The sequence below is a fragment of the Microcaecilia unicolor genome, chromosome 3 (genome assembly GCF_901765095.1).
Source record: "Microcaecilia unicolor chromosome 3, aMicUni1.1, whole genome shotgun sequence".
Taxonomy (NCBI): domain Eukaryota; kingdom Metazoa; phylum Chordata; class Amphibia; order Gymnophiona; family Siphonopidae; genus Microcaecilia; species Microcaecilia unicolor.
Window position 1 is genome coordinate 202,094,221 of NC_044033.1, and position 133,681 is coordinate 202,227,901.

The 133,681-nt window shown below is 46.2% G+C and overlaps 1 protein-coding gene across 1 annotated transcript; it reads right to left on the reverse strand.

The window, feature by feature from the left end:
• Positions 1–2,186: 2,186 nt before the first annotated feature.
• Positions 2,187–116,943, reverse strand: EVI5L (ecotropic viral integration site 5 like). The gene is given in 21 exon segments (XM_030197155.1): positions 2,187–4,127; positions 4,130–4,400; positions 10,901–10,996; positions 11,430–11,525; positions 12,049–12,195; positions 13,015–13,176; positions 14,606–14,746; positions 30,071–30,199; positions 54,688–54,828; positions 56,646–56,678; positions 57,456–57,509; positions 57,989–58,049; positions 60,769–60,866; positions 61,545–61,634; positions 63,504–63,647; positions 69,118–69,243; positions 81,425–81,499; positions 82,605–82,829; positions 82,983–83,172; positions 83,898–84,128; positions 116,908–116,943. Coding segments are annotated over 20 exon segments (2,583 nt in total). The 5' UTR covers positions 84,077–84,128; positions 116,908–116,943; the 3' UTR covers positions 2,187–4,002.
• Positions 116,944–133,681: the final 16,738 nt, after the last annotated feature.

The following is a 133,681-nucleotide window of genomic DNA, read 5'->3' on the forward strand; positions in this document are numbered from 1 at the left end:
GTAACTATATTAAAGGAAATAACTGGAAAGGGTTATTCACTAGGATAAGCTTGGGAAGAAAGTGAACAATATAACAAGAAGAGGGTGTCACATAAGAATTTAGGTTACTTAAGCATCATCTGTATCTTGAGTTAAGAGAGATTCCATATCTCTCTCTACAACTTTAAGTTATGAAATGATTTCAGGTCATGAGGGTCAGCCCGAGCAGCTCCTGTCCCACTTCTCTTAAATTATTTAGAAATCCAGGGCAATATATAAACTGATGTAGCCCATCCCTGAATGACCTGCAGCCCTCCCATATGGACCCTCTGCCAAAGTAGGTTGGCTCAATTGTAAAAGCAGGGTTACAAGACTTTAGAATGCTTTCAATGCTTTAAGCAGAAGCAACATGATCATTGCACGGAGAACGCATGGGGTGTGATGGTTTATCAACGAGTGGGCCCTGTAAGCTCATGGCACCTTGTTCCTGCTTACTTCACTCACTTACAGGCCTTCCCCTCCGTGTGGGAGCCTACAATGTTTAATAGAGGATTTTCACCAGTATTTGAGGGTGTAGCATTCAAAAGACGGGCAGACAGCAAGGTCGCTGTAGGGTTGGACAATTTGTAAAAAAAAAAAAAAAAATACTATTTGGGGGGGTGGGGGGGTCAGTTCAAGCTGAAAACAGAAATTTGAACCCTAAAATTTGGATTTTCTGTACTCTGAGGAGTTTTGTGGTCTGGAATAAAATACCTCAACTGCACGATTTGAAGACCTGCTTAGTAAAGGGCTTAGTCTAAAAGATATATGCACTGCTATCAGCTGTGGATCCTACCTCCACTCGTATGGCAGCCTGGGAACAGGATTTAAACTCTAATGGAAAACAGGGGAACGGGCTTGAAATATTTCAAGTTATGGCTTGGCCAATCTGTTAGAAAATGGCTACAAAGCACTTTAAAGGGCCTTCTCACCTCGGGTAAACTACGGACAAGATATAATACTGGGAAGGTGAGAAGTGGGTTATAAATGTAATACATTAAAATAACAGAAGATAAACACTGTAGACTCAGGGAGAATTTTTTACCACATGTGGTGTGGATCTATGAATATGGAAAAGGTACTGGTAGGAAGAAAAGATCTGGTAGAGGTCAACTTTGATTCCACCAGCTGACTTTTAAACTCACCAATGGAAGGCGTAAACTCAAGAGATGGGGAGGTTCATTATATTCTGCAACTTAGTGGCAAGACATACAATTGCAAGTTATTAGAAACATACTGTATGGCGGCAAATAGCACTGCTACTGGGCTAACCTTACTGTAACAGCTTATTCAAACTAGTAACTCAAGAAATGGACAGAAAAGGTTGTTCTGGCACCACCCCTACAATATTCACCCCGGATGGTTCCAGTGTATCACCACAAGTACAAGACCTAGTTCCACAATAACTATGACGTTTCCTCCCATCTGAGAAAAACAAATTGTCGAAATAGAAAACTCCGAAGCATAAATACAATAGCTGGTTGAGAAACTTGTTAAAGGGAAGGAGAGAAATGGATCCGGTAGGGGCTCTGCCCAGCTGGCCGGTGTCATTAAGGAAACCAAAGCAGCCAGTGAAACATTACAAAAACTTCCAGAGGTGACTCGGCAGTGGTGTCGTTAATCATCGGGAACTGGCGGCTGCTATTGGCTTTTGCTGAATATTGCACTTCTCATATCGCTCATCTAACTGGCTGCAGACACTATCGGATGGAGTGCTTTTCCTCGAAAGCCCAGTAAGTCACCTGTCGCTTGGACATCAGTAGAACATTTCATCCTCTTGCTAATTTTCTGAAAGGGCTGCGATCAGCCTTCCTACCTCTATTCCCTGCTTATTATTCTACTCTGTAACAGGTTATCCAAGGGGTTCACCCATGCCAGTCTCCATGTTAAAGTGGGAATTTCAAGGGTTCGCTGCAAGGCTTGCTTTAAGTAAACCGAAGCTGGTAACCCAGAGGCCCTGGGCAAGTCAATGTACAAGTCTTGGATTTGCAAGGACACTTTATGTATAGCAAGAAATCAATGTAGCCTACATTTAGATGTAGGGCAGCTGAGCTGATCACTTTCACAGGGCTACTGCTCCCCGGGGGAGGAGCCGGGCTGCCTCCAGCAACCAGGTTCAGAAGGCGAACTCCAATTTATTATTTTTCACCTTTTTTTTTTTTTTTGACAAAAATGAACATACTTTCAGGAAAGTGCAGTTTAAAACCTAGCCTCTAATACCCCAGGGGAGGGGGGAACTCCAGACCCCTTTGCCTCCTCCTTTCTGGCTCCTGCTAGTTGGACTGAGATTCTGCAGACCCAAAGCTTTTGATGCGGTACTGTGCACTGCAAATCGTCATGCAAGGTTTGACAGCACCTCTCATCAGTTTGTTGAACACAAAATTTGGCAGGAAATGTGTATGACTCAGAGATTGCACATTGAGGGGATCATATTGCCTAGTCTTTGGTCAATAAATAGGATCTCTTAAAAGGACTCTCCCCCCCCCCCCCACACACACTTTTTTGTAAATTATTGGCACTTAAAAAGGAGTTATAGGAAGATGTTAAAAGCACCCCTGGCGTCACTTCAATCCAAGCAGTATTACAAAGTCTATATCTCCCGTTAACAAGTTACTGGACAAATCTTCATTTAGGTGCAATCTGTCAACATTAAAAACAAAACAAAACTGTGAGCCTTTAAAGAGGGAACCGGAGAGAAAACTTGATTTTTAAAAAGTGAAATAAAAAACAAAACATAATAATCCAAAATTAATGTTCCAAAAGGAACTCATTAAAAAGGCCATTCCACTGAGCAGGAACTCGAAATTATGAATGGAGTGAGCCGCAGCTACCAGGCTTTGGCCTGGATGTTCTTACGTGGACAGACACACATTTTTCTTCTCACAATACACAGAACTCGGGTGTACCGTTACTCAGCCCTGCTGATCTCCAGAAAGAATCCACTCCCTGTTAGCCTTCCATGCCAAGTTTCCTGACCATAAGTCAGTCGACTTTCTGCCTGCAGAGCTCCGAACATCCCACACTGGGAGGAGTCTTTTTCCTCGCACATAAAAGAGAACACAGCTCAGGCTTCCTTAGCTCGGTCGACCCTGCAATATCTGGAAATATGACCTGTGCAAATTTGGACGTAACAGCAGGGATGGGACTGAGAAAAGTGCTCACTTTATCAGTAATATGTAGTTGAAGATGGGAAAGTCTTGGTAGGGTGGATTTATAATGGGGAACGAGGGAAATAGGAGCCTGGCCGGGAATGCACAGTAGAACCTATTTCTCTCGGCCCATTTTGGATTCATCGGGTCTACTTCAAAGCTTACAACGGGCACTGCGTGCCAAAATCAAAAACAGTAGTGAAAAAATGTTTGAACTAAAACACAAAAACAAGAGAAAAAAATCATTTCCATGTTCTCAGTTTCCGTTTTGATTACTAATGACGGCATAGGATGGGGGTCTGGGGTAGCAAGGGCAGTGAGAAACTGACAGACATTAAGAGATGTTACCATCTTGGTTAGTGTACAAGGCTTGGGCACATCCTTGTCTTACTGAGCAGGCTCAAGCTGGTCCCAGTGGGGGGTTTTTGCTGACAAACTTAAAACTGCCAACTTTTCCTCCCCACCCTTCCAGTCACACGCTTCACTTCCAGGTAAAAACAAAAATAAACAAGACAGCCATTCTTGTAACAGAGAGACTGCTTCATGATCCTGCGTGTCTCAAAGTTTGAAGTGCAAAATGTCCTACAAGAGAACCCTCCACAAAGTCTACGTTTTAATACTGGAGATACTGTGGTTTGAAAGGTTAAAAAAATGGAAAAAATAATCCAGCAGTGCAAAAAAATCCAAACTAAAACTATATCTTTTGCTTGTAAAGTCAGAAGGTCCCGTGAGATGGAAGTTCAAATCCTCAAAAGTTGCCTTTAGGATAGAGGTTTCCAGTCAACAGAAACTCACTGGGTGTCACCCTCGTTAAACAGTAGGAACAGAGCACTGATCATCTCACATGTAAGCATGTTTCTCGGAGTGTTGCAAACCTCCCGACGCTTGCGTTGATAGCTGGAGAGGGAACAGGCTCTTGTGCGTGCCAGTTGCTCACTCTCTGGAGACATCCAGGCTCTTGACGGGGAGAGGATCCTCTGGCTCGTCGCTCTCGCTGCTGCCCTCGCTGTCTTTAGCGGGATGCTCCATGGGGCGCAGGAAGCTGGAGTTGCGGGGCGAAAGGGGATAGAGTACGTCCTGCAAGGTCCCTACCACCATGGGGCAGGAGAGCAACTCGTCGTCCGAAGAATGAAGGGAGTCCTCGTCGTCCTCCCCTGTCATGTGGTTCACGATGTGAATGTTGTCAAATGCCCTTTGACCTTCGTATGGATTCTGCCCTTTCAGGAGTCTGATCTGAGGGAAGAGAAGACAGGGAGACACCATGAGTTAAAGTGAAGCTGGGCATAATGGAAACTTGGAATCAAAACAAATGTTATGGACAAAGTCAGTCTTTAGGCCCCCTCCCCCCCTGCTTTGGTTATTTCTCTGTTGGCAAAATCCTATTTTGATTCATTAAGTCTCATAAACTCGGGCACGCTTCCATGAGGCCATGTTAAGAACATAAGAATAGACATGTTGGGTCAGACCAATGGTCCATCTAGCCCAGTATCCTGTTTCCAATGGTGGCCAATCCAGGTCTCAAGTACCTGGCAGAAACCCAAAGAGTACCAACATTCCGGAATCCCTAAGAATAGTATCAAGATTCCATGCTACCAATCCCAGGGCAATCAGCAGCTTCCCCCATGTCTATCTCATGGACATTTCCTCCAGGAACTTGTCAAAACCTTTTTTTAAACCCAGATACATTAACCATTGTTACCACATCCTCCGGCAACGAGTTCCAGCTCTTCGTTGAGTGAAAAAAAATATTTCCTCCTATTTATTTAAAAAGTATATCCGTGTAATATAATGGAGTGTCCCCTAGGCTCTGTTTTTAATGATGATCAACATACTGAAATGATCATCACCAAAAAACATGGCTTCATGGAAGCATGACAGTTCACAAGACTTAATGAATCAAAAGAGGGTTTTGCCAGAGAGAAATACCCCGGGGGGTGGGGGGTCAATGAGCAATAGTAACCTAGCGAAATACTTCCTCCTGGAAAGGGCAGGGGGTGCACGAAGCAACTGCCACAGGGAAATCATTTACAGACTTCAAGAAAGCCTGGGGATTAGTTCTGAAGAAATGAAGAGAAAAGTCAGAGGGTGCTGGATGTGTGGAATAAAGGAGAGGGTGAATTTAACTGATTAACAGGAAGAAACGACCTCGGAAGTCGCTTCTATAGCCACTTAACAGTATGCTGGCTCAATATAAATGCCGTCCCGTTTGAGTCCAATTTCATTCCCAGGTTTAACTACATTTTTAAGCTTTGGGGATTTTTTTTCTTTCATTTTTTGGTGCATATTCCAACTCTCTTGCACTTAAATAAGGATCCTATGATGTGAACACTAAGAGGCTCATTTTCAAAGCATGAAGACATGACGTTACACAGGTTACTATGAGGCCTATTTTCAAAGCATATAGGTTACTATGAGGGGCATAATTGAACGAACACGCCTATCTCCATGGGCGTTTATCTCCAAGAACGGGTCTGTGAAGGGGCGGACCGAACCGTATTTTGGGAAAAAATAGACGCCCATGTTTTATTCAACAATGTGTGAGTTGGGCATTTTTGTTTTTCAGCGATAATGGAAAATGAAAGCGCCCAGCTCAAAAACGAATAAATCCAAGGCATTTGTTCGTGGGAGGGGCCAGGATTCGTAGTGCACTGGTCCCCCTCACATGCCAGGACACCAACCGGGCACCCTAGGGGGCACTTTTACAAAAACAAAAAAAAAAGGTAAAAGAGCTCCCAGGTGCATAGCACCCTTCCCTTGTGTGTTGAGCCCCCCAAATCCCCCTCAAAACCCACTGCCCACAAGTCTACACCATTACTATAGCCCTAAGAGGTGAAGGGGGGCACCTACATGTGGGTACAGTGGGTTTGGGGGGGGGGTTGGACGACTAATAAGCATTAAGCAGCACAATTGTAACAGGTAGGGGGGATGGGCCTGGGTCCACCTGCCTGAAGTCCACTGCACCCCCTAACAACTCCTCCAGTGACCTGCATACTGCTGTCAGGGAGCTGGGTATGACATTTGAGGGTGAAAATAAAAAGTTGAGAAACTTCATTTTTTGTGGTGGGAGGGGGTTAGTGACCACTGGGGGAGTCAGGGGAGGTCATCCCCGATTCCCTCCAGTGGTCATCTGGTCATTTAGGGCACTTTTTGGGGCCTTATTCGTGAAAAAACAGGGTCCAGGAAAAGTGTCCTAAATTCTAGCTAAAAACGCATACTTTTTTCCCATTATCGGTGAAATGCGCCCATCTCTGTTCGGCAGATAACCACGCCCCAGTTCCGCCTTCGCCACACCTCTGACACGCCCCCATCAACTTTGTCCGCATCCGCGACGGATTGCAGTTGAAAACGTCCAAAAATCGGCTTTCGATTATACCGCTTTATTCGTTTTTGTGAGATAAACGTCCATCTCCCGATTTAGGTCGGAACTTGGGCGTTTTTCTCATTCGATTATAAGCAGGTATGTAACTTTGAAAATAAGCTTCTAAGTCTCATATATACAAATCTTAGTAAGGATCCAGCAAAATGAGCACTTATCTCACAAAAGACCCAAAAGTGTGTGTGTGTGGGGGGGGGGGGGGGGGGGCTCCATTTCACCCATCAGGCTTCATCAGGGGATTTCCTTGTGTGCTCAAAATGGCACCTCCCTGTTAAGTACAGCCGTCTTTTTTTCTATTGCTGGTGGTTGACTTTTTCTGTTTGTTTGTTTGTTTGTTTGAAAGCGGCCATTTATTCTCTCTCTTCTCCTGGGTATTGAATGCATAGAACAGCCCCCTAGCCATGGTGGGAGAGACGAGGCAAGCACAGAATAGCTCCAAGGGTGGAGAAGGTTGGGGGTGCAGTTCTTTAACTGGGTGTCTCCATGTAGGCACCCTGAGACATTATCATCTGGGTGCCCTGATTCCATTACAGAAAACTAGAATACCTCAGTGTAACCACAGCTGTATAAACGCGGCAGGGATGTGTATTTACTGCATTCTGTAAGTTGCATGTGTAAGCGGAAGGCCCCCCCTGGAATTTACATGCTAGCCCACTTACTCATGCAGCTGGAGAGTACTGTTTAGTCACCCTGCTGTCACTTTCACTTTCACTGAGAGGGTGGTGGATATGTGGAATGCCCTCCCGCGGGAGGTAGTGGAGATGAAAACGGTAATGGAATTCAAACATGTGTGGGATAAACACAATGGAATCCTGTTTAGAAGGAATGGATCTATGGCATCTTAGCGGAGATTGGGTGGCGACACCAGTAATTGGGAAGCAAAACCAGTGCTGGGAAGACTTTTATGGTCTATACCCTGATCGTGACTGAATAGATATGGATGGGCTGGAGGGTAAATTTTAAGGGGCGTCGACGTTAGCTTCAGAACTTTTAGTACAAGAACAGTGCTGGGCAGACTTCTACGAGAATGGCAAAGACAAATCAAACTTGGGTATAAAGTATCACATACCATGTGAAATGAGTTTATCTTGTTGGGCAGACTGGCTGGACCGTACAGGTCTTTATCTGCCGTCACTTACTATGTTACCACCAGTACCATCCCCAAACGCACTGGTGTCTTTTTTGGAAGGGGGGCAGGGCCAAATCTGACAATGTTCAAAAAAGCCACAGGCGCTGGCTGCTGCTGGCTGCAGGTAGCCCTCTCATCTAGCACACCAGTGTCAAACTTGCACGCATGTTTCGCCACTGAAACTCTTATTTGAGTAGTGTGAAGAGCAGATTTCTTGCCACCTGAGCCAAGAAACCACAATGACCACAATGGCATGCTAAACAAGGGGGGAGATGAAATACCGCTGGCTGAGTTCTGTCAACACTCATCTGACTATGGGGAAAAAAACAAAAACAACAATTTTTTTTTCCTAGGGTGGTTGCAAGCTGCCCACACACCCCGAGAAATCTTTCCCGTCTCTGTCTCCAGTCAAGATGAAAACCTGACAGCGGCAATCTCGGTATGACTGGCCGATTTCACCGTCTCTCTCTGCCTTTACCTCTTTCGCTTTCTGACCATCTTCTAGTGACAGGAATCATTAAGCTGACAGCACCAGTCTCCACCCCAATCTCTCTTCTCCTTCGTCTACTCCCCTCTCCCACTACAGGGCTGATGTATCGTTTATTTGTTTACTATACCGTCACTTATTGCTTTGCAAATCAGAACGGTTTACACAACTAAAAAAAATACAATAACAAAGTATATAATTTAAACTAGGAAATCCATTTTCTGATAGGATAGCATAAACGAAGCATCCATCCATACAAGAGATAATAACGATGACAGCCATTTTCATCAGCCATACATAATTATCTAAATTATAGCCCTCCTTATTGCGTAAAGCAATTTATGTCATACCTGTGTGGTTTTCTTTATCAACAGAAGATATCATATTTCAAAAGCAGTTAAAAATAAATACGTTTTTAGAGATAGACGGAAATGAGTGTAAGATTCTTCTTCCCTGATTGATTTTGGAAGGGAGTTCCACAGTGCTGGGGACAAAAAGAAAAAGGCTGAAGCACAGGTGGATTCCCATCTAGCCCTTGAGGGTGGAGGAATCGCTAGTCTATTGTCATTGAGTGAACGGAGCGTTCGTGTCAGTGTGTATGGAATAGAAAGATTGGCAAGGTAAGATGGAGTCGTTAAATGAAGCGCTTTATATGTCAAAATGAGAACCTTGAATTTTACTCTATAAACTATCGGAAGCCAATGAAGGCGATATAGAAGTGGTGTAGCCCTGTCATATCTTGAGGCTCGACAGATGATTCGAGCAGCCGTATTCTGAATTGTTTGTAACCTTTTTAAGTTGGTTTTGGGAATGCCTGCATAAATAATGTTACAGTAATCAAAACGCGTTGTAATATAGGGGTAAGCTAGGTGAACCTCAGTCTTACGCTCCCCCCCCCTCCCAATTAACTTTCAATCCTGTAAAAAGCTGCCCCCTACCGCTCACCCTTCCTGCAGGAAAGAATACACATTGATGGCTCTCTTAGTTAATGTGACTGCAGCTACTCAGGCAACCGCCTAGCCTTGCCTAATGGTTGGCCAGCCCTTTCTGAGCGTACGTATTTGCAGATTACACATGGAACAAAAGTTTTATGGACCAACTAATCCCTTGGGATTAGGTACATTTATGAAGACCGAGCCAAGCATGAACAGAGTTCGTATTTAGGTAAAATAGTTCAGTCAGTGGGTCTGTTGTCTATTTGATTACTGTACTAGGTTATTAATAGGTGCTATAGGAAGTTAAGATCTTTACAAATTGCTCAAAATTCAATAGAACGAGTGATTAGTGAAGGATCACATGACTCCCACCTTATAGTCCCCTTCATTGGCTTCCTGTGAAATTTCAAAATCAGTTCAAAATGTTGCTGTTAGTTTTTAAAATCATGAACAGTTGTATTTCCTCGACACTTAGGGAAAGAGCAGCTCAGTAGTTTTTTTAAGAGTGGCCCTGAGATCTTCTCAGAAACTGTTACTTGGAGTATTGGCGTTCAAGCAGATGCATTTAGAAAAATACAGATCTTCTGCATTTTATGTGGTTGGCCCTAAATTATAGAATGCGCTACCTTCTGGAGCTTCATTTAATCCATGACATTGCCCTATTTAAGAGAGATTTAAAGACCTGTTTGTTTACTCGGACAGATTATTATAGGAAGGATGATGCTCTGTTTTATAGTTTGGATGTTTATATTCATCGGTAATCAAGTATGATTTTGCTTTGTTATTATTTATTTTTGATTTAGATTTTATTATGTATGTTTTTTGTTCCCTGCTCAAATTGTATTAGATACAGTGGGTTAAAATTAAAGTTTTATTATTATTATTATTGAGAGAGAAAAAAGCAGTCCAATGCTTTAATGGCTCAGCCACACATGCTGCAGTTATGTCTTCTACATTGTTTATAGATCAACATAAGTACTGCCACACTGGGACAGACCAAAGGTCCATCAAGCCCAGTATCCTGCTTCCAACAGTGGCCAATCCAGGTCACAAATACCTGGCAAGGTCCCAAAAATGTACAAAACATTTTATGCTGCTTATCCTAGAAATAAGCAGTGGATTTTCCCCACGTCCATTTTAATAATGGCTTATGGACTTTTCTCTTAGGAAGTTAGCCAAACCTTTTTAAAACCCCGCTAAGCTAACCGCCTTTACCATATTCTCTGGCAATGAATTCCAGAGTTTAATTACACGATGAGTGAAGAAAACTTTTCTCCGATTCGTTTTAAATTTACTACTTTGTAGCTTCATCGCATGCCCCTTAGTCCTAGTATTTTTGGAAAGAGTAAACAGACGCTTCACATCTACCCATTCCACTCCACTCATTATTTTCTAGACCTCTATCATATCTCCCCTCAGCTGTCTTTTCTCCAAGCTGAAGAGCCCTAGCCCCTTTAGCCTTTCCTCATAGGGATGTGATCCACTACATTTGAATAAATAACCCATAGAAAGAAGCCATTTCCCTTAGTGCATTCACCCACCCGCTAAACCATGGTGCTACGGACAAAGGATCCCATGCCACCAATGTCCATTTGTGCCAGGGGGCTGCGATGCCAACTTGGTATCAGATTCCTGAACTCAAGAGTCATAGCACAGAGAGCTTCACAGGGAACAAAAGGTGCACCCGTAGGATACCCTGTATCGAACTGACCCCTGCGAAGGTAACAAGAAAGTGAGCAAAATATGAAGGGAGAGAAGAGATATGCTTTTTTTATTTTCTTCTTCTTCTAGTCTCTCTGCACTTGCCTCTGCCTTCAGCTCTTCAATCTGATCCTTCAGCTCTCGGATGTACTGGGAAGAGTCGGAACTGTTCAGCTCCCCCTGGATCATGCCTTCTTCTTTCTGTACAGTGACATACAACTGTTAAGTGCCCAGAAACCAAAGCAGCAAATGCATGAACAGGATGGTAAAAGGGTACACAGCCCTCTCTGAAGAAATGGTCATTTTTAATTTTGTCCTTTAGCGTCTCAGACTGGTGCCAGAGGCCTTCGTTCGCAGCTACCCTGGGGATTTTCCCTCTATTCTCATTATCAATCCAGTTTAGAAGCTAAAATCCCACTTCTTTCCAGAAGCCACAGCCCTCCCAACTGGAAAGGAGGCAGCAGTGTGTGTGATCCCTGCCCTTGTATCGCCAACCGGTCAGAGATCCAAAACTGGGCCAACTGCACGAGATGCCACCGCTGGACCACTGACCCAGGGCCCGGCCACTTATCTTTATACAGAGAAAACTTTTGATCGTTTCCCTCTGATGCTGCATCGACCCTTCTCCCCTCACCTGAATCTCCAACTCTGCTATCCGCTGCCGCATTTCTGCAACAGCGGCCATGCTGTCCGCTTCCCGCAGCCGCACCGCCATCACTTCCTCCTTGCTCTGACATCGAAAGATAAGACAGGAAGAGTTAGAAGGGTGAAATCAGAGGTCCTGGGATGCAGGTGGTTCATTATTAGCAATATTATCATGTACATTTTCGCAGTATAACAGTACCAAATAGACATAAAGATGCGAGTTTCAAAGTTGTTTAGTGGATAAAAAGGCTGGTCTGCAAACTGTTTTCCTTTACCCTTTTAACTGTGATAGAGGCATTCCTGTGAGCATGTTTAGTTGGGAGGAGGAAACAGCTCATTTGCCACCATCTCCCCACCCAAATAGCTGCCTATGTAAATAGATGGTTCAAAGAACCCAGATGCATTTACCTTGTGGCTGCTAAAACAATAGACCTGATTTCCTTTTGAAAATCAGCTACAGTCTGTACAGGATGAAAGTGTCCTCTCACCCGAACATTGAACAGTCTGTCCCCTCCTCAGACCTCCTGCATCCTTGGCATTTTGTCCTTGTCCTCCCTCCCACACACCTGCCACTCCACCCCCCCCCCCCCCCACGTTCCTGCACGCACCTTGCACTCTGACACTGCATGCTTGCGCTTGGTCTCACTGAGCTGCGTCTGGAGCCCCTTATTCTGGGCCGTGATGCTCTGTAGCTTCTCTTGTAGTCCTACGCACTCTTGCTCCCTCCGATTCAAGAGGTTACTGTTTATTTGGTTCTGTTTGGGGGGGGGGGGGGGAGAAAAAATTATCAGGTCATGAACTTCCAACAGCCTTTTCTGCTTCATCCTACCTCAAATCCCTATTTCTGCAAACCCAATTCCTGCAGGGAAGAAGTGGAATTCAAAGCACAGAATGTGTTCTTTCTGCAACACATGAGAGGATAGCAATTCTCCAGAAATATGTAAGGAGTGGCTATTTTTCTTCCATCACAGGGGCACTGGAAAATGGCATAAGCAGGCTTCTAGTATGGCTAGCTACTGGATGCAATTTAGTTTCAGGCTGCTGTCCTGCAGCCTAGCATTAATACCTGTCGTCTTTCACAACTGCAAAATGAGAGTTATATGATACTGAATCTCATCACAAGCAGAAACACAGCTCCTATTAACTGTTTGCTCTGACTTCAGGTAACCTGATCCTGGGGACATGTTTATTCTAAATCCAATCTTTACAAGCAAAAGACAATGGGGGGGGGGGGGGGGGGGGAACGGGGATCCAAACTCATGTCTCGCTTCTGCAGCTGTTGCGTCACTTCTAATAAAATGAGTATTGAAAGGATCCCAAGCCATCTTTAAGGTTCCTGGGGGGGGGGGGGGGGGGGCTGTTCATCCTTCTACCCTCACAGGCAGATCTCCTATACTAGTGAGAAAGTCCAGTCCTGTATTACCCCTTTGCCAGTCAGGTTTTCAGGACATCCACAATGACATCCACATCCACGGCATGAAAGCAATGACGTGTGTGGAGAAGGGAAATATGTTCTCGTGCTTAGCCATCTATGGCTAGGTGAGACAGCTCTGGCGCTTCCTGCAGCTTCTCACCTGGCTCTCCAGCTCCACAGTTCGCTGCCGTAGCTCTCTGAGCTCCGCCTGGCCCTGGGCCTCTCGCAGGCGCACCGTCATCAGTTCGTCCTGCAGCTCATTCAGTGCATTCTTCCGAGGGGAGTCCTTCCAGCGGCCTCCGCCGCCTCGAGACGTGTGAGCCTGTAGGGGACCAGATGCACATTTTACATACATAAGTATTGCCATACTGGGACAGACCAAAGGTCCATCAAGCCCAGCATTCTGTTTCCAACAGTTGCCACTCTAGGTCACAAATAACTGGCAAGAGCCCAAAAAAGTACAAAACATTTTATACTGCTTATCCCAGAAACAGTGGATTTTCCCCAATTCCATTTAATAATGGTCTATGGACTTTATCTTTAGGAAGCTGTCCAAACCTTTTTAAACACCGCTAAGCTAACCGCCTTTACCACATTCTCTGGCAACGAATTCCAGAGTTTAATTACACGTTGAGTAATTTTCTCTGAAAATGAGGACTCAATGCTGCAGGCAAACACCAAAGGTGTGACACTGTTAAATGCAAATAACCTTGGATAGTGCTGGGGAAACAGTGGTGGAAGAGGGTTGTTTGGGCATGGTATGAGAAGGAGCGATGTGCTAGTGGTGGTGGATAGGGTTTGTGCGTACGGAATGGGATAAAGTTGCATGTCATATGCGAGGGGAAGGATAGAGAAGTATCTGTGCCTTAAAGAGAGGGGATTTATGTATGTGGTGTAGGAGACAGAAGGAGCTGGGGGGAGCCTGAGAGCTGTGTATGGTGTGAAACGGAGTTGCACGGGTTATTATGTAGGCAGAAGAGAAAAGGAAATGAGCAGTGTATGTGTGTATGCATGGTGCACTGGAGGACAGATCTGGGGGAGGGGGTGGGATTGGGTGTGATGCAGAGTGGTGGTACTGATGAGTTTTGAAGACCCAACACGACTCGTGTTTCGGCCTAGACATCCTGCATCAGGGGTCTAGGAAATTATCCTGCAATTCGTGTTCCTAGATTGGTGGTGAAACGGCAAAAATCTCCGAACGGTGGTTTCTCAGAAAGTACGTGCGGAGATCTTGCCATTTGACGACCAATCTAGGAATACGTATTGAAGATAATTTCCTAGACCCCTGATGCAGGCCGTTTAGGCCGAAACATGAATTGTGTCGGGTCTCGCTCACTGTTTTAGAAGAACTTTTTAATAAAGACATTTTTGGACACCGTCTGCGAGAGGTTCTTTTCCTTTGCTCTCAATTTGCCTTCTGTTTGGCACTGCACTAATGAGTTTTGTCAGATGGTCAACCTGGAATCTTTCTGAACTTTGCTTCCTTTTCCCAGCTGCAACTGGCCTGGAAAGTAGAGGCTGTGGCTGGTGCAAATTTGTACTTTTTTTTTTTTTTTTTTAAATACCACTGGGGAGAGAGTTGTGCATATATGAGGGAGGGGAGGTAAAACGTACGCTCACGCGCATATCTATGTATCTCGCCTGCCTGCGCTCGTTGAGTCGAGGCTGTGTAAGAGAAGGGTGAGTGTAAGAGTAGGAGAGACTTCATATGGGAGAGAGGAGCAAGGCGCATGGTTGTCTCCATATCTTACCTGCCAGCACTCGTTCAGTTCCTTCACCTGCTGCTGCTGTTCCTTCATGGCTTTCACCGCCTCGGCTTCTCGCACGATCAGGGCCTTCAGCTCCTCTTGCAGCCGCATCACATTGTTCTCGTCGGGCAGTGAGCTGTTTCTCTGTGCCGGGAGACATAATGCAGCGATGGTGAGAGCTACCAGTTATAAGGAAAGCCCTGTGCATCAAAATCTCTACCCTGCTGTACATATAAGTACATAAGTGTTGCCACACTGGGACAGACCAAAGGTCCATCAAGCCCAGCATCCTGTTTCCAACAGTGGCCAATCCAGGTCACAAATACCTGGCAAGATCCCGAAAAAGTTCAATACATTTTATGCAGCTTATCCCAGAAATTAGCAGTGGATTTTCCCCAAGTCAATTTAATAATGGTCTATGGACTTTTCCTTTAGGAAGCCATCCAGACCCTCTTTAAACCCCGCTAAGCTAACTTCCTTTACCACATTCTATGGCAATGAATTCCAGAGTTTAATTACACGTTGAGTGAAGAAATATTTTCTCCAATTCGTATTAAATTTACTACTTTGTAGCTTCATCACATGCCCCCTAGTCCTAGTAAATTTGGAAAGAGTAAAATGATTCACATCTACCTGTTCTACTCCACTCATTATTTTATAGACCTCTATCATATCTCCCCTCAGTCGTCTTTTCTCCAAGCTAAAGAGCCCAAGACGCTTCAGCCTTTCCTCATAGGGAAGTCGTCCCATCCCCTTTTATCATTTTTGTCGTCCTTCTCTGTACCTTTTCTGGCCACGGTGTACCCAGGGCAAACTTCCAAGACGCCAAAGAAGCACAGGAATAGGATCCAATGCCATGGACTTTCATTCACATTTTTTTTGTCTTATTTTTTAGGCTTGGCCTAACTCACCCAGTGCAGTCACTGCAGTGACAGTCCTGAGCTGGGCGAGGGGTACCACACACACCAAAAGCTCTTTCCTAAATCCTGCAGTCAAGAGCCCTGTATCCATTCACTAGGTACCATCGCTGCTTGAGAGCTGAAACTCCCTCCCAGTGGGGCTTCTGCAGTGATTCCAGCCCTGTAAGTACTTACCCCTAAAATTTTAAAAATGCCATCTGTGTGTTTTTCCAGCAAAAACCTACTTCCAAGTGACTTACATGTAAATTTGCCATAGGTAACAGTGATACAAAGTATGCGCTGGCAGTTTGAAAAATGTACCCCCTAAAAAAAAAAACGCAGACCAAAGAGTAGGGTGGGTAGGTTCTTCCCAAATTCAGAAGGGAGATGCAATGGTTCTTGTACTTGATATTTTATTGAAAATGTGTCAAAAGACTCAACATGAGAACCATTACATCTCCCTTGTGTATTTGGGAAGAACCTACCCACCCTATTCTTTGGTCTGCATGTATAGAGCGTTCCTTCATATTTTGTGGTCAATCTCCCCTAAAAAAAAAACAAGGCCCACAGTGTATGTCCTTCCGCAAAATGCTGAAGACATCCTCGATGACTACTGCTTTTAATAACGACAAAATATGATTCACCCGTTAACGATATCATTTGTCTTCTATGCTTCTCTGATAGTAATAATCTATGCTTACTTTTAATTTAACCTTTTATTGTTAGTCAATGCTTGTAAGCCACATTGAACCCGAGCCAGTTTGGGATCATATGGACTATAAATATCATTAATAAATAAATATAGTATACGAGCAACAGACTCCTTCAGAGAAAACATTCTCACTGAGATAAGAACGGCTGGGAAATAACATGTTGTAAATACTAATGTACAGACTGAGTTTGGGGGTCTGTCTCTGGAAACGGAACGGACACCATCCAACATTCATGATACATAGAAACAAAGAAAATGACGGCAGATAAAGGCCATGTGACCTATCCATTTCATCCGCTGAAAATGGTCTCCGCAGTGCATTAATGACTTTGTGAGGAATCTACTTGCATTAGGAGTAAGGGGGACTGTGAGGCCGAGACCCTATTCTCTTCCACATCTGCAGAGGAGTTGAGGGCGTGATAAAGCCTGTCAGATCGAACAGCATGCGGCAGGAGACAACTCATTTTTCATCCTCCCCTGGGCAATGGTAACCCCTGGATCTGTTTCTCACTTTTACACCCCAGCTCTGGGTTTTTCAAGCCACAGGGTGGAAGGATCAGTCAGAAAGAGCAAAGACAGCTGTAAGATGGTAGAGTGATAAAGCTAGAGGGTATTTCATGTGGCAGTCAAATGGTTGGGTGGTGTTCATTTGTTTGTTTTAAATAAATCCTGACTGCCTGGCAGGAGGAAACATTGAGCTGCCTTACCCTTCAGGGCAGCAGGAATTGCCACATATCAACAAGTGTATTTTTAGTAATTTAATTTAAAATGCATGAATTGCCTTTTCAGCTAATAATGCAGTACAAGAAACAAATGAAAACATTTTTTAAAATTAAATGCAGAAATGAAAAATCATTTAAAAGTCAAGTGCATAATTTATAAGGGAAGGAATTTTGGATTTAGCTTAAGGTATGCTATATAGTAGATATATCCCTGTCCCAGTTGCTTACAATCTGAGTGCTTACCAGTGGCAATGGAACCTTAAGTAACTTGCCCAGTCATCAGGAGGAGCCATGGTGGGATTTGAACCTGGCTTCCCTGGTTCTCAACTACAACCTTCAGGATCAGTATACCATCATTTGAGTAGAACCTATCTAAATATATTTTTCTTGCACAATTGCAGGAACAGAGTCTGATTTCAAAGGAACTATTTCTCAAAAATATGATTCATAAAAAAAATAGGGAGAAAAAGACCTCATAACGACCTAAACCCACACACCCTGCTGATTCAAATTCCAGCACTCAATAAATGTGGTTGGTCCATCTGTAATCATGGGTCAAAAACCTCCCTCAGAAAATAAACGTCTAGCGGATCTAAAACAATTTTCAATTTTATTCTAAAGTAGAGGAGTGTGGTAGCCGTGTTAGTCCACTCTTAAGGTTATCAATAGACGAAGAAGGGCAACCTTCGAAAGCTAATCAAGAAATGTATTAAGTTATGTCCAATAAAAAAGGTATCATCTTATTTTCTTTTCCATGTTTTATTTTGTTTGATTTCTATTGATAACAATTTTATTCTACTATTCACATCCACTAAATCAGCAAAAAATGTTCCCTGGTCCTCAGCCTGTTGCTCTTACCATTAGAAGACTATTATTCATCCAGCATGCACAGTATAACCTGATGTTCAAGTCCACAGTGATCATATAAAGTAGGTTTGAATACTGGTGTGCTATGTGTCTCTTGTACAACATGGCCTACTTTGGCCATTGTCAGGTTATACTAGTTCTGTACAAATCCTTTCTTTGGTAATCAATGCATTCCTACCGTCTAGCTAGCTAATGGTCACCCTTCTGCAAAACATTTTTCCAGTGAACCAAATATTGTTCAGTATTCTGTTTCTATCTGTTGGTCAACAGGCACAACCCACAGGTTCTGGACTGGTCTGGTGAGGATGCTAAGGGAGATTAAATGCATTATAAGATAGTGACAATCTGCATTTGTCTGAAAGGGGGACTATGGTCTTTGGTGAATACACGAGATCACAAATGGACAAGAGTTGAACCAGATGATAGGGGTGATGGATGAAAGCTTTCAGAATAAAACCAACTCCTCTGCATAACATGTGGAGCAGGTGAAGAAGCATGGAAAAGATAGGAAACCCATAAGGTCACTTACAAAGCATGATTACACAAGAGGAGAAATGAGCAACAGAAGAATCTGGGAGATGAACTGAGACCACAAATATTTCTCAGATCTATTGCTTTCCTAGTTAGTCTATATCTATTTCTGTATTTCTTCTTCTGTTTGATTTCATGTATCCTGTACTACTCTTTTGAGATTTCCTACTATTTAAATATATCTCTGTGAGATATAAGTGAGGCATGGCACAGTATCTGAACACAGGACAGTGTTTGGCTTTTCTGGCAGTGTGAGGGATGCAACACCGAACTTCTTAGGCTTTCTCCCTGCATGGATGACACTGTAGCATAAGCATACACACTGGTATTCTCCTAGGCTTCCATGGCTGGCGTCGTAACTGTTGCAGTTGACTGGATTTAGTTGTGTCTAAGTAAGTGGAAATGATGTTTCAGCCATTGTGCTGGGGATTTCTTCAGGGTATCCTGTGAAGTCTGCAGTTTGTCTTTATATAGTAGGTTCTCAAACTTGATTAGTTGGGGTTTAAGGTGGGTAGTTTCTTCAGGTAGGTGGGAGATTTCAGAAGGACACTAAGGCAACAGTCCGCTGGTCATATATTTGAATTCTGGCAGGAACGTTTGTTGGTCACATTTTTCCGTTGCCCCATTTTCCCGCCAAAATTCAAATTTGTGACTTCAGCGGAAAATTGAGGAAGAAAAATCCGTTAATCTCCCACCTTCCTGAGGAAATCACCCGCCTCCAAACCCCAATCAATCAGGTTTAAGAACCCACTATATAAAGACAAACTGCAGACCTCATAGCACGACAGCTGGAAATGTCGATTCCAAAACCCGGACAACTGCAACAATCATGTACTGGCACCGATTGTGCTCTGCTCCACCCATCTCCACCCTGGGAACAGCAGTGTGTATATAACAGAAAAGAAGGCATTATAGTTTGAGAGTGCCTGTTTTTATGTGTGAATTAGGCAGTGTGTTTTTTCTAGCTAAAAAGGTGCCGGTACTCAAATGCCAGGCCACCCTTCGGGGATGGAGTGATCACTGAGGGACCCACCTCACAATAGCCAGGCCCCCTGCAACCAGTCACAGAATCTATGACAAGGCAGAATTGGTGTGTAGAGCCTGAGATCTTTCATTAAAACTTAGGGTCCATGGGTCAATTTTAGCAGACAATGGAAAAGCTGCCGGTACGCAGTACCCCCAAGTACCCCCTCAAAAAAAAGCCCTGGAGATAGGAGTGACTTTGAGGAAAAGACACGGAGCACCGTGAGACCTCTGAAGTAGAAATACAGAATGAGCAGCAGCTGAAGAGACCTCGGGAGAGGAGGCCTGGGAGTTCCCTCAAGACACTCGCGCTATAAAGGCAGCACAGAAAGATGAAGAGAAACCTTGGATGACATGAGCGATATAAATGTAAGATGTTAAGAAGCAACAGTTCTATCAAAACAAGGCATAAGAATCGCTGAGCCACGAATCAGGAAACTGACAGAGCGACAAGAATACTGAAGCCCTCGCCCTTGCTTGGCTTAGCTCCATGTCATCAAATTACAACTCCGCTCCATTTTGGCATGGCCATTCCAGTGCATTGTGGTTCATATTCTGCTGTTACTACACAATTGGTGTTTATGCCCTCTCCCTGTGATGCATTTTTGGCCATGAAGGGAAATACAGCAGGCCTAGACAGGGTAACAGGTAGCAGCATGAAATTCGCAGGCACTCGCGTCTTCCGAAAAAAGGCGAGAGGCTACACTGGCGGTGAAAGCACAGCCTGGACCCCGCCCCCCCCCCCCAATCCCAGAGCTAGTGAACACCACTTTTCTGGTGGGGGGCTGTGAAAGCAGTGTGGCGAGATTTTGTGACAAACACACTCGAAGCAACAAACTGTGCTTTCAGAAAACCCTACAGGAAGGATATGGTTAAGCTGGGCGTCAATCATCTAGCCTTAGCTGCAGCTAAGGAACTCAGACCGAGATAAGCATCTTCAGAGGTTTTTACAAATCTAATCCTGGCTCAGACCACATTAAACAAAATCAGAAAATGTCTTTTTTTCTGGTCCAGATAACTGAAGAAATGAGCGCAGAAACGACCCCCAAATCATGCAATAAGTAAGACCGCATGGGACACGGCTGAGTTACTGCACAGTCCGCGGGGGGCACTTTTACCTGAGATTCTCACACCAGGGTTTTGTAGTGAAAGTATTGTGTGCACAGTCACTTTGAAAAACGGCAGAAAAATACAGATATCTGTACTTATTCTTCTGCCGTTACCTTTTGCATGGAAAAGGCAATCTATCCTTGCTATTTCCATGCCTCAACTGCCCTCCTCCCTCAGGGAACACCTCCTAATGCAGGTTGGGGAAGCCAGGTTAATACTGACCCTTTTTCAGGCAACCATTTACTGGGTAAACGGATTTGAATATCGCCCTGGGTACGATGAAGGAATGGATGCCGCTCTGTACACTTTAAATGTTTTTGGTCTCATGCATTAATCCAATGGTCTCTTAATTGTTCTCATACCTCACACTAACATTATCTGCTTTTGTCTCACCTAGAATGTAAACCACACTGAACCCTGGAAAGGGGATATGGGAAAATTAGGTTCTTACCTTGGTAATTTTCTTTCCTTTAGTCATAGCAGATGAAGCCATTACGTATGGGTTGTGTCCATCAACCTGCAGGGGGAGATAGAGAGCACTCAACTTTTCACAGTGCCTCATGGCCAGCTAGCTCCACTGCCTCTTCAGTATTTGAAACTTCCAAAGCAGTATGGCAAACCGCAATGGGAATAACATGAACTTTCCTCACAGCGAACGATGGCCCCTTAACAAGGGCATGAAGTCAAAAGGAGGGAATGAACACATCCTCCTGGAGGGAATAAACTCATCCTCCAAAACATAAACTGGAGGGAATGGACTCATCCTCCTATAAGTGAACATGAATCCTGAAGACTGTTTTCCAACTTTCTCCCAAGGAAGGAACTTCAGGAAACAAGAACAGAACCTGAAACAGATTCACAGCATACAGACAATCATACAGGGAGGGCTCATGGCTTCATCTGCTATGACTAAAGGAAAGAAAATTACCAAGGTAAGAACCTAATTTTCCCTTCCTTGTCATCAAGCAGATGAAGCCATTACGTATGGGATGTAACAAAGCAATCCCTATATAGGGTGGGAACAGGTCACACCACGCGCTAGCACTTGTGCTCCAAAACGCGCATCCCTCCTAGCAGCCACATCCAGCCTGTAATGTCGGGCAAAAGAGAGCTTAGAAGCCTATGTTGCTGCACTGCATATCTCTTGACGAGAGAGTGCTCCAGTTTCAGCCCAAGAGGAAGAAATCGCTCTGGTAGAATGCGCCTTAAAGGCTACAGGCAGAGACCGGCCGGCAAGCAGATAAGCTGAAAAGATAGTTTCTTTGAGCCAGCGGGCAATAGTGGCTTTAGACGCTGGAGTCCCTCTGCGAGGACCTGATAGCAAAACAAACAGACGATCATAGATCCTGAAAGAGATAGTAACTCGCAGATACTGCAGCAGAGTCCTGCGCACATCCAACAGGTGCAACTGCCCAAAAGATTCTGGAAACTCCTCCTTATCAAAGGAGGGCAAGAAAATAGGCTGCTTTAGGTGAACCGGTGAAACCACCTTAGGCATGAAGGAAGGCACGGTCCGAACCGTGACCCCGGACTCGCAGAAATGGGTCTCTACAGGAAAGCCCTGGAGCTCTGACACCCATCTCGCCGAAATAATGGCCACAAGAAAAACGGCCTTTAGTGTCAAATCTTTCTCCGATGCTCGCCGAAGCGGCTCAAAAGGAGAAGCCTGCAGGGCCTTCAAAACTAGCCCCAGGTTCCAAGCTGGACAGGGTGCTCGCACGGAAGGCCGGAGCCGAAGCACCCCACTAAGAAACCGTGCCACATCTGGATGAGCAGCTAAAGACACGCCTTCAACCTTACCACGAAGGGAGGCCAACGCTGCCACTTGCACCCGCAGGGAATTATAGGCCAAGCCTATTTGTACACCATCCTGCAAAAAGTCCAGAATCGGCGAGACAGGAGCCAGCATGGGTGTGATCGCTTTTGAAGCACATCAAGACTCAAACTGGCGCCAAATCCTGGCATAAGCCACGGAAGTGGAACGCTTGCGGGCCTGCAGGAGAGTGGAAATGACTGTGTTTGAATAGCCTTTGTCCCTCAATTGCGCCCTCTCAATCGCCATGCCATAAGACCAAAGCGGCAGGCGGCCTCCATGGCTACTGGGCCCTGTGACAACAGGTTCAGTACCAGAGGTAAAGGAAGGGGAGCCTCCACTAGCATCTGTCGGAGGTCCGCATACCAAGGCCTCCTGGGCCAATCCGGGGCGATGAGGACCACTTCTCCTGGGTGCAGCCGAATCCGCAGGAGCACGCACCCTATCAAGGGCCACGGAGGGAACACATATAGTAGGCCCGGAGGCCAGGGCTGAGTCAAGGCATCCAACCCTGCCGAGCGAGGATCTCTCCGTCTGCTGAAGAAGCACGTGACTTTGGCATTTGAACTTGTCGCCATAAGATCCATCACGGGCTTGCCCCATTTGGCACATATCTGCAGGAATACTTCGTCTGCTAGTTCCCATTCTGCTGGATCGATCTGATGCCTGCTTAGATAATCGGCTTGCACGTTGCTCTGACCTGCAATGTGAGCTGCCGACAGAAACTGAAGATGCAGCTCGGCCCAGTGGCAAATCTGTTTGGCCTGCGCGGCCAGTGCTCTGCACTGAGTGCCGCCTTGTCGATTTACGTAGGCCACTGCTGTCGTGTTGTCCGACATCACTCTGACAGCCAATCCTTCCAGGGTCACTTGAAAGGCCAGAAGCGCCTGAAACACCGCTTTCAACTCCAGGCGGTTGATGGACCACTCCGACTCCTCGGGTGTCCATAGACCCTGGGCATGCTTCCCCTTGCAATGTGTGCCCCAGCCCTTCAGGCTGGCATCTGTCACTACTAGACACCAATCGAGGAGCGCCAGCAGCATTCCTCGCCGCAGCATGCTGTCTGAGAGCCACCACTCCATGCTGAGTCGGGCCGCAGGGAGCCAAGGAAGTCTGCATTGATAATCCTGAGAAACTGGAGACCATCTTTGAAGTAGGGAATATTGTAGAGGTCTCAGGTGCGCTCTCGCCCAGGGCACCACTTCCAATGTGGCTGTCATCGATCCCAGCAGCTGGACAATGTCCCAAGCTCGCGGGCGGGGCATCCTCAGGAGCAGACGGACCCGATTCTGAAGCTTGCACCGCCTTAGCTCGGGTAGGTATACATAGCCCGAGTCTGTGTCGAACCTGGCCTCCAAATATTCTAGAGACTGCGAGGGGGTCAGGTGACTTTTGGCCATATTGACGACCCAGCCTAGAGATTGAATTACTGAGACCACTCTGGCTGTAGCTTGATAGCTCTCTGTTACAGAGTCTGCTCTGATGAGCCAGTCGTCAAGGTACGGGTGAACCCTGATACCTTCTCGCCTGAGCAAAGCAGCTACTACCACCATTACCTTCAAAAAGGTTCAGGGAGCTGTGGCGAGGCCAAAAGGCAAGGCCCAGAACTGGAAATGTTTTCCCAACACCGCAAACCTCAGAAACTTATGGTGCGGGGGCCAAATTGGTATGTGCAAGTAAGCTTCTTTCAGGTCTAGAGATGTGAGAAACTCTCCTGGCTGTACCGCAGCAATGACGGAGCGCAGGGTTTCCATGTGGAAATGCCGCACTCTCAGGGACCTGTTTAATTCTTTTAAGTCCAGAATAGGGCGAAAAGACCCACCTTTTCGCGGCACCTCAAAGTAGATGGAGTATCGGTCGTAGCCGTGTTTGGCGGGAGGTACCAGGGACACGGCCCCTAACTGAATCAGACCTTGCGAAGTCTCCTCTACTGCCACCCGTTTGGCGGCAGAACCGCATCGGGACTCCACAAACACGTCTCTTACTGGGGCGTTGAATTCTATTCTGTAGCCGATCAGGTCCAGAACCCACTGATCTGAGGAAATATTGGCACACTCCTCGGCAAAGAGGGAAAGACGTCCTCCAATGACAGGAAGCGAGGAGGGGGCCGGCGCACCATCATTAAGAGGGTCGCCCCTGAACTCCAGGCCTAGAGCCGGTGGCTGCAGAACGCTTGTCCGAGTGAAAGGAGTTCCTCTGCTGAAAAATGGGCACGAGAAGTGAACCCAGCAGAACGCCCCGGGCGGTACCTTCTAGCTTCACGGAAGCGAGGTCTATAAGAGGAGTGGACCGCCTGGCCCTTGGAGGAAGGCCTCGGCCTATCTTCGGGCAAGCGTTGGGGTTTAGGATCTCCCAGGCCTTTAACAATTTTTTTTTCCAACTCCTCACCAAATAGGAGAAGGCCTTGAAAGGGCAACTTCACCAACCTTTGCTTAGAGGCCATGTCCGCTGCCCAATGTCGTAGCCAAATAAGACGGCGAGCCGTCACTGCTACTGCCATTTGTTTAGCCGAAGCTCTGACAATATCATAAAGGGCATCAGCCAAAAAGGACAAGGCCGACTCCAGCCACGGAGCCACATCCGAGAAGGGCTCCGCTCCATCTCCGGGCTGTTCCACTGCCTGTTGCAACCACGCCAGGCAGGCTCTAGCAGCATAACAACTGCATGCAGACGCCTGAACAGTAAGACCTGCAATTTCAAAGGACCGTTTAAGTGCTGCTTCCAGCCTACAGTCTTGTATATCCTTCAGGGCAACTCCTCCTCCCACAGGGAGGGTAGTTCTCTTTGTCACCGCAGTGACTAGGGCATCTACTTTAGGCATTGCAAAGCGAGCCAAATGCTCCTCACGCAGAGGGTATAATTGCCCCATAGCCCTGGAAACTTTCAAAGGTCCCTTGGGGTCAGCCCACTGAGCGGAAATAAGTTCTTGGATGGAGTCATGCAAAGGAAAGGCTCGAGCAGGCTTTTTGGTACTAGCCATCCTAGGATTCACAGAGGAGGCCGTGCCACTGTCAGGCTCTTCAATAGAAAGGACCTGTAGGGCATCTGAAATAAGCGCTGGCAGCACATCACGGTGGAAAATCCTCACCGCGGAGGGATCATCCAGATCCTGTGGTAATTCTGCACCTGACTCTGGCTCCTCAGACCACGAAGGCCTGCCAGAACTCTCCAAATTCTCACAGCCTGACCACGGGGGGGGGGGGGGGGGGGGGGGGGGGGGGAGGAGGTGCACCACAATCTGAAGGGGAATTAGCCCTTCTACGCTTTTCTTTATGCCAATTATCAGGGAAAATAGCCTCAGCGGGCAGTCTCAGGCCAGAATCCACCAGGGGGGACAATAGAAGGAGCCTCAGACGACCCTTGAGGGAGAACTCTTTTCAGCCTGTATGGTTTATGCAATAATAACACAAAATCAGGGGAGAAAAACTCGCCCTGGGCACCCAGATCTCGTCCGGGGCTAGCCGCTCCCTGAATAGCTTCAATTCGAGGTTCCCCCCCCCCCCCCCCCCCGGCTCAGGGCTCTCTGTCTCTATGGAGGCCGCGCCATGCGGAGAATTCAAAATGGCGTCCACTGCCAGCTCTGAGCGGGAAGAATCATCGCTCGCCATGCTCGGGCCGGCTCTTACACCTGTACAGCACGATTTACAGAGCGCTTTACATTCTCTGCAGCCATCGCCGAAAACGGCGGGAAGATTAAAAAATGGCAGTTTCGCGCCAAACACGCCCTGATCGCGGGCCCACCCCGGAGGAGTTAGAAAACACTCTTACCTCACCGGACCGAGTATCACAGCTCCGGTCCCATAGAAGAATCAAAGGAAAACCTCTGTTCCTTTTTTTTTTTTTTTTAACGCTGTGAGGAAAGCAGAGGTAATAAGAACTCCGGAGGCTCAGATGAGTGGGAAAGGCAGGGAAAGGCGAACCAATATGCCTGCATCCACTGAGTGGGAAAGGACAGGGAAAAGCAAGCTAATATGTCCACATCCACGGGAGCATGGGTAAGGCAGGGAAAGGGCTAACCTACGTGCCTTCAAAGTGAAGCTGCTATAGCCTCTAACACCTCAGCTAACAACTGGCAAGCCAGGAGCCACCCCCAGGCAGATTTTTGATGGAGCTCGAAGAAGCTGCAGCCACCCTGCTTGGGGAGATAGAGAATATTGAAGAGGCAGTGGAGCTAGCTGGCCATGAGGCACTGTGAAAAGTTGAGTGCTCTCTATCTCCCCCTGCTGGTTGATGGACACAACCCATACGTAATGGCTTCATCTGCTTGATGACAAGGAATAGTGGTATAAAAGAATTTAATTGAATTTCTTTCCTTCTGCCTTTTCACATTACCTTTTTTTTTCCTTTTCTTCCTGCGCTCAGTATTTTTCCTCTTTGACCTTTTCACGAGTATTATTTTTTAAATTAACCTTTTTTTTTTATACTACGCATCTTCCCCTACCTGTAAATTGAATTAAATGTTACTAGGTTTATTACATTACTTAGGTTTTTACATTACTGCTATAAGGTATCCTGTCCTAATGCAGAAACCCCCAAAGAAAATGATCAAAACACCATATATCAAAATGCACAAAATACTTGTAAATACCTATTATGGTGAGTTATAGAAACTACAGGTGTCTAATTTTTTTTGATTGTCTAAAAACAAGGAGGAAAATACCTCATCAAGACCTTATCAACAATATCAGGGCTCAAAGCCACATATCACCTTCAACCGTTTATTGAATGTATTTAAGATAATGTAATGACTGCATCATAACAACACTCTGTAAGCCACATTGAGCCTGCAAAAAGGTGGGATAATGTGGGGTACAAATGCAATAATAATAATAATAATATCAATGTGATCGGTCAAAAAAGTCATCATAGGTCTAAAAAAAAAACCTCCTGACAATTGTTGTATGGTAGGAAAATATGTCTTTAACTTTTTAATTCAAATCAAAAACTTCTACCAACAACCAAATAAAGACCAATCAAGTTAATACTTAGCTTTTGAGCTGTACATAAGTATTGCCATACTGGGACAGACCAAAGGTCCATCAAGCCCAGCATCCTGTTTCCAACAGTGGCCAATCCAGGTCACAAATACCTGGCAAGATCCCAAAAAAGTATTAAACAATTTATACTGCTTATCCCGAAGTCCAATTTAATAATGGTCTATGGACTTTTCCTTTAGGAAGCCGTCCAAACCTTTTAAAAACTCTGCTAAGCTAACCGCCTTAACCACATTTTCTGGCAACAAATTCCAGAGTTGAATTACACGTTGAGTGAAGAAAAATTTTCTCCGATTCATTTTAAACTTACTACTTTGGAGTGGAAGAGGTAGACGTGAAGCGTCTGTTTACACTTTCCAAAAATACTAGGACTAGGGGGCATGCGATGAAGTTACACTCATTATTTTATAGACCTCTATCATATCTCCCCCCTCAGCCGCCTTTTCTCCAAGCTGAAGAGCCCTAGCCGCTTTAACCTTTCCTCATAGGGAAGTCGTCCCACCCCCTTTATCATTTTCGTTGCCCTTCTCTGCACCTTTTCTAATTCCACTATATCTTTTTTGATATATATTTATCACTGTTGATAAATATATATCTTCTCATCAGTTACACTGGTGCCAACTTAACCTCTTCTCATAAGATTATTGAAAATCCAATTGTTTCCATATGCATCATCAATGCAACGTCTAGGCAATCAATTTCTACAGGCAAAGGTTCCAACGGGGACCTGTTTCGCAAAGGCTTCTTCCGGAGGCCTTGCCAATCCTATGGACAACTGCTGCTGTGCTCATAGCCTAATCAAACAGCAGAAACCCTACATCTCTTCCTCACGCTACTTCCCCAGAAAACCTTTCACCGTCCGACACAAACATCTTATACTATGCTTCTGCCTCCAAATCAGATGCCACCATCCCTTTGTGAATTTCCAACCAAGATATGTGGAGGAGCATAATCAAACAGGGACAACCATTTCTAAAGGCGGCACCGCGAAGGGGCGGGGAAACCCATATTATCGAAACGAGATGGGCATCCATCTTTCGTTTCGATAATACGGTCGGGGATGCCCAAATCTCAACATTTAGGTCGACCTTAGAGATGGGCGACCTCGGTTTTCGCTGATAATGGAAACCGAGGACGCCCATCTCAAAAACGACCAAATTTGGTTGTGGGAGGAGCCTGCATTCGTACTGCAGTGGTGCCCCTGACATGCCAGGACACCAACCAGGCACCCTAGGGGGCACTGCAGTGGACTTCCTAAATTGTTCCCGTCCATAGCTCCCTTTCCTTGTGTGCTGAGCCCCCCCCCCCAAAACAAAAACCCCAAAACCCACTCCTCACAACTGTACAACACTACCATAGCCCTTATGGGTGAAGGGGGGGGCACCTACATGTGGGTACAGTGGGTTTCGGGTGGGTTTTGGAGGGCTCACATTTATCACCACAAGTGTAACAGGTAGGGGGGGGATGGGCCTGGGTCCATCTGCCTGAAGTGCACTGCACCCACTAAAAACTGCTCCAGGGACCTGCGTACTGCTGTCAGGGAGCTGGATATGACATTTGAGGCTGCCATAGAGGCTGGCAAAAAATGTTTAAAAAATTTTTTTTTGGGTGGGAGGGGGTTGGTGACCACTGGGGGAGTAAGGGGAGGTCATCCCCGATTCCCTCCGGTGGTCATCTGGTCAGTTCGGGCACTTTTTCAAGGCTTGGTCATGAAAAAAAAAGGGACCAAGTAAAGTCAGGGACGCCCTTCTTTTTTCCATTATCGGCCGAGGACACCCATCTCTTAAGCACGCTCCCGTCCCGCCTTTGGTACACTGCCGACATGCCCCCGTGACGGAAAGCAGTTGAGGACGCCCAAAATCGGCTTTCAATTATGCCGATTTGGGCGACCCTGAGAGAAGGAAGCCCATCTCCCGATTTGCGAAAATGCCCCTGTAAGTCTCCACTTCTAATCTAATCTGCAGTTTATATACCGTACAAATCCCAGTTACAGGTTTGAGGCGGTTTACAAGATGATAAGCTGTATAGTGGCAGGAAGAACAAATACAGTAGAAATAAGTTTACAGTGAGTCAAGTAATAAAGATTTCAGGTTTGATTTTTTTTTTTGCATGGCCTCATGTAGTTAATACAGACTACAAAAAGCAGACTGATACAAATATAAAATATATAAAAATACTTTATTGAAACAAAACCCAGAGGTGAACGTAAAAACAATACCCGACGTGGCCACGTTTCGCCTTCAGGCTGCATCAGGGGTAAAACTAAAAAAAGGGTTGTGGGAACACATAATAATAAATTGGAACATCTGCGCTTCTCATTACTTATTGTAGTCTGTATCTACTTTAGCAAGTAGACTGTTGCCTTTTTGTTTTTTTTCACTCATGTAGTTAAATACTAGTGATGTGAAGTAGAAGCAGTTAAGAATTTATCAAAAAGCTGAGTTTTCAGTTTCTTTCGCAACCTCATATAATTTGATTCTGTTTGAACTAGGGAATTCCATTCAGTAATGGTGCGGAGGGAGAGCAGAAAATTGATCTGACGTTTGAATCTTAGGTTGAACACCCAATCCCCCTATACACACACCCCATCCCGGATCTTCTTTCCAACCTATATCTAAGCACCCATTCCCAACTGCCACCCCGCACACACCCAGGGACACCCTTTTTTGAGTTATTAAGACATATCCACATTTGAAAAACAGCTTTTGCTAGTCCCCTGTCCCGAAAGCAGCCCTCTTGGGCAGCCCTTCTCTGCAAAGCAGTTTCTCTGGGCCGCTCTGGCTCTATCAACACTGACCTTTTCCATTTCCAGAACCTTGTCTTGCATCTCCTTCAGCGCTGCCAGCGTCTCGGCCTCCTGCAGCCGCGACTGCTCCAATTGCATCTCCAGGTGCGAGACAAACTCTTCTGTGAAGCGGGGACTGCTCTGCAAGGCAGAGAAAAACGCAGGTTGGCATTACATGGGAAGTGTTGGTGGTGGGAGTGGGGGGGAGAGGGAGAAGAAAAACACAGTACAAGAGGCCTGCAAATTGGTCATTCTGAAGCAGAAGCATCTTTTTTATGGGCAAGAGCTGTTGCAACATGTTTTTGTGGGTATTTCTGCTGCACAAATTCTTCCTCTGGAATTGCTTTCTTTACAAGAACTGAAATCTTGGACAAAAGATTAAACAGTTCAAAAAGCAAACTGGGTCACCAGCTTCTGTAGGGCCAATACTGAAAGAGAGATAACCAGGGAGAAGAAAATCCTACTTGGTTATCTCACACTGACTGGACCGTAGTCAGATAATCAGCAGCACTTATCCGGATAAATTCTGGGTAGACTATAGAGTTAATGCCGAGGTGGTCCAGGGGCACAGCCGGGAGCTACCCAGTCAGTGGTGATTTTCAGCCTGCAAACTGGGTAGGTGGCCTGATACAGTTAGGACAGCAAAAAGGCTGGGTACCTGGAGGTGATGACCTGGTCACTCAATGCAAGTGGCCGGTTCATGGTACAACAATTCAGATCCAGGAATGCAGCCAGGACATTCAGGGTTGGGAGTGGAGGGAGGAAAATATAGCTGGGTCTTTTTACAAGCTTTAATTCTTATTGAAAACATATCCTGCTAGACCAGCCAGTTTCAAAATATTCACAATGAGTACCTACGAGAGGGATTTGCATGCTCTGCCTCCTTGGTATGCAAATCTCTCTCCGGCATATTCATCGTGGATATCCTGAAAACCTGACTAGCCACTATACAAGGGCACACACACTTTTAATCTGGTTCTCCTTCTCCTCAATTCCTTACACACCTCCATGTTCTCTCCCTTTGAAACAGGAACAGTATTTGACTGTCCATCTTGTTTCTTGCTCACAGTCTGAACCGAGGCGGTCAGCTTTCTTTTTTTCTCACCCCACTTGAGGAACTTCCTACCGCTTTCCATTCACGCGCAAACATCGCACAGGAATTTCAAAACTGGTCTTTAAACATTTTTCTTTGAACAGGCTTTCAGCTGATTGTTGGGAGTGGAGGGCAGTTCATAGGAGAGCTTGAAGGGTTGGAAGCTGCTCTGTTTTTCTATCGACTCTGTTAAGATTTCTTGTTTCTGGTTCTTTTTTTGTTGTTGTTCTTTAAACTTTGCTTTTTATTGGAAGCTGCTTTGCTGAAGGCAGTTTAGAAAGTGCCACAATAAACTAGGACCCCCGCACAGTGCTCCCGAACACATTATTCGTATTCGTCCCAAACAGTGATTTAATTTCAAATACGAATAATCTGGGGCTCTACTGAAATAAACACTTGGAGGCAGATGCAGCAACCAAACGTAAAAAAATCTAAATCGTTAAAGTCCCCAACGATTTTAAAATAACGTAGGTTACTGACGTCAGACAGGGGCGGGCCCAGCAGGAGAAAGCAGGAGAAAGACGCGCCATCGAAGCTGGGCGAAGGCAGGCATCAGCTGTCTTCTTGCCCGTGCAGCGCCTTCGGACAGAGGAGAGAGGCGCTGCACGGGCCCGGTAAGAGGGAGGGGGGCCCGATGGAGGAGGAGAATGGCGGCGACGACCCCAAAAGGGGGCGGGGCACAGGACGGAGGATGTCGGGAGGCGGAACTGAGGTGAGAGAGTAGTGAGGAAGGGAGGGGGGCAGGGGCTGCTCGAATTTTGCTTTTTCGGGGTGGGGGGAGCGGCGGAAAGTGGGGAGCAGGGCTGCTTGAATTTTGCTTTTTCGGGGTGGGGGCAGCGGCGGAAAGTGGGGAGCAGCGGGGGGGGGGGGGCAAGGCCGTCCATACAGGACGCCTCGGACGAGCGCCCTTGCCCCCTCCCGACCCTTTTTTTATTTTTTTATTTGATGAGTTTTCTGAGGTCCTTTGGACCAATCACAGCGCTTTTAGCTCTGCTAATGCGCTGGGATTGGCTCAAAGTTTGTTTGTTTTTTAACTTTACACTTTTTCCTGGCACAGAGCTGTCCTAACGAGAGGTCCAGACCTCTCGTTAGATTTCCTGCCTTTTTCCTGCGTAAAGGCAATCGGAAAAGGTTAGTGCATGTCGTTTCAATGGGGTTTTCACACTAATTGCTCATCTCCATTCCGTTTTCGTTAGCTGCTGGCTTCCTCGGTAAAAGCCCTTTGATGCATGCAACGGATCAAATTTTCCTCGTTGGAGAGTCATTAAAGGCTCATTTAGCTTTAGTGCATCTGCCTCTTGATCTCCAATTTCACGTTGCTTTTTTTTTTTTTTTTTTTACTATTTGCTAAACTAAAGCTCAATGCCCGTGATTTGAATTTGGCCGAATAGTAAAGCATGCCATTCCCTTCAGCTCTACAATAAACTGAACTCAATTAAAAGGGAGTCTCCTTCGTTACTAAATGGTGACGCCTACTGACCAGAACTAGGGTGTGCAGGTGTCTGAGGGAATTGGTGGTCAATGGCTTCTGGCCAAGGGCCATCACTGCAGGGGCTAAGGAAAGTTATAAGAATAGGGGAAATAATCCAGGTAGCTGTAAACAAAAGCACATGGTACTATTACCTCTAAATGCTGGTTCAGACTGAGCAGGCTACCCAAAAAGGGTATCCGTTTCCGCATACAGTTCAAACTCCTCTTATTGACCTATAAGTGCATTCACTCTGCAGCTCCTCAGTACCTCTCCACTCTCATCTCTCCCTACATTCCTCCCCGGGAACTCCGTTCACTGGGTAAATCTCTCTTATCTGCACCCTTCTCCTCCACCGCTAACTCCAGACTCCATTCCTTTTATCTTGCTGCACCATATGCCTGGAATAGACTTCCTGAGCCGGTACGTCAAGCTCCATCTCTGGCCATCTTCAAATCTAAGCTAAAAGCCCACCTTTTTGATGCTGCTTTTAACTCCTAACCCTTATTTTATCATCCTCACTTTAATATTCCCTTATTTATTTATTTATTTATTTATTTATTGTATTTGTACCCCACATTATCCCACCTTTTTGCAGGCTCAATGTGGCTTACAGAGTATGGAAATGAGAACGTCATTACATGATATGAGAAAACAGTATCTCTTGTTTGTCTGTCCTAATTAGATTGTAAACTCTGTCGAGCAGGGATTGACTCTTCATGTTCAAGTGTACAGTGCTGCGTACGTCTAGTAGAGCTATAGAAATGATAAGTAGTAGTACCGCCAAAACTACAAGGCCCAGTATTGAGATGGCATGTTCACCATTTTAAAGGTACAAATTTTTTGTTTTTTTAATTTTTAGAAGTCTTTATTGAATATTTGTTTATTTATTTGTTGCATTTGTATCCCACATTTTCCCACATATTTGTAAGCTCAATGTGGTTACATAGTACCGGAAGGCGTTTGCCGGCTCCAGTGAGAACAGATACAAAGTGATATAGTGGCAAGATAAAGTTCATGTGGCAAAGTCACATTTAGGGAAACATGCAGCGGAGGAATTGAGTTATGTCCATTACGTACTTTAATTTTGTTGTGTCGCAGAGATCAGGCATTTAGGTTGGATCAGCAGGATATGCCTTTTTGAATAGGTTAGTTTTTAGTGATTTCTGGAAGTTTAGGTGGTCGTGCGTTGTTTTCAAAGCTTTTGGTAATGTGTTCCAGAGTTGTGTGCTTATGTAGGAAAAGCTGGATGCGTAAGTTGATTTGTATTTGAGGCCTTTGCAGCTTGGGTATTGCAGATTTAGATACGTTCGTGTTCATTTTGATGTGTTTCTAGTTGAGAAACATAACATAATAAAAGCGTACATTTAGAAGATGGCATGGCCAATTACAGATAACTGATTGAGAACCCCCCCAAACATAATAATCTTCTCAGTAATAGTTACACACAATCAAACATACACTTCCAACATTTTTAGAGGATTTATGATTATAAACCCCTCCCCTAAATCTCCACGCTCCCGCCCAAACCCCACATCTCAACCCACTAACCAAGTCAAGCCACCTAAAAAAGACCCCAAAAGCAAAACCGAGAAAAAAAATATACTCCCCCCCACCCCCTGAAGAAGAACAATGTCTTAAGAAAAGTTCCCAAATAGCTTCCCACTTAGCCAGAGTACGGCAATGTGTGGCCCAAAGTTTTTTCCATTTTGCAAATGTACCAAAGTTTATTCAACCATTTAACCGAAGAAGGAACAGCCAGAGACTTCCATTGGGTGGCCAAAGTCACTCTGGCAGCTGGCATAGCATGTCTAGCCAATAAGGCCTGTGATTACCTTAAAGCTTTCAAACAGGTAGAAAAAGCGACGGCCAAAGCCAGAAGGATGCTTGGGTGCATAAAGAGAGGCATGACCAGCAGGAAAAAGGAGGTGATAATGCCGTTGTATAAGTCTCTGGTGAGGCCCCATTTGGAGTAGTGCGTGCAGTTCTGGAGACCGCACCTACAGAAAGATATAAACAGGATGGAGTCGGTCCAGAGGGTGGCTACAAAATTAGTAGGCGGTCTTGAATGCAAAAATTATAGGGACAGGCTTATGAACCTCAACATGTATACGCTGGAAGAGAGGAGGGAGAGAGGAGACATGATAGAGACGTTTAAATATCTCAAGGGCATTTATATACAGGAAGAGTCTTTTTCAAATGAAGGAGAGCTCTGGAATGAGGGGGCATACGACAAAGTTAAGAGGGAATAGGCTTAGGAGTAACCTAAGGAAGTAGTATTTCACAGAAAGGGTGGTGGAGGCGTGGAATGGCCTCCCGGTGGAGGTGGTGGAGTCAAGGACTGTTCCAGAATTTAAAAAGACATGGGATAAGCATGTGGGATCGCTTAGGAACAGGAAGAATTAGGGGTTACAGAGGATGGGCAGACTGGATGGGTCATATGGCCTTTTTCTGCCGTCATGTTTCTATGTTATTTAGTGAGACCTGGAGGTTTCTTAGGAAATATCAAGTCTTCAAGAGACCACTTAATAGGCTTCACCAGCCATCGCTGGAGCCTGTACTGAATAGCCTTCCAATACGCCCAAATCTTAATAGAAGGCTACCAAATGTGAGCCATGGTGTCCCTCTGTCCACAGCCCCGCCAGCACAAAGGAGAAACAGTTGGAAACATGTGATAGAGACGTACAGGAGTGAGATACCATTTGCAATGGAAGATTTTAAAGATTGTTTTTTCAACTCTGCCTTGACCGACAGTGCACTCTCTCATTAAAGTGATAAGTCTGTTTGTGTAAAAATGATTTGGAATGTGGAAGAAGATAAGACGTGGCTCTAATTAATTTGGTATGTAGAGGGAGAGGTGGAGCCTGTTTCGAGTTCAGACTGGCCACCTGGTCTAAGAAACATGTGACCACATTCCCACAGTATGGCTTGTTTACCAAAACAGAGAAATTCTCAAGCATTCTGTAATTTTCCTTAGATCTGAACATGAGTTCTAAGCCTAATAAAAAGGGGAATGTCTGACAGTGAAATTGGGAGCTCGTCTGTGAGTAAAGTACGTACTGCGCAGAGAACTATATTTCCTGGTCAAAGAAACTCCTGACTTTCGCTGTGAACAGGCCCCCCCAGCTGATGATAAGAGCCTGGGTGTAGAGATTAAGGACCAGTGATGTATGTATAGTGTATTATTGCTTCTTTTCCTGGTCTAGAAACTCCTAGCGTTGCTTGAATGTAGTGACCAGTGATGTAATGATTGTTTCTTTTTAACCATAGATAGGTATTGTTTCTTTTCAGTTATCTTAGACAATAATGAATCTCTAATAAAAGTCTCATTTACCTAAGTAATTATTGAGTAGTCTGCGTCAGTGAGGCAGGCTGTAAAACCATCTGAGTGGAGGAGTAGCCTAGTGGTTAGTGCAGCGGACTTTGATCCTGGGGAACTGGGTTTGATTCCCACTGCAGCTCCTTGTGACTGTGGGCAAGTCACTTAACCCTCCATTGCCCCAGGTACAAAATAAGTACCTGTATATATGTAAACCGCTTTGAATGTAGATGCAAAATACCACAGAAAGGCGGTATATCAAGTCCCATTTCCCTTTCCCTTCCCATCTATATAATACATTAACAGCATTCTCTTTGAAGGGAATGGAGATCAAGACCTTCATTAAGGCATTCTCTAGGAGGTTCCAATTGTCGTCCCCCAGTGTGACACCCAATTCTCAATGCCAACGCAGGTGATGCACCAAGTGGGGATGTATATTTCTCATATACCATGTGCAAACCTGAAAGCTATCACAGCAGTGTACATTAAATAGGCAGGTTTTTTGTTCCTGTGTTGGATCTTCACTTGGTATATAGATTTGGCACCTCTTTCCATAAAGGCAGTGGTTCTTATATACAGAGGGTTCGATCACCAGGCCAGAGCTATCCATTTAGTTTAGGCCTGCCAGATCGTGGTTGAAAATTGCTGCAGTCCAGATCCTTTTTCAGCCCCCCCCCCCCCCCAGCACCCTAAGCTTGGACCCTTCTTCTATGGACAGTATCAAACTGTTCGGGTTGGACATTTGACTAGGTATTCTTAAGAACTGAAGAACAAACAAACGTTCCCTTTTGCGTTGCGTCCACATGGCCTTTTGTGCAAGCTACCCTGTATCTGTGTGTTTCTTTTTTGTCTTTGGTCTTCCTTTCCTGATGTAAATGGCATTCCTTTCATTTTCAGATTATTATTGTTCAAATAAATAAATAAGCGTTGCCATACTGAGACAGACAATGTCCATCAAGCCCAGTATCCTGTTTTCAACAGTGCCCAATCCAGGTCACAAGTACCTGGCAAGATCACAAAACAGTAAAACAGATTTTATGCTGCTTATCCTAGAATATGCAGTAGATTTTCCCAAATCCATCTTAATAATGGCTTATGAACTTTTCTTTTTGGAAATTATGCAAGCCTTTTTTAAACTCTGATAAATTAACTGCTTTTACCACAATCTCTGGCAACGAATTCCAGAGTTTACTCGTTGAGTGAAGAAATATTTTCTACGATTCGTTTTAAATTTACTACTTAGTCATTTCTTTGCGTGCCCCATAGGCCTAGTATTTTTGGAAAGTGTAAACAATTGTTAGCTACCTAGATTGATTTATGAGCAGTATATCAAATTTTAATAAACCTGGATGTGCTATGCTGGATTAGATCCATCAAGCCCAGTTTCAAAAATCTACACATATGGGGCAATTGTATTTATTATGCCATATCATGAAAATGGCAGGTAAAAATAGTTAAACATAAAAACATGACTGCAGATGACCCATCCTCAGTAACCCCCAACTCCTCCTTTTCCTAAGGGATCCCACATGCCTGTCCCACACTTTCTTAAATTCTGACACAGTCCTCGTCTCCACAACCTCCACTGGGAGGCCACTCCACGCATCCACCACCCTTTCCGTGAAAGAGTATTTTCTTAGATTCCTCCTAAGCCTATTTCCTCTTAACGCCATCCTATGTCCCCTCATTCCAGAGTTTTCCATCATTTGAAAAAGGCTCATCTTCTGTACATTAACACCACTGACGTATTTAAACGTCTCTATCATATCCTCTCTCTCCCGCCTCTCTTCCAGCATATACATGTTGAGGTTCCTAAGCCTGTCCCTATATGTTTTATGACCGAGGTTAAGACAAAACAGTGGGTTTTAAACCTGTAAACTGTATTATTTCTTGACGTGTATTTCTCTAGTTTGCCCAGCAGGTGGTGCATGTTTATGTTTAAAGCTGTTACAGAGAAATTACTGTTCTTTCTTTAGTTAGCACACAGAGAAGAAGTTAACCTGCAGTGATGTGGCCAGCTACTTTTAAAATGTGTTGTTCGGGCTCTGATTGGCTCAGGAGCTCAATTTCAGCCAGGATGGACTATTTTTTTCTCATCTTAGCCAGGTAGAAGAGAGAAAAATCTCTTTGCTGAGGCCATGTGAACAGTTATATTTGATAACCTGTGAACAGCTCTATGTCCTGAACTCCCCATTTACAATTTTGATAGTTTTATAATTGATCTATATTCATTTACTTGTTACTGTTTGCTGATTACACCTTTTCATTCTGTTCATTGTTCTAATTTTTCATGACAATAAATATTTTTAGTTTATTGCCTATGATTGTCTGGACTAAGAATCCTGGTGGTTTGTGTGTTGGGTCTATGAGTGCTTTCAAGGAACTGTGGGACCACTGAGAGTGTGGCCCCAGTAACCTAGAAATCACTGGAGATAATCTGAGAGTGGGAGACTCGCCCAGAGGCAATTGGGACCTGGGCAGTGGGAGGAGGGTCTATCCCCAGCACAGCTCAGGTCCATCTGCACAAGCGGCAGGTGCAGGTGGACCTGAGCTGTGCTAGGGATAGACCCTCTAAGTGGCTGAGGGGTAGCCCCAGGCATGTGGCTAGGCGTTCCGTGACAGAGACCACTTGCCAATTTAGTAGCCGCTCTGTGGACTGACTCCATCTTGTTCTGTAAGTGCGGTCTCCAGAACTGTACTCCAAGCGGGGCCTCACCAGAGACTTATACAAGAGCACCATCACCTCTTTTTTCCTGCTAGTCATCCCTCTCCTTATGTACTCGAGCATTCTTCTGGCTTTGACTGTTGCCTATTCTACCTGTTTGGCCACCTTTAAGATCATCAGACACAATCACCCCAAGTCCCTCTCTTCTTTCGTATACAGAAGAGCCAAAACAGGAGCGAAACGGCAGCTAAGACACAAAAGTACACTTAGGCACTATCTTATAATTGTAAATGCAATGGTGGTGTTCACCTGGAAGGGGCATCGGAAGGGGGGGTGTCATGCACATTCTGATGATCCGATGCATGCAACTGTGACATCGCAGCCAGTATGGACCAATCGGACCTGCACACTCTGGTAATCCGATGCATGCAACTGTGACATCTCAGCCAGTACGGACCAATTAGAGCCGCATGCTCTGGTAATCCGATGCACGCAACTGTGACATCATAGCCAGTATGGACTAATCAGATGTGCCCTGTCTGGACAGTCTGATAAGCATGGGTTATGCCCAGGTGTCCAGAGGAGTCGATCTGTCAGTGTGAAGAATAGCAGCTGCAGTGTGATTTCACACACTAGGACTTGTGATTTGTCACAGGGAAGCTCTGATCTGTCAGTGTGAAGAATAGCAGCTGCAGTGTGATTTCTCACACTAGGACTTGTGATTTGTCACAGGGAAGCTCTTTTTTGAATACTTCACATGTCGCTCATTCTCCCTTCCACCCCCTAAAAACACAAAGTGAGTGAAGTGGCACTTCTTTTAGAACAAATCAACCAGTTGCTTCCACCAAAAAAACAAACAAACCGTTGCTCCTTCTCAACACCCCCACCTCCAACCTGCCACAGCTGCTGGCAGTTCATCAGATAAAAATACTCCTGTGTTTTCTGGGGCGGCAAAGAATACACATTTGGCTGTGAAACCCCCAAGAATCTCTTCTACACTTTTGGTTCTGGTAGAAGAGAGAGGGGTTTTCCTGTTCTACGTCACACATTTAACCCCTGGTCACGGTCATTTGCTGCAAGTATGAATGCCACTGGAAACACTACCAGACATGTATTTTCATATGGCCAACATTATGTGGTATGCTTAGAGCAAAATATTTAGTGTAATATAGCAACAAATCATAAATATACAAGTACAGTGCAATCCGTTAAGTGCAAGGGGTCTGGGACCAAAGAAATATATGCAGTTAACCGGAGCGTGCACTTAACCATTGTGACCCAAAGAAGCTTGACATCTGGTAAACATATGTACAGTACTGTTTATTATACATACAGTATACAGTCTCCGTTAACTGACGATAGGCTTAGTTGAAGTAATCAGTCATAGTCCTCTCTACACTCTTGTGTCTGTGAGTTCCATAGACTACGTCTGCCAGACGATAAAAACTGTCATAGCACTGACTTCCAGTGGCCTCCAGATAGGCCCGCATGGTGTTGAGACTCTCCAGCGCTCTTGCAAAAGTGACAGGAGATTGTTGAATTTCGTCAGCATGTGCCTCGCTGCTCATTTCATCATCTGTTTCATTATCAGCCGTTGCCTGCATGTAGGCGCATATCTGGACATCAGTGATGTCGTCAGCTGTTTGTAGATCGTAATCAACAGCTGCGTAGTGATGAAACGCCTCTTCAGTAACACCGGCTGGGATGTCAATAGCCTGTTCATCTGACGCATTTTGCAACAGCTGCATCTGTTTCGGCCCTCTCCACATCCTTAACAAAGCTTGCCCGCTGTAGCAGTTCACAATGGCTGCCTGTGTAACATGATTCCAGACTTCTTTCTGCATATGTAGGGAATCCAACAGTGATAGATTATGAGCCAGGTCAACAACACGTTTATCCTTGCCAGTCTGGTCATCCATAATGCTCATCAGACGACGTAGCACAAGAGCCCGATAATGTTGTTTGAAATTGGCTATTATGCCCTGATCCATAGGTTGGATCAGAGAGGTAGTGTTTGGTGGCAGGAAGACCACCTTGACGTTAGACAGGCTGACATCATCACTGTGTGCAGCACAATTATCACAAAGCAACAAAATCTGACGCTTTTGTGCCTGCATTCTAGTGTCTAACTTCTTTAGCCACTGCTTCCAAATTTCCCCAGTCATCCATGAATTTGCATTAGCCTCGTATAACACAGGAAGTCGCTTAACATTCTTGAAGCAATGGGGCTGCTTGCTCTTTCCAATGAGGAGTGGTTCCAACTTCTCACTCCCATCCATATTACAGCAAAGGAGGATCGTCAGTCGGTCCTTCAATTTACTTCCTGTAGTTTCGGCTTGTTTGAATGCAAGTGTTCCATCAGAAATCGCTCGCCAGTAGAGACCATTTTCGTCAGCATTGAAAATGTCACAAGGTGCAAACTTGTTCAAGATGGTAGGAAGAACTGAAACAACCCAATTTTCAGCACCAAAGTCATCAGCGTCTTGTTTTTCACCATGCTGTTTCTTGAATTTTATGTTGTTCCTCTCCTTCCATCTTTCCAACCATCCAACAGTGGATTTTGAATTCAGTTAGTCCAAGACTTTCAGCTAGCTGATTAGCTATCTCCATAAGCAGTAGACCACTGACAGGAAACTGTCTGCTCCTGACTTGAGAAAACCACCGAAGAAGAGCATCTTCTACATCCTCAGCTTTTCCCGCCCGTTTTCGTTTCCTGTGTGGATTTGTATTGTTTTGCCAGTCTTCCAGAAGCTGATCTTTCTGCTTCAAGATACGTGAAATTTGATTGGGATTGACACCATATTCTTTAGCAATAGATGCTTGACTTTGTTTGTTTTCTAATTTTTTAAGAACTTCTATTCATTCAGCCAGTGTTAAAGTCTTACAGTTGCGCGATGACGACGACGACTCCAGTGTACACTCTAACAACATTCTTTTGCTTATTCTGCCTGTGGCAGTTAACCAACAAGATTTCAAATTTACCGCCACCTTGTCACGTGCCAATTGGCTTCCATATTCCGTGCGTGCGCTTATGTGGAGTCTTTCCTGCAGCGGAGTGGTCTTAAGTGCAAGATTCGCTTATCTGCATGGTTTTATCAGTGGTGCGCTAAAGCGGTTTGTCCCCATAGAAATTGATGGCGCCAAAAACGGGACCGAAGTATAGCATGCAGTTTAACAGAGCATGCGCTTGTCTGACGTGCACTTAAATGAAGTGCACTGTATTTCTATACTGAGAAGGCACAGATTAGTTCCCAAACAGCAGCCAGCCTGCCCCTCACATTAATAACACACTGGGTAGTAGCAGAGGTTACTGCAACAGAAATATAACCTTTTCCTCCCTCTGTTTAGTCTTAGGAAGTTGCAAAGCCTTTAATAAGACTAATCCAATGACACGGGAATGACAGCTACATTATCCAAGCCAGTGCTTTTCATTTCCTCTTTGATTAACAACCTTTGCTGGAGATTTCGGTTTTGCTTTAAAAACTATAGGTTCTTTTGCTTTAATGGTAACCAGACCATGCTGAGAAGTACAATCTGAAGCCTCCTCCAGATGCCCAGATCAGAGCGATAGATCACTTGGCATGCATGGAAGGGGAAGACAGGCTTGCTGCAGCCTATTTCCCCTGGTGTAACTTGCACCAAGTGTGTAACAAAGAGAGGGAACCAAGTACAAAAAGACTGACGCTGTTGTTGTGTGAGTTTCGCCAATTTATTCGGAGGAGGAATAGATTATACAAAATTTCGGAAAGAATTTGTCTATTGAAGCCTCCTTTGTCATTGGTGTGACCCCTGACGCAGGTGCGGCAGCACCGAAACACGGCCCGTGTCGGGTCTCTCTTCAATCAAAGTTCACCATTAAAGGATTATTTTAATGAAAAATCTGTGTTCCTTCCCGTTTTTAAAGGCCCTTTGTAACTTGCACCAAGCCATCGTGAGCTTTGGGAGATAATTTGCTGGTACCCGAGTCATCATCCGTCTCTTTTCCAAGCTGAAGTGCCCTAAACTCTTTAGCCTTTCATCATACGAGAGGAGTTCCATCCCCTTTATCATTTTGGTCGCTCTTCTTTGACCCTTTTCTAATTCTGCTTTATGTTATTTTGAGATACAGCGACCGGAACTGAATGCAATACTCAAGGTGTGGACGTACCATAGAGCAATACAAAGGCATTATAGTATTTTTGGTCTTATTCACCATCCCTTTCCTAATAATTCCTAGCATTCTGTTTGATTTCTTGGCTGTCACAGCACACTGAGCAGAAGATTTCAGTGTATTATCTACAACACCCAGATCTTTTTTCTTGAGCGCTGACCCACAAGGTGGACCCTAGCATCAGGTAACTATGATTCAGATTATTCTTTCCAATGTGCATCACCTTGCATTTGTCCACATTAAATTTCATCTGCCATTTGGATGCCCCCAGTCTTCCAATTTCCTAAGGTCTTCTTGCAATATTTCACAGTCCGCACGTGTTTTAACAACCTTGAATAGTTTTGTATCATCTGCAAATTTGATCGCCTCACTCGTCGTTTTGATTTCCATATGATTTATAAATATGTTAAATAGTACCGGTCCCAGTACAGATCCCTGTGGCATTCCACTGTTCACCCTCTTCCATTGAGAGAAATGACCATTTAACCCTACATTTGTTTTCTGTCCAATAACCAATTCCTAATCCACACCAGAACCTTGTCTCCTATCCCATGACTCTTTAATTTTCTCAGGAGTCACCAAGTTGCCCTTGTGAGACGATTGGCAGTTTAACAAGCCATCTGGAAATAAATAAATATATTGCAATGATACTAATCTGTTTTGTTGACCAAGAAACAATGTCTTGATAGCTTGTGATGGAACCATAGATGCTCAAATACATAACTCTGGAGAACCAGTCTTTTTTTTTTCACAACAAATATTACTAGACCCAAAACAATTCAAATACTGTCTGGGTCTTGGGCATTTTCATGCTTCAAAAGCATGCAATTAGCACCTGGTTCTCACAGTATCAAAATGACTTTTTACAAAAGTGAACACGTTCAATCTGAGTATTTATTTTAGAGTGTTTGTTTATGCGTTTGGACAATGTTTGAGCAAATTAAACCGAATTTAGCAGAGGATACCTTTTCATCCAGAGAAAAATCATGGGCTACTTTTTGACCCAGAACATCCAGTCTTCTCCAAGCTACAGACATCAGACTCTCTTTTCTTGTGTGCAAAAGTGGTCAAACTGTATATTCAATGAATACCTAATAAATTACTATTTGCAGATTTTAACATATTCAAAGAAAACTGTTATTCCATTGAAGAAGGTATCCACTATTTCCAAATGTTTCCTATAGCCAACTAAGAGTGTATTTCTTACTTTTCAAGTTTTTACATATTCTTTCTTCCAGAACTCTTCTAGCTCAGAAATGTGAAATGGCCTTCAAACTGCAGTGCGTAACTTTCATCTCTCTTGCCTTTAAGCACTTCATGGCTTCATCTTTCTTGCCTTTAAGCACTTCATGGTTACTTTGAGGCATGGTTTGGATCAGTGTCTTGCTGAAATATTCAACATCTTTTCAACTTTAATTTCTTCACGGACTGTGAGACATTCCTATTTAAGTTAATTCTTCCTTCCATGTGCACAATACATCTTGTGCTACTGGCTGCCACACAACCCCAAAGCAAAAGAGATTCACCCTTTGTGCCTAACAGTTAGGAAGATATAGGGTATGATACATACCTGTAGCAGTTGTTCTCCGAGGACAGCAGGCTGATTGTTCTCACGACTGGGTGACGTCCGCGGCAGCCCCCACCAACCGGAAAGAAGCTTCGCGGGACGGTCGGCACGCAGGGCACGCCCACCGCGCATGCGCGGCCGTCTTCCCGCCCGTGCGCGACCGCTCCCGCCAGTTGAATGACTAGCAAAAGATGAAACACACAACTCCAAGGGGAGGAGGGAGGGTAGGTGAGAACAATCAGCCTGCTGTCCTCGGAGAACAACTGCTACAGGTATGTATCATACCCTTTCTCCGAGGACAAGCAGGCTGCTTGTTCTCACGACTGGGGTATCCCTAGCTCTCAGGCTCACTCAAAACAAGAACCCAGGTCAATGGAACCTCGCAACGGCGAGGAAACAACAGAAATTGACCTACGAAGAACAACTAACTGAGAGTGCAGCCTGACCAGAATAAATTCGGGTCCTGGAGGGTGGAGTTGGATTTACACCCCAAACAGATTCTGCAGCACCGACTGCCCGAACCGACTGTCGCGTCGGGTATCCTGCTGGAGGCAGTAATGTGATGTGAATGTGTGGACAGATGACCACGTCGCAGCCTTGCAAATCTCTTCAATAGTGGCTGACTTCAAGTGGGCCACTGACGCTGCCATGGCTCTAACACTATGAGCCGTGACATGACCCTCAAGAGTCAGCCCAGCCTGGGCGTAAGTGAAGGAAATGCAATCTGCTAGCCAATTAGAAATGGTGCGTTTCCCGACAGCGACCCCTAGCCTGTTAGGGTCGAAAGAAATAAACAATTGGGCGGACTGTCTGGTGGGCTGTGTCCGCTCCAAGTAGAAGGCCAATGCTCTCTTGCAGTCCAATGTGTGCAACTGACGTTCAGCAGGGCGGGTATGCGGCCTGGGGAAGAATGTTGGCAAGACAATTGACTGGTTAAGATGGAACTCCGACACCACCTTCGGCAGGAACTTTGGGTGGGTGCGGAGCACTACTCTGTTGTGATGAAATTTGGTATATGGAGCATGAGCTACTAGGGCTTGAAGCTCACTGACCCTACGAGCTGAAGTAACTGCCACCAAGAAAATGACCTTCCAGGTCAAGTACTTCAGATGGCAGGTATTCAGTGGCTCAAAAGGAGGTTTCATCAGCTGGGTGAGGACGACGTTGAGATCCCATGACACAGTAGGAGGCTTGGTAGGGGGCTTTGACAAAAGCAAGCCTCTCATGAATCGAACGACTAAAGGCTCTCCAGAGATGGCTTTACCTTCCACACGATAATGGTAAGCACTAATCGCACTAAGGTGATTCCTTACTGAGTTGGTCTTGAGGCCAGACTCTGATAAGTGCAGAAGGTATTCAAGCAGGTTCTGTGCAGGGCAAGAACGAGGTTCTAGGGCTTTGCTCTCACACCACACGACAAACCTCCTCCACTTGAAAAAGTAACTCTTTTTAGTGGAATCCTTCCTAGAGGAAAGTAAGACCCGGGAGACACCCTCAGACAGACCCAACGCAGTGAAGTCTACGCCCTCAACATCCAGGCCGTGAGAGCCAGAGACTGAAGGTTGGGGTGCAGTAACGCTCCGTCGTTCTGCGAAATGAGAGTCGGAAAACACTCCAATCTCCACGGTTCTTCTGAGGACAACTCCAGAAGAAGAGGGAACCAGATCTGACGGGGCCAAAAGGGCGCTATCAGAATCATGGTGCCGCGGTCTTGCTTGAGCTTCAGTAAGGTCTTCCCCACCAAAGGTATGGGAGGATAAGCATACAGGAGGTCGGTCCCCCAATGGAGGAGAAAGGCATCCGACGCTAGCCTGCCGTGTGCCTGAAGTCTGGAACAGAACAGAGGCAGCTTGTGGTTGGTCTGAGAGGCGAAAAGGTCCACCGAGGGGGTGCCCCACGCTCGGAAGATCTTGCGTACCACTCTGGCATGGAGCGACCACTCGTGCGGTTGCATGACTCTGCTCAGCCTGTCGGCCAGACTGTTGTTTACGCCTGCCAGGTACGTGGCTTGGAGGAGCATGCCGAACCGACACGCCCAACGCCACATCCCGACGGCCTCCTGGCACAGGGGGCGAGATCCGGTGCCCCCCTGCTTGTTGACGTAATACATTGCAACCTGATTGTCTGTCCGAATTTGGATAATTTGGTAGGACAGCCGATCTCTGAAAGCCTTCAGTGCGTTCCAGATCGCTCGGAGCTCCAGGAGGTTGATCTGTAGATCCTTTTCCTGGAGGGACCACAGACCCTGGGTGTGAAGCCCATCGACATGAGCTCCCCACCCCAGGCGAGATGCATCCGTCGTCAGCACTTTCCCGGGCTGCGGAATTTGGAATGGACGTCCCAGGGTCAAATTGGTCCGGATGGTCCACCAGAGCAGTGAAGTGCGGCAACTGGTGGAGAGGCGGATGACATCTTCTAGATTCCCGGTGGCTTGGAACCACTGGGAAGCTAGGGTCCATTGAGCAGATCTCATGTGAAGACGAGCCATGGGAGTCACATGAACTGTGGAGGCCATATGACCCAGAAGTCTCAACATCTGCCGAGCTGTGATCTGCTGGGACGCTCTGGTCTGCGAAGCCAGGGCCAAGAGGTTGGTGGCCCTCGCTTCGGGAAGGTAGGCCTGAGCCGTCTGGGAATTCAGCAGCGCTCCTATGAATTCCAGAGACTGAGTTGGCTGGAGATGGGACTTTGGGTAATTTATCACAAACCCCAGCAGCTCCAGAAGTTGAATAGTGCACTGCATGGACCGGAGGGCTCCTGCCTCCGAAGTGTTCTTGACCAGCCAATCGTCGAGATATGGGAACACGTGCACTCCCAGCTTGCGTAGGTAGGCCGCTACCACCACGAGGCACTTGGTAAACACTCGTGGGGCAGAGGCTAGCCCAAAGGGCAGCACACAATACTGAAAGTGCCGTGCGCCCAGGCGGAATCTGAGATACTGTCTGTGAGCTGGCAGTATCGGTATGTGAGTATATGCGTCCTTTAAATCCAGGGAACATAGCCAGTCGTTTTTCTGAATCATTGGCAGAAGGGTGCCCAAGGAAAGCATCCTGAACTTTTCTTTGACCAGGAATTTGTTCAGGCCTCTCAGGTCTAGGATGGGACGCATCCCCCCTGTTTTCTTTTCCACAAGGAAGTACCTGGAATAGAATCCCTGCCCTTCCTGCCCGGGTGGTACGGGCTCGACCGCATTGGCGCTGAGAAGGGCGGAGAGTTCCTCTGCAAGTACTTGCTTGTGATGGGAGCTGAAAGACTGAGCTCCCGGAGGACAATTTGGAGGCAGGGAGGCCAAATTCAGGGCGTATCCGCACCGCACTATTTGGAGAACCCACCAGTCGGAGGTTATGAGAGGCCACCTTTGGTGAAAAAATTTTAACCTCCCTCCGACCGGCAGATCGTCCGGTACGGACACTTGTAGGGCGGCTATGTTCCCGTGGATCCAGTCAAAAGCCCGTCCCCGGCTTTTGCTGTGGAGGCGCAGGGGGCTGCTTAGGCGCACGCTGTTGACGAGAACGAGCGCGCTGGGGCTGTCCCTGTGCCTGACGAGGCCTTCGGGCCGGCTGGTTGTACCTACGCTTCGCAAAAGAATAGGGTGCAGCCTGCCGGGCCCGGGAAAAAACGTCCACCTGTAGAGGTGGATGCTGAAGGCGCCCGGTGGGAGAGCTTGTCGAGAGCGGTTTCCCGCTGATGCAGTTGGTCCACCATCTGCTCGACCTTCTCACCAAAATGTTATCCCCCCGGCAAGGGACGTCAGCCAGTCTCTGCTGGGTGCGGTTGTCCAGGTCAGAGGCACGCAGCCATGAGAGCCTGCGCATCACTATACCTTGGGCCGCAGCACGAGATGCCACGTCACAGGTGTCAAAAATACCCCTGGACAGGAACTTTCTGCACGCCTTCAGCTGCCTGACCACCTCCTGATAAGGCCTGGACTGCTCCGGCGGGAGCTTCTCGACCAGGTCCGCCAGCTGTTGCACATAGGTCCGCATGTGGATGCTCATATAGAGCAGGTATGACTGGATGCGGGTCACGAGCATGGAGGATTGGTAGGCCTTCCTCCCAAACGAGTCCAGAGTGCGAGACTCCCGCCCCGGGGGCGCCGAGGCGGTATCCCTCGAACTCCGTGCCCTCTTGAGAGCAGAATCCACGACCGCCGAGTCATGGGGCAATTGGGGCCGCATTAACTCTGGGTCAGAGTGGATCCTGTACTGGGACTCTGCTTTTGTGGGAATGGTGGGGTTAGTTAATGGTCGCACCCAGTTCCGAAGCAGTGTCTCCTTGAGGACATTGTGCAGCGGTACCGTGGAGGACTCTCTAGGTGGTGATGGATAGTCGAGGACCTCGAGCATCTCGCCCTCGGCTCTTCCACAGAGACCACGGGGAAGGGAATGCTGATAGACATATCCCGCACAAAGGAGGCAAAGGAGAGACTCTCAGGTGGTGAGAGCTTCCTCTCCGGTGAAGGCGTGGGGTCCGAGGGAAGGCCCTTAGACTCCTCTGAGGAGAAATATCTAGGGTCCTCCTCTTCCCCCCCACGAGTCCTCATCCTCGGTATCGGACATTAGCTCATGTAGCTGAGTCCTGTACCGGGCCCGGCTCGACGTCGAGGCACCGAGATCTCGGTGGCGTCGAGCGGTGGACTCCCGCGCCGGCGGGGACGGAGCTCCCTCCATCGACGTCGACGGGGACTCCACCTGCGTGGCGGTCGAGACCGGCACCGCAAGCGGCGGCGGTGTCAACAGCCCCGGCGCCGGGCTAGAGCTCGCCGGCGCCACAGTCATCGGCGCCGAGGGCGCAAGCACCCCCGGCGCCGGCACAGCCTGGCGCATCAGCCCTTCCAGGATCCCCGGAAGGATGGCTCTGAGGCACTCGTCCAGGCCCGCTGCCGGGAAAGGCGGTGGGGCCGGTAAGGGTGTCGGTGCCGGAAGCTGCTGGGGGCCAGGAGACGGCACCGAGGTGCCGGAACCCCGACGCGTCGGTACCTCCACAACCGACGGGGACCTCTCCTCACGACGATGACGCTTCGGCGTCGTCTCCTCTCCGACATCGGGATGCACCGAAGGCGACCGGTGACGACGCTTCTTGTCTTTCTTCCGATGCACGTCACCGGCGCCGGAGGGCATGGAGGAGGAGGAGGTCGATCCCCCTCGGTCTCGAGGCACCGGGTCAGACAGGGTTCGGTCCCGTGGGCCATGGGCTGAGGGAGTGACCGGGGCCGACTGCCCACGCGGCCTCTCACCTCTACCCTCACCGGAGGACCGGCGGGCCGACGGGACCTGTTCTCCTGGGGTCGCTGCCATCGGTGCCGAAGTCTCGGGCATCGATACCGGTACCGAAGGGCCGGGCGTCGATACCGATGCCTTCGAGGTCGACGTCGAGGGGCCGGCGCAAGTTCCAAAAAGACGGTCCCGCAGAACTTGCCTCGCAACCTGAGTCCGTTTCCGGAGACCGAGACACAAAGAACACGACTTGAGATTGTGCTCCGGCCCGAGGCACTGGAGGCACCAAGCGTGGGTGTCGGTCTGCGAGATCGGCCGGCCGCAGCGACCACACTTTTTAATCCACTCGGGACCTTCGAGGACATCGACGGAAAAATCGCGTCGGCGAAGTCAAAGTCGTCAATGGTGGCTAAAAACACACCACGAAAACAAACGACCGAGCGGCCACTAGGCCGCAATGTGACGTCCCCGCTGGAAGCGAGGGAAAAAAGGGAGCGCGTGTCCCACACGCGCAGGGTTTCTTTTTTTTTTTTTTTTTTTTTTAAAGGAAACCGGGCGGTAACTAAAACCGAAAAACAAATAGAAAAAGCACGATCAGCGTAAACGCGATCGAACGATCCGGCGGCTGAACAGAGAGAGCGCAAAACACGACTCTCTCCAGGCGCGGAAAAAAAGGAACTGGCGGGAGCGGTCGCGCACGGGCGCGAAGACGGCCGCGCATGCGCGGTGGGCGTGCCCTGCGTGCCGACCGTCCCGCGAAGCTTCTTTCCGGTTGGTGGGGGCTGCCGCGGACGTCACCCAGTCGTGAGAACAAGCAGCCTGCTTGTCCTCGGAGAATCTTTTCTTCAAATGTTTCACCTTTTTTTCTCTGAATGTATCGTGTGTGGCTGTGTCCGAACAGGTCGATTTTTATTTCAACAGTCCAAAGCAGCTTGTTTCAGACTTTAGGCAAAAACGTTTGGGACGAGGTCATACAAAAGGTTCCTTTTGATGAGTCCTACATGGATCACTGATGTGTAAGCAATGCTACACTGTGGACAATACTCCAGTGTCATTTAAACTTCTCTGCAGCAAAACTTGGGTTTCTGAAAGTTCTATGAGAACTTTTTCTTAGTTTCTCAGATCTTGCCTTGCACTCAACAGTTCCATGTAGTTTTCATTTTTTAGCAATGTTTCGGACAATTGAAAATACATCTGAATGTACACCACTTCAATAACCTTCAGTCTAACTCAGGTTTTTAGTTTTAATTGTGAGCCTTCCAGAAACAGAAAAATACCTACCGTACCTAAATACATAAAACATCTGCAAAAGTGGGATTTGAACCAGGGTCCCCTGGCTTAAAGTCCGCTGCACTAACCCTTAGACTTCTTGCTTCCTGTTTTGGTCAGAATGCCTGTAATACCCGAGGCTGTCACAGAGCCCAGGTTTCACTTTCAGGGGAGAGGGAGGGGGCAGTAACCACTGAAGAATTACAGGTGTTATGCCTTAATCCCTGCAGTGGTCAGCTGCTCAATCGGAGCACTTGTTTTAACCCTGGACACAGGGGCAGACTGAGAGTGATCTGCCCCCCCACACACACCACAGTCCCCCGAGCCTCAATGGGCCCTTCCCGCTCCTACCTTGAAGGGCTTTGGTGGTCTAGTGGCCTCTTCGGGGGCAGGAAAGAACAATGCTCTTTCCTGCCCGCTGTGTTTTCAAAATGGCAGCCGAGACTTCCCACGGTAGTCTCGCAAGACCCCCAGTGCCCTTCAAGGTTGGACCAGGGGCGCTTGTAGTGTGTGGCGGTGGCGGCGGACAACCGGGTAGAGCCTCTGGGCCCTCGGGCACTGCCCAGTTGCCCGAATGGTCGGTCCGCCGCTGCCTCGGTGTGATTGAAACAGGTCTAACTTAGTACATCCTAAACCTACGACTTGGACATTTCTTCCTGTTCGATTTTTGCTGTTGGACATCCTGTTTTTGGGTCCTCCCTAGTGTCACCCAAAAAAACCTCCAACCCACCCCAACATGCCCCCAACTGTAGTGTTGGACCATTTTTCCAGCTTTCCAAAACTGCTATTCGGACATTTTTGACAGAGTTCATTCATTTTGAGATGTTTATGTGCTTTGAAAATGAGCACCATTGTGTCAAATTGTCTTCCCCTAGGGATCCACTGATATACACAATTTGACCAAGGGTGCCTAAACTTTAGCAATACAATTCTATAGTTTCTCTCTCAGAGAGACCCCCCCCCCCACACACACACACATGCTCTCTCCTTCAATTAATAAAGCTCAAGGAGACTCAGCCTTTTCATATAAGGAACATAGCGTGTCTAGGAGCTGGACCTGCAAAAACATGAATGCATTTACCCTAACGCTAAACAAAAAAAAAACGGGACATCCCAGTGCTTTGCAACTAAATCCGATATATCTTTTACACTGTTTATTTCATTTTGTTTGATCATTTTCTAATAATATGATAATGGACCAAAAGAGCAATGCTGAGTAGCTCAGCTTATTAAGAATAAAGAAGGCATCATTACATAAGCAATTAACTTTACATTAATTCCTACTAACTGCCATGGGGATCTTGAAGCCGACAAGGAAACTGGAAGTAAAACTTCTTTGTGCTTTTTTAAATTCATCACTCTTCGCCTGTGGGATCTTGCCGGGTATTTGTGACCTGGATTGGCCACTGTTGGAAACAGGATGCAGGGCTCGACGGTCCTTTGGTCTTTCCCAGTATGGCAATACTTATGGTGGAAGTGATTTGCCAAGTGGGTCATATGAATGACAGTGATGCCCTGATAGGGATCTGCTATGAATGAGATGTGTGTGTGGATTTGTTAAGCCAAAGGCAGGAGAAATCTAATTGTGTACAAGCAACACCCTAGTGTCAGTGTTTGCTTATACACTGATGCTAGAGTGTAGAAGTGTTTACCCACCCTGGTCAGTTTCAGTATTACCATAATGAATAAGCAAGAAAATTTGATGTACTGGAGTCTCTCTGTATGCAAATCTCTCTTGTACATATTAAGTACATAAGTATTGCCACACTGGGACAGACCAAAGGTCCTTTGAGCCCAGCATCCTCTTTCCAACAGTGGCCCATTGGGTGGCATAGCTGGTGGTGGGAGGCAGGGATAGTGCTGGGCAGACTTATACGGTCTGTGCCAGAGTCGATGGTGGGAAGTGGGGCTGGTGGTTGGGAGGCAGGGATAGTGCTGGGCAGACTTATACGGTCTGTGCCCTGAAAATGACAGATACAAATCAAGGTAAGCTATACACAAAAAGTAGCACATATGAGTTTATCTTGTTGGGCAGACTGGATGGACCATGCAGGTCTTTTTCTGCCATCATCTACTATGTTACAAATACCTGGCAAGATCCCGAAAAAGTTCAATACATTTTATGCTGCTTATCCCAGAAATAAGCAGTGGATTTTCCCCAAGTCAATTTAATAATGGTCTATGGACTTTTCCTTTAGGAAGCCGTCCAGACCTTTTTAAAACCCTGCTAAGCTAACCACCTTTACTATCCATTGTGACTGGTTAGCTATGCCTCCAGGAGATGGTTCAGGTCTGAAAAGAGACATAAAAGATGATCCATACAGGTCAGCATCGGCTTGACATGCCTGCCGTCACACATTCTGTGCCATGATTATTATACTATGTACAAATGAATGTTCACTGGACGAATAAAATCCCTTCCCTGCCCCTAATGTGCGATCAGAGGATGTCCCTGAATCAAAATGTCATTTTCCTTCCCTTGTACCCTCCACCAGGCTGCTGAGTCCCATATAACTGATGTGCCACACCTGGCTGGAAAGAACGATCACCAGTCAAATCATGCAACAGGCAATCTTTGCTAGTGCTGAAACCAAGATCTGCAGATAAAGGAATCTCACCCCCAATCCTCCCGCAAGTATGCAGACACCTGCAGATTTCAGGGGGCTGGGGATGCCTTCCTCCCCCCAAGGAGCGGCTACATCACAAAGAGAGCAGGTGGGAGTCGAGGCAGTCAAGCTTCCTTTTGCCTAACGTACTCTTATGCTGATGTATGTTACACGGGCCGTCACCTGCTCAGATTTTCTTTGGAGGTTACCCAAGCTAACCCGTCATCTCTGCTGATCCAAATGCCAGAGGCTGCAGCTGCAAGAATCTGACCCATAAAATACCAGTTTATTTCCCCCCACCTCCCCTTTCTCTGGCTTTGCTACAGTACTGTCTCTCCTCAAGTGTTTTTAGGTGTGACACTGCCATTCCTGAGGGTAAATCCTCAAAGGAGCCCCAGCCACTTCAGACCTTACTGCCAGTCTGACTAGCAATGTATCTGTTTCAAAAACCAAATATTCAAACTTTGCCATGGACATTATTGTGAGATAACTGTCTATAGTGTCACTTTGATGTGCTTCAGCCAACTGACATTCCCTATGGCTTCCTCTTTGGGCTAGAAGCAACCCTCCCCCTTCTTCTCAAGGCCTCTATCCTAGGTTGGCAGTTGCCTTTATCCTAGCCTCCCATTTCAAAGGCTGGCATCTGTTCTCTTTGCCGGCCCCCCACACACACACACTATTCTCTCCCAGTTCCTCCTTCCCAGGCTGGCTGCCACCTCTCTCCTTCCCAGGGGCGTAGCCAGACCTCATGGTGGGAGAGGGCCAGAGCCCGAGGATGGGGGCACATTTTGAGTGCCGCCCCGCAACCCCCCCCCCCCCCCCCACTGCTGCCACGCCTTGCCTCCTTGCTCCCCCCACAAAAACAAATACCTTTGCTGGCGGGGGTCCCCAACCCCCGCCAGCTGAAGCCTTCTTCAGCGCCGGTCTCTGGCGCAGCCGCGTTCGCTGTCCTGCTCTTCTTTCTTCTTGCTCTTCCTGTGCACGCTGACGCTCCTTTATGAGAAACTGAGACAGAGCGTCAGTGTGCACAGGAGGAGCAAGAAGAAAGAAGAGAAGGCAGTGAACGTGGCTGCACCGGAGACCAGGGGCCCGGATGAAATTTGCAGGGGCCCAGGCCCCCATGGCCCCCCATAGCTATGCCCCTGCTCCCTCCTACCTGATTTAGAGGCCAGCCCTGACCTCCCTTCTTCCCTGTTCCTGTCTGAGACCGGCTGCAGGCTTCTCCCGTTTCACATCCTGGCTGACACGCTCTTAGCAACTATGCTTCATCCTTTACCTTCTGCTCCTGCAGCTGGCGAATGGTGCTCTGGGCTTTCTGCAGGTTCTCGGTGGCGGAATTGTGCTGCTGCCTCACCACAGCCAGCTCTCGCTTGATCACGTAATTCTCCTCAGCCTCCTGGGCTCGAGTAACCTGGCCCTGCAGGGGAGCAGCGGCAGGGAGAAAACAGCCATGTCATACTCTGAGACACACATTACTTTTAAAAGATGAAAATAATACTGAGCTAATTAAAAGAAAATCCATTTCTATTGCTAAACATGTTCCTGGAAGGCAGAGTTTAAATCGATACAAAAAGCTCAGCTGGACATGGAGTAATTTTGATGATTAAAATAAATACATCCTCCAGACTCTCTCTCTTTGGTCAAGGGACACTGTAAGAATAAAGAGAATTTCCTGCACAGGGCTGGGCATGTGGATGATATTAAAAATCACAGATGCCATGTCCCTTTACTTGGGTACATAGGAAAGTTTTTGGGATAAGCTAAAACCCTGTAAACAGGGGTAAGTCCCACGACACCTCTCAATATTATTTCCTCTGACAAACAACAAGTATGAAAATAAAGCAAACACCAGGGGCCTTATCTTCAAAAGTGCCTTTTCGTCTTTTGAAAATACGGCCCAGCAGTTTGACGAGTGGTCTGAAGTCCCAGGCTTATGGTTTCATGTCAGATTTGTGATGTTCTTTGAGGGGCTGTGGAAACGGTGTTGAGAAATGATATGGTGCTTGGTAAGAGGGTGGGGAAGGCACACACATCAGGGCTGTATATCTGTTGCATTGCTGAAACAGTACTTTAAATTGGAGTTTTCCATTTACAATGCAGACAAAAAAAAAACCATGAAGTATGGCGAAAGGGCAGTGACTAAAAACTGGGCAGCTCTAGTCCCCAGGGAGAAAGATGGGGCAAGGAAAAGGGCTGAAAGGGAAGGTGATAAGTGGCAGTTCAGAAAAGCCCCCATCTTATCCTCATTTCTTCTGCTCATGAAGTGCAACAAAATATTTAGCCAGGAGCAGGGTTCCCAGCCAATCAGTCAGGTTTTCAAAGTGTCCCCAATGAACATGCATAATTGAAATTTGCATGCACTGCCTTCATTATTGCCTTCATTATATAAAAATCTCATGCATATGCACTGTGGATGTACTGACAACCTGCCTGGCTGTCTCATGAGACCTAGGTTGGGAACCACTGGTTTAGCTCTGCTGAGCACTGCAGCCAAGCTGTTTCCACACTCACTACCCCTTGCATTTACACTAGGAAGAAACTAGTAAGCACAGGCTGGACTAGCAAACACACCCTAGGTAGGGCTGTCGCTGCCCCCTCCCTCACCTTCCTGTGTTGGCTCCTCCCTCAGTCTGTCTCTCTCCTGCTCCTGTGTGTCAGGACTGAGTTATCCCGTTTAATCACCACACAGGAACAGGAGAGAGACGGACCCCAGTGCTAGAGGCCCCCCTTGGAGGCTGAGCCAAGGGAATCTCCCCCCCACCCCCCCTGGCCCTGACCCTGGTGGAGGTTTCATTCCTGAATCGCTTTTTCCAGGAATAACTATCTAACTCCAGACTACATGCATGTGAATGCTATTCTGAAGTCCACTCCAGCATGTGTGAACTTCAGAGGAATTTGAGCCACACCTAATCCTGAAGCAGTTCCCCAATATGAATACAGAAGGGAGTGAGACCAGATTAACTACTTCAGAATGGAAAGATGGAGCAAGTGATGCAGCATTACAGGGAATAATGGATTTCCCCCAACTGAGTCAATATTATATTAGTGGCAAGTTCAGAAAGACAAGGGATTAGTCATATAAAAGCAGTCAGAAGGGTGACTTTTCACATGGTCACCTGATCCAGCCCACGAAGGCTTCACTGTAGTCCTCAATCTGCTTTGCCTAATGGACTTTAGACCACTCGTTCACAGAATGAATCAAAGGATGGAAAGATGAAAACGTTGCTACAGTACCTGGATTAATCTATCTGCCAAAGCAGCGCTCTCCTAGGGGAGACAGGAGGGAGGATCCAGAGAGAAAGACAGAAAGAGAGAGAGGACAAGAACAAGGTAATCACCACAGCACAACTACTGCTAGAAGCACAGAGACAGGGCCGAGGATGGCTCAAGGAGTCGGAAGGCCAAAGCAACCCAAAATAACCCAAACACTGAAAGGCATAGGGCAGGAGGTGAAGGCACAAAGTTATGCTTTTGGAATTATGACCTTCATCCAACAGGGATACCCGTGTATTACCACTATTTCATCTGCTTTGCAATTTTAATTCCTTTGATATCTAAAGGGCTTGCACAGTTTAAGAGAGAATGCGGCCACTATTACTCAAAACTGGTCTACCAGGGCCGAAGGACATAAAGTGCTTTTGCCCACCGTCACGGGCAGAGTCGGTGGAACTAAGGATCTGAACTGACACAACAGCTGGCTCTCTTTTTATGCCACCGTATCTCCCCATGCCTAAACCCTTAACTTTCACTGTGTCACCTTGCACGTTTTCCTCCTGGGTTTTGGTTCTAATCTCTTATTCTGTTTGTGCTTTATCTTCCCGAGTTCCACTCTGGCATGAGCCTTGCATGTCTCACTTCTAATCCTAGCTCTTGTCAAGGATGTAAAGGGAAGGGGCGCTATTCAAAACAAATCCTAACCTCCTAATTATTTCCTGGAAAAACACAATGATTGGGAAAGTGTCACTCAGGAGAACTGAGCACACCAGCTCCACCCATCCCAAAGTATTCTAAGGGCGGTAGAGAAAATAGCCCAGGGCATCTCACCTTTTCCAGGGTCTCAATGCGCTGTTTCAGCAAGCGGTTCTCAGTGCGAAGTCTCTGTGGGTACGAGGAGAGGTGGGTGAGCACAGCAATGTGAAAAGAGAGCCAAGTCTGCCCCCTAGTGGAAGTCAAATGCCCAACTACAGCAAGCAATGTACTGATTTCTATTACATGGACTATCACTCTCATATACTTTCAGTGCAGCCACCACACACAGAGATGGTCAGGGATGCAAGGTATGTACCGGTATGCATCTGAACTGGAAATGGATTTTAGACAGATGTGTGGTATGGGTACCTTTTCTGTCCTGCCGCAGTTTGTGAAGTAGGCAGTGTGAATCACAGTAGGGAGGTTTGCGGTACACAGATTGGTAACAAGCATAGCAGACTTTGAAGGATTGAGTACAGGGGGTGCAAAAGGCAGTGGGATGATCGAGCCTTTGCATATGAAGGGCGTTGTTGCAATGTACACAGTATTGTATTAAAATAAGTACATAAGTATTGCCACACGTTGAGTGAAGAACAGCCCTTTAATACCTTGATCTCAATCTGCTCCTCCATTTCTTTGCTCTTCAGAGTGGCATACTCTTTCTCCAGCCTTCAAATATAAAAAAGAAACAAGTCTGGAAAGTGACTAAAACCTCTTAGTGCAGAGGTTTTCAACCCAGTCCTCGGGGCACACCCAGCCAGTCGGGGTTTTCAGGTTATCCGAGGACTGGGTTGAAAACCTCTGGCGTAGTGCAATCACATAAAATGCTCTCTTCGATATCCCTCCTTCTGACGTTACCCCAAACGAATCAAGACTGGTGTTCAGAGGTTCCTCTGGGCTTTGATCAATCAAGATAGTAAAAGGGGTTCTCATGTTTTAACTGTAGGGTTCCAGGAGCCGTCCTAGTCCTGGAGGGACCTGGAATCTTAGTAGGCTGTGACCATTTTTGTTGTGCTAACTTAAATCTTTTATTTTGCAAATTATGATTTATTCACGTTTTCCAAGCACAGATACCAATAATGTGTCTACTTGAGCTTTCAAAACCACATAGGTCCTCTTTTTCAGATGTGACTTGGCTGAAGGAAGTATTCATATCTCGAGAATGCAGGGAGGTGATGAGTGGAGACTAGGTTAACAACCATTAGATTTAAGCCACTGGAGGTGTTACAGCTATTAAAAACAGAACGTTAAGTTAGAACTTCACCTCCGCCTACTTTGCCTTGCTAAAGACTTCCATGTTGCTTTGGAAACTGCCTAGAATCATGAGATAGAGCGGGTTAGAAATTTTTAACGTAAATAAATAAATACATGATTCGGTGTTACACTTGTTGAATCAAATCAACAAATACTTTTTCGTTTCCGTGCCCTCTTTTCCTGTGATGTTTTGACGATTTATCTTTGATTTGTGTTTTAGTCCTCAAGGACAAGAGTGTCTTGGTTGGGAGAAATCTGCCCAAGGGTGGGCTGGTGTTTGTGATCTATTCAGAATGGCTCAGCCTGTTTGTATTATGGTGGCGATATGCAGGAGTGACAGAGGTTCCTTAGCTGAAAAGAAGTAAGGAGAAAGCCAGAATCAAATGGCCTCTAGTAGACCCCAATGGTGCCTTGTGATCTTCATCTGCCGTTAAATTCTGTTTCCAAGAAGAGTCCGATGTGGTCTCAAAGGCTCAAGGATGCCATCTTTTGACTGGTTCAAGAGCAGTTTTTCCAACCTACTAAGATTCCACATTGTTCTCTAGATATAAAGCTTTGATGTTTTAATCCCACTTCAACATACACTGCAAAACTCATACTTAAAGAACATAAGAGTTGGCCTACTGAGTCAAACCAAGGGTCCATCTAGCTCAGTATCCTGTTTCCAACAGTGGCCAATCCGGGTTACAAATACTTAGCAGATTTCCAAAGAGTGGAAAGATTCCATGCTACTTAATTCCCAGGTCTACCCTTAACAATGGTTTATGGACTTTTCCTCCAGGAATCTGTCCAAACCTTTTTGAAATCCAGCTAAATTAACTGCTTTTACTACTTGCTCCGGGATGAGATCCAGAGCTTAACTATACATTGAGAGAAAAAAACATGTCTTCCTATTTGTTTTAAATGTGCCACTAAGTAACTTTATGGAGGGTACCATAGGCTTTGTACTTTTTGATAAACAATCGATTTGCACTTACTGGTTCCAATCTACCCACCTTTTTATAGACCTCTCAACCATCTCTTCTCCAAACTGGACAGCCCTAACCTCTTTAGCCTTTCCTCATATGAGAGTCTAAAGAGGTTACGGGTCTTCAGCTAGGAGAAGAGACAGCTGAGGGAAGATTCAGAAGATTATAAGAAAACTCTTTCTTCTTCTATGCTAGTATCCAAACCTGGGACATGCCAGTAACCACATGGTTTGTTTAGATGTATGCAGAAGACCTATGGTTTCAGTGATAGTTTTGTCTAGTAGGAAAGTCATTTCTTAAACAGTTATGCAGTAGTCTGTATGTGCAGTTTTAGTAACTGCAACAATTTTGACCATGATCTACACAACTCAGCTAGGCAACATGACAGAGAGAGATCCATAGTCTTCTCCTAAACCACTCCATAGTGGCAACTACTTCCAGAATCTTGATACAGAAAGTGATGTCACTGTACTAACTTCCTGTTCACTCCTGAGAGTTCTGCGTATTGTGCGATATTACCCATGGCATGTTGTGACATTTAGAGTATTTTCAAAGCACTTAGACTTACAAAGTTCCATAGGTTACCATGGATCTTTGTAAGTCCAAGTGCTTTGAAAATGAGCCCCTCCCCCCCTTCTGCATTAAGCAGATGTTTCTGTTAAAACATTGAATGACAGAAAAAGAGTCAAGCCTCCTCCAATAAATTTCAATGGTCCGTACTGGTTATATCACATATATCTGCCTCCACAGACATTCAGTGAAATTTTATAGGAAAAGTTTTAAAACTTTACAGTATTAGTTCTATATATAGAGTGTTGTTATACTCATTATTTCTGTAGCGCTATTACAGTTATGCAGGCTGAAAAATTCTGAGCTGGCAAATAATCACCCATTGCACTCTGTGCATTTGACATTTTGTTTATATATAAAGAGATTACAGTATTCTCCGATATGAGTAAGACCCAGCTAAACCCGATTTCAAAATTCATCCCACTGATTCCCCCCCCCCCCCCCCCCCCCCCCCCCCCGGAAAAGGAAACCCTAAATTCCAGGGCGTCAATGCACAAAATGACAACTGGTCCAGCCTGGAGCCATAAAGGGACTCGGTACTCCCCTCCCCCCAGGTCAACCTTTAAGTTCCAGAGACCCAAAGCCAGGCCACTTACCGCTTCATCTTCTTGGGGTTGTATTTGACCTGATATGCCTTCAGGATGAGTTTGTCGGGACAGCTGTCGAACTGATTGGGAATCACCTTCTGAAAGTACTGTTGGGGGGTGGGGAAGAAGAAGGAGGAGATATCAGAGAACCCACTGACCATGTGCAAACCATCTTAACCCTAATTATACCATTGGGGGCACAGCAGCGACAAATCTACATGATGGGAATGGGGGGAGGTAAGAAAATAGTAGTTTCTCCTACTGCAGGCTAAGACCCAAATTTGCCAGTGAGGAGAAACGTCTCTCTAAATGACTTAAAGGAAATCACAGTCTTTAAGATAAGAACAGCTGATGTTTGCTTACAGGAGTGGTGAGGCAGCAATGATATGCAAATCAAAGCAATAGGACTGGACAATTCTGGATGGACCATGCAGTCACTCTACTGTTATACTGGCTGCTTCTATAACTTTCTGAGAGAAACACATGCCAAAAACCGATGGTCCGGCTAGGATATTGCTCACCATGAGGGAGAATCTTCAGCTAAGTCCCGATGGTGGAGCTGAGTGAATATTGTTCTACACTGCCTCACCTCGATAGTGAGGAGAGAGGGGATAGAGTACCAGGCAGCCCTAAATGACGGACCAGGATACATCTGCTCGTCCATCAGCTGAAACAGCTGTGAAGGGGGGGACACACATGCATCACACACGACATGTAAAGTGCTGTTGGACTTAAAATGAGAAACAAACATAGCCGGGACCAGAGATAGGAATACTGGCTCCAACCTGGGACATGCCCTCCATGTCTAGCTGAATCAGCTCCATCTGATTGAACTGTAGAAGTGCCATCCCCACTCGGAAAATGATCTCTAGTCCCTGGAAAGGAGGGAAAAAAAACACCAGGTTCCTCAGGCTACACTTTTCCAATGGATTACACTTCTGTCTGGGGCAGGTGATTCTCTTAATTGGTGGTTAAAAGGCAGGAGGGAGACAGTTAATGGTCTCTGGTGGGGAGATGTCGGGCAGGGCCTTTGGTCACTCAACCTTGAACATCCAAGCTGGGTGTTTGCTGCCCTCCTCTTTTGTTCTCTACCCTCCCGACCAGTTGAACACATGGCTCCCATGTGTAAAATTCAACACCCAACCACATAATCTAACCAGCTATAAAACTAGCAAGGCCATTGTCCGGCCTTAGATCCCATGGACAGCAACGGCCACAACCAACTGGTCCCGGGGATCTGTACCCAGTTGGTCCCAAACCAATTACTCTGTGGCCTTTGTTTTGTCCTTCTCACCTCTCCCTTTGACTCTACTCTCCAGAGACTAGATGGCAAGTTGATTGCACTACTCCATCCCCATCTTCTGAAGCTGGCAGGTTACTCCAGGCGTCCAGCACCCTTTCAGTAATTTATTTATTTGTAACGCTTATACCCCGTGTTTTCCCACTTATTAGCAGGTTCAATGCGGCTTACATAGTATATCAGGTTTACAAAGTGACATAGAATGGATATAGCTGCAATATAGTAAATAAAGAGGTGATCGTTTAGATGAGGATAGGTAAGATAGGCAAGGGAGGAGGATGGAAGAGGAAGGGAAGTGGGAGGAGGGTGTGTATTGGCATTCAATTCAAGCTTCTCCTTCTTACCTACAAATGCACTCAGTCTGCTGCCCCTCACTATCTTTCTACCCTCATCTCCCCTTACGTTCCTGCCCGTAACCTCCGTTCACAGGATAAATCCCTCCTCTCAGTACCCTTCTCCACCACCGCCAACTCCAGGCTCCGCTCATTCTGCCTCGCCTCACCCTATGCTTGGAACAACCTTCCTGAGCCCTTACGCCAAGCCCCCTCCCTGCCCGTCTTCTGGTCTTTGCTTAAAGCACACCTCTTCAATGCTGCGTTCGGCACCTAACCCTTACCGTTCAGTGAATCCAGACTGCCCCAATTTGACTGCCCCTATCGGACCGACCGTTCACTTGTCTATTAGATTGTAAGCTCTTTGAGCAGGGACTGTCTCTCTTTGTTAAATTGTACAGCGCTGCGTAACCCTAGTAGCGCTCTAGAAATGTTGTGGTAGTAGTAGTAGTAGTAGTTTACTATGGGAGAATATATGGGGGGGGGGGTAGGAAGAGGGATGTACTTAGGATTAAATAGGGGAGCATATTCCAGGTTCCGTCTTCATAGTCTGATCTGGGTAGTGCAGACGGACTCATAGTTAAGTCATAGTAATGAGGTATTTCCTCAAGTTTTCTCTGGACCTCCCCCCCCCACCCCACCCCCCGTCAAATTAGTTTAATTCTATGCCTCTTTATCCTGAAACTCATTTTCTATGAAAAATGTCCCCTTCCTGTTACTAACTGAAGCCTGTCACACATTTTCACGTTTCCATTACCACCCCCACATTCTGAGTATCCTGTGCCGCAGTCCTGGTATGATTTTGGGAGACCCTTCTCTAGGCCACACTCCCTTCTGGAGGCTGAGCTTTCATAAGAAGACAGAAAAGGGCGAAGAGGACACTCAAGGTAACGGTCTCATTGGTGATTGATACAAGAGTAATGTCACCAACTTTATTTTTTTTTCTGTCATCTGAGAGATTAATAGTGAAATAGTGAAAGAGGTTCTGTCCCCCTCCCCGATTTTTTTCAGACACTGTATACTCAGTTTGCTATATGAGGTGCAGTTATTTCTCTGCCCCACCCTCTCACTCCCTTTTCTTCCCGCTCTGCGGCTGGCGGTGATCCTTTTACCTCATAGATGAAGATGTCAAAGACTCTGGTGGCCACGGGCAGAGGGAAAGTGGTGAGGAAAAGCGTGAGGAACCAGGATGACGCATACATGGACGTGTGAAAACTCTGAGACCGGAAGTGGATGTTCAGCTCTGGTAACTGATCCTGGAAGAGAGGAAAAAGGAGAAAAGTATGTGTTTCAGAATACCGTACTAAGACATTCTAATTTATCTGAAGCATCTTCATCCTTGAAGTACTGTTAGGCTATAGACAACGCATTAATAACGGTTTCTGTTTCCTGGAATGAGCAAATGATTTTATGTCTGTATGACTTATAGTTTGTACATTTTGTTTTTAATGGCTGTTGTTTTTAGAATATAATTGAATCACATGTAATCTATATATACAATTTTATATATTATAAATATAATCACTAAGGACTGTACCCTAAACTCTTAGATTGTCTGACCCTCACTATATGTTGGAATTTTCTTTTGTAAATGATTTGGGGAAGGAATTGAAGGAATAGACAGAGAAGATAATTTGTTATTCGAACAGCTCATTCATGTTTGACACAGGGTTAATTTGTTAGTTGAACTATATTACCGTTGTTTTCCAAGAACTATGAGTAATATTTTTGGATTAGAAAAGGGTTTGGGATGGGGGAGAAGGGAAAACCGCTAAAAATTGATGACAGACTTTATCTTTTTGACTTTCTTGTATCAGATCTGTTATTTGACTTCTGTAATGCCCAGATTTTTGTCTGCATTTTTTTGTAAGGTCATCAATAAAAAAATGCTGAAACATAAAAAAATATATACACATAATCACTAAGAAAGAAAAGGAGACTCCCACGGAACTTTCAAAAACACTGAAATGAATGAAATGAAAACGGTAACGGAATTCAAACATGCGTGGGATAAGCATAAAGGAATCCTGTGCCAAAGGAATGGATCCTCAGGAGCTTAGTCAAGATCGGGAGGCGGGGCTGGTGGTTGGGAGGCGGGGATAGGGCTGGGCAGACTTATACGGTCTGTGCGGTCTGTGCCAGAGCCGGTGGTGGGAAGCGGGACTGGTGGTTGGGAGGCGGGGATAGTGCTGGACAGACTTGTACGGTCTGTGCCAGAGCCGGGGTTGGGAGGCAGGGCTGGGGAGGTGAGGATAGTGCTGGGCAGACTTATACGGTCTGTGCCTGTGCCAGAGCCGGTGGTTGGGAGGTGGGGCTGGTGGTTGGGAGGCGGGGATAGTGCGGGGCAGACTTATACGGTCTGTGCCCTGAAGAGCATAGGTACAAATCAAAGTAGGGTATACACAAAAAGCAGCAAATATGAGTTATCTTGTTGGGCAGACTGGATGGACCGTGCAGGTCTTTTTCTGCCGTCATCTACTATGTTACTATATGTTACTATGAATTGTGGAAGGACCTGTTCAGGAAGCAGAGATGACCCTATGGTGATAGTTAGCTGACAGTATGGAAGGGCTATTATTAATGCTGTTAAGTCAATACTACTACTCCTGAACTGTAAACAGGCCCCCTAAAAGCAGCAAGAGGAGAACTTAAACATCATTTGGAAAAACTTCAAAAGATGTTCAATAACAGTGTCTCAGTCAGGAAGACTCCTTTCTTTTCTTTTTTTTTTTATTTGTACCCCACGCTTCTCCCACTCATGGCAGGCTCAATGCTGCTTAGGAACTTATTTGTACCTGGGGCAATGGAAGGTTAAGTGACTTGCCCAGAGTCACAAGGAGCTGCCTGTGCCTGCAGTGGGAATTGAACCCAGTTCCCCAGGACCAAAGTCCACTACTCTAACCACTAGGCCACTCCTCCACTCTCATTAAACAGCCCACCACCTCCCCTCGTCCCAATACCACCAAAAAGTTCACAGGCTTCCGATTCTGCTTTTAGCTCACGCCTTTTTCAGTAATAGCTCAAGGCGCAGGTATTTTCCTGTCCCCGCAGGGCTTAAGAGTTACGTGACGTCCAAGATCAAAAAGAGCTATGGTGGGATTTGAACCGACTTCCCTAGTTCTCGGCCCTGCTGCTTTAACTGTTAAGGCTACCCAGTTGCATCAGAAACAGGGTTCACAGGAGGTCGCTACAGCATAGAAAATGCTGGAGATGACGAAGGACGAACACCTGAGGAACAACAGATAGGAAAAGAGGGGACACAAAGGACTGCAGAAAGAGGAAGTGCCGTGTGCACTGGCTCCTCATCAAGAGCAAGAAGGGAAGCTGTGAGTGATGTCTCTCCCTGATGAAAGCCAGAGAGAAGGCACTGCATGACAACTTTCTGATGAGAGCTGATAGTGGAGGATTAAGGAGTGTGATGTACTGCAAGCTGAGGCCCAAATGATCAAAAGCAAATGTGGGTGATTGATCCTGGGACGCAAGCAAATGCGGTGCCTCTGAGCCGGCCAGCACATGTAACAACGCGCTCGCCGGCTCTGAACGCTAACAGCATGCAGGACAGTAGTATTCCCCCCCAATGCTTAGCGGACAGCACGCCAAACTAACACGCTGCTACCACTGTAAATCCTACACCAGCTCAGAGCTGGTGTTGGGGTTTACAGAGCATTGGGGAGCCCTGTCCAGCAAGCATCTGTATGTTAGCAGACCCCCCCCCCATTCCCCCTGATCTCTGACCCTCCCAACCCCCTCCCCCCCTTCACAACACAAGGCATGCTGTCTGGGTGAGGGCTCTTGGGGGTACTGCCCAGACCTGTCGTTTGACAGGGGGATTCAGGCACAATCCTCTCACGCTTTTCCCCTATGATCAGAGCTAATAGCGTGCCTAAATTTGCATGCTATTAGCTCTGATCGTGGGGGCAATATTGCCCCGCGCTGTTCCGGAGCAGTGCAGGGCTTCTGATCATCAGGGCCTGAGCGTCCAAAGGCCAACTGGACTATTATTTGCTGATACTAATATATGATGACAGATACACAGAGGCTTATTTTCGAAAGAGAAAAACGCCCAAATTCCGACCTAAATCGGGAGATGGACGTCTTTCTCTTGTGGGTGCCCAAATCAGTATAATCGAAAGCCGATTTTGGGCGTTTCCAACTGCACTCCGTCGCGGGAACGCATAAAGTTGACGGGGGCGTGTCGGAGGCGTGGTGAAGGCGGGACTGAGGCGTGGTTATCGGCTGAGCAGAGATGTGCGTGCTCGGCCGATAATGGAAAAAAGAAAGGCGTTTTCAGAGAGAATTTAGGTCACTTTTGTTGGACCCGTTTTTTTCACGAACAGGTCCCAAAAAAGTGCCCTAAATGACCAGATGACCACCGGAGGGAACCGGGGATGACCTCCCCTGACTCCCCCAGTGGTCACTAACCCCCTCCCACCAAAAAAAAAAACGAATGTTAAATACTTTTTTTCCAACTTGTAAGCCAGCCTCAAATGTCATCCCCAGCTCCATGACAGCAGTATGCAGGTCCCCGAAGTAATTTTAGTTTAGTTAGTGCTGTGCGGGACCCATGCAGAGAGGAAAAATCGGAAGAAAAAAAAAAAAAACAAGCAAGTGCAGTCAGGGACGTCTTAATTACCAGGATAGTAAAAGGGGGTATCAAACCAGCAACCTTCTGATTACAAGCTCAGTGCTCTTGCCAGTGAGCCACATTATTTAGGTGCTTAGATGTCCTTCCCTTTCCATTAAGTCCCTCCAAGTTTCTGTCAGCCAATCACTGCTGTTTAGCTGACACAGATGTCAGCTAAATGAGCTGTGATTGGCTGACAGAAACTTGGAGAGACTTAATGGAAAGGGAAGGATGTCTAATCAGTGGTGCACTGGCTAGAGCACTCAGCTTGTAATCAAAAGGTTGCTGGTTCAATTCCCCCTTTTACTATCTTTTAATTTGGACGTCCCTGACTGCACTTTCTTGCTTGTTTTTTTCTTCTTCCGATTTTTCCTCTCTGCATGGGTCCCGCGCAGCACCAACTAAAGTAAAATTGCTCTGGGGACCTGCATACTACTGTCATGGAGCTAGGTATGATATTTGAGGCTGGCATAGAGGCATCTCAGGGGGACCAGTGCACTACGAATGCTGGCCCCTCCCACGACCAAATGCCTTGGATTTGGTCGTTTTTGAGCTGGGACGCTTCGGCTTCGATTATCGCTAAAAAACAAAAACGCCCAGCTCAAAAAACGCCCTAATCCAATGTATTTTCGAAAAAATAGATGGACGTCCATTTTTTTCGAAAATACAGTTCGGCCCGCCCCTTCACGGACCCGTTCTCGGAGATGGACGTTTTTACAAATGGGCGTTCGCGTTCGATTATGCCCCTCACAGTAACATAGTAAATGACGGCAGATAAAGACCTGTACGGTCCATCCAGTCTGCCCAACAAGATAAACTCATTTTACATGGTATGTGATACTTCATACCTGAGTTAGATTTGTCCTTGCTATTCTCAGGGCACAGACCGTAGAAGTCTACCCAGCACTGTTCTTGTACTAAGTTCTGAAGCTAACATCGAAGCCCCTTAAAATTTACACTCCAATTGGAAGTGCTTGTGGGAGGGGGGAGTGTAGGGAGGGAGTATATAACTACAACAAAATATAAATTGTAAAAATTTGAGGTTCAATGGGTAATTATTGCAGCATTGATCACTCTTTAGGCGGATGTTCTTGTTTATCATGCTTTATGTTCCTGGTTAGAAATATTATGTATTATGTTCTGAATTATCTATGCAGGCTTATTGACTGCTGTCTTCTTTTGTCAATGCTAAATAAAGACCTTTATAAATTAAAAAATAAATTTACACTCCAGCCCATCCCTATCTATTCAATCACGATCAGGGCGTAGACCGTAGAAGTCTGTCCAGCTTCCGTTTTGTTTCCAATTACCGGCGTTGCCACCCAATCTCCGCTAAGATTCCACGATTCCACGAAACCATTCCTTCTAAACAGGATTCCTTTATGTTTGTCCCACGCATGTTTGAATTCCATTACTGTTTTCATCTCCACCACCTCCTGCAGGAGGGCATTCCACATATCCACCACCCTCTCCGTGAAAAAATACTTCCTGACATTAGTCTGGAGTCTGCCCCCCTTCAACCTCAATTCATGTCCTCTAGTTCTACTGCCTTCACGTCTCCGGAAAAGGTTCATTTGTGGATTAATTACATAATCTCCAAAATCCATACAGATTATGAAGAGAAACCACAGGGGATAGTGAATGCACCTCACCCTCCCACGTGCTTTAACCATAAATCAGTAGAGAGAGTACGTAGCTCAGAAAATCTAACTCCTGCACAATACAGACAAAAGCAGTTTACCAAAATCAGACTCCACAAACCCCCACGTATCCTAAAATCACCCCCATTCTCCAACACCTGTGACACTGAGGTGCAACTAGTATCATGCAGCTAACCCTGGGGTAGTTCTTGCCATTAAGAAGCAATGAATGAAAGGAAAACAAGGCAACCTGACGGAACTATGCTTGCATTTGTCAGGAAGTTAAGAACAGGAGGTGAGGTGTGTGCGAAAATATAATCAAGTCAGAATGCCAGGGCGAGTATTTTAAGAGACAGACACACACAGAAACATAATCCCATAGGCTAGCAAGGATGTCATTACAACACCACACAGAGTTTGAACGCTGGTGTGCACATTCCGAAATCCTAACCCAAACCTTACCTGCAGCAGGTACTCAAATTGGTAGATGCAGAGACCCAGCTCTGCCATGCTTGGTTTGAAGAGTTCCCGCAGGCGGTACTCCTGCATGAGGCGTACAAACACGCAAAAGGCCTCCTCCTCGGGCATCTGGAGAGGGGTTGGAAACAGAAACGGTCACTTGGTTTAACCCGGCTGGAAGAGAGGCCGAGCTGAAGCCTCACATCACACTTAATACAGGACTGGGGGGGGGGGGGGGGGCATCTAGCAGTTTTACACAACCTAAATATTTATTTCTTCAGGCTTTTGGTTCCTCTGATGTATAAATTATTTTAATACCATATAAATTTTAATCTGCTGTATGTTTGAATTGTAGAGATTTTTGCATAGTTTGTCATGTAAAGAAATAATTTTTGTTTTGCTTTTCTAATATTTTGTATGTGATTTGTTCCCTGCTTAGACTTTTAAAGATATAGCAGGTTATAAATAAAGTTTTATTATTATCATGAAGGAGAGAGGAATAGAAGTAAGTAACAGTAACAACTGCCAGTCCTTGCTATGTCTCCGAGTCATCTGTGACATGTCACGGCTAAGCCTGGCTTCGCCTCTCACTCTGCATGCCACAATTTTAGAAATTCAGCAAACTCTTCTCTCCTAGCTAAATTAATTTGCATCCTCTTTCTTAAACTTCTAATTGATCTTTGGGGTGAAGCGTGCTGCTCAATAAAAACTGCCACAATATTACTTCCTGTTCCCTGTCGGATTGGCTTCTCCCCAGACGTTTACCTAGCTGACTTAATCAAGTGCTGGGCCTCAATGAAATGTTTCTCTCCAGAGAAACTCCAAGAGAGAAACTAGGTACCAATATTCTCTCTCTTTTAATAGTGATGAAGCAGAATTTCTCAGATCGTTAAATGCTATGGGAACAGTATTTCACAGACAAGTAAGCAGAGGCCAGATATCAAAATGTTATTTAATTCTATTACGTGCAGGCAGCGAAAGAAAAGCATCTGTATCGGCACAAATTGGAATCTGAGCTGCAGATCTCTCTCCTCTCTTTAAGACACAATGGATCACAGCACGGACAAGAGCAGATAACATTTCTATACTTAATACAATACCCTGCATCAATCTTATCTCAGCCCAGCTACATTAAACAAAATTTGGCCAAATACACCTGGCACATGCTAGGGGGGTCACTTAAAAGCATCTGGTTAGGAGTGTGTTGAGATTTGGGAGTTACTGGAAACCAACAGTAATTCAAATTCAAAAAACTACAGCAGACACTCTCAGGCGATTATCTGGGTTTTGTATTTAATATTTTTATTAATTTTGACATTCACATTTGCATATAGATGTCTAAGAAATATCCTTAATATTTAACATGGAAATATACATTCTTAAGACCTTTTCTTTTAAATTTTGTCCACAATCCTATTTGATCCAAGTACAAGGTAATATAATTTTAACAACAAAGAAAAAAAATATCTTTAAAGCAAGAAAGGAGCTGAGAAAAACTCACAATCGACCTATAGCGTTAACTTGTGGGAGAATACAAAGATTTTCTAACACTTTCTTTAGAAATTATGAATCGCAACATTTTGGGGGGATCAAAACAAAGATAATCATGATTTTCCAGGGACACAAAACATCTACAAGGAAATTTTAATTTAAACATAGCTCCCACGTTGAGAACTCTTGGTTTAAGAGTCAAAAATGCTCTTCTTTGTTTTTGTGTGTCTCTGGCCAAGTCTGGAAAAACTTGAATTTTACTTCCCCCAAAAAGTGCATTAATATGACGAAAATATACTCTGAAAATATTATTCCTGTCCGATTCTAGGTCAAAAGACACTAGAAGTGTGGTTCTTTCCGTCACTACCTCCAATGAGCTTTGCAAAAATTCTGTCAAATTTAGTTCAGGAACAAGTTGTAGTTCCTCATTGGGAGATCTTGAAGAGCCTGTTATGTATTGAGCTCTAAGTATAGGTGGAAAACCTTCAATAGGTATACCTAATATTTCTCCAAAATATTTTTTTTAACATATCCAAGGCAGTGGCATAGCCAAGGGTGGGCTCGGGCTCATCCACTTTGGGCTCAGGCCCACCCAGTAGCAGCACACCTATGATGTGGCTGGCATGGATCCCCAAGTCCCACCAGCCGAAAACTCTCAACAACTGTCCCTCCTTGCATACCTTTTAAATAGCAGATCTTTGCCTGCAGTGAGCAGCGGCTGATACATACTGCTTGCACTAGCCCCATAACCTTCCCTCTGATGTATTCCCGCCTATGCGGAAACAGGAAGTTACAGCAGAGGGAAGGCTGTGGGGCCAACATGAGCAGTGTGTATTAGTTGCTGCTCGCTGCCGGTGAAAAGCTGCTATTTAAAAGGTATGCAGGGGAGGGGGGATGTTTGAGAGACCACATGGCATGCAGGTGAGAGAGGATTGAGAGGGAGAGACCAAATCACTTGTGGGACAAGGCGGAGTTCTTCTGCCCACCCATCATGGGCCCAGGCCCATCCAAAATTGGGTGTCTGGCTACGCCCCTGATCAAAGGCAGTTATTAATGGAGATTTCGGAAAATTTATAAATCTGAGATTATTTCTACGGCCTTGATTTTCCAGGAATTCAAGTTTACGAACTTGAATATCCTCTTCTTTTATAAGCATTGTTGCTACATTTTGGAGTTTAGCTACTTCTTCCTTCAATACTGTTATTTGGCTTGCTTGCTCTTGAGTATTTTCGGACAGATTTTGAATAATCTGTTTAATTCCCTTTACTTCTCCTGTAAAGGAGTTTGAAATAGTAATGAAAGTGGAATTCAAACCTTGTATGGCATCCCACAATCAGGGGCATTTTCGAAAGAGAAGGGCGCCTATCTTCCGACACAAATCGGGAGATGGGCGACCTTCTCTCAGGGTCGCCCAAATCGGCATAATCTAAAGCCAATTTCGTCGACTTTACTTGGTCCATTTTTTTCACGACCAAGCCTCAAAAAGGTGCCCAAACTGACCAGATGACCATTGGAGGGAATCGGGGATGACCTCCCCTTACTCCCCCAGTGGTCATCAACCCCCTCCCACCCTAAAAAAAAATTTTTTTTTTAAATTTTTTGCCAGCCTCTATGCCAGGCTCAAATGTCATACCCAGCTCCATCACAGCAGTATGCAGGTCCCTGGAGCAGTTTTAGTGGGTGCAGTACACTTCAGGCAGGTGGACCCAGGCCCATCCCCCCCCCCTACCTGTTACACCTGTTACACTTGTGCTGGTAAATGTGACCCTTCAAAACCCACCCGAAACCCACTGTACCCACATGTAGGTACCCCCCTTCACCCCTTAGGGCTATGGTAGTGGTGTACAGTTGTGGGGAACGGGTTTTGGGGGGGTTGGGGGGCTCAGCACTGAAGGTAAGGGAGCTATGCACCTGGGAGCAATTTGTGAAGTCCACTGCAGTGCCCCCTAGGGTGCCCGGTTGGTGTCTTGGCATGTCAGGGGGACCACTGCACTACGAATGCTGGCTCCTCCCATGACCAAATGGCTTGGATTTGGTCATTTTTGAGATGGGCGTCCTCGGTTTCCATTATCGCCGAAAACCGGAACAACCATTAAGGTCGACCTAAATGTTGAAATTTGGGTGTCCCCGACCGTATTATTGAAACGAAAGATGGATGCCCATCTTGTTTTGATAATAGCGGTTTCCCTGCCCCTTCGCCGGGACGTCCTTAGAGATGGGTGTCCCCGTTCGATTATGCTCCTCCACGTCCACTGTCACCACAGCTGGTTTCACCAAACCTCCGTTTCCACTGGAAGGCAAATCACGAGGAGAAGAAGAGGGAAGTAACATTCCTGTCCCTTTCAGTGTCAATTCTCTCGGAGTCAGGGTGTCTCGAGGACCTCCTCCCTCAGCCAGCGCCGGCCCTTCCGATACCTCCGCTGGTTGTGGCTCCGTCGACATTGAATCTCTTCTGGGTCGCGGAGGAGCTGTACAGGAGGGAGGGCTCAATGACATTCCCTCCACGCTATGGTCCGCACACAACGGTGCGGAACCCATCGAAGCGAGCCTCCGCTCCTCAGACATTCTCACCCCAAAATCTTCCAAAGTTGCCTGCCGCATATGAGGGGTTTTCACCGGAGTTGAGGAGGTAAGTGCCCCGGTTTTCCCTTTTCGTTTCCCCATCCTAAGTACGGGGAAACTCCTTAGCGTTCAACTTCTTTAAAATCTCTCCGGAGCTCAGAGCATTCAAACTTCACTAGGCGCCATCTTGGATCATCAATTATCTGGGTTTTAAGGGACTACTTGCTTTTGGAGGGAAGGTTAGTTTCAGCTGGGAATGGAAGCACGTCTGATCCCCAGAAGATCTCCGACTGGCACACTAGAATTTGGGGTATTCTAGAGGTGGAACAGCTCTCATATCTGAACAAGATAATCTCTCTTCTCTTAAATTAATTGGATCTTCGTTTGGAACGTTGTGGGACAAAATGTACTTACTTAATGCAATCAGGACAGAACGGTCTGTCCAGATGGATCTTAGGCCACACTGGGATTTAACCCCTTCTTATCCTGCATTTGCAAAGGATCCGTTGGTAGTTTTTCAATACTTGCCTGTTATTTTGCATTAAAATAAGATCTTTTATTAAAAACAAAAAAATTATACTAACTCGACACTCAAAGGTTCAATAGGGAAGTAGCAATAGAACTTCATGGAAGCTGAAAAGAATCGGATCTTTCTTCCCGTTTCCTACTTTTCGTTCCCTTGTAAAAACATTAGTCATTTCACAATTGGATTACTGCAACTTAGGGAATAAGGAATCCCTCATCAAAAAACTTCAAATTACCCTAAATTCTGCTGCTAGACTCATATGCAAAGCTTCAAAATTCGATAGGGTATTCCCACTATTATCTCAATTACATTGGCTACCAATCAAAGCCAGAATCATCTTTAAAACATGTACATTCGTTGACAAAATTATCTATGGCCGTGAGCCATAACCTCCGCTCTCAAGACAAATCCCTCCTCTCAGTACCCTTCTCCACCACCGCCAACTCCAGGCTCCGCCCTTTCTGCCTCGCCTCACCCCATGCTTGGAATAAACTCCCTGAGCCCATACGTCAGGCCCCTCCCTGCCCATCTTCAAATCCTTGCACGAAGCCCACCTCTTCAATGTCGCCTTCGGCACGTAACCACCATACCTCTATTCAGGAAATCTTGATTGCCCCAACTTGACATTTCGTCCTTTAGATTGTAAGCTCCTTCGAGCAGGGACTGTCCTTCTTTGTTAAACTGTACAGAGCTTCGTAACCCTAGTAGCGCTCTAGAAATGTTAAGTAGTAGTAGTAGTAGCCCAGATTCCATGGTAAAGCTGATAGTTTCTTGATCTAGTAGACGTATTGAAAAATCTGTCTCATAGATTTTTCTAGCTATAAAAACATCGGATATAAATCCATATTGAACAGAGATTTCTCACATACAGGTTCAAAATGGCGGAACACCATCCCTAGGCAGTCTTTTACTAAAGATTAACTCAAGTTATTTGCGGCAGGGTGCATTTTATTCCTATGGGCTCTGCTGCAGATAACTCAAGCTACTCTTTAGTAAAAGACCCCCCCCCCCTAGTGAGATAAAGCGAATGCTACATACCTGTAGAAGGTATTCTCCGAGGACAGCAGGCTGATTGTTCTCACTGATGGGTGACGTCCACGGCAGCCCCTCCAATCGGAAACTTCACTAGCAAAAGCCTTTGCTAGTCCTCGCGCGGCCGTCTTCCCGCCCGAACCGGCTCGTGTTCGTCAGTCCCGTATGTAGCAAGACAAAGACAAGGGAAGACACAACTCCAAAGGGGAGGCGGGTGGGTTTGTGAGAACAATCAGCCTGCTGTCCTCGGAGAATACCTTCTACAGGTATGTAGCATTCGCTTTCTCCGAGGACAAGCAGGCTGCTTGTTCTCACTGATGGGGTATCCCTAGCCCCCAGGCTCACTCAAAACAACAACCATGGTCAATTGGGCCTCGCAACGGCGAGGACATAACTGAGATTGACCTGAAAAATTTACCAACTCACTGAGAGTGCAGCCTGGAACAGAACAAACAGGGCCCTCGGGGGGTGGAGTTGGATCCTAAAGCCCAAACAGGTTCTGAAGAACTGACTGCCCGAACCGACTGTCGCGTCGGGTATCCTGCTGCAGGCAGTAATGAGATGTGAATGTGTGGACAGATGACCACGTCGCAGCTTTGCAAATTTCTTCAATAGAGGCTGACTTCAAGTGGGCTACCGACGCAGCCATGGCTCTAACATTATGAGCCGTGACATGACCCTCAAGAGCCAGCCCAGCCTGGGCGTAAGTGAAGGAAATGCAATCTGCTAGCCAATTAGATATGGTGCGTTTCCCCACAGCCACTCCACTCCTATTGGGATCAAAAGAAACAAACAATTGGGCGGACTGTCTGTTGGGCTGTGTCCGCTCCAGATAGAAGGCCAATGCTCTCTTGCAGTCCAATGTGTGCAGCTGACGTTCAGCAGGGCAGGAATGAGGACGGGGAAAGAATGTTGGCAAGACAATTGACTGGTTCAGATGGAACTCCGACACAACCTTCGGCAAGAACTTAGGGTGAGTGCGGAGGACTACTCTGTTATGATGAAATTTGGTGTAAGGGGCCTGGGCTACCAGGGCCTGAAGCTCACTGACTCTACAAGCTGAAGTAACTGCCACCAAGAAAATGACCTTCCAGGTCAAGTACTTCAGATGGCAGGAATTCAGTGGCTCAAAAGGAGGTTTCATCAGCTGGGTGAGAACGACATTGAGATCCCATGACACTGTAGGAGGCTTGACAGGGGGCTTTGACAAAAGCAAACCTCTCATGAAGCGAACAACTAAAGGCTGTCCTGAGATCGGCTTACCTTCCACACGGTAATGGTATGCACTGATTGCACTAAGGTGAACCCTTACGGAGTTGGTCTTGAGACCAGACTCAGACAAGTACAGAAGGTATTCAAGCAGGGTCTGTGTAGGACAAGAGCGAGGATCTAGGGCCTTGCTGTCACACCAGACGGCAAACCTCCTCCACAGAAAGAAGTAACTCCTCTTGGTGGAATCTTTCCTGGAAGCAAGCAAGATACGGGAGACACCCTCTGACAGACCCAAAGAGGCAAAGTCTACGCTCTCAACATCCAGGCCGTGAGAGCCAGGGACCAGAGGTTGGGATGCAGAAGCGCCCCTTCGTCCTGCGTGATGAGGGTCGGAAAACACTCCAATCTCCACGGTTCTTCGGAGGACAACTCCAGAAGAAGAGGGAACCAGATCTGACGCGGCCAAAAAGGAGCAATCAGAATCATGGTGCCTCGGTCTTGCTTGAGTTTCAACAAAGTCTTCCCCACCAGAGGTATGGGAGGATAAGCATACAGCAGACCCTCCCCCCAGTCCAGGAGGAAGGCATCCGATGCCAGTCTGCCGTGGGCCTGAAGCCTGGAACAGAACTGAGGGACTTTGTGGTTGGCTCGAGATGCGAAGAGATCTACCAAGGGGGTGCCCCACACCTGGAAGATCTGTCGCACTACACCGGAATTAAGCGACCACTCGTGAGGTTGCATAATCCTGCTCAACCTGTCGGCCAGACTGTTGTTTACGCCTGCCAGATATGTGGCTTGGAGCACCATGCCGTGATGGCGAGCCCAGAGCCACATGCTGACGGCTTCCTGACACAGGGGGCGAGATCCGGTGCCCCCCTGCTTGTTGACGTAGTACATGGCAACCTGGTTGTCTGTCTGAATTTGGATAATTTGGTGGGACAGCCGATCTCTGAAAGCCTTCAGAGCGTTCCAGATCGCTCGTAACTCCAGAAGATTGATCTGCAGATCGCGTTCCTGGAGGGACCAGCTTCCTTGGGTGTGAAGCCCCTCGACATGAGCTCCCCACCCCAGGAGAGACGCATCCGTGGTCAGCACTTTTTGAGGCTGAGGAATTTGGAAGGGACGTCCCAGAGTCAGATTGGACCAAATCGTCCACCAATACAGGGATTCGAGAAAACTCGTGGACAGGTGGATTACGTCTTCTAGATCCCCAGCAGCCTGAAACCACTGGGAAGCTAGGGTCCATTGAGCAGATCTCATGTGAAGGCGGGCCATGGGAGTCACATGAACTGTGGAGGCCATGTGGCCTAGCAATCTCAACATCTGCCGAGCTGTGATCTGCTGGGACGCTCGCACCCGCGAGACGAGGTACAACAAGTTGTTGGCTCTCGTCTCTGGGAGATAGGCGCGAGCCGTCCGAGAATCCAGCATAGCTCCTATGAATTCGAGTCTCTGCACTGGGAGAAGATGGGACTTTGGATAATTTATCACAAACCCCAGTAGCTCCAGGAGGCAAATAGTCATCTGCATGGACTGCAGGGCTCCTGCCTCGGATGTGTTCTTCACCAGCCAATCGTCGAGATATGGGAACACGTGCACCCCCAGCCTGCGAAGTGCCGCTGCTACTACAGCCAAGCACTTTTTGAACACCCTGGGCGCAGAGGCGAGCCCAAAGGGTAGCACACAGTACTGGAAGTGACGTGTGCCCAGCTGAAATCGCAGATACTGCCTGTGAGCTGGCAGTATCGGGATGTGTGTGTAGGCATCCTTCAAGTCCAGAGAGCATAGCCAATCGTTTTCCTGAATCATGGGAAGAAGGGTGCCCAGGGAAAGCATCCTGAACTTTTCTTTGACCAGATATTTGTTCAGGGCCCTTAGGTCTAGGATGGGACGCATCCCCCCTGTTTTCTTTTCCACAAGGAAGTACCTGGAATAGAATCCCAGCCCTTCTTGCCCGGATGGCACGGGCTCGACCGCATTGGCGCTGAGAAGGGCGGAGAGTTCCTCTGCAAGTACCTGCTTGTGCTGGAAGCTGTAAGACTGAGCTCCCGGTGGACAATTTGGAGGTTTTGAGGCCAAATTGAGGGTGTATCCTTGCCGGACTATTTGGAGAACCCACTGATCGGAGGTTATGAGAGGCCACCTTTGGTGAAAAGCTTTCAACCTCCCTCCGACTGGCAGGTCGCCCGGCACTGACACTTGGATGTCGGCTATGCTCTGCTGGAGCCAGTCAAAAGCTCGTCCCTTGCTTTTGCTGGGGAGCCGAGGGGCCTTGCTGAGTCGCACGCTGCTGACGAGAGCGAGCGTGCTGGGGCTTAGCCTGGGCCGCAGGCTGTCGAGAAGGAGGATTGTACCTACACTTGCCAGAAGAGTAGGGAATAGTCTTCCTTCCCCAAAAAAATCTTCTACCTGTAGAGGTAGAGGCTGAAGGCTGCCGGCGGGAGAACTTGTCGAATGCGGTGTCCCGCTGGTGGAGCTGCTCTACCACCTGTTCGACTTTCTCTCCAAAAATATTATCCGCACGGCAAGGCGAGTCCGCAATCCGCTGCTGGATTCTATTCTCCAGGTCGGAGGCACGCAGCCATGAGAGCCTGCGCATCACCACACCTTGAGCAGCGGCCCTGGACGCAACATCAAAGGTGTCATACACCCCTCTGGCCAGGAATTTTCTGCACGCCTTCAGCTGCCTGACCACCTCCTGAAAAGGCTTGGCTTGCTCAGGGGGGAGCGCATCAACCAAGCCCGCCAACTGCCGCACATTGTTCCGCATGTGTATGCTCGTGTAGAGCTGGTAGAACTGAATTTTGGCCACGAGCATAGAGGAATGGTAGGCCTTCCTCCCAAAGGAGTCTAAGGTTCTAGAGTCTTTGCCCGGGGGCGCCGAAGCATGCTCTCTAGAACTCTTAGCCTTCTTTAGGGCCAGATCCACAACTCCAGAGTCATGAGGCAACTGAGTGTGCATCAGCTCTGGGTCCCCATGGAGCCGGTACTGGGACTCGATCTTCTTGGGAATGTGGGGATTAGTTAGAGGCTTGGTCCAGTTCGCCAGCAATGTCTTTTTTAGGACATGGTGCATGGGTACAGTGGATGCTTCCTTAGGTGGAGAAGGATAGTCCAGGAGCTCAAACATTTCAACCCTGGGCTCGTCCTCCACAACCACCGGGAAGGGGATGGCCGTAGACATCTCCCGGACAAAGGAAGCAAAAGACAGACTCTCGGGAGGAGAAAGCTGTCTCTCAGGAGAGGGAGTGGGATCGGAAGGAAGACCTTCAGACTCCTCGTCAGAGAAATATCTGGGGTCTTCTTCCTCTTCCCACGAGGCCTCACCCTCGGTGTCAGACACAAGTTCACGGACCTGTGTCTGCAACCTCGCCCGACTCGACTCTGTGGAGCCACGTCCACGATGGGGGCGTCGAGAGGTAGACTCCCTCGCCCGCATCGGCGAAGCTCCCTCCGCCGACGTAGTCGGGGAGCCTTCCTGGGAGGCGGCGGCAGCCGGTACCGCACGCGGCACCGACGCCGGAGACCTCACCTCGGGCGATGGGCCAGCCGGCGCCACGCTCGACGGTACCGGTGGCGCAAGCACCCCCGGTACCGGAGGGTTAGGGCGCAACAGCTCTCCCAGAATCTCTGGGAGAACGGCCCGGAGGCTCTCGTTCAGAGCGGCTGCAGAGAAAGGCATGGAGGTCGATGCAGGCGTCGACGTCAGAACCTGTTCCGGGCGTGGAGGCTGTTCCGGGCTGTCCAGAGTGGAGCGCATCGACACCTCCTGAACAGAGGGTGAGCGGTCCTCTCGGTGCCGATGCCTGCTGGGTGCCGACTCCCTCGGCGACCCAGAGCTCTCGGTGCCGACACGGGAAGGGGACCGATGACGATGCTTCTTCGACTTCTTGGAACGAAGCATGTCACCGGAGCTTCCCGGCACCGACGAGGAGGACGTAGAATCCAGCCGTCGCTTCCTCGGGGCCGAGGCCGAAGGAGGTCGGTCTCGGGGGGGCTGTACCGCAGGAGCCCTCAGGGTAGGGGGAGACCCACCTGAAGGCTCACCGCCACCAGCAGGGGAATGGACAGCCCTCACCTGCACTCCAGACGAAGCACCACCGTCCGACGACATCAGCCGACGAGGTCCCGGTACCACCGACGTCGATGCAGCTGTCCGATGTCTCAGCGCCGACGCAGAGGGCCGATGCCTCAATGCACTCGATGCACTGGCGGCCGAGGATGAAGCTCTGGACGCTGAAGTCGTCGATGTACTCGATACCCCCGGTGCCGATGCAGAGCCCGAGAACAAAACGTTCCACTGGGCCAATCTCGCTACCTGAGTCCGCTTTTGCAAAAGGGAACACAGACTACAGGCCTGCGGGCGGTGCCCAGGCCCCAAGCACTGAAGACACGACGCGTGCCTGTCAGTGAGCGAGATGACCCGGGCGCACTGGGTGCACTTCTTGAAGCCGCTGGGAGACTTCGATGTCATAGGCGGAAAAATCACGCCGGCGAGATCAAAAGTCGAAATGGCGGAAAAGGCACCGAAAAAACAAGGGGAAGAAAACTTCGACCCGAGGCCTAAAAGCGGCCTACCCCGACGACGAAAGAAAACTTACCAGGGCGAAAAAGCTGAAAATAGCGGAGGGAAAAAAGACCAAAGAGTCTTTTTCCACACAGAATGGGTTTTTTTTTTTTTGAATAACACGACGAACGCGCGAGGTCGACTTTGCGGGGCCCGAAACGGCGAAAACACGACCGTACCGAGCGCGGACAAAAGAAGACTGACGAACACGAGCCGGTTCGGGCGGGAAGACGGCCGCGCATGCGCGGTGCGCATGGACGCGCGAGGACTAGCAAAGGCTTTTGCTAGTGAAGTTTCCGATTGGAGGGGCTGCCGTGGACGTCACCCATCAGTGAGAACAAGCAGCCTGCTTGTCCTCGGAGAAAAAGGATTACCATCTATCTAATATTTCACACGTTTCTCAAGACATTCCTTTTTAACAAATTTTTGCATTGTTAGACAATGAACTAAACAGCAAATGTTATATCTTTATTTGCTCATTTCAAAATCTCACTGTTAATGTTTTCTTTATACTTGTAAAACTATTTTTATTTTATTTATTTTTATTACATTTGTACCCCGCGCTTTCCCACTCATGGCAGGCTCAATGCAGCAGGCAATGGAGGGTTAAGTGGCTTGCCCAGAGTCACAAGGAGCTACCTGTGCCGGAATCGAACTCAGTTCCTCAGTTCCCCAGGACCAAAGTCCACCACCCTAACCACTAGCCACATAGACCTGAATAATTAACATTTGGATTATGTGGGATATAAGTAAATAACTAAACATAGCAGAGGAGACTCTGGTAAAATGCATAGAGTGCAGGAGCTGAAAATACAGGAGCCATCAGGACACGCTCTGGCCCTGTCAGCTGCCTCAGCTATCAAACCTCTATTGCTTCACATTGTAAAGCACCGGATGAGGGTCCCAGAAGCAGCACGTACCTGCATAAGCAGCAATCCCACAATGAAGGCACTGCCCTGGCAATACCCGACCTCCCGGTCCACTAGGGAGTAAGCCTGCAAAAGGAAGAAGGTGCAATTTAGGGGCTTAGCTGGAAACAGGTTACAAAATCAATCGCTGCACTGACTTATGTATCAATCACTGGCTTCTCTTGCCAGGGAGACATAGACCTGAAATCACCCTGCAGCGTAGTAGAGGAAGATCTCATACAGACTCCTCAATTACTTGTATGTGTTGATCAACCCCACCGTCCTACACAAGTTTGACTCGCCCTCAGACTCGATCAGTGGGTATCGCAGTTAAGAGACGAATCCCACCACCTGCCAGGCTAGTCGTGCATTGTGCAGGTTAGAAAAAAAAAAAGAGAGCTTTTATTCAAAACTTTATCTTAACTGTATGTGGCTAAAATAGTCATTACATTACTCCATTGGGAGCAGGTATTTTCCCCTGCAAACTCATGTGCATATCTTCCCCCCAAAAAACTTTCCAGAAAGGAAAAAGAACCTGTGGAAATCTGTGCCTAGCTTTTCTGGGATACGATTTCCCTGACAAACAAACTGCAAACCTGCTTCCGAGTCCCCGTACTTTCCCCAAAGGATCCTTACGCACACTTTTACTGGCACACAGGATGGACAATTTTCAAAAAGTCTATTTACCCCAGTAACTTGCTTTGGAAAACAGTACTCCATAATCCTTAGTTGGAGACCGAATCCAAAAGCTGAACATTTTAAAGCCCCACCCCAACCACTGACAGTACACTGGCTTTTTTTTACTTGAGTTTTAAGAATATAGTGAAAAACACAATAAAGTTGTGCTATTTTACGCATTACTTTTGACATAACATGGTACATAACTGCCATTACCAAGAAAGGTTCCCAAATCTTAATCTTTGGCTTAAGGCAGAACGTGTTTCTGTTTTTTGACATCATCTTCACTGTGATTACTCTGAATATTCTTACAGCAACAGAGAATTTCACAAACCACAAAATGCATATTTCTTCAGTACAGTTTCAGTGGCAGCGCTGGCCACTTCAACAAAAAGGAGGAAACTCATGGGACAGGATAGCAACCGCCATTGGTGTAGAGAGCACCCAGCAGGTCTGTTGGCTGCGAGGGGTGGGGAGGGGGAGGACGGGTGGTGGGATGACTGCGGCTGTTCACCTTCATGACATTGAAGAGAACCTCCTGGCCCAGGCTATCCTGTCCTTTGAAGAACTCATGCTCAGGGTAGGTCCGGGCAATGTCCCTCCGGATCAGCTTCTCGCAGGGAGAAGACATTTTCAGCAGCTCCGAATACTGGTTCTTGACTGGCATGTCCGTCGCACTGCAAAGCAGCTGCCAAACAATGGCTCGGAAGTGGTGAGGAATGCCTTTTCGGATCAGCTCCTGAAGGAGGAAGACAGCACACAATGCACAGGCTAGGGATAGAGATATCAGACCCACTGTGGGCTTGTTCTAGTAGACTAGGCGAAGGTTGCCAGGTTCTAACTTCATACGTGTGTGTATGTGCCGGCAGAACGGCCTTGTACCCTCCCTCACCCTCAGCAGTTTCTCCTTCTTCTTCCTCCACTCTTCCCACTCGTTCACGATCCGCCCCCACAGGATCCAGGTGTCCTCCTCCAAGTGGCTCAGGTTGGAGGAGGCCGAAGAGCTGGAGACCAACGAGGAGCCACTATTTCTGCGCGAACCGTTCATTGATCGCATTGACTTGGAGTCTGCTTCTAGCAGCCTGTGGAGACACAGTTTGTGAGAATCCGGGCAGCAAGGTTGTGGAAAATAACTAAAACCTCTTCCTCCCTTCTCCCGCACCCCTCACAGAACAATTACACACACAAAGCAAGAATTAAATGCGGGAATGGTAAGGGAAAGGGAATGGGACATGATACCGCCTTTCTGCGGTTTCCATAGTATATACAGATACTTATTTGTACCCGGGGCAACGGGAGGGTTAAGTGACTTGCCCAGAGTCAAAAGGAGCTGCAGCATGACAGAAGCTCTCCTTTTCTACAAGACCTACATGAAATTTCAAGTTACACAGCCAGAACACCTAAGTTAGGGGGGAAAAAAGGCATTATTAAAAGCACAAAGCCAGTCAGTTTAGGAAGTCGGAGCCAAATCAGCAGAGCTGTCCAGCATGGAATGAAGGGGTAAGGAAACAAGAAGGCAAATCTGTCTACAATATTCACAGTGGAACAAAAGAAAAGCAAGACCTTGTTGAAGAAAACAGTCTTTAATGAGTTGGGTTGATGCTTCCAGGGTTCACAATAAAACGCCCTGGGAGCATCAACCCAACTCAACACAGTCCTCCTTCTTTTCTTTTGGTCCAGCATGGAATGAAGACATTTCAGCTGGTCCAATGAGAGAATTCTAGCCTCTTACATCACCGACAAAGCTAGGCACTCATTCTCAGACCTCGTGGGCTGCTGGAGATGCGTTAACATGTCAGGAACATACCTGTTCTGCTCCTCCAGTTTGGCCAGAAGCTCCAGCTCATCTGGGCTCAGGTTCTCAGAGTCCGAGGGCGAGCAGGCCGGTGCTGAGGCGATGGAAGAAACGGCCTCGTGGGAGGAGTCGTCGGGACTGGCGGCAGGGCTTGCCATCTCTGGAAGGCTCAGGGCAGTTTGGCTGTTCATCTTTTCAAATTAGGGGCCTGGTATTCAGTGACCAGAGGTATATCCCTGTCCCCTAAAAGACAACAGGGAAATAACTTAGCACCAGTTTTCAAAATCATTCCGACTTTACGAAGCAAATTACATAGGAAAAAGTGCAAGGCTGACAACTGCGGTACGGTTAGGCCCAGCTGCAAATGTGTCTCTCCATCTACCACTTGCTTGCCCCCTCTTTCTATAACTGGTTGTCTGAATATAAGTGTCATTTGCATGCATAAATGTAATACTGCCATTCACTCGGGTAATGGCAGTAGCATTCCTAAACGCTATGAGATGTGGTGAGGGCCATATATCAAGCCCATATTTTCTGCTTAGTTTTTTACATAAGTACATAAGTATTGCCATACTGGGACTGACCGAAGGTCCATCAAGCCCAGCATCCGGTTTCCAACAGTGGCCAATCCAGGTCACAAGTACCTGGCAAGATTCCAAAACAGTACATTTTATGCTCCTTATCCTAGAAATAAGCAGTGGATTTTTCCCAAGTCCATTTTAATAATGGCTTAAGAACTTTTCTTTTAGGAAACTAGCGAAACCTTTTTTAAACCCCGCTAAACTAACTGCTTTTACTACATTCTCTGGCAACGGATTCCAGAGTTTAATTACACGCTGAGTGAAGAAATATTTTCTCCAATTCATTTTACATTTACTACTTTGTAGATTCATTGCATGCTCGTACTAGTTGCTAAGTTTTATTTAATTTACAATAAAGTTGTTTAAAAACAGAACAAAGATGAAACCCAAAACAAATCCAACAAATGTAAAACCTGACAAGAATCAACAGGATGGACTTCTTTAAAGAGAGAGACAAAATAGAGGGAGTAATTTAGTAGATGCCAGCATATACAGATGTTTGGCCAATCCAGTCTGCCTGGTTGCCCCTCTAGCAAAACAAACTTTTAGTTTTTTTAAGATTTGCTATACCGCCAAGCCTAACTAGTAGATCTAGGCAGAGTACAATAACTACTATTTGGACTGTTCATAACTGTGAAGAAACAAATCAGTAAAGCTGGACCAATAAATCCGACGTCCTTTATGGTGCCATATTTCACCCTGCAGTTGCTTCAAGGGTAGAGACACAACAAAGTGTGTTTGTAGGCATCATCCGGTTGCCAGAGAATGTAGTAAAAGCAGTTAGCTTAGCAGGTTTTAAAAAAGGTTTGGCTGGCTTCCTAAAGGAAAAGTCCATAGAACATTATTAAAATGGACTTGAGGAAAATCCACTGCTTATTTCTAGGACAAGCAGCATAAAATATATTGTACTTTTTGGGGATCTTGCCAGGTACGTGTGACCTGGATTGGCCACTGTTGGAAACAGGATGCTGAGCTTACTGGACCTTCGGTCTGTCCCAGTATGGCAATACTCATGTACTTACGATAGTCCAACTGCATGACAACATGACTCAACTACTTTTTCAACTTTATTAAGTGAAGCTTCCAATGTGGTATATATCATTCAGTGTAAAAAATGCAACGGAGGCTGCTACATTGGAGAAACAAGTCAGATGCTAAAGAAGACATTTAATTTACATAGACACCATATGAAAAATGCTAGTACCAATATAGATGTCACGCCTGTGGGGCAGCACTTTACAAAACCAGAACACTGTACCAGTGATTTCATGGTAAGACTCCTTAAAGGGAACTTTAAAACAATACAGGAACGTAAGACCTTTGAAGTCAGAATGATTAAATATTTTGACACCCACCAGACAGGACTTAAAGATCTGGGTTTTCTAGCCCATTATAAACCATAAAATTGTACTGCTTTGTCACCCTCCTATCTCCTTGCATATTTCCCTGTCCCTCATCCACCCGACTCTTCCTGTCTCTCACCTATCCACCCCAATTCTGTTAGACTGTCACTGAAATGCTTTGATGTTTCACTTATATATACTGTCATCTACCAACATTTGCTTATTTCCGAACTGACGAAGAAGGGCAACCTTCGAAAGCTAATCAAGAAATGTATTAAGTTATGTCCAATAAAAAAGGTATCTTATTTTCTTTTATTTCTATTAATTACCGTTAAAAGTGGACTAACACGGCTACCACACCTCTCTACTTAAGGTGAAGCTTAAAAGCACATCATTGTGCCTTTAACCCCTGAAGCAGCCACTGGGTCATGAATTCTCAACCCAGTCCTCAGGACACAGCTAGTCGGGTTTTCAGGATACCCACAATGAATACACACGAGACATTTGCATGCCCCTACCTCCATTGTATGCAAATTTATCTCATGCATATTCACTGGCTGAAATGTGGCACCATGTCATAATAAATTAGGATGTCACATTTATTGGCTTGACTTACTGTTTTCTTTTTCAGATGGTTTGTAAGCCAACTATCTCTGTTTTTTTCTACCTGTTCATAACTGTGGCCAGGGCCCTTTCCTACCCTCCTCATTCTCCTAACACTCCCAAAATGTAAGTTGTACATGCAGGTTACTGCTTCTTCTTAGAGAGGAAGTGTAGCCAATTCTCCTCATGCTCAGAAGCCATCCACCTCTCCCGACCATATCTGATAAAGCATGGGTTACCAGTAGCATTGGTCAAACCACCTGATAAGGAGGAGGGAAACCTAATGGTTAGTGCAATGACCTGAGAACCAGGGGAACTGGGTTTGATTCCCATTGCAGCTCCTTGTGACACTGGGAAAAATCACTTAACCTTCCACTGCTCCAGGTACAAAATAAGTACCTGTATCTAATATGTAAACCGCTTTGACTATAAGCATAGAAAGGCAGTAAATCAAAACCCATCCCCTGTCCCTGTTTCAGCAGAGAAGTGTAACAAACACTGCTCATGCTCAGATAGTAAAATTAGCAGAGAAGCGACCTCCTTTGTTACGGATGCAGATATTTTCAGGCTAAGGGGCAGAAGCACATAGCTAAGGTTCATTTTAACAGACATTTTGCAGGTTTTCTGCTGTGCTAGATCCCATCACGCCTGATATTGCATGTAATGGCATTTCAAAGCAGACTGACTGACTAATGCGTCCCACGAGACGCAGACAAGGCAATTTTGTAGAGACTCTTTAGAAACACTAGATTAAAATAAAATTACCAGGCCGAGTATCTCTTTTTACTGACAGGCATGTGGGATTTTGAGGACTATCACTAGGAAAGATCACAATTTAAGCCACTCTGGTTAGGTTTTTATCCTGTAACGGTGGAATTAAATGAAACAGTTCACATATCACACAAACAGGTGATTTTGCAAGTCACGTTGGATTTATCAAAGTCCTTTCTATAGATATTTAATGCAGTACTGGGGAGAGGGAGGGGGCTTGTCTTTTTAAAACATTGCTTCAGTGCCCAAGGGGTAAGTGCACTGCCCCTGAACACCACTGCAAAATTTGGGGTGAAACTGTGTCCCTACACCCCAGCAAGCAGGGACCATCACAGTATATATATAATCCACACACATGTATCTACATATACCTAAAGCATATCTATAAACAACGAGAAGCTGATTTTTATACATTAATGGAACCTTTTGTGTTTTGTTTTATTAACAATGTTTACAACTCACCTTTCCATTATATAGAGCACAGCAGCATTCAGTAAACAATGTTAACCATAGATAAAAACAAGTCAATGAATAACAACTTGCCAGAATAAACAAGTCAAAGACCAAAACAAATGCAATGCCAGAAAGGACAAGAAGCAAGCAGACACCAGAAATCCATGAAGAATTTTAATACAACTCCTCGCCTTGCGCTAACACGGACACCGGTTCTGCGCATCCATGCTTAGGACACGATAAACGCCGATACCGCACAAAGGTGCGTGTCCCGGCAGGCGGGCACACACACGAGAAGGGTGTGGGCACAGAGAGTAACGTAACTGCACATGTACCCTCCTATGCTAGGATTGTAGAAAGGGAAGTCGAAGCCTATGTTTCTTTCTAGAACTGGCTCCTACCCGGCTTAATTAGAGATACGCAGTCATGAAGTGCAAGGAATGTATCAACGGAATCTTAGCGGACATTGGATGGCAACACCGGTAATTGGGAAGCAGAACCAGTGCAGGCAGACTTCTACGGTCTATGCCTTGATCGTAACTGAATAGATATGGATGGGCTGGACTGTAAATTTAAGGGGCTTCGACGTTAGCTTCAGAACTTTTAATAAATGAAGAGTGCTGGGTAGACTTCTACAGTCTGTGCCCTGATAATGGCAAGGACAAATCAAACTGAGGTATATATATGAAGTATAGCATATCAAGTAAAATGAGTTTATCTTGTTGGGCAGACTGGATGGATCGTACAGGTCTTTATCTGCCGTCATTTACTATGTTAAGTTTCGTGCATAGGAATAAAGGTTAATAAAATCGACAACCAAAATTAAGTAATACCCTTTTTATTGGGCTAATTTAAAACATCTCTTGACTATATCTAGGAGCTAAAGTGGCCTGAGAACCTGGGGAACTGGGTTCAATTCCCACTGCAGCTCCCTGTGACTCTGGGCAAGTCACTCAACCCTCCATTGCCCCAGTTACAAATAAGTGCCTGTATATACTATGTAAACCGCTTCGATTGTACCCACAGAAAGACGGTATGTCAAATCCCATCTCCCTTCCCCTAATTAACTAAAAAATACAGGAAGCAAGCTGGCTAACTAATGGCAGGAACGGGACACTAATGATACTAAATCTTAGTCCTCGAGAAGCCAGTCAGGTTTTCAGGGTACCCAGATCATGGTATGCAAATCTCTCTCAAGCATATTCATTGTGGTTATCCTGAAAACCTGACTGGCTAGGTGTGTGCCGAGGACTGGTACCTGCCCACTCATACCAGCTTGATTCTTAGTGGGGCCAAGAACCAGCTCTGTAAGGAATTTTTGACTGTGATCCAGAGCAATAAAAGACACAAAGTCTAGATCCTTGAGCCAATCTGCTAAGCCAGAAATGTAGAACATGCCAAATAAACCTGTATTTATTGATCTGAAAGATTTATTAAACAGATCACCCAAAGTGAAATATCCCTAGTAAGAGATCCTATGCCATCTTCTGCAGCAATTCCTGCATGGATAGGGAAGGAGGGTAGAGATGAATCCTCAGAGAGAGGAGGAGGAGACAGAACTGTGGTGCCTCCGACACTTGACTCACTGCAAATTCAGCTTCACAGATAGTCTCTGAGGGAATTGTAATGCACTTGCATATAATTATTCGAAAGCCATATGTCCTGAGGTTCCCGACATACTAAGCTTGCTGCTGACTCCATGTTTTCTAAGAAAGTAGCACCTTGGAAGATTAACAGGCCTGCAGCAACATCACCCGGGAGAGAGGGTGGCCTAGAGATTTCAAAAATCAGGAGTCTACCTGGATTACCACACTTTTGTGTGTGACTATCTGTGGCTTCCAGCTGAAAACAAGGCTTTATTTGGGGGAAGAAAAGGGGCTCAGACATTTCCTAGACACCGGTTATAGAACAAGCTCTTACCCTACGGCCAGGGCCGTGCCAACACGGTAAGCGGGGTAAGCACTGCAGGGGGGCGCCGCCATGCCATGCTTACCCTCACCGCTTACCGCAGCTCCCGGACCCCGACAGCAGCCCTTTTATTTAAATTTACCTCCGACGTCGTAGCAGCTGAGCAGCGTCAGTGAAAGCACTGCCGACGTCTCCAGCCTTCCCTTCGTGCTCGTTCGTTCCCTCAGTGTCCCGCCCTCGCAAGGAAATGATGTCAGAAGAAGGCGGGACACTGAGGAAACGAACGAGCACGAAGGGAAGGCTGGAGATGTCGGCAGCGCTTTCACTGACGCTGCGCAGCTGCTGCTGCCACGATGGAGGTAAATTTAAATTAAATACAAGAAACCAGACTCAGAGGGCGGGCAGGTGGACATGGGAGGGCAGGGGAGAGAGGAGAATTGCTGGATAAGGAGGGATGGAGGAGGGAAGGGCAGAGAGGGACAAGGATGGACATGGATGGGAGGGCAGGGCCCAGGGAGAGAGGAGAAATTGCTGGAAATGGAGGGGAGGGCAGGGAAGGGCAGAAAGGGACAAGGATGGAGGGGAAGGGAGAGAGAAGAAATGCTGGGCATGGATGGAGGGAAGGGAAGAGAGAGGAAGGAGATGAGATGAGGGAAAAGGGAGAAAACCTGCACATGGATGGAGAAAATAGGCAGAAGCTGGATCCACTGGACAGTCTGCAGAGGACCCAGCTTTTACTTACGGATGTAAGGCAAGAAATGAAGAAAGGAGGACAGTAAAGAAATAAATGGAAAGGAAGCCCTGGAAACGGAGTTAAGAGGACAGATAGCAGCAGAATCAGGTACTGGGCCAGCATGATCAAGTCACCAGACAACAAAGGTAGAAAAAAAATCATTTTATTTTCATTTTAGTGTTTGGAATATGTCCACTTTGAGAATTTACACCTGCTATCTTATTTTGCAATGTATAGCAATTTGTTTCTAAGAATATTGCTGACAATTCCTGTCAGTGTAGCAAGTGGTGAGCGATCATTTTCACAGTTAAAAATCATAAAAAATTATTTGCGATCAAGTATTTCGCAAGAAAGGCTTGTAAGCCTTGCCATGATTGCTATTGAAAATGATATATGTGCCCAGTTAGATATCAAAGATTTAATTACTAATTTCGTGAACATGAAAGCACGAAAAGCTAAGTGGTTGTAAACCCTCTATTTGTTCAGCAATCCCACAAAGATGCACTCCATCTTTCAGCTCCTATTTCCTCTGCATCTTGTGCCACACCGGGGGGGGGGGGGGGGGGGGGGGGGGTGCCAACTGATAGTCTGCAGGGGGGCACCAGAGACCCTTGGCACGGCCCTGCCTGCGGCCTCAAGGTTCCCAGTTACAGAATTATTATGTTTTGCCTGGTGGCCTACACACAATTTCATTAAATGAATATGTCTGCGATGTCAAACACTGTTTTCTGGGCACAAAAGGCTTAGAAAATTAAACCCTGGGCATCACAGTTATGCAGTTTTCTTCCCCACTGCAGAAGAATGCTACCTCCAGAAATCCAGATCCTCTCCACCCAGAAAAATACAATCTACTATTCAAGATATTATCTCATGAATACTTTGCTGACTGATATCTGCACCAGCTCACTGATACAGCTCACTGACTGTGAAAAAAACAGATCTTCCAGAGCTGAGGTGGACATCTCTGGTCCTAAAAAGCCACAGAGGGGGGTAGGGTTTTCCCATCGTATGCAGGACATAGATTTGCATGTACTTCATCCACTGTATGCAAATTTCTCTAAGACAGTGGAAAGCATGAATACCAGATCAATCTGTGGCTCTAAAGGACCAGAGTTTCCCCTCCCCATGCTAGAGAAGTCACAAGGTTGGGAACAGGGCAGGATTAAAGCAGGGGCGTAGCCAGATAGCCAATTTTGGGTGGGCCTGAGCCCAAGGTGGGTGGGCATGGAATTCCCCCCTCCCCGGCCCCTCCAGTTTGCTCTTCTCTCCACCCCTCCCTGCCCACAAACCCCAAATATTAAATACTTGAGCTGGTAGGGTCCCTAAACTCTGCCAGCTGAAGATTTCCTACTACTACTTGAGCAGCCAGCACTCTTCCAAATGGTAGCCGGCAGCACTTGCCTCAAACTGATGCTGCTGCTGGCAGGCCATGCATGCTCAGTGCTTTAGCATGTGTGAAAACTGAGCATGTGCAGAAGGGCCGGTCTTAGCGTCAGCTCAAGGCAAGTGCTGCTGGCTGACATTTGGAAGAGCACTGGCTGCCCAAGGACAGAAAATCTTCAGCTGGCAAGGTTTGGGAATACCCACCAGCCGTAGTAAGAGTGTCACAATTACCTGTGGCTACACCACTGGATTAAAGCATAAGCAAATTAGGCACATGCCTATGGCCCGAATGCTTAGGAGTGGCCTTCTCCGAGTCACTCGTAAGGCATATTTTGCCCTGTTAAGTTAGCTGCTGGTAGAAAAAATAGTGGGCAGGGGGAGGGGGGAAAGGAAGGCTAGAGCCACCAACACACAAATGCCCTGTGCACGTCCTCCAGTCAGCGGAGGGGAGAGGGGGAGAAGTCAGCAAGCAAATCTTCTTAGCAGCTGCTTTCTCCTCTTTTGGTTTTCCTCAGCAGTCAGAATCACATGGGACCCCTTTTGGGGAAGTTTTAAAATGTATTTATATTATTGGGGGGGGCATTGTGCTTGTTTGCCTAGGGCCCTTGAAAGGATTAATCCTGCTCAGATTGGGAATTACTGCTTTGATGCAAGTGGAATTATGGCCCCATCACTGAACTAAAGTATAGCGACAAGAAAGCCACAGAAATATTACAACTAGGCAGGCTGCAGGTGCACATCACGCAGCCAATCAACCCTGCTTTGGTGGCTTCCTTATAACGAAACATTTGGACGAGGCAGTGCAAAGTATCTCCCATAAAATGAACCATCAGTAACACAAGGTTGGCAGCACAATGGGGGACCTCCAATCAACTAGAAAGGACTGCTCTGCTCTCATCACAACCTCCACAGAATTAAGCACAAAATAGTCTAACAATTAAAATGGACTAGCTTGATCAATTAATCAAGCAGCAGGAATGCACCACCAGAGAAGCAACCAAAATTAAAGCTGCCACCTCTGCCAAGAGGATCCTAAACTTTATTCAAACAGATGCTAAAGGAATGAATGTTCTGGAAGGTCACAATCAGTGCATTTTTCTAGCATAAAATGTACCGGTACTCAAATGCCAGGCCACTCTTCAGGGGTGGGGTGATCACTGAGGGACCCACCCCACAATGGCCAGGCCCCTGCAACCAGTCACAGAATCTATGGCAAGGCAGAATTGGTGTGTAGGGCCTGAGCTCTTTCATTAAAACTTGGGGACCATGGATCAATTTTAGCAGACAATGAAAAAGGTGCCGGTACTAAGTACCCCTAAGTACCCCCTCAAAAAAAGCTCTGGCCACAATAAAGGCCAAGGTTCCCCCGAGAAATCATTTCCCTAAATTCCATCTTCCTCTGGTGTTTAAGTCAACCTTCCTCATTCTCAGTGGCGTGAACCACCATGTCCAGCTAGGTTTATATAACATCAAAGCTCGGTTCATCAAGACAGATCAATCCAACAGCCACAAACAGTGTCTGCATCCTATCAATTTCACGTTTAGCAGTATCTAGCCAAACAGCCATCGGTAATTATTAGAAATACCCTGCCAAGGACACTATTTGTCAGAAAACCAAGGCTAACATTCTAAAAGTCATTATATTATTTTAATCACTGACCACAATCATCACTGCTCTTAGCATCTGGTTCCATCATGCCGTCCTGTATGTATTTATTAGAATTTATTTCCTGCCTTTGTGATGAAATTCACCCAAGGCAGTGTACCGCAAGAATAACCCAAACATAGACAATAGACAATTACAGAAGTTAACAAACAGTACAGATTATGGTATAGTGTATTAGTTACAATGCCAACACAATACACAATCAAGCATCTTAATAGACAGCAGAGGTGGAACATAGAGACAGACTGGGGTGAGACAGAAATAAGGGGTGACAGACTTAAGGAAAAAGTGCAGGAATTCGTTGCCGGAGAACGTGGTACGGGCGGTTAGCTTGACGGAGTTTAAAAAGGGGTTAGATAGATTCCTAAAGGACAAGTCCATAGACCGCTATTAAATGGACTTGGAAAAATTCCGCATTTTTAGGTATAACTTGTCTGGAATGTTTTTACGTTTGGGGAGCGTGCCAGGTGCCCTTGACCTGGATTGGCCACTGTCGGTGACAGGATGCTGGGCTAGATGGACCTTTGGTCTTTCCCAGTATGGCACTACTTATGTACTTATGTACTTATGTGATCTCAGTTAGGGTAGGAATGGATAAGTCAATCCTGCTCCAGTATATGCAGGAGTAGCCTAATGGTTAGTGCATTGGGCTTTGATCCTGGCGACCTGAGTTCCATTCCCACTGCTGCTCCTTGTGACTTAGGGCAAGTTGCTTAACCCTCCACTGCCCCAGGTACAAGAACAACTTAGATTGTGAGCCCTCTAGGGACAGAGAAAGTACTTGCATATAATGTGTACAGTGCTGCATACATCTAGTAGCACTATAGAAATGATCAGTAGTACAGAGTCATAGCGGAGAGATGAAATGAATTCTTTGCTTCGGTCTTCACCGAGGAAGATTTGGGTGGGATACCGGTGCTGGAAATGGTATTCGAAGCTGACGAGTCGGAGAAGCTTAATGAATTCTCTGTAAACCTGGAGGATGTAATGGGACAGTTGTACAAACTGAAGAGTAGCAAATCTCCTGGACCAGATGGTATTCATCCCAGAGTACTGATAGAACTAAAAAATGAGCTTGCGGAGCTATTGTTAGTAAAATGTAATTTATCCTTAAAATCGAGCGTGGTACCGGAAGATTGGAGGGTGGCCAATGTAGCACCGATTTTTAAAGCGAATGCTACATACCTGTAGAAGGTATTCTCCGAGGACAGCAGGCTGATTGTTCTCACTGATGGGTGACGTCCACGGCAGCCCCTCCAATTGGAATCTTCACTAGCAAAGTCCTTTGCTAGCCCTCGCGCGCCGATGCGCACCGCGCATGCGCGGCCGTCTTCCCGCCCGAAACCGGCTTGAGCCGGCCAGTCTCATATGTAGCAAACCAAAGATCAGGGAAGACACAACTCCAAAGGGGAGGCGGGCGGGTTTGTGAGAACAATCAGCCTGCTGTCCTCGGAGAATACCTTCTACAGGTATGTAGCATTCGCTTTCTCCGAGGACAAGCAGGCTGCTTGTTCTCACTGATGGGGTATCCCTAGCCCCAGGCTCACTCAAAACAACAACCATGGTCAATTGGGCCTCGCAACGGCGAGGACATAACTGAGATTGACCTGAAAAATTTACCAACTAACTGAGAGTGCAGCCTGGAACAGAACAAACAGGGCCCTCGGAGGGTGGAGTTGGATCCTAAAGCCCAAACAGGTTCTGAAGAACTGACTGCCCGAACCGACTGTCGCGTCGGGTATCCTGCTGCAGGCAGTAATGAGATGTGAATGTGTGGACAGATGACCACGTCGCAGCTTTGCAAATTTCTTCAATAGAGGCTGACTTCAAGTGGGCTACCGACGCTGCCATGGCTCTAACATTATGAGCCGTGACATGACCCTCAAGAGCCAGCCCAGCCTGGGCGTAAGTGAAGGAAATGCAATCTGCTAGCCAATTGGATATGGTGCGTTTTCCTACAGCCACTCCCCTCCTATTGGGATCAAAAGAAACAAACAATTGGGCGGACTGTCTGTTGGGCTGTGTCCGCTCCAAATAGAAGGCCAATGCTCTCTTGCAGTCCAATGTGTGCAGCTGACGTTCAGCAGGGCAGGAATGAGGACGGGGAAAGAATGTTGGCAAGACAATTGACTGGTTCAGATGGAACTCCGACACAACCTTTGGCAGAAACTTAGGGTGAGTGCGGAGGACTACTCTGTTATGATGAAATTTGGTGTAAGGGGCCTGGGCTACCAGGGCCTGAAGCTCACTGACTCTACGAGCTGAAGTAACTGCCACCAAGAAAATGACCTTCCAGGTCAAGTACTTCAGATGGCAGGAGTTCAGTGGCTCAAAAGGAGGTTTCATCAGCTGGGTGAGAACGACATTGAGATCCCATGACACTGTAGGAGGCTTGACAGGGGGCTTTGACAAAAGCAAACCTCTCTTGAAGCGAACAACTAAAGGCTGTCCTGAGATCGGCTTACCTTCCACACGGTAATGGTATGCACTAAGGTGAACCCTTACAGAGTTGGTCTTAAGACTCGACTCAGACAAGTGCAGAAGGTATTCAAGCAGGGTCTGTGTAGGACAAGAGCGAGGATCTAGGGCCTTGCTGTCACACCAGACGGCAAACCTCCTCCACAGAAAGAAATAACTCCTCTTGGTGGAATCTTTCCTGGAAGCAAGCAAGACATGGGAGACACCCTCTGACAGACCCAAAGAGGCAAAATCTACGCTCTCAACATCCAGGCCGTGAGAGCCAGGGTCCGGAGGCTGGGATGCAGAAGCGCCCCTTCGTCCTGTGTGATGAGGGTCGGAAAACACTCCAATCTCCACGGTTCTTCGGAGGACAACTCCAGAAGAAGAGGGAACCAGATCTGACGCGGCCAAAAAGGAGCAATCAGAATCATGGTGCCTCGGTCTTGCTTGAGTTTCAACAAAGTCTTCCCCACCAGAGGTATGGGAGGATAAGCATACAGCAGACCCTCCCCCCAGTCCAGGAGGAAGGCATCCGATGCCAGTCTGCCGTGGGCCTGAAGCCTGGAACAGAACTGAGGGACTTTGTGGTTGGCTCGAGATGCGAAGAGATCCACCAAGGGGGTGCCCCACACCTGGAAGATCTGTCGCACTACGCGAGAATTGAGCGACCACTCGTGAGGTTGCATAATCCTGCTCAACCTGTCGGCCAGACTGTTGTTTACGCCTGCCAGGTATGTGGCTTGGAGCACCATGCCGTGACGGCGAGCCCAGAGCCACATGCTGACGGCTTCCTGACACAGGGGGCGAGATCCGGTGCCCCCCTGCTTGTTGATGTAATACATGGCAACCTGGTGGTCTGTCTGAATTTGGATAATTTGGTGGGACAGCCGATCTCTGAAAGCCTTCAGAGCGTTCCAGATCGCTCGCAGCTCCAGGAGATTGATCTGCAGATCGCGTTCCTGGAGGGACCAGCTTCCTTGGGTGTGAAGCCCATCGACATGAGCTCCCCAGCCCAGGAGAGACGCATCCGTGGTCAGCACTTTTTGTGGCTGAGGAATTTGGAAAGGACGTCCCAGAGTCAAATTGGACCAAATCGTCCACCAATACAGGGATTTGAGAAAACTCGTGGACAGGTGGATCACGTCTTCTAGATCCCCAGCAGCCTGAAACCACTGGGAAGCTAGGGTCCATTGAGCAGATCTCATGTGAAGGCGGGCCATGGGAGTCACATGAACTGTGGAGGCCATGTGGCCCAGCAATCTCAACATCTGCCGAGCTGTGATCTGCTGTGACGCTCGTACCCGCGAGACGAGGGACAACAAGTTGCTGGCCCTCGCCTCTGGGAGGTAGGCGCGAGCTGTCTGAGAATCCAGCAGAGCTCCTATGAACTCGAGTTTCTGCACTGGGAGAAGATGGGACTTTGGGTAATTTATCACAAACCCCAGTAGCTCCAGGAGGCGAATAGTCATCTGCATGGACTGTAGGGCTCCTGCCTCGGATGTGTTCTTCACCAGCCAATCGTCGAGATATGGGAACACGTGTACCCCCAGTCTGCGAAGTGCCGCTGCTACTACAGCCAGGCACTTTGTGAACACCCTGGGCGCAGAGGCGAGCCCAAAGGGTAGCACACAGTACTGGAAGTGACGTGTGCCCAGCTGAAACCGCAGATACTGCCTGTGAGCTGGCAGTATCGGGATGTGTGTATAGGCGTCCTTCAAGTCCAGAGAGCATAGCCAATCGTTTTCCTGAATCATGGGAAGAATGGTGCCCAGGGAAAGCATCCTGAACTTTTCTTTTACGAGATATTTGTTCAGGGCCCTTAGGTCTAGGATGGGACGCATCCCCCCTGTTTTCTTTTCCACAAGGAAGTACCTGGAATAGAATCCCAGCCCTTCCTGCCCGGATGGCACGGGCTCGACCGCATTGGCGCTGAGAAGGGCGGAGAGTTCCTCTGCAAGTACCTGCTTGTGCTGGAAGCTGTAAGACTGAGCTCCCGGTGGACAATTTGGAGGTTTGGAGGCCAAATTGAGGGTGTATCCTTGCCGGACTATTTGGAGAACCCACTGATCGGAGGTTATGAGAGGCCACCTTTGGTGAAAAGCTTTCAACCTTCCCCCGACTGGCAGGTCGCCCGGCACTGACACTTGGATGTCGGCTATGCTCTGCTGGAGCCAGTCAAAAGCCCGTCCCTTGCTTTTGCTGGGGAGCCGAGGGGCCTTGCTGAGTCGCACGCTGCTGACGAGAGCGAGCGCGCTGGGGCTTAGCCTGGGCCACAGGCTGTCGAGAAGGAGGATTGTACCTACGCTTGCCAGAAGAGTAGGGACCAGTCTTCCTTCCCCCAAAAAATCTTCTACCTGTAGAGGTAGAGGCTGAAGGCTGCCGGCGGGAGAACTTGTCGAATGCGGTATCCCGCTGGTGGAGATGCTCTACCACCTGTTCGACCTTCTCTCCAAAAATATTGTCCGCACGGCAAGGCGAGTCCGCAATCCGCTGCTGGAGTCTGTTCTCCAGGTCGGAGGCACGCAGCCATGAGAGCCTGCGCATCACCACACCTTGAGCAGCGGCCCTGGACGCAACATCAAAGGTGTCATACACCCCTCTGGCCAGGAATTTTCTGCACGCCTTCAGCTGCCTGACCACCTCCTGAAATGGCTTGGCTTGCTCAGGGGGGAGCGCATCAACCAAGCCCGCCAACTGCCGCACATTGTTCCGCATGTGTATGCTCGTGTAGAGCTGGTAAGACTGAATTTTGGCCACGAGCATAGAAGAATGGTAGGCCTTCCTCCCAAAGGAGTCTAAGGTTCTAGAGTCTTTGCCCGGGGGCGCCGAAGCATGCTCCCTAGAACTCTTAGCCTTCTTTAGGGCCAAATCCACAACTCCAGAGTCATGAGGCAACTGGGTGCGCATCAGCTCTGGGTCCCCATGGATCCGGTACTGGGACTCGATCTTCTTGGCAATGTGGGGATTAGTTAGAGGTTTTGTCCAGTTCGCTAGCAATGTCTTCTTAAGGACATGGTGCATGGGTACAGTGGACGCTTCCTTAGGTGGAGAAGGATAGTCCAGGAGCTCAAACATTTCAGCCCTGGGCTCGTCCTCCACAACCACCGGGAAGGGGATGGCCGTAGACATCTCCCGGACAAAGGAAGCGAAAGACAGACTCTCAGGAGGAGAAAGCTGCCTTTCAGGAGAGGGAGTGGGGTCAGAGGGAAGACCTTCAGACTCCTCGTCAGAGAAATACCTGACGTCTTCCTCTTCCTCCCACGAGGCCTCACCCTCGGTGTCAGACACAAGTTCACGAACCTGTGTCTGCAACCGCGCCCGACTCGACTCCATGGAGCCACGTCCACGATGGGGGCGTCGAGAGGTAGACTCCCTCGCCCGCATCGGCGAAGCTCCCTCCGCCGACGTAGTCGGGGAGCCCTCCTGGGAGGCGACGACAGTCGGTACCGCAAGTGGCACCGACGCCGGTGACCTCACCTCGGGCGATGGACCAGCCAGCGCCACGCTCGACGGTACCGGAGGCGCAAGCACCGCCAGTACCGGAGGGGTAGGGCGCAACAGCTCTCCCAGAATCTCTGGAAGAACGGCCCGGAGGCTCTCGTTCAGAGCGGCTGCAGAAAAAGGCATGGAAGTCGATGCAGGCGTCGACGTCAGAACCTGTTCCGGGCGTGGAGGCTGTTCCGGGCTGTCCAGAGTGGAGCGCATCGACACCTCCTGAACAGAGGGTGAGCGGTCCTCTCGGTGCCGATGCCTACTGGGTGCCGACTCCCTCGGCGACCCAGAGCTCTCGGTGCCGACACGGGAAGGGGACCGGTGTCGATGCTTCTTAGATTTTTTGCGAAGCACGTCACCGGCGCTTCCCCGGCACCGACGAGGAGGACGTAGAATCCAGCCGTCTCTTCCTCGGGGCCGAGACCGAAGAGGGTCGATCTCGGGGGGGCTGTACCGCAGGAGCCCTCAGGGTAGGGGGAGACCCACCCGAAGGCTCACCGCCACCAGCAGGGGAGTGGACAGCCCTCACCTGCACTCCAGACGAAGCACCACCGTCCGACGACATCAGCAGACGAGGTCCCGGTACCACCGACGTCGATGCAGTCACCAGATGTCTCGGCGCCGATGCAGAGGGTCGATGCCTCGATGCACTGGCCGCCGAGGATGAAGGTCTGGACGCTGCAGACGTCGATGCACTCGATACCCCCGGTGCCGATGCCGACGAAGAGCCCGAGAACAAAAAGTTCCACTGGGCCAACCTCGCTACCTGAGTCCGCTTCTGTAAAAGGGAACACAGACTACAGGCCTGAGGGCGGTGCTTGGCCCCCAGACACCGAAGACACGAAGCGTGCCTGTCAGTGAGCGAGATTACCCGGGCGCACTGGGTGCACTTCTTGAAGCCGCTGGAAGGCTTCGATGTCATGGGCGGAAAAATCACGCCGGCGAGATCGAAAGACGAAATGGCGAAATTTGGCACCAGCAGAAAAAAGCGGGAAGGAAATTTCGACCGGGGCCTAAGTGAGGCCTACCCCGACGACGAAAGAAAACTTACCGGGGTGAAAAACTCGAACTAGAGGAAGGGAAAAAGCCAATAGAGGGTTTTTCCAACACTTTTGAAGAGAAACGAGTTGAAAAACGACGCGCGAGGTCGACTTTTTCGGGGCACGAAACGGAAACACAACCGTCCCGAGCGCGGAGAAAAGAAGACTGGCCGGCTCAAGCCGGTTTCGGGCGAGAAGACGGCCGCGCATGCGCGGTGCGCATCGGCGCGCGAGGGCTAGCAAAGGACTTTGCTAGTGAAGATTCCGATTGGAGGGGCTGCCGTGGACGTCACCCATCAGTGAGAACAAGCAGCCTGCTTGTCCTCGGAGAAAAAAGGTTCCAGAGAAGATCCGGGAAATTATAGACCGGTGAGTCTGACGTTGGTGCCAGGCAAAATGGTAAAGACTATTTTTAAGAACAAAATTACAGAGCATATTCAAAAGCATGGATTAATGAGACAAAGAGGCTTATTTTCAAAGCACTTAGCCTCCCAAAGTTCCATAGAAACCTATGGAACTTAGCCTCCCAAAGTGCTTTGAAAATATGCCTCAAAGTCAACATGGATTTGGATTTAGTGAAGGAAAATCTTGCCTCACCAATCTACTACATTTCTTTCAAGGGGTGAACAAACATGTGGATAAAGGTGAACCGGTAGATATTGTGTATCTGGATTTTCAGAAGGCGTTTAACAAAGTACCTCATGAAAGACTCCAAAGGAAATTGGAGAGTCATGGGACAGGAGGTAGTGTTCTATTGTGGATTAAAAACTGGTTAAAAAATAGAAAACAGAGAGTAGGGTTAAATGGTCAGTATTCTCAATGGAGAAGAGTAGTTAGTGGGGTTTCCCAGGGGTCTGTGCTGGGACCGCTGCTTTTTAACATACTAGTTACTCCCATCTCTAGGTCATTTATAAATGAGTTAATTAAATTTGCTGATAACACAAAGTTATTCAAAGTCGTTAAATCGCGGGAGGATTGTGAAAAATTACAAGAGGACCTTATGAGACTGGGAGACTGGGTGTCTAAATGGCAGATGACGTTTAATGTGAGCAAGTGCAAAGTGATGCATGTGGGAAAGAGGAATCCGAATTATAGCTATGTCATGCAAGGTTCCATGTTAGGAGTCACGGACCAAGAAAGGGATCTAGGTGTCGTCGTTGATACGTTGAAACCTGCTCAGTGTGCTGCTGCGGCTAAGAAAGCAAATAGAATGTTAGGTATTATTAGGAAAAGAATGGAAAACAAAAATGAGGGTGTTATCATGTCTTTGTATCGCTCCATGGTGCAACCGCACCTCGAATATTGTGTTCAATTCTGGTCGCCGCATCTCAAAAAAGATATAGTGGAATTAGAAAAGGTGCAGAGAAGGGCGACGAAAATGATAAAGGGGATGGGACGACTTCTTTATGAGGAAAGGCTAAAGCGGCTAGGGCTCTTCAGCTTGGAGAAAAGGCAGCTGAGGAGAGATATGATAGAGGTCTATAAAATAATGAGTGGAGTTGAACGGGTAGATGTGAAGCGTCTGTTTACGCTTTCCAAAAATACTAGGACTAGGGGGCATGCGATGAAGCTACAATGTAGTAAATTTAAAACGAATCTGAGAAAAAGTTTCTTCACTCGTGTAATTAAACTCTGGAATTCATTGCCAGAGAATGTGGTAAAGGCAGTTAGCTTAGCGGAGTTTAAAAAAGGTTTGGATGGCTTCCTAAAGGAAAAGTCCATAGACCATTATTAAATGGGGAAAATCCACTATTTCTGGGATAAGCAGTATAAAATGTTTTGTACTTTTCTGGGGATCTTGCCAGGTATTTGTGACCTGGATTAGCCACTGTTGGAAACAGGATGCTGGGCTTGATGGACCTTTGGTCTTTTCCAGTATGGCAATACTTATATATTTATGTAGAGTGTTCCAGAGTGCGTGGATTGCTTATAGTTCCTGGTTTGTTCTTTTCTTATAACACATCAACAAGCTGAATACACTCTTCTGTTTTCAAATCTCTTGTGTATTAATTGGATCTTTTTTGTATTAATGTTGTATTCTAATACTCTTGGTGCTCTTAAACCTTACATTTATAACTAATAGGAGGAAAAGACCTCAAAAGTCCCTGGCAGCAAGTGTAATATCTATAGTGCCAGCTCATATTGGACTTAGTTCCTATCATTGGCCACAAAAACCTCCAAGAAAAATTTGTGTACATATTATTATTTGTATATTTGTGAATATATCATGCATTAAATCTTTTCCAAAAGGCAATTAAGCAAAGAGACTCTTAGCTCTCTCATGCCCAACGGGGCTCTCCGTTTCACTCTTCAAGCAAGCTTCATCGGGGGACTAAGTGTTCCAATCATTTTTTTTCAGTTTGTACTCGATACCCAACATGGCGCTTACTGACTGCAGAATGCCAACCAGCTTGTTGACGAGTTAGACTCAATTTCAGCAAAAACAAATGTTTATGAATATAGATTTTGTTCCTTTCTTACCCAGTTTGTGAAGAGTACAGAGCATCAGTCTGACCTACCTGTGAGCTAAAGGCAGGACACTTTCCTCTAATGCTGTATTCAGCATGACTGTCGGCTGCTTAGACAGATGTCACCCAAAAATCCAGCCATAAACAATGCTTCGAGCATTCCTTGTCCTCAACAGAGAAACCTCAAGAGAAGAATCAAACCTGAATCTCCAAGGCAGTAGTACGAATTGCTCCCATTGGTCTGGCCCCCCAAATGATCAATAGCGATAGTTTCCAATGGTACCACATTTTGTATCAGAACGACCCAATCCCAGCCTAAACTAGAAACCCATTACATATTATGCTGCAAACGGATAAACCTGCAAAACTACAAAATGAGAACTAAAGGTTCTACAGACTGGACAATACATATTAACATGTGTTTGAGTTAATAATTTTAAAAGCAAGCAAAAGTTTAATCCAATTGGTAATTTCAAAAACAAGTCTAAAGTGCAGAGGATGTTTTTTTTTTCTAAGCTTCAGCTTGTGACTGAAGTTCTATAAATGGTCATTGCGTCTGAAAATGTCTATGAGAACAACACAGGAGGAGCTGCGTTTTCTCAGTGACTAGTTATCACCAAGAGATGTGAAAGCAAGACCAAAAATTCCCCATTTTCTTAAAAAAACAAACAAACCCACACACAAACAAAACAACAACTTATTTCCATGAAAGTTAAGGCGGAACCAACTCTTTACACAAGCAGTGTGTGTGTGTGGGGGGGGGGGGTCCTTCTCAACTTGGATGTCACTAGGAGTCAAATGTTAGGAATTAGCAGATTAGTATTATGAGGGTTCGCTTATGAATTCTACGTCGGCCACCATTGCTTTTCCCAGCACAAGAAAATTTGTTTCCTCATGAAAGAGAATCAACTAGTACCCAGTTTCGGATCACACAGCTGACCTACCTTTGCGCACGACATAGTAATATAGTAGATGACGGCAGATAAAGACCTGAAGAGTCCATCTAATCTGCCCAACAGTCACATTCATTATCAGTTCATGATTAAACCAACGATGAATGTGGTATAAAATATGTATACTTGATCCTGATATTTCTTTGCCATTTTCGCCCAACACTAGCCTTACATAGTAACATAGTAAATGACAGCAGATAAAGACCTGAATGGTCCATCCAGTCTGCCCAACAGTCACACTCATTATCAATTCATGATTAAATCAACAATGAATGTGGTGTTATATACTTTATCACGAATCTTTCTTTGATGTTTCTGGGACATAGACCATAGAAGTCCATCCGACCCTGTCCTTATGTTCCACCTACTGGAGTTGTTGTCAAAGCTCACTCCAGCCTATCAAACCTGTCATTTGCGGTACCCAAACTGCAAACGTCTGCCCAGCACTGTCCTCGGTTCTGGCTACTGAAGTTGCCATTGAAGCTCTTTCCATCCTATCCTAAACTGGATTGCCATATACAGTCACAGACCTAAAAAATCTGCCTGGCACCAGCCATAGTTCTTTCACAGCCGAAGTAGCCATCCAAGTATCACTCACACATCCACCCCCTGCAGCCATTTAAGGTTGTTTTTTTTAACATTTATTTTGTTTTCTACCATCTATTTTCTAAATAGGGTTCCTCTGTGTTCATCCTATGCCTTTTTGAATTCCGGCACTGTTTTTGTCTCCACCACCTCCCTCGGGAGGGCATTCCAGGCATCGAAAAAGTATTTCCCAACATTATTCCTAAGTCTACCACCTGCAACCTCACTTCATCTCCTCTAGTTTTACCATTTCCCCATCCCCGTTCTCATCTGTATATTAATACCCCTGTCCCAGACATATTCAGATCTTTTATGTCTCTTCTCATACATCTTTTGGCGCAAACCTCATACCATTTTTGTCGCCTTCCTCTGAAATGCTTCTTTTACGTCCTTAGCAAGATACGGCCTCCAAAGCTGAACACAATATTTCAAGCGATGCCTCTGTAGAAGTCATTGATGAGTCCCCAAAATCTCCCTTCTTCTGTGGGTTATGTTTCTCTTTATGCAGCTTAGCATCCTTTTGGCTACAACCACTGCCTTGTCACACTGTTTCGTTGGCTTGAGATCCTCAGACACTATCACCCCAAGATCTCTCCGTACATATCAGCCACTCACCTCCTAGTACATACAGCTCCCCTGGATTTCTACTTCTCAAGTGCATCACTCTGCACTTTTTCAAATTAAATTTTAACTGCCAAACATTGACTATTCTTCTCATTTCTGCAGATCATTTCATGTTGTCCACTCCCTCTGAGATGCCCACTCTGTTGCAAATCTTGGTATTGTTTGCAAAAAGACAAACTTTACCTTCTTTTCTAACCCTTTGGCAATGTTGCTCACAAACGTATTGAACAGAATCGGCCCCTTCACTACTCAACTTTCTTTCCTTCAAGTGAATTCCATAACCACCATCCTCTGACATCTGTCAGTCAACTAGCTTCTAATTCAGTTCACCTCTCTGGGTTCTAACTTCAGCCCATCAAGGTTATTCAAGATCCTCCTATGAGGAACCGTGTCAAAGGCTTTGCTGAAATCCAAGTAGACTACATCTAGTGCATGTCCTCGAGCCAATTCTCTGGTCACCCAGTCAAAGAAATCAGTCAATCAGATTCATTTGGTGCTATTTTCCTTTGGTAAAAAAAACATCTTGCCTCAAATCTTGTAATTCATTAGAGTCCAAGAAATTCACTATCCTTTCCTTCAGCAGCACCTCCATTACTTTTCCAACCAGTGAAGTGAGGCTTACAAGCCTGTAGGGTTTCCCACGTCTTCTCTGTCACCACAAGGGACCACATTCGCTCTTGTCCAATCCTGCAGAACTCTCCCATCTCCAAAGATTTATTAAACAAATCTTTAAGAGGACCTGCCAGAACCTGAGCTCCCTCAAAATCTTAAGATGGATTCTGTCTAGTCCAATGACTTTATCCACATTCAGTTTTTCAAGTTTTCATAAACATTTTTTCAGTGAACGTGCGATATCTGTTCCATTCTCAAATGTACTTTTGTCAGCTGGCCATGCCCTTCTCCGTGATTTTCTTCCATGAACACAGAACACAGTATTTACTTCCTCAGGTACAAAACATGCTTGTTGGAAGCCGAGATCTGCTTCTTCTGTGGGGTGGATTTATGACATATCCAAAACCCAACAGAACTACTTCTTCGCTTTATGATTAACACATTACATTACCGTTAATTTCTATTCCGCTCACACCAAATGTTTTTTTATTTTGGAGCTGTGTGATAGTATTTTGTCCTATTAGGCTGGTTATCCTGCTCACTCCTCCTGTTCTGGAAACAGATCCCCATGCTCTTTGCGACCGAGACAGCCAGAGAACCTCTGAAGAAAGCCCAAGTAGCATTTCCATCTACAAACCACCACCACCAGAAAGCTATATAAACTTGATCATTTACCCACATGCAGAATCAGGATTTCACTGTGGAAAATAATCAGAGGCAAATTAAAGCCACGTATCAGTTTGTACATACTTTTTAACAGAGCAGAGAATGACAAGATTCTGACTTCCTGCAAGTAGAAAGTTCTTTTTATAGTAGGAGTGAAGATCCCCCAAGGGACATTTTCTCTTCTCAAAAAGAGGCCTGTGTTAGGAAAAACATAGTTCCCCTTATGTTAGTCTTTCACTTCTTCATATCCACAACACCCACCTGGAGGTGGCAGGACACAGAAAGGGCCACGGATCTATTAGCCATTTCCCTAAATTAGCAGCAGCTGGTTTTAAAGCAGGACCATTTTACGAAAAAAAATAATAACCTGGTGGGTGTTCACTGGTCTACGGGAAGGACTGACCTCTGACTTGGAGACATCTTGATGTGAGGAAAAGATTATGCTGAACAGACTCAGATACCACTGAATTTAAGTACGTCCAGCTCCCTTCTCTTGTAAGTCATCCCCTTTGCTGGTAGCTACATAGCGCCCCTGTGAGGAAATTCTCCAATTTAAAAAACAAAAACAAATTAGATGAGCACCACACTTGGCATTTTTCTATGACACAGATCAACATTAAACCACAAAACCAAGACAATTCTGAAGACAACCCTGTGGCACATTGATCAAGGTACGTAAAAAAAGGAGAACTGCAACGCACCTGTGCCACTAAAACAAACGACCGTTCTTTGAAACATGAGAAAGCGAACACCTAAAAGAGCGGATGGTGCCCTGCAAAGAATCACAGTACCCTTCCGTCCTTTACTTCAGGCTTTTACCAGTCCAATTTAGAGGCGATGCAGCAGCAAAATTATGCAAACTGAAGGAAAAAGAGATTTAGTAGCATCTCTGCAGAAACTAGATAGGAACTTTGGACAGCAAACCTCTGCTCCTATACCACCGCGGTAAACAAATGGTAGATTTTCAAGCTCACAGTTTCTGGATTTTAACCATGGCCACCAAATAGCCAGATTTTTGCACTTTCAGCTCTCACAGAGAGAAAATGGAAGTCAGGGCTCAGCATGTGTTTTGCCTGTAGTCATTAGACAATAGCGGAGGCAGCCATTGACAGTATTTTCATAGAAAGAATATCTCCCTAAGCTTCCTGCTCCGTTTTTCCCTGTGTGTTAAACAATTTGAAAAAAGGCCTCAGCTGCAAGTCAAAGACACCAATTGGAAATCCTCATTCAGAGGTAGAAATTTGTCCAAAATTTGGGCACCTGCTGTCATCCTGGGCCTAAAAGGAACAGAGCTTGGGTCAGGACCAAGTGGAGCTGGTCTACACAGAAGGAGCCAGAAGGAAAGAGGCTGGGCAGAGTGAAACAAGCTGAAGGGAGGCTGGAAGTGATGGGAGATAAGAACAGAGACAACCCCCCCCCCCCCCTAAATGACAAAGCAGGCAAAACAAAAATGAAAACATTTAAGCCAAACCTTTCCTGTTAGCTCTTAAACATTTTGGTTGGTGCCTAAGTTCTCTAAAATATTTTCCATCCCTTTTACAGGCAGGCTCGATACACAACACGTGAAAGGCCAACTGCAGCAGACTGTCTTGAGGAAAACCTAATCACCTGCCATGGGAGGCTGTAATCTCAGACATGGCTTTCGTTTGAAAAAGGAGGCGTTGACACTGGACTAGGATTCCTAAATCATCCTGGGATGCAACCTGAAGACTCCCTAGAACCACCACCGACTCTTTGCAAATTCAGGGTTTGTCATTTTATCTCTCTGCACCTCAGTTCTAATCCCCGGCTCCATCACTTTATCACCTGATGGTCTGAGAACTCGGCTGAAAGCAATATGATTTTCCTGGCTAGTAAAAGTGGTACTCAGTAAGAAAATCTGACTTATGAGCGCTCACACCTTTTTAGCAGTTCAAGTGAGTTATATGCGGTGGTATCACATGGATCCCACTGCAGAAATTTCACACCTGCAGTTGTGTTATTATCAGGTTGGCAGACTCAGGAGTAATGTTAGGAAGTATTTTTTCACGGAAAGGGTGGTGGATACGTGGCATGCCCTCCCGTGGAAGGTGGTGGACATGAAAACGGTAATGGAATTCACACATGCGTGGGATAAACACAAAGGAATCCTGTTTAGAAGGAATGGATCCATGGAATCTTAGCGGAGATTAGTTGGCAATGCTGGTAATTGGGAAGCAAAACCGGTGGTGAGTAGACTTCTACAGTCTACGCCCTGATCATAATTGAATAGATATGGCTGGGCTGGAGTGAAAATTTTAAGGGGCTTCGACGTTAGCTTCAGAACATTTAGTACAGGAACAGTGCTGGGCAGACTTTTACGGTCTGTGCCCTGAGAAAGGCAGGAACAAATCAAACTCGGGTATCACAAACCATGTAAAATGAATTATCTTGTTGGGCAGACTGGATGGACCGTTCAGGTCTTTATCTGCCGTCATTTACTATGTTACTATGTCACTACTAGAATGAGTACCACCCCTAAACAAAGGAATGATTTCTAAATCTGATAGCGTTTGCAAAAATCAGAGCTTCCTTATGACTTCACCCCTCAAAAGACCACTTGCAAGCTTGTGGCCCTGCTGCCTCCCAAGGGATGAAAGAGCAGGGATTTATTTTATGTATTTATTTAAAAACCACACTATCCAAACTGACCGAGGCAGTGTACGATACAGGAACGTACACAATCATTGACACAGAAACAATACATACTCAAACGCAAACAAGCAACATTTAAACAAATTGTCAGCAAGCAGCCTCCTGCAACACAACTTCAGAAGCCTGAATAATAAAAAAAAAAGCGATTTTAGCTGTTTCCTAAATTGCAGAATTGGTGACTCCACTTGCATTACCACTGGAAAAGTATTCCAAATCGAGGCAACAGCAATGTGAAGCATAACAGACCCCAATCCTGCCAGTTCTATTCCAGGGAAAAGAGGGAACACAAGGTAGGAAACAGAGTAACACATAGACAAGCCTAATCCTCAAGGGCTGGAACACATGATACTGGTATACATTCTCGGTGACATCCTTTAAACCTACATAAGGATCCAACAGGGCAGACCATACAAAACCTCCTGATGCTACCAGGTAGGCAAAAAAGCTGAAGCTATTTTCAACGCATCCTTCTCTCCTTGCCACAAGGAAGGACACAGTGACGTCACAGAGCTAAGGGAGGGCGTCTTCCTCCGATAACCTCCTCGCCTTGTCTTCCAGTTCAAATAAAGGCTCCAGTGTAAATGGCAAGCCTGTGTGATAGGATAATCCTCGGGTCACCTTGTACCGAGAAACACAATAACGTTTTTGCTTTTCCGGAGACAAAAGGCTACTGTTTGCCACAGAAAAGTGGAGAAATGCAGGATGTTTCCATTTCTGCACTTCTGTCCATATCTGGAATGTACTGCTACCTGGCCTCTGTTACTACAGTTTATTACATCCAGTATTTATATAATAGATATTAGGATCTATTTACTGCCTTTTCAAACACATTCACCCAAGACATTGTATAGCAAGAATAATCTGAACACAGGCAATAGACAATTAAAGCAGTAAAAATATTCAAATTAAAACATGTTAATAGACAGCAGAGGGGGAAGCGGAGACGGAACATACCAACTGATTAGAGAGTAACAGGAGTTAAATAGAGATAAGGGTGAATAACTTCAGGAAAAATTGCACATGAAGTTAGAAAAGTGGCAGGAAAATGATTTCAGCTTGATAAAATGCCAGTATGAGAACACTTAAATCTTAACTTAAATGACTGCTTGGCAGCTATCTCAACAGTCTTAGTAGGACTTATTAACCGAAGCAAAAAGAAAGCTGACAATCAGGACACATATAGGAGAAAGCAGGAACTGAAGAAACACATGTACAGTGGGTGGGTGGTCTCCTGAAGAAGCACTTTAAGATACGTATTCTCATACTGGCATTTTATCAACGGGAGGTTTTTTAGACCGGTGAAGAAGTTCACAAGGCACTGCATGAACAAAATCCGCGACAAAAAAACGAGCATCTGAGGTCTTTTCCTCCTATAACTACTTGACTTAAGAAAATAATCTAGGTTAAACTTGCAATTATTTATACTTAGAATATTCTTTTCAGCAAGTTACTTGCCACCTAATAATTCAACGATATGGTGTTCACTTTGAAAAACACCGTGTTTCACCCCGCTCGAGCACATAGCTTCACCGCATACATTACAGTGTGAGTTAAAATTACTACAAAAATGATAACCACATTCCGATGCCAGACACAGCAAAGAACATTTTACAAAAAAAGGAATGTCAGTGCCCACTTAAACACAAAAATTGGACTACATACAATCCAGTATGAAACAGACTAAAAAAAATATTCAAATAATTAGACATCCCAAGGAGTATTTTATTTTTTTATTTATTTAGATTTTGCTCACACCTTTTTCAGTAGTAGCTTGGATATTTCTCTGTCCCAGGAGGGCTCACAATCTAAGTTTATACCTGAGGCAATGGAGGGGTTAAGTGACTTGCCCAAGATCACAAGGAGCAGCAGCACGATTTGAACCGGCCACCTCTGGATTGCAAGACCGGTACTCTAACCACTAGGCCACTCCTCCACTAGCAACATTCCATGTAGAAGCCTGCCCTTGCAGATCAGCAATGCGGCTGCGCAGGCTTCTGTTTCTGTGAGTCTGTCGTCCTGCACGTATGTCCTGACTCACAGAAACAGAAGCCTGCGCGGCCGCGTTGCTGATCTGCAAGGGCAAGCTTCTACATGGAATGTTGCTAGTGGAAGAGCAACATTCCATGTAGAATCTCAAATAGTAGCAACAGAATCTAAAACTTATTTATTGATTTAGATTTTGCTCAAACCTTTTTCAGTAGTAGCTCAAGGTGAGTTACATTCAAGTACTCTGGATATTTGTCTGTCCCAGGAGGGCTCACAATCTAAATTTGTACCTGAGGCAATGGAGGGGTTAAGTGACTTGCCCAAGATCACAAGGAGCAGCAGCACGATTTGAACTGGCCACCTCTGGATTGCAAGACCGGTACTCTAACCACTAGGCCACTCCTCCAGTAGTGTTTTTAATGCACCTTTAAAGTTATGGCGCGTTAAACGCTAGCACGCCAATTAATTCATATAGGAGCATCAACCATTAACGCGCATTAGAAACGCTAACGCAGGTCCAAATGTCTTAAGGCAACAAAAGAAATAAAAATAAAATGGTAATCCGCTATGTTGACTGACATTTATAAAACTCAAAAATAGATGAAGGTAACTCTTAGGTGGACTTTAAATGGTAATTTGCTGTCATGGAAAACATATCTAAAAATGGCCCTTATCTTACAGAAAAGAAGCGCTTAACGGTAAACTACGTACGCGGAGGGAGCTTTACAAAATATAGGGCCCCATTTACTAAGCAGCATTATAGGCACGGTTAACGTTTTTAATGCGCGTTAACTATGTACGTGCCTACAAACCCTAACGCACCTTAGTAAACAGGGCCCAAATTGTCTATGGTAAAAGACACGCTCTTAAGGGCCCTTTTACTAAGCCACATAGGCGCCTACAAACGCCCAATGCCCGTCAATTTTGAGTTACCACCTGGCTACCGTGTGGCCCTAGCAGTAATTTCATTTTTGTTACATTACATTTATTACATTTATATCCCACATTTTCCCACCTATTTGTAGGCTCAATGTGGTTTACATAGTACCGGAGAGGCGTTACAGACTCCGGTGTAAACAAATACAAAGTGATGCTGTGGTAAGATAAAGTTCATGTGGTACAGCCACACTAGGGAATCGTACAGCGGAAGAGTTGTGTTATGTCCATTACGTACTTTAGTTTTGTTGTGTTGCAGAGATCAGGCATTTATGTTGGATCGATAGGGTATGCCTTTTTAAACAGGTTAGTTTTTAGTGTTTTCCGGAAGTTTAGGTGGTCGTTCGTAGTTTTCAAGGCTTTTGGTAACGCGTTCCACAGTTGTGTGCTTATGTAGGAAAAACTGGACGCTTAAGTTGATTTGTATTTGAGTCCTTTGCAGCTTGGGTAGTGCAGATTTAGGTACGTCCGTGTTGATTCGGATGTGTTTCTAGTTGGTAGGTCGATCAAGTCTGTCATGTATCCCGGAGCTTCACCGTAGATAATTTTGTGAACCAGAGAGCAGATTTTGAAAGCAATGCGTTCTTTGATTGGGAGCCAGTATAGTTTTTCACGAAGAGGTTTTGCGCTTTCAAATCGCGTTTTTCCAAAGATAAGTCTAGCTGCCATGTTTTGAGCAGTCTGAAGTTTCTTTAAGGTTTGTTCTTTGCATCCCACATAAATTCCATTGCAGTAGTCTACGTGGCTTAGTACCATTGATTATATCGGGTTGCGAAATGTTCCCCTCGGGAAAAATTGTTTCACGCGTTTGAGTTTCCACGTTGAGTGGAACATTTTCTTTGTTGTGGATGTCACTTGGCTCTCTGGTGTTAAGTTGCGGTCGCTAAGTTTTTGACGCACGTTCACTAGACATGCTGGAAAATATTTTTATTTTTTGGCTCGCGGGAGGTAATCATCATTCTACGCACATACCTAGGTCAATGGCTGGCTGTAAGGTCTCAGACCCAAAAGGGGCGTGCGGTAATTTTCGGCAAAATTTTTAAAAAGGCATTTTTTTTACAGGTGCGCTGAAAAATGGATTTGCGTGCACCCAAAACACGCGTCTATACTACCGCAGGCCATTGTAAAAGGGCCCCCTTAGTGTAAATGGAAAAAACCACTAAGGAAACTTACAAGTCAAAAGCATCTATCAGGAATAAAACGCATTGCCGACAAAAAACTTCATGAACAGAGAAGACGCTACCTGGACGCCGTTCAAACAAAGAAAAATGTATCTGCCTGCACGCACTGCTCTTTCCAATAGCTGACATATTCGTGTGCATGCGATTGGGACCACGGACATATTCGTGTGCATGCAATTGGGCCCACGGTAGTACGATATGTACGTGTTGATGGTTAGATTTGTTTATATATTTCTCACTTTTATTTTGTTTTGTGGATTTTCTGGAGATGCAAATGACATGACAACTTTTTAGGTAGGATTCCGTTTGGTTTGGATGTCTTAAAAAGCATAGTTTATACATATGTTTCACATATGTTTTACGTGTTAACTGATTTTTATAATGTATTTTTTAGACCCCCCTGAGGCAGGCCAGTACGGCCGAAACACGAGTCGTGTCGGGTTTCATTTGCTGTAGAACCATTTGGAAGATTCAATAATGAAAATTATGGACACCGTTTTTGAGAGGTTCTTTTTGTCTCCTCTACTGTTTTGTGCTTGGTGCACGATCTGAACAGAGACGTAGGACCCGTTTCACAAACACTGTACTTGTGAAGGAACCCTGTTATCAGGCTCAGCACTACGGCACAATCCCGGTTTTCAGAAGACAGCAGCAGGCATTACAGGAACATTATACTGTGTGAGGCACTCTCTGCCAGCCAAGCTCTGCACAGGGGCACAGACTAGGCCAGAGCAGGACAGGGCCCAACTTACTTCCCAGTGCAAAGCCGTAGACTAGGGAGAAGACGTGGAGGGGCATAATCGAACGCGAACGCCCATCTCCATGGGCATCTATCTCCAAGAACGGGTACGTGAAGGAGCGGGACAAACCGTATTTTCGAAAAAGATGGGCGTCCATCTTTTTTTTCGATAATACGGTTTGTGCCGGGCAAACGCATCGGATTTATGCGAATTTGAGCTGGGTGGTATCGTTTTTCAGCGATAATGGAAACCAAAGGCGCCCAGCTCAAAAACGAACAAATCCAAGGCATTTGGTCATGGAGGGGTCAGGATTCGTATTGCACTGGTCCCCCTCACATGCCAGGACACCAACCGGGCACCCTAGGGGGCACTTGAAACAATTAAAAAAAAAAAGTAAAATACCTCCCAAGTCCTTAGCTCCCTTCCCTTGGATGCTGAGTCCCCCAAATCCCCCCCAAAACCCACTGCCCACAACTCTACACCATTACCATAGCACTTATAGCTGAAGGGGGGCACCTAGATGTGGGTACAGTGGGTTTTGGGGGCAGTTTGGAGCGCTCCCATTTACCAGCACAAGTATAGCAGGGGGGGGGAATGGGCCTGGGTCCACCTGGCTGACGTCCACTGCACCCACTAACAACTGCTCCAGGGACCTGCATACTGCTGTGATGGAGCTGGGTATGGCATTTGAGGCTGGCATACATTCTGGAAAAAAAAGTTGTTAAAGTTGTTTTTTTTTTTGGTCAGAGAGGGTTAGTGACCACTGGGGGAGTCAGGGGTGGTCATCCCCGATTCCCTCCGGTGGTCATCTGGTCATTTAGGGCACTTTTTTGGGACTTGTTCATGAAAAAAAAGGGTCCAAAAAAGTGACCTAAATTCGCGCTAAAAACATCTTTCTTTTTTCGATTATCGGAAGAGGGCGCCCATCTCTCCTCAGCTGATAAACACGCCCCAGTCCCGCCTTCACCACACCTCCGACACGCCCCCGTCAACTTTGCCCGTTTCCGCGACAGATTGCAGTTGAAGACGCCCAAAATCAGCTTTCGATTATACCGATTTGGCCGCCCATGGGAGAAAAACGCCCATCCCCGATTTGGGTCGAAATATGGGCGTCTTTCTCTTTCGAAAAAAAGCTGGATAGTAACATAGTAACATAGTAAATGACGGCAGAAAAAGATCTGCACGGTCCATCCAGTCTGCCCAACAAGATAAACTCATATGTACTACTTTTTGTGTATACCTTACCTTGATTTGTAGCTGCCATTTTCAGGGAACAGACCGTAGAAGTCTGCCCAGCACTAGCCCCGCCTCCCAACCACTAGCCCCGCCTCCCACCACCGGCTCTGCCACCCAATCTCGGCTAAGCTTCTGAGGATCCATTCCTTCTCAACAGGATTCCTTTATGTTTATCCCACTCATGTTTGTATTCCGTTACCGTTTTCATCTCCATCACCTCCTGCGGGAGGGCATTCCAAGTATCCACCACTCTCTCCATGAAAAAATACTTCCTGACATTTTTCTTCAGTCTGCCCCCCTTCAATCTCATTTCATGTCTTCTAGTTCTACCGCCTTCCCATCTCCGGAAAAGGCTCGTTTGCAGATTAATACCTTTCAAATATTTGAACGTCTGTATCATATCACCCCTGTTTCTCCTTTCCTCCAGGGTATACATGTTCAGGTCCGCAAGTCTCTCCTCTTACGTCTTGTAACACAAATCCCATACCATTCTCGTAGCTTTTCTTTGCACCACTTCAATTCTTTTTACATCCTTAGCCTCCAAAACTGAACACAATACTCCAGGTGGGGCCTCACCAACAACTTATACAGGGGCATTAAAACCTCTTTTTTTCTGCTGGTCACACCTCTCTCTATACAGCCTAGCAACCTTCTAGCTACGGCCACCGCCTTGTCACACTGTTTCGTCGCTTTCAGATCCTCAGATACTATCACCCCAAGATCCCTCTCCCCATCCGTACATAACAGACTCTCACCACCTAACACATACGTCTCCATGGATTTCTACTCCCTAAGTGCATCACTTTGCATTTCTTCGCATTGAATTTTAATTGCCAAACCTTAGACCATTCTTCTAGCTTCCGCAGATCCTTTTTCACGTTTTCCATTCCCTCCCGGGTGTCCACTCTGTTACAAATCTTAGTATCATCCGCAAAAAGGCAAACTTTACCTTCTAACCCTTCGGCAATGTCACTCACAAATATATTGAACAGAATCAGCCCCAGCACCGATCCCTGAGGCACTCCACTACTCACCTTTCCCTCATCCGAGCAAATTCCATTAACCACCCTCTGGCGTCTGTCCATCAACCAGTTCCTAATCCAGTTCACCACGTCAGGTCCTATCTTCAGCCTGTCAAGTATATTCAAGAGCCTCCAGAATTTTGGGTACCAACCAGTCTTTCGGAGCCAGAGAATCCTGCTTTTTCTCCCCCCCCCCCCCCCCCCTCTCTTTTCAGGTTCTGCTTTTCTCTGCTCTTTCCATCAATGTGGCATAGGTACCCAGTCAGTACCTCTCCTGAGCCCATCAGTGGTGGTGGTAGCAACAACTGAATCTCCCTCTATCTAGCCACACCTGCAGCAGTTGTATCGTCACTATTACAAAAAAAACAAAACAAAACAATAAAAATCAATGAAAACTAGGGGATCTGATGCCCGCGGGCTGAATTAAGACCAGATATTCGATGCCAGGCCATGCAATAAATATCCAGGTAAGTGGGTCAGCAGGAAGAAACCAGTCACTGGCTGACATTCAGATCGGTGCCCAGTTAGCTTGGCAGATAATGCTAGGACAGTCTTTTTGCTGTCTTAAATTTATCCGCGTACTTAGACAGTGAATGAACTGAATATCGCTTCTAATCAGTTACGTTCCGGCTCTGCCTCCCAGACCATCCTGGCACTAACCAGTCAGGGCCTGGGTATTCAGCAGTATAACAACCACTTACATGCCCCACTCAATATTACCAGATGGCCAGCTCAGCAGGGTTTAACCCCTAGTGGAATGAAAACTTATCAAGACAGCAGACGCGAGACAACAGGCTCGGGTCCCTTCAAACCTGAAACGTGTCAGGTTTTGGCATGACGCTCACCCTGCCACCGATCTTGCAAACTTAGAATAGCCTGAGCCTCTCTGGCAGCAGCCTCTTCTTACCAGTCTCTTCCTGGTGTGACCAGGATCCCCCTGCTTGCTTTCTCAGAGGGATCCCATTCATCCTGACACAGACAGCAGTCTCCCTACTGGCTCACTCCCTGGGAGGAAAGCTGGCTGCTGGCTGGGAGGCTCCTTGCCCACACTGTTTACCTTCAGCCTGCAGGTATGTGAGTCAGACAGCATTACAGGAGAATGTTCATCTCGCATACCGCCCTCTCATAATGCAACTGGGTTCAAATTTCACAGTCCCACAAACAGGCCAGCGGAACAGAAAAGCACAGCTAGCTAGCAATCCCAAATCCCCCTGCTTTTTAAAGGAAACTAGGGCGCCTGTGGGAAGGATGAGGGAGATGTTTATAAGGATCATAGCAGTAACTTCGTATTACATTTTTCAATATGCTTTTTTGTTTGTTTGTTTTAATATTTGGGGATCCAGCCTCAAAAAGCACATCCAAAGTGCAGCCAGGAGATGGGTTTGTGTCCTGAGCCTAATTCTGCTCCTCAGGCCGGGCAGGAAGGCAGCATTGATAGTCCCTCCTTACCCTCCTCTCCGGGTGGGGTGAGAGGGGGTCTCAACATCAGTGATACCTTACTGGCTGGTTTCAATTACTTGTAAATTAAGACCAAGTATCTTGGTGCTTGGCTTTAGATATTATCACTCAATAGAGATCAATAGAGCAATATTCCACCTGCATAATCCTATGAACACATTCTAATGCACTTCTCCAACCCTTCACCCAGGTTCCCTGTGTATCTCTCTCTAGAAAGTCAGCATGACCCAGTTCAGTGCTGAAAATAAAAATGGCAGTAGAGCTGCTTCTTCCTTCCAGGGCCGCCGAGAAACTGGGCCGGGCCCAGGGCAAGGCTGCCCCCGGGGCCCTGGCCCCGCCCCCCTCCATCCACCACCGGGCCAGGCCCCCTGCATTGAAATCACAGCACCTCTCACCTCTGTGTGAAAGCGCTGCAGGCAGCAGATCGCCTCCCTTCGGCCCTCCTTCCCTCGTGTCCCGCCCTCGTGGAAGTTACATCAGACGAGGGCGGGACACAGGGAGGGAAGGAGGCCCGAAGGGAGGCGATCTGCTGTCTGCAGCGCTTTCACGCGGAGGTGAGAGGCGCTGTGATTTCAATGCAGGGGGCCCGGCCCGGTGGCAGACGATCGACGACGGAGGGAGGGTGGAACTGCGGCGCCTGGCCCCCCTTGGAGGCCCAGGGAATTTTGTCCCCCCTGCCCCCCCCCCCCTCTCGGCGGCCCTGCTTCCTTCCCTTAGATCCCCAAGGGAAAGATTCACTGCAAGACTGCACAAGCAACCTGTACTTTTAAAATATTATTTGTACCGAATTAACTGCAAATTACAGCTCACAAACATCAGTGTCTAGATAGAACGGTGTGAGTGAGAACAATGAATGTGAAGAACAAAAAAAAGGCATAAATAAAACTCCCCCTCCCCATGGTGTTAACCATGCTGCTTCCAACACAGCGACAGCCTCACGAAAAGCACAGTTCGCTACTGAAATCTCTGATCCCACGTATCCGCAATTCCCCCGATTCTATATAGCGCTCCTGCGCATAACTTAATTGGCTTAACACGTTAATCAGCGTTGATTACAGCTCACTGATCAGAATTTACGCGCACAACTCGCTACGTGTATTCTGTAAAGAAGTGCGCCGAACTTCTAATGAACGCAGGCGAAAAGGAACATGGTTATGGGCAAGGAAATGGGCATTTCATGGCCGTTCTGAAATATACACGCATAGTATAGAATATTTCCCACTGTGCCAAAATCTATGCGCTGGGATTTACACCACATTCTCGCTGCAGTAAATGGATGCGTGTAGTTTTAAGCGCTGAGATATCAACTAAGTGTATTCTATAATCGGTATAGAATACGCTTAGTCGGCATCGATTTCAGCGTCATATACAGAATCTCCTTTGATATGTCTACATTGCAGGACAGACTCACCAAAGGAAATAAAGAGTACCCTCAGCACCACATCCTTCTCAACACTGAGGTGGTCCACAAGTGAAACTGGGTATAAGAAATACCCTTCCTTGGTACAGCTGTAACAAAACATCATATTTTACTGTTTGGCCAAATACGAATAATGGGCGTTCAGCTTTAACATCCTATATAATAATCCTATATAATAATTTGCACCTCCGTCTGGATGGCTGGGTTCGTAACACACTTCCCATTGGTCCGCCCTGGCGATGACGTCAGAGGGTGGATCAGTGAGAGGAAAGGGAACCCAGCACCAGCCAGCGGAGGTGAGTAGAGAATCGCCCCTCCCTCCGAGTTGTAGGCCCCCCCCTCTCCTCCTCCCCCTCTCCTCCGTTCCATACCCCCCTACCTCCCTCCCTCCCTCTCTGCCCCTCCGAGTTACAGGCCCCCCTCCTCTTCGAGTTGCAGGACGCCCCCTCCCCTTCGAGTTGCAGAACGTCCCTCCCTCCCTCCCCTCCGAGTTCCACGCCCCCCCTCTCCTCCGAGTTCCACAGCCCCACGCCTCCCTCCCTCTCTCTCTCTCCCCTCCGAATGCAAGCACAACCTGTCCTCCGGCAGCCCCTCGCCTTCCTGCGTGCCGGCTGTAATTTAAAAATTCTTACCTTGGGGTCCGGCATCTGCAGTGAAGGCGAGCGGCGCTTCAGACTGCCTTCCCATGTGTCTCAGCTCTGCCCTCATTTCCTGTTTCCTGAAGGGCGGGACCAGAGGCAGAGCTGAGACACATAGGAAGGCTGACGCCGGACCCCAAGGTAAGCATTTTTAAATTACAGCCAGCACGCAGGAAGGCGAGGGGCTACTGGAGGACAGGTCGTGCTTGCACTCGGAGGGGACAGAGAGGGAGGGAGGCATGGGGGTATGGAACTCGGAGGAGATGGGGGGGCGTGGAACTCGGAGGAGAGGGGGGAGGGGCGTCCTGGAACTCGAAGGGGAGGAGAGGGGGGTCCTGGAACTCGAAGGGGAGGGGTGCCTGGAACTCGGAGGAGAGGGAGGGAGGGGGACGTGGAACCTTGCTTTCGCCCGTTTCATTTCTTTCGGAAATGGGCCTCTTTTACTAGTAACAAATAATAAATGAAGCAAGGTGAAATCAGATATCAAGCGTTTATTTCAGTAGAGCCCCGGATTATTTATATTTGAATTTAAATCACTACTCTGGGCCAAATCGAATCAAATACGAATCTCCTTGGTTTCAGAGCTCACTAAATTTGCTCCATGCTAAAGTGACTTGCCTACCCAATACTTTATCCCAGTCAGACTCCAAGTTCAATAAACCTGCAATCTAGAAACAAGTCCCTTGTTTTTCACAGAGACACGGATTAACTATTCAAACAGAAACTTCCAGCATAGTGCCCCGTCTCTAGAGACTCTTAAAAACTGTGGGGGGGGGGGGGGGGTACCGCAGGCTCCATTTGCTTATGTCTACAATCTCCAAAGGTTTTTCCTGGCTCAGAGCAGGCCACTTTGAAAGATCTGACCATTGAGTCACAGGGCAACACAACCAGAGGAAAATATTGTTTCATACGGCAAATTATTCTTAACACAACCAGAAGAAACCTGGGCTGTTCCTAGATTAACGAAAGACCACACACTGCATTCCCCTGATCACAGATTCCATTTCAGGGAAATCCAACGCCTACATGCCTTTTCTACCTACCGCTCAATCAAGCTGGGTGATATAACACTATGTCAAGACATTGTGGAAAGTTAGCCTATCCCTTCTCTTGCTCCCTATAAGAGCCGCCACCTGATGACCAGAAATTTCAACCCATTCTCTTACCCCATGAAATGAAATGTTGGCCAAGACCGAATGCCAGTCAACAGAGTCAACTACCTTTCAAGCATCAAGGCCTAGAGGAATAGTTTCCTGGCTTGCCTTCTTGGCAATATGGCTCTCTCGCCATGTCCTTATCCCAAACCATTAATAACGCATAATTAAACTCTGGAATTCGTTGCCAGAGAACGTGGTGAAGGCGGTTAGCTTAGCATAGTTTAAAAAGGGGTTAGACGGTTTCCTAAAGGTCAAGTCCATAAACCACTACTAAATGGACTTGGGAAAAATCCACAGCTCCAGGAATAACATATATAGAATGTTTGTACGTTTGGGAAGCTCAACAGGTGCCCTTGGCCTGGATTGGCCGATGTCGTGGACAGGATGCTGGGCTCGATGGACCTTTGGTCTTTTCCCAGTGTGGCATTACTTATGTACTTATGATTTACATATTAAGTATTCAATACATAGTACAGACAGATTACAAATTAAATATAAGAACAAAACAAAGATACAATAAAAATAACTGTGAAGGCAATAATAGATATTAGATTAGCAAACCCACTGCATCTCTCAGGCTAAAGGGCTCCAGCAGAACAATCAGATTAAATAGAAAATATTAGCTACCTGTCAAAAGCAGACTGAAAAACATTTTAAATGTCCTATGTCTGCTAAGCAAAGCAAAAGTAGATTGTGGTCAACATTTTAAATGCCTTAATATTGCCCTTTAAGCCTCCTATTGTCCCCTTCCAATGTTTCAATGTCTATGTTCCATCGTTATATTCTTTAACGTTACTTCGACTGTCTCGCTTAACTCTACACAATGTAATCCATAACCAAGTTGTAACAAATTGTATTTCCATCATTTATATCATATTGTAAGCCACACTGAACCCGCAAAAAGGTGGGAAAATGTGGGATACAAATGCAATAAATAAATAAATAAATAAATAAATAAATAAAGAGAGGATTCTGTATGTAGAGGAACAGGTAAACTATTCCAGAGCGTAGGTCCCACTATGTTAAACATTACCTTCCGAAGTGCAGAGGACGGAAGTACAAGTAATGATGGAACAGACAGTAGGATTGTTGGCTGGATCGTAAAGCTCGTCCAGGGACATAAGATTGTAGATGAGGCGACAGAAATTTGGGAAGTCCTGAGTGAAAAATTTGAACATCAGAAGTAACACTTTATAGATAATACAATATTCTACTGGCAACCAGTTTCAATAGTGGGGTCACATGATCATAATTTTTAGCAAGAACAAAGTAGTTTCACAGCTGTATTTTGTATCGGTTGTAAGTGTCTTATTTCCCTCTGGCCAATGCCCTTGAGGAGCAGTAATCAATGCGTTGCATAACTAAAGCATGAATTACTATACGTAACGTTTTTTTTATCAAACAGATGTTGAACTGAATGTATCTGACGAAGTCTAAAAAACCATGCTTTAACAACCGCTGAAATATGGGCCTTGAAAGAGAGGGCGGAATCCAGCAATACGCCCAAAACTTGGACTGTATAGCAAAATCTAGCGTAAGCGAAGGAGGTACTGAAGGAGATTACAAAAAACACGTTTTCAAATTTTTTTGCAAAATTAAGAACTAGTTATTCTGTTGTAGCCAAAGCTCTATTTGTCTGAGTTTACTTACAACTTCTGCCTAGGGTATCTAGAGGCACATGAATCTGAACATCGTCTGCACAGAGATTCGGTATAAATTGCAATTTTTGAATCAAGAAGGCCAAAGGGGGCCAAAGCAGATGTTACATGAAACTGGCGCAACTAAAGAACCTTGAAGTACCCCACATGGTGGTTCAAAAGGGTCCGAAAGTTCATCTTGCCAGAGAACCTGGAGAGATCATGCAGAAAGGTATGAGTGAGACCAGCGGAGAGCCAGACTGGAAATTCCTATGTCTGCTAAGCAAAGCAAAAGTAGATTGTGGTCAACCATATCAGATCCAGCGAGAGCAAGAGGATCATTATTATTAGCCGCTGCGGGTTGAAGACCTGAGTGGTGCTGGTTTTCCTCTTGGCTGCAATTCATTCAAACGCTTTACTGACCTATTAGACCTACATGCATTGAGTTAGATTTCCGCACTCCGAATCTCAGTTGTAGACTTTGTCCAATCAGGACAGGTATGATTAACAATCATCTGCTGCAATCTCCCCTTTAGCCAGGTCCTGACCGTCTCACAAATGACATTGGTATACCCAGGCATCTACAATTTAAAAACCACTCTTTCATGCCATAGAAGATGCTTCAATGGAACTCAGATACATTTCATTCAGAACTCTCACGTCAAGTGGGAATCAATGGATCAATCTTGCAGGTCTTCCTTCACACTGATCTATCAGGCTATCTAATCTCATGTCAGAAAGTTTCACACAGACAGCACTGAAACGCCCACCTCTGTCACTCAGAGTAGCCAGTTCTGCACTGTGCAGCAAGCAGTACCTCAGCTGGCCTAACACCGTGATAGGAACAGCAGCAGACAGATCAGCAGCAGGTACTAAAAGAGTCTGCAAATTAGGTTTTTACATAAGTACATAAGTATTGCCATACTGGGAAAGACCAAAGGTCCATCAAGCCCAGCATCCTGTTTCCAACAGTGGCCAATCAAGGTCACAAATACCTGGCAAGATCCCAAAAAAGTACAAAAAAAAATGCTATACTGGTTATCCCAGAAATAGTGGATTTCCCCCAAGTCCATTTAATAATGGTCTATGGACTTTTTCTTTAGGAAGCCGTCCAAACCTTTTTTAAACTCCGCTAAGCTAACTGCCTTTACCACATTCTCTGGCAACAAATTCCAGAGTTTTGGGGCCCAGAAGTGTAACAGTAGTACTTCATGGATATGCACAGAAATCCTAAGAAATGTTTCCTTAGTTTTGAAAACTCTACCTTTATGCTTTGTGCCTCCTGTATCAAAATACACCGATGAACTTCCAACCCAAGAACACTCCTCCCCCCTCTCAGATTCTACATTCTATTAGATAATGGGCTCCAATGCTTTAATTACTGTATTCTAGATCACGCGCAACTCAAAATGGGGCGTGGTCATGGAAGGGATCTGTGCCCAACATGCATGCCAGGATTTCTACCAAGTTTCAGTCCTTGTATCCGAAACTGAGCATGGAATTCAGAGCTCATCCTTGAGCACCAATTTTTTCATTGGCGCCTAGTTTTCGGCAACATTTATAACATGCAAATAAAATAAGCATAACATATGAGTATACCTGCCACACAGGCTACGCAGCCTGTCACCGAGTAAATCTACCCCCCTCTTTATACCTGCTCCGAGGCTGACGCTGATGTACATGCTACTTTTACATGTATCTGGGTGCATTGTAGAACCATCATGCAAAGTCAAACCTCACTCCCAGGGTTGCGATGCTCATTCTGAGGCACAGACAAGGGGGAGGGGGGTATAGACACAGCAGGGGAGAGCCAAGCAATTGTGTGGTAAGTTTACACGTGTCACTGCTACGTTTACACCAGCCATTCACATGGCACAAGTACTCATGCTGAAAGTTAGGTGCGAAAGTGTTCCCTTACACTAGTCTTCCTAATATTTATGCGGGATGCAAAGAACAACTCATAAAGAAACTTCAGACCACTCAAAACACAGCAGCTAGGCTTATATTTGGAAAAACACGACTCGAAAGCACCAAACCCCTCCGAGAGAAATTACACTGGCTTCCAATCAAAGAATGTATTGCTTTCAAAATCTGCACCCTGGTCCATAAAATCATCTACGGCGCTGCCCTGGGATACATGACAGACCTCATAAACCTACCAACAAGAAACACAATCAGCTCAACACGAACATACCTAAATCTCCACTACCCAAGCTGCAAAGGACTCAGACACAAATCAACATATGCATCCGGCTTCTCCTACATAAGCACACAACTGTGGAATGCACTACCGAAAGCCGTGAAAACAATACACGACCACCTAAACTTCCGGAAATCACTAAAAACCAACCTGTTCAAAAAGGCTTACCCTATCGACCCAACTTAAGTGCCTAAACCTTGCAACACAACGAAACCAAAGCTTGTTATAAACTCTGCATCACTCTTCCTCTACATGATTCACCAATTTGTGTACAACACATGAACCTTATTCGACCACAACAACTCTTTGCATTTGTCTCTCTACCGGAGACGGCGAACGCCTCTACGGTACAATGTAAGCCACATTGAGCCTGCAAATAGGTGGGAAAATGTGGGATACAAATAAGAACATAAGAGTAGCCATACTGGGTCAGACCAATGGTCCATCTAGCCCGGTATCCTGTTTTCCAAACAGTGGCCAAGCCAGGTCACAAGTACCTGGCAGAAACCCAAATCGTGGCAACACTCCATGTAGAACCCCAAAGAACAGCAAGATTCCGGAATCCTAAAGAGTGACAAGATTCCATAGAGAATCTCAAAGAGTAGCAACATTCCATACTACAAATCCCAGGGCAAGAAGTTGCTTCCCACAAGAAGTTGCTTCCCATGTCTATCTCAATAGCAGACTATGGACTTTTCCTCCAGGAATTTGTCCAAACCTTTTTTAAACCCAGATACGCTAACTGCTATTACCACCTCCTATGGCAAAGAGTTCCAGAGCTTAACTATTTGTTGAGTGAAAAAATATTTCCTACTATTTGTTTTAAAAGTATTTCCATGTAACTTCCTCGAGTGTCCCCTAGTCTTTGTACTTTTGGAACAAGTAAAAATTCGGTTTACTTCTACTCGTTCTACACCACTCAGAATTTTGTAGACCTCAATCATATCTCCCCTCATCTGTCTCTTTTCCACGCTGAAGAGCCCTAACCTCTTAAGCCTTTCCTCATACGAGAGGAGTTCCATCCCCATTATAATTTTGGTCGCTCTCCTTTACCTTTTCTAGTTCCGCTATATCTTTTTTGAGATATGACAACCAGAACTGAAGACAATACTCAAGGTGCAGATGCACCATGGAGAGATACAGAGACATTATAATATTTTCGGTCTTATTCACCATCCCTTTCCTAATAATTCTTAGCATCCTGTTTGCTTTTTTGGCTGCTGCCACACACTGAGCAGAAGATTTCAGCGTATTATCTACAACAACACCCAGATCTTTTTCTTGAGCGCTGACTGATAAAGAATCCTGGTGGTTTGTGTGTTGGGTCTCTGAGTGCTTTCTGGGAGCTGAGTGTAACAAATAAATAAAATAAAACATCTGGGCTCCCAGATAAGAGAAAGGAGATGGGGACGAGATACTGCCTTTCTCTGGTTACAATCAAAGCGGTTTATATATTATATACAGGTACTTATTTTGTACCTGGGGCAATGGAGGGTAAAGAGACTTGGCCAGAGTCACAGAGAGGTGCAGTGGGAATCGAACCCAGTTCCCCTTGTTCTCAGGCCACTGAACTAAGCATTAGGCTACTCCTGTTACAGAAGTTAGCGGCCCAGCATCCTGACGCCTAATTTTGAGCAATCTTTACGGAATTACCTCCGTGCGTGCTCATCTGTGAAATGGTACGGTATTACCCATCATTTCACAGCCTCAGTTCCTTTCTCTTAATCCCACGGGCAGGGACCCTTCGCTAACATTAGTCGCAGAGCAGCGAGCTGACTTTTCACTCTTCTTCAGACCCTGCACTCAGCATTCAAGTCTTCTGCTCGCTCTTTTGCACTCAGGTACTATACCTAATATCTTCAGGTTTCAGGTTTATTAAGGGCTTGCTATCCCGTACATTAAGAAAATAAACTATGTGGATTACAATACTAAAGTACATAAGATACAGAGGAAACAAAATTTAGGAGAAAGGAGGAATAGAACAGGGAGGGCGGAAACAAAAGTCCAATATTGGATAGAGAGGTGTGGAAGCCGTGTTCGTCCACTTTTAAAGGTAATGAATAGAAATAAAACAAAATAAAACATGGAAAAGAAAATAAGATGATACCTTTTTTATGAAAAATGCTTGTACCAATAAAGATGTCAGCCTGTGGGGCAGCACTTTACAAAACCAGAACACTGTACCAGTGATTTCATGGTAAGAATCCTAAAAGGGAATGTTAAAACAATACAGGAAATTAAGACCTTTGAAGTCAGAATGATTAAATATTTTGACACCCACCAGACAGGACAACAAACATCTGGGTTTTCTAGCCCATTATAAACCATAAAATTGTACTGCTTTGTTACCATCCTGTCTCCATGCATATCTCCCTGTCCCTCATCCACCCGGGACTCTTCCGGTCTCTCACCTATCCACCCCCATCCTGTTAGACTGTCACTGGAATGCTTTGATGTTTCACTTATATATACTGTCATCTACCAACATTTGCTGATTTCCGATCTGCCGAAGAAGGGCAACCTTCGAAAGCTAATCAAGAAATGTATTAAGTTATGTCCAATAAAAAAGGCATCATCTTATTTTCTTTAATTTCTATTGATTACATTATTGGATATAAAGAGAGGTAAAATATGGGGTCAGAGGAGAGGGAAGTAAGCTAAACTGGTTGACCTCATTATCATTGCATTTAAATGTGCAGTGCAATGATGTCTACACAATCTTTTACAGTTTTATAAACTCCTTTCCGCATATAGAAACCGTAATAGTGCAAGAAACTGCAGACCTATGCTAAGCCTCCACATACTGGCCTCATAGTATTTCTCATGCTCCACACAGGCCTTAGCACAGCAGAAGCTAGTTTATTTACAAAACGAAACAAACATTGGAAGGAGACCCATACATATACCAGCACAAAGACACAATTAAAAACCAGTATTGCTATTTATAATTATCACATCCTAGCCAAAATTCACATAGCAGCAACCGGCTAGAGTCAGTAGCACTGCCCTACAGCTACCAGTCTCTCCCAGAAGCAGATATGTGGGAGCAGTTATATGAATTTTAAGAGGGCCAAATAACTAGCGGTTACTGTTTACTGAAACCCCCTTCAGAACAATAGAGTACTGTTCAGAAAAACCATGCGGCCATTGTCTCAGGCGCGGGGGGGAGTTCCAGCAGCACTTGTCAGTGTCAAGACTACAGATCCACCCGCCAGAAGCCACAATGATTTGACCATTGTTAAGCCTTTCATTCTGACTGAGATTTGGACAACAGGACTGGGGAAGTCAGGGGATAAGCTCTGCATTACTTAACCAGTCTTGTTTCCTAGGGGAAAACAGCTGTCAGAGAGGTGGAAGCACTGGGCAGAACCAGATTAGGGGGACAGAAGAGAACATTGATTACAAACCCCAATCCCCAACCATGGTGAAAAGAAAAGTCACATCTAAGAGTTTAGCTCATGTCAAGTTCAGCAGTACTACTGAGGTTTAGCGTAGCAAGGAGCGAGAAGGATAAAATGCAAAAGGAGAGATCAGCCTGGTCTTGGGACTTTTGTAAAATAAACTCAGTAAAAATTACAGCAAATATGGGCAAACCTTCCACAACCTGTTTCTCCTCCATCGGTGAAAAAGAAATAGAGATCGCCAAGGCCAAGCCAACTCTGCTTTCACAGATCACTCACCCAGGCCGGGCAAATGTCTCTCTCCGAGCTGTCATGGCAGCGAGCCAGCCTGGGGACAGGTTTATCCTATACAACAGGTGTCTCAGCTACTCCCTTCCCTGTACTAGGGAAGCAATAGGAAAGGCATCTCAGCAAAGTGGTAGTGAGGGAAGGAGGTGTGGGAAACCTTTAAACATGTTAGGAGGAGGGGGAAAGGGATGGAGAGTGGATGGCGAAGCTCTGAGACAGAGAGGAATAAAGCTTGTCCTTAGCTCAGTTCATCCAGAAGAGGGGAGGGGAGGATATACATCAGCTCTTCTCCGCACCCCCCAGAACGCATAATGATGGGGAAAGGGTGCATGTGATCCCCTGGCAATGGACAATAGAGATGATGACAGTGGCATATATTATGAATGGGGGGGGGGGGGGGGTGTGCTGAGAAAGGAGAGAATAGGGGAGGTAAAATGCTCAACCTTACTTCACCCTGCCCCCCCTGTACTGAATTGATTATGGATATAATTGGGGAGGGAAGGGATACACTGCTCTGCCTCACCCCATTTACAGAGCTGATGGGGGAGAACTGACTGATCAGCCTCATTTCACCCCTATTTACAGACCTGATGATGAGGGACGGGGGAGGGGGGGAGGAGAGATTCATCCTGGGCACTAGTGCCAGTGGACAGTGCAGGCAGCTGACAGAGTGACAGGCCTCAGCGACGGGGGGGCAGCGCCCCTCTCCCGGTAACAGCAGAGACACAACCCCTCCCCCCTCCCAGACAGCCTCCCGTTCCTCACCTGTATGACCGCCGGCGGCGCTGCCATTGGCTCCCGGCGGAGGACGGGGGGAGGGTCCCCGCGCCCCGCCCTCACCGCATGCTGCCCTCCGACGAGAAGAAGGAAACGGGACCCACCACCGGCCGGCGACCCCCCCGCCCCTCACCGACACCCGCCAGCCAACCGCCCGCTCTCAGCTGCTCCCCACCTCCCCGGCCAATAGCGAGCGCCGGCACGCGAGACGGACACAGCCTACCACCAATGGCAGAGAGGGAGCCGCGCCCCCTACCCGCCCATCGCTCCCAGTGACGTTTGGAGGCGGGAGCGTGCGTCTCTGCTCTTTGTCGGCCGCGCGCGCGGGACGGGATCCGAGAGGGGACGTAATAGGCGGTGTGTCTGCTGCTGCGCTCGGGTTCTTTCCCCCTCATTCCCGGAGATTTTAGGCGAGGCGGGGGTCCCTGCCAGTGGCTCTACCTTTCCTCCTATGTTCCTGTTCCTGCTGCTGCTCTCATTTCACATCTTAATAGTGTGGCTCGTCGGCTCCCGTAGTCTTCAATGGCATCACCCTCTTAAATAATCTATTTCTCACTTAATTCGCCTCCATAGACTTCAATGATCTTGACAAGGGTCTGGGGAAAGCTGCAGCTTTTTTATGATCAAATATCGTAGTCATTGTATTTTAATTTTTTTGGGTTTTGCTCACACCTTTTTTCAGTAGTTTGTTAAAAGTGTGATTTGAGTGTAGTGGAAGGGCTGGACGAATGGGTCTCTCTTGTTTTTTTTTAATGACATTCTTTTCCATATTTAAAGTATCTATTGTAAACCACTGATTAATTAGAAAGATGGCATACCAACATTTTTTAAAACTATTAACAATTGAGTCTCCCTCTTTAAATATTTCTTCCCTACATCATTTAACGGTGTCACCTTCTTAAATATCTCTTCCACATATTATTCACCCCCATATTTATACCCCACATTCTCCCAAACATACTCAACTTCAGTGTGGCTTAGAATAAATAAAATAACAGGCAGGGTTACAATATAATAAACGAAATATCAAATAAGAGCAGAGTTGCATAAGATACAAATAAGAAATAATAAACCATTAATGGGCAATTACAATCTAACACACTCCATCAATGGGTGGAAACCTCTCAAACAGGAAAGTTTTCAGTCTTTTCCAAAATACCAAATATCAGCTGACCTTGATTGCCATTGGCAGTGAGTTTAGCACCTTGGTATCTAAAGTCTGCGGAGTAAACTGACATAGCACACTCTCTTGCAATCTGGAAGATGAAGTCTAAGATAGTCCCTAGAACCAGAGGTTATATTGCGTAGGGGAACAGTTGTTAAGAACTGCAGGTATATAATATCTGAAAGACAAAAACACATCATTTAAAAAAAATCCTGGCTTTAATGGGCAGCAAGTGCAGCTTGCATAATAATGGAGTGGCTCTATCAAAATGTGATACCTTGAGGACAAGCATAGCTGCTGTATTTTGGGCCATTTGCAGCCGTTTTAGGACACCTTCATTGCATCCAGCATAGATGGAATTGCAGCAATCAAACTGAGTTAAAATCAAGGATTAAGATAGGTGAGATATATGATTTGATTCTCCTCAGCTTCCAAAGAGATCTGAAGGATTTTTTCACTACTGAAGAAACGTGAAGTGCCTGTCAATTAATACACCCACCCAGTACCTAAGCGAAGTGTCTAAGGGATAGGATGCGTTGTCAGTGGTAAAATTATTATATACAATATAGTCAAAGGGGTTGGTTACCACAAGAAATTTAGTCTTATCTTTATTTACATGTGGAGGCTTCGACGCATTAGATACCTCCTTCCCAGAGACTTGCTTCGTACCCTTGTCCATTGGCTTGTCATATCCCACCTGGATTATTGTAGTGGTATATATGTGGGTTGCCAGGCCTCCTTATTGAAAACTTTCCAAACGGCTCAGAACACCGCGGCGAGGCTCATCCTAAACGAACGGCGTTTCGCACACGCCGACCCCCTGCGCTTTAAACTTCATTGGCTACCTGTACAGGAGCGCATTGCCTTTAAGATCTGCTCCCTAACACATAAAATCATCTATGGGGATGCCCCGGAATACATGCTCCCCTTGATCGACCTTCCGCCTAGAAATGCCAACCCTGCTGCTCGGTCATATCTCCATCTCCATTTTCCGAATTGTAAGGGAGTCAAGTATAAGAAAATCTTCGCCTCGTCTTTCCGTTATTGGAGTCCCAAATACTGGAACACGTTACCTCGTCACCTTAAAACCCAAGTGGACCATGCCCTTTTTAAGAAGTTATTAAAGACATTCCTCTTTGCTAAGACTTACCCCTCAATTTACCATGTTGATTAAAGCATCCCTTGTCACTTCCCTACTTAGTTCACTTTGTTAGTTTCTTCCCTCCTGTGTATTTCTTTATGCTTGCCTAAGCTGTTAAGATTGTACTCTTATTTAATTCTCTGTAAGCCACATTGCGCCTGCATGTGTGGGAAAATGTGGGATATAAGTAACAAATAAATAAATAAATAAATAAATAAATTTAACTTAGATTTAAATTCGGAAGCCTAGGATTCCAACAAATCAAGACCAAGCCTAATCTTAGGGACAATTTCTGTTCGACCAGTCTTGAAAGGGATATAGATTGTGACATTGCCTGCATAAATGAACTTGCAAAACCCCGCTGCCTTATCTTTCACCTATAGGCGCCATCATACCATTGAACAGGATAGACTTCAGATATGAGGAAAATGTATAAAATCCTGTGTGGAGTGAAATGAGTAGACACAGATTGTTTACTCTTTCAACAAGTAGATTAGAGGACCTGCCATGAAGTTAGAAAGTAATACAGTTAAATCAAATCATAGAAAATATTTTTTTCACTCAATGCACAATTGAACTCTGAAATTTGTGGCCAGAAGATGTGCTAAAGGTTGTTGGACAAAGCTTTTTTTTAACACAGCAACACTATTTATTTATTTATTTCCCACAAGTTGCAGGCTCAATGTGGCTTACATAGAGGCATATTTTCAAAGCGCTTAGCCTCCCAAAGTTCCATAGAAACCTATGGAACTTAGCCTCCCAAAGTGCTTTGAAAATAAGCCTAATAGTAAATACAATTACAGAGTTTGGAGAAGAGTATAACAAATTGTAGTCAACAAGTAGTTGTAAGGTTTGAGAAAATGTGTGTAGCTATAAATGCAAGCAAAGAAGGGATAACAAAAGGAAAATAGATAGGGAAGGTTAAGGAGTATGAAGGATGGTAAGGATAGATAGAGGGAAGTAGTAAGGAGTAGGAAGGATGGTAAGGAAGGATAAAAAGGTTGGGAGATATAAATAGTCTTAAGGGATAACAATCATTTTAATCAGGATCAAGTAGCTGGTTTGAAAATTTAATTACAGTCATTGGCATAAGCTTTCTTAAAGAGGTCTTCAACATTTTCCTGAAGGGTAGATGGTCATTAATTTTCCGGATGGGTCTTGGCAAAGCGTTCCAAAGCTGGCTGCCCAAGAAGGAGAAACTAGTCGCATAGGAGGTCTTATATTTGATACCCTTGCAATTTGTGAGGCGTAAATTAAGGTGGGTGCGAGACAACAGTGGTCTATTTCTGGCTGGGAGGTCGATGAGGTTGTTCATGTACTTAGGGGATTCACCATATATGATCTTACGAATCATAGTGATTACTTTAAAATTTATTCTTTCTCTGATTGGAAGCCAGTGAAGCTTCTCTCGAAGAGGTGTTGCGCTATCAAATCTTGACTTGCCAAAGATGAGTCTGGCTGCCGTGTTCTGGGTAGTCTGAAGCCTCTTCAAAAACCATTGTTAAGGTAAATTTGGAGAAAGCCACTGGTTATCCATAGGGGTTAGTAGCTTGGAAACTTGCTACTTTTTTGGATTCTACCAGACCTGGATTGACCCGATATGGCAAGTCTTATACTGCCAGATTCTATGTATCAAGCCTAGACATCTTCTCTGAAATCCAGGTGTATTCTGTAACAACGCACATAATTGGCTTAATAGCGAATCAGCGCTGATAACCACTTAACGAGCAATAATGAGCACTAATTGAAAATAATTATGTGCACCACTCGCTAAGAGTGTTCTGCAATGAACTGCGCCTAAATTCTAAAGCGCGCAGTTCAAAAGGGGTGTGGAAATGGGCATTCCAAAATTTATACACGTAGTTATAGAATATGGACCAGTGCACATACATCTACGTGCAGGGATTTACGCCACATTTTCGTTGGTGTAAATGGAGGTGCAGTTTTAGGCACCTGGGAATTGGGATATCAACTAAGCAAATTCTGTATACCGCGCGTAAATCTAGGCACCACATAGAATACGCTTAGGCGAAAACGTTTACTGCGCAGATTTTTTCGGCACCTTATATAGAATCTGGTGTTTAGTTTGTAACACATGAAGAGGTGATAGAGCCCGGGACTATGTTGAGGTGGGAAGGGGAGAGAGTTAGGAGGGTGGAGAAGAGAAGAATAAAGAAAGGTGAAAGGCTTGAGATAAGAGATGAAGATGCTCATTTTAAAATGAGCCTCCACAATGAGCAGATACAGCAATCAAAAGAAAAAGATAGACGAACTCAGACTAGGTAAAGCAGATTTAAAAAAAAATATATATATATGATTTTATTATTTTAAAAAAGGTACTTTTCCTAAGGTGGAAGTGTAATTTTGAGAAACATATTTTAAAAGTAATTTGCAACTTA